At 43.4% G+C, this 121,896-nt stretch overlaps 6 protein-coding genes across 7 annotated transcripts; 2 read left to right on the top strand and 4 right to left on the bottom strand.

Moving 5' to 3' along the window:
- Positions 1-527: 527 nt before the first annotated feature.
- On the bottom strand, positions 528-30,858 carry IFT80 (intraflagellar transport 80). 2 transcript variants are annotated; one of them, XM_084212385.1, is made up of 20 exons: positions 30,694-30,858; positions 29,454-29,528; positions 28,660-28,883; positions 25,998-26,108; positions 24,143-24,211; positions 20,751-20,860; positions 20,338-20,427; positions 18,235-18,372; positions 13,249-13,428; positions 11,731-11,849; positions 10,315-10,389; positions 9,701-9,864; positions 9,114-9,178; positions 8,565-8,700; positions 8,082-8,229; positions 7,503-7,674; positions 5,267-5,356; positions 4,979-5,151; positions 3,843-3,966; positions 528-1,568 (listed from the first exon to the last, which is right to left on the bottom strand). In XM_084212385.1, exons 2-20 carry the CDS (start codon positions 29,486-29,488, stop codon positions 1,455-1,457), a joined length of 2,337 nt encoding a protein of 778 aa, XP_084068511.1. In that variant the 5' UTR covers positions 29,489-29,528; positions 30,694-30,858; the 3' UTR covers positions 528-1,454. The 2 variants fall into 2 exon arrangements, with proteins under 2 accessions (XP_084068511.1, XP_084068512.1); XM_084212386.1 differs by lacking the exon at positions 24,143-24,211.
- A 2,240-nt stretch (positions 30,859-33,098) lies between these two features.
- SMC4 (structural maintenance of chromosomes 4) lies at positions 33,099-62,444 on the top strand. Its single transcript, XM_084211927.1, has 24 exons — positions 33,099-33,161; positions 33,760-33,955; positions 35,046-35,221; positions 35,777-35,968; positions 37,560-37,736; positions 47,412-47,576; positions 48,812-48,939; positions 49,156-49,296; positions 50,002-50,152; positions 50,451-50,615; positions 51,340-51,573; positions 52,136-52,321; positions 52,924-53,085; positions 53,239-53,464; positions 53,562-53,641; positions 54,261-54,413; positions 54,518-54,644; positions 55,480-55,669; positions 56,178-56,322; positions 56,916-57,089; positions 57,552-57,734; positions 58,287-58,519; positions 58,929-59,112; positions 59,641-62,444. The coding sequence occupies exons 2-24, from the start codon at positions 33,799-33,801 to the stop codon at positions 59,827-59,829; spliced, it is 3,918 nt and encodes a 1,305-aa protein (XP_084068053.1). The 5' UTR covers positions 33,099-33,161; positions 33,760-33,798; the 3' UTR covers positions 59,830-62,444.
- A 3,157-nt stretch (positions 62,445-65,601) lies between these two features.
- Positions 65,602-85,287, bottom strand: KPNA4 (karyopherin subunit alpha 4). Its single transcript, XM_084212212.1, has 17 exons — positions 84,966-85,287; positions 77,946-77,990; positions 77,174-77,263; positions 77,058-77,087; positions 76,926-76,978; positions 76,074-76,169; positions 75,887-75,972; positions 74,164-74,250; positions 73,622-73,791; positions 73,488-73,532; positions 72,493-72,624; positions 72,187-72,315; positions 70,733-70,837; positions 70,046-70,117; positions 69,272-69,434; positions 68,476-68,570; positions 65,602-67,517 (listed from the first exon to the last, which is right to left on the bottom strand). The coding sequence occupies exons 1-17, from the start codon at positions 85,032-85,034 to the stop codon at positions 67,419-67,421; spliced, it is 1,566 nt and encodes a 521-aa protein (XP_084068338.1). The 5' UTR covers positions 85,035-85,287; the 3' UTR covers positions 65,602-67,418.
- Positions 85,288-96,868: 11,581 nt separating this feature from the next.
- On the bottom strand, positions 96,869-97,551 carry ARL14 (ARF like GTPase 14; the record flags this gene model as incomplete). The annotated part of the gene is made up of 1 exon (XM_084212542.1): positions 96,869-97,551. The coding sequence occupies one exon, from the start codon at positions 97,549-97,551 to the stop codon at positions 96,970-96,972; it is 582 nt and encodes a 193-aa protein (XP_084068668.1). The 3' UTR covers positions 96,869-96,969.
- A 2,729-nt stretch (positions 97,552-100,280) lies between these two features.
- On the top strand, positions 100,281-108,419 carry B3GALNT1 (beta-1,3-N-acetylgalactosaminyltransferase 1 (Globoside blood group)). The gene is made up of 3 exons (XM_084212166.1): positions 100,281-100,330; positions 101,268-101,465; positions 103,406-108,419. Exon 3 carries the CDS (start codon positions 103,466-103,468, stop codon positions 104,450-104,452), a length of 987 nt encoding a protein of 328 aa, XP_084068292.1. The 5' UTR covers positions 100,281-100,330; positions 101,268-101,465; positions 103,406-103,465; the 3' UTR covers positions 104,453-108,419.
- Positions 108,420-111,135: 2,716 nt separating this feature from the next.
- Positions 111,136-117,930, bottom strand: PPM1L (protein phosphatase, Mg2+/Mn2+ dependent 1L). The gene is made up of 3 exons (XM_084212538.1): positions 117,765-117,930; positions 113,115-113,276; positions 111,136-111,847 (listed from the first exon to the last, which is right to left on the bottom strand). The coding sequence occupies exons 1-3, from the start codon at positions 117,799-117,801 to the stop codon at positions 111,498-111,500; spliced, it is 549 nt and encodes a 182-aa protein (XP_084068664.1). The 5' UTR covers positions 117,802-117,930; the 3' UTR covers positions 111,136-111,497.
- Positions 117,931-121,896: the final 3,966 nt, after the last annotated feature.

Raw genomic sequence — 121,896 nt, 5'->3', positions numbered from 1 at the left:
ATCAAGTAGCCAGTAATTAAATAAGAGGTATTTCTTTTTAAAAAAGGGTTTTAAAATAATTTCTCATTCTGGGCAATAATGTAACCAAAATGTACCTGAAACATCTGCTATTTATTTTATTCTGCTATTTATTTTTACCTAATAACTGAAAACAGGTAAAAATACAATTCCAAACTTTGGAAACCCCAGAAAATTCAGCTCCAAATTCCCCTGGCATGGATGGATGACACTTCCCTTGGAACATTTTCTCCTGAGAATATCCTGAAATTCAGATTTCATACCCAGGGTCACAACTGTATTTAGAACCTGGGAATAAAAGTGCTTTTCCAAAATATTTTGGTTTGTTTTCTATTTAACACCAGGATGCTCAGGACTGGATGTGTGTGATAAAAAATGGAATTAAACACTTCTCCCATCCCCTCCAAGTGTAATTAAAACACCCCAAATATTCTTTTTTCAGCACTCAGTCAGCAGGTACTGTAAAAATCTCCACTTTGATTTGGTTTTATTAAGAAATTGATGAACTGTGCAAGAAAGGGTCACACAAGGATTTACAAATTTGCTGTATGTACAGATATTGAACATTTTGCTGGTAACATTTGAAAGATACATAATAAACCTTGTCAGTGATGAATAAACTGGTAATATATTTATAACATGAAGAGAATGAGGCCAGTTTTGGGTGTGAAACAAAGAAAAATGTATCTTGATGAAATAACATAAATTAAAAAAATATTTACAAATCAAGTGCTTTGGGCAGAAAAAAGACATGAAATATTCTCTTATTTTAAATATTCTTCTCAATGTCACACATCAGATGCTACAAATGCTGTTTGTTACTTCCAACAACCCTAAAAGCACATTCCAAAGCATTTTAAACAAACAAAAAAAAATCCTTTTACAGCTGAATGTTTTGCTCAGTGACAAACCTGAGTAGCTGAAATTATCTGAAATCATCTATTAAAGAACTCACTAACAAATATGTATTCCCACAACTATGAGGGAAATATTTGTACTTGAGAGGCTCAAGCTCCTTTTTTTTTTTTTTGTATTTTCAGCACTTCCAGTTTGCTAAATTTGTTTTAGGGCAATTGAAACAAGTCTGGAGAGGTCCCTGAGGTTGCAGAAATAACCAAACTGCTTAACTTGGGGCTTAAATTGTGATTTCAGTAGAGGCAACCCAGATTAAAGAATATTAATGGCAATGAAAATTTAAAATCAGTAAGAGAGGAACTGTTAGTTCCCTTTTTTCTCATTTATGTAGTCAGCACTGACTATAAATATAAACCCAGCTCAAAATGAAAGGAAATAATTAATCCTGTGTGCCACCCAAGGATTGAAATCCACAGCAATTCCCACCCCTGTGACCCACAAAATGTTTGCTGTGGCTTTTTTTTTACAACAAAGCAGTTCCAAATATTGAAGCAGCACTTTGAGGGTGCCCAAAATGTGAATTATTGCTGCACAGTCACACTGCTCCTCCCTGCAGCGCTGGCTGCTGCTCGTTCTCTCTCTTTAGCAATTTCCATCTCGATTTTGGCTTTGATTTTATTCCAATCCACTTCCAGCTGCAAGAAGAGAAAAATGAAACACACAGAGCTCAACACCAGAGAGAGCCAGGTCAGGTATTTCATTTTAAAATACAATTATCAAGTGTTGGGTACCCAAACTCATGGAAGATCTGAAGGCACAGCTGAGTTCTAACTGAGCTTCACCTTTAAAATAAACCAAGCCTGAGCTATTTTAATAAATCTCATTGTGTCTGGCAATAAAACACAAAAATAACCTGCTTCTAATTCAGTAGCATGACATCAGTGTCCTGTTACTGAAAATTCAGCCCTGCATCATTAATTTAGGAGTGATGTCTCCTCCAAGAGCTGATAGGATATTAAACCAGTTATCTGCAATCAGATTCCTGCTTGAAACTGCCCTTCTGCATCAGTAAATGGTTCAGTTTTAACCCTGGCATTTCTCCAGCTGCAGAGAATTGGCATTTTCTGGCTGTGTTTGTGGCAGTGAAACCCCAGGCAATACACACAGAGCAGTACCCCAGCACAAATGTGGGTAGAAAAGTTGTTTCTTCCCAAAAAAAAGCTTGAAAACGAAATAAAAAATGCATCATGGTGCACCTGATGACCAAAAACACGTCAAAAAAGGTCACTGTGCAGTTCAGTTTATTGCTGGAGAACTGACACTGGCAAAGGTGGGATGGGAGGAGAATTTCAAGGGCTGCACAGGGAATTTTCCTCTGGAATTAAGCAATGGAATAACAGGGGAGATCCTCTGAGAGGGAAAGTGAAATTAAACACCCACATTCTCAGGTGAAAATATAATAATAACACCAGCTCAGTTCTGGAGGCATTGCCTGGGCCCAGGACTCCCAGGATATGTGGAAGTATTGAGGACCTGCTCTGTAAAATAAGCACAATTTCAGATCCTGCCTGGCTGCAGAAAAGAGAGGGGAAAACTCCTTATTTAAGCCTGAAGAGGTTTTAGGTTGTGAGAGGGAAACTGAGACCCTTTTTTATCCTGGGGAAGGAACAGCAGCACAAAGTCTTGCTTTTCTTATCAATTTCTTTCTGATTGTGCTTTATGGGTCTGATAGGTTGCACAAAGAATTTAATTACAGCTTAAAATTCACATTATGTGGATCCCTCCTATTCAGAGATCCAGCAAAGACCTCCAGCACCTGCATGTGGAAAAGGACTTTTCCCTTCCAGAAATCTCCTGAGTGAGAAATTCAAATTTCAAGAAAATCTCCAAATTTCCAAATCAAATTTTAGAAAGCTTCAAAATCTCCAACTTTCAAGACTGGGTAAGCTGAAAAATCATCCTGCTCACACCCTGTCACTGCCAAGGGGGAATTCCTTGGGAATCCTGATGGAATCTACAGCTTCCTCCAGGATTTTTAGAAAATCAGCATTATCTCCAATGTCCATCAGAAGCATCAGGGAATTTCTGTGATTTTTGCTCTGTAATGGGTTTTACAGAACACACAGAGCTGGAAAAGCTGCAGGATAAAAATGCCTGAAGTCTGTGCTTTATTTTCCAGGTAAATGACTGTGGAATGGTTCATCAGGGGCTGATTTTGTTTAGGAAATGAGAATCCTTGAAGTGCTAAAAGCAAATGCCTTCCATTAGAAATCCAGCTGCATTCCAAGTGTCCTGGGCAGTGTCCATGGAAGGATGAGAATTCCCAGCCCAGGTGCTCCTGACCCTTCAGCTGCAGGGGATGGAAGGATTCCACACAAAGGAAAGGTGTTTTGGGATCATTTCTCCCTCAGAATGCTGAGGAATAAGGAGGGGAGAAGCAGGAAGGACAGGAGGGAATTGTGCCTCTCCTGTGTGGAAATATTCCAGTGGAATCCAAGATCCAGCTGCTGAATTCCAGGATGTGCCCTCAGCCCTCAGGATCTGTGAAATACTAATAAATTGATTTCCTGGGGATGCAGAGGGCTCCCTATAAATGTACATTGAACTGTTGATCATTGTATTTAAAGAATGGTTTGCAGTTCATAAATATCCAGATTCCTTCAAAGTTTGTTACTGTTTCTATCCATAAAATGTCACAAAAAATGTTGGAAATATTTGAGACTTGAGCCATGGTGAAGTTTAACTCCCTGTTTACAGAAAATAACTGTGCCTTCACTTGTGTGATCTTTACCAGATATTAAATATATATGGTAAATCTTCAAATAAAACCCATGCCCAGCTATTCCTGGCCAGTATTAGGCCAAAACCTGTAAAAATTCCATATTTATGTTCACAGCTGAGCCCCAGAAGGACACCAGAGGTGCAAACCCACCCCACCCTGCAGCAGAACCACCCTGAGGGACACTTACACCTTCTGCATATTGCAAAAACCTTTGGTTGGTTTCTTTTTTCCCAAAATCCTCCAAGAATTTCTGTCTGTAAGCCAGGACCGTGTCCACGTGTGTCCTGTGCTTCACTGCCAGCTCCAGGGCTCTGCAACAGAGAAGGAAAGGGCTGGGGAAATGCTCTGGCACCACCACAATCACCCAGAAACTCTGAGGCTGAGGGCAGAGACCCCAAATCCAACCCCACAATAGCATCAGGAGGTTCAAAGTAGCCAGTGATGAAAAAACCAACAGTTATTCCCACTGCCAACCTCATCACAGCATTAATTTGTGCCCAGGAGGATTTTTATTTCAAGGAAATGCAGAATATTTCAGAGTTTAGCATGAAAATAATAATGTTTAATAACTTTTTTCTAGTCAGAAGTAGGTTCTGAACACTCATAATACACATATTCTATATAACATTTTAAATATTGTATAGGTGGAAAAGGTCAGACACTGGATTAATTTAATTCATTACTCACACTTCCTTTCTTCTCAAACACTGATATTTGATCTACAGAGAGTTTTTAGATGATAAAATAAAAGAATATTCTTTTCCTAATATCCAGCTTAAACCTCCCCTGACACAGCTTCATAACAAAACAAAATTACAGATCTGTGGGGGAAAATCAACCTTTTGCCTGAATATATCAATATAACAGCAGAGAAATTAGGAGTAAACAACTCTGAGGATTCTGTCACAAAATGTGGGGGTTTTGTTTAAATGAGAAATTCCTCCTTTGTTTTCTCAGCCTTAATTCATATTTTCTCCACCTACACAATGCTGGGAGTCTGGGTAGCCACAATTTTATTTTTAGCAGCAAGACATTTCCAAGCAGCCCAAATTCCACAGCCAGTCTGGGGCATCACTGAGGGCTCCTCTGTGCTAGCAGTGATGAGAAAGCAAAATGTTATTTCAAAATGTTTCCAAGAATATTTTGGGCTTTTGTCACCAAATATTTGTATTTTCTAAATACAAAAATGCTGGGGTTTTTTGGCTATGATTTAATTAGCTTTTTTTGAAGTCATGGGTGATTAAAAGATAAGAAATGAGTCAGCAATAAAACAACTGATGGAAATAATTAGGAAAACCTATTTTGATGGCAAACAACTCCTACCTTTCCCAGTTGTAAAGGTTAATGTTGATTTGGATGGCTTGGTAAACCAGGCCAGCCTGGAGCAGGAGGGTTTCAGCCTCCTGGCAGTTCCCACTGAAGAGCAGCATGTGGGCCAGCCTGGACTCCTTGGAGGGCAGCTCCTTGATGGAATTGATGTACTGCACCTTGTCAATCTGCTCAGGAGGGACAGCAGGGATATTCATTCATTCATTCATTCATTTATCCACCAGCCTGCCTCTGCAAGGGTTTCCCTGGGGTTTAATTCCATTTTTAGCTGTGCTTGCTCACCTCGCCGATGGCTGCGTAGGCAATTTCAGCTGTGCTCATCTCCTTGTTGGCCACTGCCATGGCAGCCAAACAAGCCCACAGGGTCTGGTCCTGGAATTCAAAATAAAATCAACTTGGAAACCTTTAAATGTTCATTATCATGCTGCAAATGACTCCTCAAAGCAACTACACGAGGCTTAAAAATTATGTGTAATATTACATTTCTCTGTGTGTCATTTATGGCACTGTGCTCTAAAGTCTCTTATTAGGAAATGAATAAATATTTCTCAGAACTAGGAATTAGAAAAACTTCATGGTAATAATAATATTACACATTTTAATTATTATTTTATATATTGCTTTAAATTACATATTTATATTTTATTTATGTATTTATAAACACATATATTTATATAATTTATTTAGTCAATATTTATATTTGTATATATCACTTTTCTACTCTTTTATTTGTATTATTATTGTATATATTATTTTTATTGTTTCTGTGAGGTTTTTTTGGGGTATTTTACACAACCCTGAGGAAACCCCATGGACTCAGAATCTAGGAAGATCCTAAATGACATTTTGATGGATTTTTAAGTGACAACATTATGACAAAGACACACTAATAAACCATATTTTAATATCATTTAAGCTCCAACATCTAAAACTCTATTCAGACAGGAAAGATGTAATTTTAGACTTTTGGTCCAGGAATTAAGGAGAATTTTGTTGAGTGTTTTCAGTAACAAATCTGGAAACAAAGACTTTGCACTGTGAAGGTTTCAGAAGGATCACTCTTGACTGAAATCAGAATGAGCAGCTGCACTGAGGGTGTTCGAAACACATTCCCACATTTCCCAACTGACTTTTCCATCACTCAGGACAAACCCTCCTGGAGTAAGCCCAGAATTTGGGAAAATTAAGATTGTTCAGAGAATGAAATGCTCCTAAAATCTCTGTCACATTCTCTTCCCACTTCCCTTTCATTTTAGAAAATCAGGTGATAAAATGCTGAAAGCTCAGCCTGAAACTATCCAGGAGATGAATTTTTTTTTTGATGGTTCCAAGTTGTTTCTTGTTGCTTTTTTCCCCCTCAAAAAAAAAAAAACAACCCAAAACCAAAACCAAAAAAAAACCAAAACCAAAACCAAAAAAACCCCCAAACAAACAAAAAAAAAACCCCAAAAAACAAACCTCATTTTGATTTTCCTCATTGGAAATACTTTCTACTCTCTACCAGGACTGCCAAAATCAAAATATCCTGACTTGGAGGCTTAAATCATATAATGTGGACACTGCAAATACAGATTCTGTTACAATGAGTTCTAATTATGCAACCCAAATTATCTGGATGTGCATTAATTCAATAATTGGTTACACAAATATCAGAAATACACATTTAGGGTACTAAACTTTTCTAGGAATAAATGGGAAGGTTGGTTTGAAGGGATATTGTTGTTTTACAAAGTACCACACTCACCTCATCTGTTCCTGTTGTCTAAATAAATACAAAAGAAAGCAACGGAAAAGGAAAAACAATAAAAAGAAGTGAAATAAAATAGGAAATAAACAGGTAATTGTGGAAATGTCATTTTTCATTGGTTATATTAAGGGCCAGACTGTCACTCTAGTTCTTTAAGATTCTCTAAAGCTTTCTGATGCTGACATTCTTGTGGGGAACTTTCTCACACACTTTCTGTAAACAACTCATTGTTTTTGCATTCTTTTATGGAGAAAGAGAGAGTTGATGGACTGTTGGTTAAACCAGTGTCTGTGGAGAGGTGTCACTGTCACCCTCCAATCCACTGTCACCTTTGTAAAACTATAAATGTTGGAGTCAGAAAATAAACTATCTCTTTTCTTCTTCACCCTGAGAGAGGTGTGCTGTGTGTTCTTTCGTGTCCTACAGCGACACCAGACCTTAAAGTTAAAGGTTTAAGGTCTTATAGGTCTAAGGTTAAAGGTTGGTTATAATAAGGCCCAGCCTTAAAGTTTGAAAACTAAAAAAATTTAAGTTTAGAACTGAATTCTGTGAGCACCTTTCTTCAATCCAGCTGGATTCTGGTGTGGCTAAAAGTAAGAATTATTATTTATCATGGAACCTATGGAATGATGACGCTATGGAATTAAGAAAACCACCTCACTTCCCACGAGTGACAAAATCGAGTGGGCTGGAAACCATTTGACAGGGAGAGATGAGAAGAACAGCAAAGCCATGACAATGTTTGTGAGCAGTGCCAGAAGGGAGGCGCACCTTGACAAACCTGCAGAGGCGCAGCCCGTCGTGCCAGCGCGAGGAGCTGACGTGGCCGTGGAGGATGCCGGGGTACGGGGAGATGTGCAGGTGCACCAGGGACCCGTCCGCCCTCCTGATGGTCACCTGGTTGCCCACAAAACTCACCAGCTGCGGGCTCTTGCTGAACTCACTGCTCCCAGAAAGGAAAAGGAGGCAGTGTTTAGCTGTTTGTACAGGAAAAGGATTTGAGATCGAGTATTTGTGAGTTGGGTGTTTTGCTGCTTTTAATTGCCGATGTCATCGGAACAAATCTTTTCTGGGTTATTTTTACAAAACCTGAGGTAAAATTTTATGAGAAAAAAATTCAAATTTTGCTTTTACCTCAAGATGCTGCTCTGCTTTCCAATCCTGCATCATCATTTCCACCCTAAACTTTATAATTCTCCTTATAAACCCCTTTTTCCTCATTTCCCAAGCAAGAAGCAGGAGAATATTCCAAGTGGCAAGGCCAGTTTTTCCTTCTCCTGAGCACAATTTGTTAAGAAATGAGGGGAATAATTAAAATAAATCCTATTTGGATTAAAAAGGATTTCTTACCTGGCATCTTTTTCATAGAGGGTTTTTGGGAGAAGGTCTTTATCCACGTAGACTGTGTTGGGATAATACCAGACTGTGAACCTGGAATCCTGAATCCCACAGAGGATGTTGCAGCTGTCATTCCAGGCCAAGCTCTGCACCATCGTCCCTTCATTTACAGACAACAAATAATGATAATAAATGAAGAAACAGATAAAGAAAGAAATAAGACATTTCCAGGAGAAACTTCAAAATGAAGGCAATTATAACACAGTGGTTATTCAGCAGTTTTGGTTGCTTTTTTTAAGGTTTTAACTCCAAATTTGTAGCATTTTAAAAGCTGCTTTGGATTTAGATAAAATTTACTGAAATTGTTTCTACCTCTATCATAGAAAAGCCAAAGTTTTTTTTTCCAAATTCAATGCAAAATATTGTCCCTTGTATTACATACAAATTTATTTCCCTCCCAACATCTTCCCAAACATCAATTTGAATTTTTCTCACCTATTTTGACAATTTTCTGCTCTTTCCCAAACCTTTTCACTGAGGTGATGAAAAGGTCTCTGTTCTTATCAATAAAAGCTATTTTTCTCTCACTTGTCAGTCCTTTCTGGTCCAAAGCAATCTCCACAATCTCTGTCTGAAAAGATAAAAGAGAATCTCTGATTTTTATTTTGGAGATTTTATATCTGGACATTCAAATGGATTTTTTTCCTAAAAACAAGGCACCAAAATTCTTAGAGAAACTGGGTTGGAAAAACATTTTGTGTGTGATTTCTCTGTGGAAGAAATCATTCCATGGGGTTAAAATTAAGATTATTCTGAAGTCCTTTCCAACCCAACCCATTCCATGATGCTGTGATTTTAAAAACTAAATTTTCACAAAGATTAAAACAATTCTGAAGACAACAGAAAGCATTAGAAGTCAGCTGAAAAACTCCTTTCTATTACGATTTTAAATCTTTTAATGTGTTTTTAGTCCCATTATTGAGGAAAACCATTAGTGATTCTTAATTTCTGAGTGAAATAAAGCCATTAAAGCCTTCACTTTACCTTGTGGGTCAGAGGTTTTCCATCACCCAGTGGCTTCCCAGATAAAGCTTCAAAGATGTAGATAACTGAAGAAAAATAATGATGTACTTTATTAATAAAAGCAGAGGTTCTTAATGGATTTTTCCAGGGATTCCATTCTTTTCTGAGTGTAATTTAGTGCAAGTGGATAAAATATTCCATGTGAGTTTTACCAGAGATTTTCACAAGGTAGTGAAGACAAATTCTTACAAAAACCAGAATTTTCACTTTCTATCCCTATTTTTCACTTCCTGTCTCAAACGACATCAAACTGTGATAAAAGCCTGCATCCATAATTTAAATAAACCCACATTTCCAACATCACACTGACTCCATCTTAACCCACAATTTCATCAGTGGGAATGTTTAGAAAGAGAGAAAATTGAAAAATCCCATCAGGGAATAAAACCTCGTTCAATTATCTTCTGTAAATATTCCACGGATCAACTGGAAATTCAGAGCCAAACCATTCTGTAGAAGTTTTTAAATGAATTTGAAGCAGGAGCCATCAGTTGAATTCATTTTGATAGGAAATTCAGTATTTTGCTGCTCACTGAGGCAGGATTTACCCTTCTCATCAGCCTTGTCCCTCACTGCCAGGGTGTCGTTGCTCAGGGACACCGTCAGGGCACTCAGCACGTCTGTCCTCATGCCTGGGTATTTGGGACAGGAAATCAATCTGCCTTCATAGGAATATAAATAAAGTCCTCCACCATCCACGAGGAGAAAATGCCTAAAAAAAGGAAAAAAAAACCCAACAACAAAGAAGTAAAAAGGAAATAATATCAAAAATGGTATTTTTCACAATGGGGAAGTCACTGTTTAACATCCTGTAACTGTTCTTCCAGCTTCCATCATTCCTAAGCTTTACAGTTTCAAGATATTCTGGAAGTTCTGTATGGAAAAGTTTGGGTTTAATGTATTATTTTTTCCAGGAGAAATATTTATTAGTCAAATATTTATGATTTTACCTGGGTATTTTTTGTTTATTTATGATATTTCAATTTGAGCTTATTCTGTTCATTGTATTTATATGTATATAATAAATACATATATTTATTTATAATATAGATAATATGATAGTTATTTATTTATTTATTTATTATGCATAGAATAAATAATTAAATTTATTTATTTAATAGTTACATTCTGTTCATAATGAGCATTTTAAGAAGCCAGGTACCTTTCTGCTTGGAGAATCAAACTCACAGTTCCTTCCTTCAGGTCAAAAATCAATGGAGTGTTCCAGTTCCTTGTCCTGCAAATATAAAAAATTAGCATTAAAATATATAAAAATACATAGCACTGCAAGGAAAAATCAGCAAAATTATGTTTATACAGATTATTTTATTTCTAAAATATTTAAAATATTTCTGACTCTTTTACAGTGATCTGCACCAGCATCCACTGAGCAGATATTCCACTGAATATTTTGATTAATTTAAAATAAATTAAAAAAAAATTAAAAATAAATAAATTCTCCTGCTTCCAATGAAGTTTCTGCCACTTTTTCCAAACAATGTGAGAAAGAGGAATTTGTTTTACTCACAAAAATGCTTAACACTGCAGGGAAAAATTAGCAAAATTATATTTATATGGATTCTTTTACTCCTAAAAGATTATAAAATATTCCTGACTCTCATACAATGATCTGCACTAGCATTCACTGAGTAGATATTCCATTGAATATTTCAATTAATTAAATTTTTTTTTAATAAATAAATAAAAATGAAAAATATTTAAAAATAAATTAATTCTTGTGCTTCCAATGAAGTTTCTCCCACTTTTCCAGACAATCTGAGGAAGAGGAATTTGCTTTACTCACAAAAATATGTAACAGTGCAGGGAAAAATTTGCAGAATTATGTTTATGTATTTTATTTTATTTTATTTCTAAAATATTTTAAATATTTCTGACTCTCACACAATGATCTGCACTAGCATTCACCGAGCAGATGTTCCATTGAATATTTCAATTAATTAAAAATAATTTAAAAAAATAAATAAATAAAAAAGAAAAATATTTAAAAATAAATTAATTCTTGTGCTTCTAATGAAGTTCCTGCCACTTTCCCAAACTATGTGAGAAAGAAGAAATTGCTTTGCTTTACTCACAAAATATGTAACACTGCAGGGAAAATCTGCAAAATTATGTTTATATATTTCATTTTATTTTTATTTTATTTCTAAAATATTTTAAATATTTCTGACTCTTTTACAGCGATCTGCACTAGTGTTCACTGAGCAGATACACCATTGAACATATAAATTAATTAAAAAAAAAATTAAAAATAAATGAATTCTCATGCTTCCAATGAAGTTTCTGCCACTTTTTCCAAACAATGTGAGAAAGAGGAATTTGTTTCACTCACAAAAACACATAACATTGCAGGGAAAAATTAGGGAAATTAAATTTATATGGATTATTTTATTCCTAAAATATTTTAAATATTTCTGACTCTTTTACAATGATCTGCACTACCGTTCACTGAGCAGATGTTCCAATTAATTAAATTAAAAAATCAATAAAATTTAAAATAATTTAATTCTTCCTGCCACTTTTCCAACCCAAGTGAGGAAGAGGAATTTGCTGTACTCACGAGAACACATAGCACTGCAGGGAAGTGGAGACCACCAAGTATCCATAATTCAGGGAGGCTTTGATGACCCTGTCCCGAAATTCCAACAAATCCACAGCATCATTGATGACATTGTGCACCTGAGCACAGGGAAAGAGACAAAAGAGCTGAAATCCAAATGAATTCATCAAATATTCCTGCTGAGAAAATAATTTGAGATGGAGGAATGTTTGAACTATGAATTTGTTAAATTTGTTGGATATATTGAAGCAGATAAGGTATAAATATTATAATTAATATATATATATATATTTAATTTTTTAAAATAATGGCATAAGCTTTAGTTAATTACACAGATAACTTAATTTTTTTTATTATTTTAGTTTGGTTATATTTTTAACCAGAGGAGGTCTGAAAATTCCCATTTTAAGATAGTTCAGCTGTTGATAAATTGAGTATTTGAAATGAACACGTCAATGTTTATTTCATTGTTATTTAAATAAATTTAAATATGTGCTATTTAAATAAACACTTGATCTAAACAATCCAGCAATATCCAGGACTGGGATGAAGATGCTGCAGAGCTCTGGAATTTTTATGATTCCACAGCTGGAAGCACAGGAAATTCAGGAGACGGGCTGGGTGAGCAGGCTGTGGTTTTGTTATTCTGCTTAAAATTTGCTCAAGAAAATCAGAATTTGCCTCAAATTAACAGAGATTTTTCAGCTCAGAGATTTTAAGGAGCTAAAAATCCAAGAGGGGGACCTGAAACAGAAAAGTGTCCTGGTTTTTTGTGGGGTTTTGGGGTTTTTTTTTTGAAGAAGGCACCGTTCTGAGGGTGGTAACTTCCTTCTGATGTTCTCCATTATGCACCAACTGCAGAACATGGACTGACCTCAATTATTCCAAGAGCCTGGAAACCATTTCCCAGGATATGCTAACTGCTATGCCCACCCCAGCATCACTAATTAACTTTGCCATTGTGACACCCAGAAAAAAAATCCATCTGCAAGTTTTTTGTAGGATTTGGTAGGATTTTCCTACATAATATATAGGAATAAGATCACTGTAAAAGAATGAAAATTAAAAATGAGTCAGGGTTAGCTACACCTCCTCACTCTTTGCATATTCCAAAAGAGAATTCAAACCCCTGGAGATCATTCCCAAGTGCATCTGGAACGAGTCGATGTCTGGGAATGAGGGGAAAAATTGGGAATTTTGAGCTGATTTGTGCTGTGTGCTCCCAGACACTGACTCACAGCAGCCACCCACAGCCCCAGCCCCAAATCCAGCCCTGCTGCTGCTCCAACTCTGCCCAATTCCAACCCAGCAGGAAAATGAAAAAAAATCCATTGAAGGGTCTCATTAGGAACTGGATGCTGAAAAGGCCCAAATGTGTCATCAAGGACGGAAATCTCGATTATCCCAGAGAATAAACCTTGTGAGTCAATGTCTGGGAACACAAATTCAATCCCAAATTCCCATTTTGCATTAAAACAACCTCTGTGACGGGGCTGCCCAGCTCTGAGGGGATTTTACCTTCATGGTTCTTCTCTTAATTAAGGTAATTTGGAAGTTTTGCCACTCCCAGTGCTGCTCCACCACGTGGGCAAAGATGACGTGGCCGTTGCCACAGGCTCCTGCCAGCTGGGTGCCATCGATGGACCAGGAAATGGCAAAAATGCTCCCAGTGTTGGGCTTCTCCAGGGCATAAGACCACTGGGAACAAGAACAAAATAATAATTTCAGTTATTCTGTGCTTTTAGAAATCATTTCTTGGCAGAAATACGCTTGCAGAATACGATCTTTCAAGCAGCAACAAAAAATGAAATTTTTGTTGTGTTGGGATTGGATGTTTAGGGCAGAGTCTGGGAAATAAAGAAAAGGAAAAGCAGCAGGGAAAGCAGAAATTCAGGAGTCACAATGGTTGAAGTACATCAAGTATCAGTTTTCTACTCATGATTTATTCCAAGTGTGTTCTCATTCATAAATCCAGGCAATCGCTGGATATATATAAAATTAAGGTGCTAAAGAAATAATTACATTTTCTCCACTCTATTACTGTCCAATGAAGGATTAATTAAAAATTTCCTCCAGCAAATACCTTAATTCTTAATTCCCTCAGCCCTATCCATGAGACTCCTCTGATGTTTAGATCCTTATTAAAAAAAATTGTCAAAAATTAGAATTTCCAGACCAGGACATTTTAAAAAATTTCCTACATGTCAGAAACACAAATCATCCTGAATCTCCACAGAGATGTTTCCCTGAAAATGGATGACAAATAAGAATTAAATAATATTTTTAGGGAATTTTAGGAAGATATCCAAGCAGATTTTAAAACAAGAAGCAAATCTCAGTTATTTCTACTTTATGTAACAGAATATTTTTAAGGAGGAGTAATAATGTAGGAGTATAAGGAGTAGCAATTTTGTAGTAACTGAAGAACTACCTGAATATTCAAATATATTTGAAATATTATAGAGCAAATAAATAATAAAAATCATGTGACTGAAGTTAAATGGAAACATTAGATTGACTTTTGGGTACATGAAATTATCCCAAAAGGGGCACAGCTGGAAGAAAATCCTCACCTGATGCTTCCAAAACATTTCAGATTCTCATTTCTTTGGCAGGGCACAAAACCCTAAAAAGTAAGTCCTTCACACAAAGTCTTCATATGATTTAGGTGGAAGGAAATGCCCAAAATTCCAGTAAAATAAAGGTGTTGGACCCAAAAGGTTCAGTGGGAAGGGAATTCCATGGGGTGAAACCCAACCCCAGTCGTGCTCCTGCTTTGGGAATTCTGGGTGGGACTAAAGCTCTTTATTCCACACCAGGGGGACTAAAAGGTGATGCTGGCACTGCCTGAAGTTCCACACCCCCTCCCTGTGTGAGCTGCACTTGGGAAGGAAATTCCCATTTTGGATTTCAAGGACAGAAATCCCCATTTTGGAATTCCAAGGAAGGAAACTTCAAATTTTGAATTCCAAGGACAGAAATTTCCATTTTTGAATTCCAGGGAAGGAAATGCCCATTGTTGGAAGGAAATTTCTATTTTTGAATTCCAGGGAAGGAAATTCCCATTTTTGCCCAGTCCCTAACTGCTGCAGGGCCTGGCCAGGATGAGCTGAGCCCCAGATCCCCATTAATGAGCCCCAGTAATTAAAGGCTGGCTGCAGCCTGGGAGCTCCATCCAGATGTTCCTCCCAGCTGGAATCTGCCTGGGATCACTTGCAGGAGCTGGTCCAGGCTGAGCCAGGGTGGTTTCCCCTGGATCCAGGATCCACCCAGGAGAACCAAAGGCCACAAACCAGAATTAAAAACCACTTCAAGGAGCTCCAGGAATGTTTTTTGGAGCTCCTTTTCCATGGAAAGCAGAGACACTGCAGCTCTGATGGGATCCATTCCCAAAACTCCTTTTCTTAATAATTTTTTTTTTTCCTTCAGGCCATTGAAAAATCACTCAAATATTTCCAGATCATAACCTACATTTTTTAAAAATCCCAGCAAGAGCCATTTCCAAGCTTTATTTTCCAGCTGTTCTGAAGGCTGTGTGTAACTCAGAGCACTCCAGTGATTCATGCTCCCTGCAGATGGCTGGGGCATTTATCATGGCCATAAAATGTTATCAGAAAAATCATTTTAGTTCCTCATTTTTAAACAGAAACAAGTTAAAAACTGCAATAGTTGCTGTGGAATTCCTAAATAAGACAGATTTTTTTTTTTTTTTAATTTAGGAAAGGTCTGACTGTGACTTCAGGAATTAATACTGGTCCAACATTAATTCAGTATTTTGGGTTCTATTTTTCCTGTGCAATAATTAATTTTTCACTGAATTCTTTGAAGAAGAAATCCAGGAGTTCTAAAAGTTTTGTTCTTTTAAACAAACCCATAAAAGCAGCAACTTGAGCTTCCCTTTTCTGACTGCACAATGCAGTAAAAGTTTGCAGGGTGTTTTCCTCTATTTTCCAAAGATATCAGGCAATAGTCCATATTTTTAATAGATTTTCTAGCAAAATTTGATAGAATAGAAAAATATAAGAGGATCAGTCAAATATGCAAACTGCCAGTGTAGTAAAATGTAGTAAATGTAGTAAATGTAGTAAAATGGCCAAAATTCACTCTGTAATACAAGAACAGTTTGAAGAATGTACAGAATAATTTTCAAATCTATGGATTAATGGAAATTATTGCTTTTATCACATAGATTTTCTCAGCAGAGTGCTGAAGACAAATCCTGCCCTTTGTTTTACTCCTAACAGTCAAATAAATATCAATTTATAAATAAACATCACCAGAAAATAGATATTCAATAAGAAGAGCACAAACAATTTGGAAAAGAAACAAAAACATTAAATTAAACTGATCAGTCCCATATAGGGTAAGTAAGTCATTAAGAGAAGATGCAGAAATATATTCAACATTATTTCAATATAAATTGGATGCTCCTATTTACTAATTAAAATGACTAATTTGACCAGTGTTTCATTTTTACTCTTTTTTACCACTGATCCCTCTACACTCCCAAGGCCCTGGGAACACAACTTGCCTGTAGGACAACCAGAAAAATTTATTTTATATATTAATACATAATTTCTTTTCATGATTTTTAATTGAAAAAATACAATTTACAATATTAATATTAAATTTGTAACTTTGCTCTTTACCATGAAGCTGCTTGACATCACAGGGAGGCAGGAAAAAATGAGAATAAAGAGCATTGAGTGCAAGAATTGAATTGAATGATGCCCCAAAGTGAACACATATGCTGGAGAGGAGTTTATGATAAATATTTATGGTCCTGATGGCTCCCTGGGGAGCAATTTGCCAGGGCAGCTCCATTCCATCAGGCACAATAAAAGTGTCTGTGCTGAGCAGGAAAAGGCAGCTCTGCTTCCCTTCAGGCTCCGTGGGAATCCCTCCTGACCTCCCTCCGGCCCAGCCACTTCTCCAGGCAATATTTCCATCCAGGGCCACAATTTACATCCAAAACCCTGAATTTGAGGAGAATAAAACCTGCTCAACACACAGAGCAGCTGGCAGCAGCTACTGCTCAGCTGGGTTTAAAAGATGAGTCATAAACTCTTAATAAACTCAGGCATAAAATAATAATAATGAATATAAATAAATAAATAAATAAATAAACTCTTAATAAACTCAGGTATAGTAAATTAAAAAAAAATTCTAATAAAGTCAGGTAAAATACTCCAAATTTTCTACAAGAAATAAACCTGTCTGCATTAAATTTCCCAAGGACCTGTTTAGGATTAAAGGCTGATTAAAACATTGCTTTTTAGCTTGCAGACTTAACAGCAAATTAAATTGCAGATCTGTAGATAACAAAATAAAACATTTTTAAATCAGCAAATGGACACCTTGCAAAAGAAAACTGCATTTGAGTACTTTTCCTTCTAGATAATTGTAATTAAATCTTACTGACAAATTTGTAATTAAATTCTATTTATACACTGTCAGCAAAAATCAGTGAAATCAGAATCACTACAGAAGGTGAAATAGGAAAACTCAGAGTTTATCCTTATACCTTTTCTCAAATAATTTTTAATTTTAACCTGATAGCTTTTTTAATATTATTATAACCTTATAACCTATTATTATAACCTCATACCTTTAACCTTATACCTTTTCTCAAATAAGCTTTAAAGATTCCTCCTCATGAATTTAAAATATTTGAAATGCACACTCCAAATTCATGGTGAGGTGATCCATGACTGACTGAACACACCCAAAACACCACAGCAATTTTTTCCCAAAAACAGCAATAAACACAAGAAAACAGGACAATAAAAGTCCCAAATAATCAAAGTTTGCTGCAAAAATTCTGAGCAAAAATGTGCAGAACCACGGGAAAGTCACAGAGACCATGAGGACAATCTGTGCTCCCAATGAAGGGAGGTGAAACTGCATTAAATTGATTTTAATTGGAGACAAAGCTGCAAAAAACCCTATAAAAATAATGATTCAGGAGTAAACCTTCAAGGGAAAAAAAAGATTCAATAATAAAAGTGGTCATAATACAATAAAATATAACAATAAATGATTCTTCCACTTCCTTTTCTATCAGGTTATTGTTACACACTCCTTTTTATGGTTAAAAAAAGCAATTTATGATTAGGTCTGATCACAAGAGATGCTTGGCAACTCTGTAGTTTTCAGGTAAAAAATTTCATGTCCCAAAAGGTAAAATCCTATTAAAAATAAAATATTCTGGTCAGCAAAAATCTGGCAACCACAAGCAGTTTTTGCTAATAAAACACACACCTGTACACAGACATCCTGAGGAATATTTGGACAATTTCCAGAGTTTTTACTGTGGAATTTTCTATTTTTATTATATTTAATAATTTTTTTCATATATATCAAATAAATTCGCAGAGTTTTACTCCGGAAAATATTTTAAAATAATTTTTTAAAATTTAAAATTAAAAAAAATTAAAATAGTTAAAATATTTTTAATATTTTTTTTTATATCTATATAAAAGAAATGAGCAGAGCTTTACTCACCCCAGTTTTATCACAGAGACGTAAAGTGTTGAAGGAGCCCACAGCGAATAATTCTCCGTCCGGAGCCCAGGCGACGGCGGTCAGGGGGTACTCGTGGGGCTGCGAGCTGTACAGGGCACGGCCAAAACTGTCCCACACCTGCAGCAAAACCCCAATTTCCAGCCTTGGCACCCTGCCCTGGGCACTCCCTTATTCCAGGAGAAGAATTGCCACCCATCTTTTAGTGCAATTTGAAAAGTCACTATATTACAGTTCAGTTTTGGTTTATATATAGAATTTTTTTGGTATTTTTGTTACTGCAGAAATGCAATTTCCCCTCATGTTTTCTGGGTAACTTGAAAAATCATCTGTATTTTATATATAAATACATAAATATTATATATATATAATATACAGGTATTTAATATTTGTCTTGCTTTTGTTTTATATAGACATTGTTTGTATTTTCGTTACTCCAGGAATGTAATTTCCCCTCATGTTTTCAGAGTAATTTGAATAATCATCTCTATTACATATGTATATATATATATATATGAAGATATAATATAGAAATAATATTGGTATTTAATATTTGTCTTGCTTTTGTTTTATATAGATATTTTTTGTATTTTTGTTACTCCAGAAATGTAATTTCCCCTCATGTTTTCAGTGTAATTTGAATAATCACCTGTATTACATATATATATGAAGATATAATATATAAATAATATTGGTATTTAATATTTGTCTTGCTTTTGCTCTATATAGATATTTTTTGTATTTTTGTTACTCCAGGAATGTAATTTCCCCTCATGTTTTCAGTGTAATTTGACAAATCACCTGTATGATATATAGATATAAAAATAAAAAATAATATATACATATTTTAATATACACCTCACTTTTGTTTTATATATATATATCTATATTTTGTATTTTTCCTATTCCAAAGTATCATTTTCCCTCATGTTTTAGTGTAATTTGAAAAATCACTTATATTATGGTTCAGTTTAGGTTTGTTTATTTTTTTTTGTATTTTTCTTACTGCAGAAGTGTAATTTCCCCTCATGCTTCCAGTGTAACTTTAAAAATCACCTGTGATAGATATATTGATATTATATATATTAATAATATTATCATTTCAGAACTCTCATTTTCCTTCATGATGAAGTGTAGCTGGAACAATCACCTATATAATACCTCATTATATTTTATAAATACACTTGTTATATTTTTACTATTACAGAACTATAATTTTCCCCCATGACATAGAAATTTTAGAAATAATTGCCCAAGTTAATTAAGTGTAACTATATATAAAAATATATCTATAGAAATATAAATAAATATAGAAATGTATGTGTATACACACACATGTATATATAATTATTTAATTAGTATTGGTTTATTTAATGCAACAGACTTGCTTTTTGCCATGGTAAAAGTCAAAAAATTATGGATAAAATATTCTGGATAAAATATTTTGCACCCCTGAGTTTTGGTTCCTGTAAATTGCCCCAAGTCTATAAAAGAACCCTCTGCAAATATCCAAAAAAAGATTTTTTTAAATGGAAATCAATCTACAAAACAATGTAATAATTTATTGGATTTTTAAAATTTCTTAATTGCATATTTTCTATCACAGCTGTTACACAATTAAATGACAGAACCAACACATGATACATTTAAAAATCAGTTTTTATTTAAGGGAAGATACCCAAAAGGTGTTTTGTATTTTGGCTGCAGATTATATGATTATATTTCCTGCATCCAAATATTTATTAATATATTAAAATTTACTGAGGGACTCACTAATGCCCCTGTAGTAGAAAACAGCAGTTTTATCTCCTCTACTTTGATATCTCAGCTTCTATTAATTCAAATAATCCCTTCTATATTTGTACATATTCTTCTTTTTGTTTCACTCCCATTTTACCAATATTCATCCTGCAGTATTTAAATAAGATTTTTAATTTTATCCTACTACACAGAGTGAGGTGTATTTATAAATAATACAATTTCTTCTTGAAAAGTGAAAGATTTCTCATTTCATTTTGGGCTTCCAGGGTCAAATTCAAAAATGTCAGGATATCTAAGAAGTTTTGAAATGGAAGCAGAGCTCACCTTGTATCTGCAATCCTCCCCTGCAGAGAGGATCAGATCATTCACTGAATTCCAGTCAGTCTTTAAAATCAGGCCATCGTGGGCTTTCCACTGAAAGGGAAAAAATCAATTCCACAACTGTAACAACTCCTATTTTCAATATTCATCACTTGTTGGACTTGATAATCTTGGAGGTTTGTTCCAACATTAAGGATTTTATGATTCAGCAAAGAAATAAATTAAATAAAGCCTGAACGAGGCAGAATCAAAGCACAAAAATCTGCATTAAAATCCTTAATCTAAAAATCCATTAACATTTTTAAAGCAAAAAATTAAAATTCAACAACTTCACCCTAACAAGAGAAAAGGGAAAGGCTTCTGTGTCTTTATTTCTGTAAATAAATCTTATTAATTAATCAGATTATTAATGGTACCTGCAGCACTTTAGCATTTGGCTGGAGGGGTTTAATAATCAGCTGCTGCCCTGAGGTGTAGAGAACTTTGTCAGAGTCAGGGGCCCAGGACACTGAGTACACTGGAGATCCTGTGGGCATGGAAAAAATACTCTATTTTTAATATAAATATAAATATTAAAAAAATAGAAATAGAAATAATAAATATTGATGGTAAGATACAATAGAGCATAATAAAATATCTAAGTCTATATAATAGATAAATATATATATTTAAGTACATAAAATACAATATATAATTATGGTATAAAATAGATTTCTATTACATAAATACCTATGTAGATAATACTGTATCATATAAATGTACCTCACAGTTTTCTCAAGCCTCTTTATCTACTGCCATTTACCACATTATCAATTTCTAAAACTTTTACAAGTGAAAAGTTTTAAGTGCAGAAAACCACCAGGAAATAACTGCAGTTTCTATTTATATTCAGATAAATACAGATTTTATCCACTGATACAATTGAGTCCCAACTGTCAATCCAGAAGACAGAAAATCAAAACAACACTCACCAAGAGACATCAGAAAATCAATCTTTTCACCCCAAATGATGAGGCTGGACACAAAAATGAGTGGAAAAAGTTTTGTGTTGCACCTAAATTATTCTTTTTTAGATTTTTGGGTGCCATAATTAACACAGATTTTTGTTTTGCTGCACAAACATCCCATTCACAAGTGACTTCCAAAATAAATGACAATAAATCCAACTGGCCACAGGCTGGACAGATTTTTCCCAATTAACTGAAACTTTCTTAGACTGAAACTCTCAGAATTTTGTATCTGGAATAAAGCTGACTGTTCCCTTTTAAAATCATGTTCCAGTTTTCAAATTAGATTTTTTGAAAACAGAATAAAGCAAAAATTCCATGGAAAAACATCCAAGGAAAAAAAAAGAATTTAAAAAAGTCAGACTTGCCAACCATGCAAATATTTTCCATATTATTTGACAAGATTTGTCTCCTCTGAAGAAAAATCAAAGGATTTTGCTACTTGATTCCTTGAAATAAAACGAAGAAAGTTAAGTAAAAAGCTTTTCCAACTATTAAACTCAGCAACTGATTTAAAATTGTTCAAATAAACCATTTTTAATGAAACTTTATGGTAATAAAAAACCCCAAAAGCTTTAAAAATGCTCATTCAGGGTAAAATTCTCAGTGACAATTTTGGCATATTAAATTCTACCTCCAAAAATTACTCAGGAATATTTTTGTATGGGAATATTTTGATGAGATTTAGATAATTAAGTGCTTGAGCTGCTCTAAAATCATCCAGTATCTCCCCACTTCTCCCTGTGCAAAAAGCTGATTTATTATGGCTAAACTCCAATTTAGCTCCCAAATATTCACCCTCCAAACTGAGACCTGGTGTCGTTGCTTCTGAAGATTTTTCTGTATTTCAGAGATTTTCTTTCAGGGAATTTTATTCTGTAAAAATTCAGAATTATGGCAGACTTTTTTAACTTGTCAACCATCAGAGCAGACAAGTCCCAGAAACACAACATATATTAAATAAATGTGGCTCTGGCTGTTTTCCTCCTGGCAATTCCTGGTGAAAATGCCATAAATTCTGTCCCCAGCTGGAGCAGAAAGTCTAAATAAACTCTTTTTTTTTTGTCCTTTCCTAATGCTGATCTAACAATCAGAAGAGTTTTCTATTTAAACCAAATGTTTGCCTTTTTTATGATGGCTGAGGACTTAACCACAATTTCCAGGGCTTAACAGCAGGAGCTGAGTTAACTCATTTCCTCCTGCACTTAACAAGGACTGCCTTGGGAAAATGCTGCCAACACCCTGGAAACCCAGAGGAACAGCCCCACTGCAGGGAGAAACAGGAATATTCTGGCAGAAAAGGAGGCAAAAAGGCAGAAAATTGGGATTTAAGGAAGGAAGGGCTGGCTTATCCCACAACACACTTGGTAATTGCAAGAGTTTTGAGGAATTTTGGATTGTCACAGGAGAAGAAACATTAATTTAAATAATTTTAGATCTTGGGAAGGTGTTTCCAAAAGAATATAGGTATCAGGAATGAATTCCTCCCTGGGAGGGCTGGGATGGAATTCCCAGAGCAGCTGTGGCTGCCCCAGGATCCCTGGAAATGTCCAAGACAGGCTTGGGACAGAGGGAGGTGTCCCTGCCACGGAGGGATGGGCTTAAAGGTCCTTCCAACCCAAACCATTCCAGGGTTCCATGATAATCCTGTGGGTTCCCAACACATCATCTAAGAAATCCACAGAAAAAAGGTTTCCTCATCAAAGTGGATCAGTGGAAGGCCAAATACAACATTTCAGTGTAAGCAGAAGGAGGAACAAAAGGAAGAATTTTAAGGGAATCTAAGGAGGAATAAAGGCAAAGACACAACAGGCACGTGGATCATCCAAAACACCCCAAAACACAGCCTGAAAATTTATTTCTAACACAAAGAGTGGAATGAGGCAAAGGAATGTTGGCAGTGGGGATATTTTCAATTCTCATTATAATAAAGGAAGGGAAAAATTGGTTGAACATGATGCACCATTGCTGCAGAACCCTGCCCTGAGCCCAGGTATGGCCATGCTTACCCCTGGCACTGTGGGGTTCTGACTCTGAATTCAAAGGAGTTCAGGGCCTCACAGGATTTTAAGTTGAAAACACAAACACAAGGTGACAGTTACAGTTACTCCATGGGGACTCAAGTGTGCTTTTGTACTGCACCCAAAACTTCCAGAAACCAATGAAAATTCATGTTTGAAACTACAGCATGGAATTTACTTGATATGCTTTTTCAAACCTCAAATAAGCAAAATGATGCATAAGAAACTTGACAACATAAACTGAGAAATGTTAAAGAATATGTGCATCAGTTTGGGTATATTTTTTTTTATTCTAGTTCAGTTGGTTTATCTTTTCACCTGACAAACATTGCATGAGCATGTGAACTTCTTAGAAGAACTGAAATGCATTTTCTATTCAGTGCTGTGGTTAGAATGCCTTCCCCAGGTTGAAAGCATTCAGATCAGTTGTTTCAGACAGAGATAAGGGCCTGACATTTAACCCAAGCCCAGGTGCATGTGGTTTTTTCAAAAATGTCACAAGGTCACACGGGCTCCATCTATGAAGTCTGAAAAACAAAATTTAGCTGAGAATCTTCACTGAAATGGCACCAAATCCTCAGCGTGGGATGAGACTGCTGCCTGAAAATATTGCAGCACTTTGAATTTGAAAAATAAAATACCGTTTAAAAATCTCATTAAAACGTAACTCTGATTTACATTTAATTAACAAACCATCACTGCCATATTTAGGGGCTGTTATTTAAATACAGAATAACTCAAATGAACAAGTTCTGATGGAGCTTTGAGCAAAGAACTCACCTTGCTGAGCCAAGGTGGATCTCAGCATTCCAGTTTTAGACCAGATTTTCACTTGGCCATCTTCCCCAACTGCAAATGAGCACAGAAATCAGCAAATGCCATGCACTATTCAGCCTAACAAATGTATTTGCACATGCTCAGGAAACACTGGAGTTAAAATAAACCCAGCTTTTCTGTCAGGTGAATTCTTTTTGTTTAGTCTTCCAAACATGCAATAGGAAGTGTGGGAAGGAAAAATATTTAAGATGGTTCTTTTGTTATTATCAAGAAATCCTCCTTTCCTGAAAATCCCTGAACTCTTTTCTGAAGCTGGTCCTAGCAAGGGAAAATCCATCATTATTTAAGCATCCCAAATTCTGCATTTTTGATTCCTTCAATGGCTCAGAAGCTGCTTAGAGGAGTCTGAGAAGGCCCAGGGGAGCAGGAGCACATTTGATGGACTCAACTGGAGATTTCACAGCTGATAAATGGGGGAAGTGAAGATAACTCTGTCTGGATGGCTTCAATTTTCTACCATAACTGCGTGTTACCAACTAACTCAGTTTATTTATTGAAGAACTCATTGCTAAACACCACACAGCACAGTTAGGGCTGTTTTAACAGCACACAATTCCTGGTGTGGTGTCATTTTTAAAATGCTCTGCTCCTTCGGTTTAGGCCTCCCAGATGCAATTAATGAGGAAAAAGAAATTAATGGATTCTTCCATTCAAATATAATTTATTTACCACATTCCAGGTTTTTACATCTGGCCAATGTTGTTTTAAATGTTTTAAAAATGTTTAAAAAATCCACTCAAAATTAAAAATCTTATTTGTGCCCATTTGATGCTGTTGAAATATAACCATAAAAATATTTGAAGTGGTGCAGTAGCAATGATTTATTTAGTCTTTCTCCAAGTACAGCTGTGGTATAAGAGGAGTTGATCTCCTCAGAATAAACTGGAAGTGGTGATGAATTCCCACACTCCCCAAAAAGTGTCAGTGTCATGCAGTTTCATAAAAAAAAAAAAAAGGGATTCAAAAGACAATTTTGACTTTGTCTTTGGAGAAGTTCCTGAGGCAAAGCTGTCTTTAAAAAGAACAATATTTCCATCCCTCTGGGATTTCAGAGGAACAGGCCAGACAGAGTTCCTTGAAGCTGCATTTCAGAGTCTGGAAATGAGCAGATCCAAAATTATCTTCAGTTCTTGTGGCCTGAGCTGGACCTTGTCCAGAGGAATCAGCTGTGCTCCATCAGCAGGAGGCTGACAGCACCAGAAACCCCAGCGAGGAGCCCAGCACAGGCCATTGCAGCAGCTCCCCTAAAACCCAGAGAGAATCTGGGACAAAAACCACCAAAAGCAACTCATGGACAAAAACTGGTGTAGAAATGAAGAAATGGTGGCTCACTCCCCCAGCATTAACATAAGCAGGCTGTAGGTGATAATTACTGATAATTAAGGAATAAAGCACAGGAATATTCAAGATAACGAGCCTTTTTGGCTAAAAAACCCCAAATGTGCAGGGATATAAATGTACCAACTTAACAACTTTTTCTTGCAACAGACAGAAAAGAAAGAAATCAAATATTCTCCTTTCTGAAGTTCAGAACAGCCACAAAACCATCTAAGCACTCAGATATTAAAACATTTACTTTCAATTGGATTGGATGACCTAAGTGAAAAAAGAGAAATATTTTTACTACATCTATTAATTAAAATGGACAACACTAAGCTAAAATACATTAATTAAATACTGCAAAATAAACTCCTAGTAAACAAGGTGAAAACAACCTCTGTGATAAATAAGACCAAAAAAAAAAAAGCAGATTATTATTTAAGTTTTCAAAGCACTTCATTAATTTAGGAATGCTCACCTGTAACCAGGGCTGTTCCCTCATAATTCCACCTTCCTGCAAGGACAGCTCCAAAATGTGCTTCTACACTTTTCTCCACTCTTCCTAGCTTGGAAATCAAGTGGAATTTCCCTTAAAAAAAAAAAAAAAAAAAAAGGATACAGTGTATATAATTTACAGAATTATAAATAACTAATTATACAGTAAATTATTATTAAATTACATTAAATATTATTACAGCAGTGCTGGTACCTTCTGTGGAAAACACACAGACAAACCAAGAAAGCAACAATACAAAGAGAACATCCAGTTTTTCACAGCCCAAATCAGAGCTATTCCTGCTCCCATGCTGGAGCTGGGATGGAATTCCACAGCAGCCAACCCCAAAGTTTGTAATGACTTCAACAGAAGGATCAGGAAGTTTTTCTTCCCAAATAAGGGATGCTACTTAAATCCAGGAAGATCAAATTTAAACTGGAGCAAAGAGCAGACAATGGAGAGCTTGGAAAAATAAGCAGCCCAGTAATTGAAATTAAGTACTTTAAAATCAAATTATTTTTAGTATTATTTGATCTAAGCTGCCAGACTGAACCACTGCAAGGAAGTTCCTGAGTGACCAGAACTTTTGGCACAATCATCCAGCCAAATCTCTGCCAGTGCAAGATTTTCAAGGAAAAGACTTCTAACACTGATAAAAAACTATGGTTTGCATAAATCAGTTTATTTGAACTGATCTTCTCAAATTCTATGGAATCCCAGACTGGTTTGGGCTGGGAGGGACCTTAAATCCCAATGGGGAGGGACAACTTTCACAAACCAGGCTGCTCCAAGCCCCTTCCAACACCTCCATGGTGTTCATTTAGTGCTTTCCATTCTTTTGTAACTATAAAATAGACTTTATCTCATGGATGTATCACTTATTGTATAGAACATCTCTCAAGTCTGAGATTTTCATGTGTAAGCAAAAGCTGCATTTAGAGGAATTCAATGTTAATTTCTTCAAGTCAATTGCCAAAATGGCCTTTTCTGCTTTTACATTCAAAACAACTTTATTTTCTGAAATATATGTATTTTATTTTCTGCGCCTTTTCCCATGCAGTGTTTTTGTTCCACCTGTATCCAAGACCTTTTTCACTGGAGAATCCTTAAACCCAATCTCCCAGGAGCAGGAATATTCCCATGCCATCACCTCCAGGACCCAGCACGAAGGGGCTGAGCTCTTCAGTGCCATCACTTTTTTCAGGATATACAGAATTCCATGGGATTTTATATATTGAAACAGCTCCCAGGGATCTAAGCAGAACCCCTGAATATTTCTGTGAGCAATTCCTCAGCCCATAAGAGACAAATGAAATTCCAGTGGAAGCACAAGCACCTAGGAAGGAACTGAAGGAATTTGGTGAAGTCAAAATATCAGGAAAATGGGCAATGTCAAAGTATCAGATAAAATCCTGTTATCCAGGGAAAATCCCACTATTTTCCCAGTCTTTTGCATCCTCTCCCACTCCACAAGCTCCTTCTTCTCTCACAAGGCCCCTTCCAAAGAGGGAAACAGAGGAAATTGTAGCTGAGCGGGGAAGAACAAGCTTACATGTAAAAGCAGGATCAACTTTCCAGAATTCCTCTGGAAAAAATGTGATCATCACTTAAAACTGCATCCTAATCCCTCTGCAGAACAGGGGAGATCGAGTTTTCAGGGACAGCAGCTTTACTTCTGCAACTTCTTGGCTTTTCCAACAGGGGAATTCACAATTGCTGCCAGTCAAATACTTTTTCCATGGCATTCCCATGGGGAGCTTTCTCCATTTCCATGGATTTCTGTCCCACTGAGGCAACAGAGACTTTTAAATTACAACTTACTGCACAAAAAACCAGAAAATTTTAGGCAAATGCCTGGTGTAGGTAGAAGGGATTCAGCTTAATCTCTGGTCCTTTATTTTTATTAAGTACTGAAGCCAGAACTGTCCTCAACCTGAAAATGACTCCCCAGTTTTGAAGGAATTTCCAGTGGGAGACTCCCAGCCTATCCAAACACAGAATATAAAACATGCATGTTTTGTTCATTAACTTCCACGGACTCTTAAATGCTGACCTAATACAAAATTGTCAATAAAAAAATAAAAAAAACCCAAAAAGGTCAAAACACTTCTGATTTGTCCTTAATTTGAAGGTTAAAGCCAAAAATATTCTTCATTTTTGTTAAAAAATAGCATCAAGACCAATGTCAGTAGAAAATAAAAGAACATTATCCCCCAAGAGACAAATTTCAGAAGAAAACCCAAGGGGACTAAATTTACATTTGCTCTGATTTCAAACATCTGCAGTTCAACTAGGAATTAATGCAACCCTGTAAAGACATTATGCTGCTTTTCCATTGCATTCAGCAAGTTTGCAGCAATCTTTATCACAGAGAGGAGTTGGCTGGTGCAGGAAAATTGCAGGAGTAAGCTGGTGCAGGAAAACTCATGCAGGAAGAAAACTGGAGGGGCAAAATCTTTTTGGGGAGAAGGGAAAAAAAGCCCAAGCAATCCTCAAAGCTTCTTGCTCTTCAAATAATGCCTTGTATTTGACTGACACGAGCACTCAAGGGTGTGAAACAATAAATATTTTAAATATTTTTACAATCTATTTAAAATTTATTATTTTTTAATTTTATTATTATAACTATTTTAAGTTGCCTTACCATCAGAGCTCGTCAGAACAAAGCTCTCAGCCTGGGATTGCTTCTTGCCACCGATGGCTCTGGGAAACCAGTGCAGATCTAAGGGATAAACATCATCTGGCAGCTTCAGCACCCGCGTGGTCTCGCTGGTCACTGGGTTCCACTTCATGATCTGGTGGTCATCGCTGCAGGAGAACAGCTCATCAGCTGTTGTCCAGCCCACACAGCTCACCAAGTCCTTATGTGGCCTTCAGTTAAGGAATCTGAAAAGTTTAGCTATTAAAAATAATCAAATATCCCATCTCAACTCTTCAGAATATAAGGGACAATACAAGAAGATGATTCTGATAAGATTGCGTGGAATGTTGAATACTAAAAAAAAAAAAATCTTCATTTTTTTGCTCTTATGTGCCAAGAAGAGCCGGTAGAAATTCAGTCCACTGAAGTAAATTTTCATTTCATAAAATGAAAATATTGCATAAAATTCTTATCATTACGTAAAGGTATGGAAACATGGCTAAAATGTTGGGTTAGTGAAGGGTCTTAGTGCAAAATACAAGTGCAAAACATCCAACTATCATTCAACAGCGTTGGTTTATTCACACCACATCATTGGTAAGTGTTCAATATCTCTTAAAACATTGTCCTTAAAGGCTGCACTCAATGACAAGGGGAACAAAGGAAAAACAGGGAAAAAAGCCATCTACAATTTACTAGTACTTTACTGAAACTTCAAGAACAAAAAAATATTTTCTGGAAGAGTCTATTCAGAATGAACTCAATGTTCCATGTTTTTTCTGTGACAAAGGATATGTTTTGGCTCCTTTAAAAGGGAAGTCTTCAGTCTCATCTCAGTTGTTCTGATGGAGCATTAAAACCATGTGTAATAACTGCAATAAAAGAAAACAAATACATATATAAGTATGGATAATTAACATAATATATATGCATACACAAGCAGCCAAAATTAAAGAGGAAAACACTAACACTAAAATTAAAAGTTGTGAAGTAATATTACATCACTACTGGGGAAAAACAAGCACCAAGAAATACCTGAGTTTAGAGAGAATTCTGTTTCCACATTATCCAACTGACTATGGACAACTTGAAGAAAAAATGATGCTGTGAACAGTGAATTCTTAAGGTTGGAAAAGACATTTAAGATCAAGCCTGAAACAGAGGTTGGAGCACTGGAGATCCCTTGTGCTGACACAGAGCCAGGAAGGGAAAACGTGCTATTTTCCTTTCCAAGCCCAGAACTTTATTATATTTTTAAAGCATTTTAATCGCTCTGTATGTGCCGCTGAAAGGCTGAACGCCCACCCTGAGACATCCACAGGTTCATCCATAGGTACATCCATCACTGCCGGCCCACGTGTTGCCTGCTTCCCAAAGAATCCAGCAGGGCTCCGCTGGACTTTTAGGAGAGATGTGGCAATAACCAGGAATTATGAGCAGGAATTATGAGCAGGAATTTTGGGGACTCGGAGAAGCCAAAGTGCCTGACGCCTCCTCCCTTTCCCATCCGGAGCTGCTGGCCCGGAGATGAGGTTCAGGAACGGCGGAGGAGAGCGGGATGGGGGAGCAGAGAATGCCAGAGGCGGGATGGGGGAGCGGAGGGAGGGAATGCCAGAGGGAAGGAAAACTAGCGGGCGGGATAGGGAAGTCAACGGGAAGGGATGGGGGCATGGAGCAGGAAAGGGAAGGAGTGCTACAGCAGGATGGGGGGAATGCCGAGAAGGAAAAGCAGCCGGCGGAATGCGGGGCATGGAGAAGGAGACACCAAACCCTCGGGGCAGCCGCGGCCGCCACCGCCCGCGCCAACACCCGCTGTTCCCTCCGCTTCCAGCTTTCCAAGAAGCAATTATGCAACCCCTCCTGAGGGTCGGGGCTCCTCCGCCCTGCCCTCAGCTGTCCCCCGGAGCTCTCCCTCCCCTCCATCCGCCCGTCCCACGCCCAGCCGGGGGTCACGGCTCCCGACCCTCTCGCCCACCGCGGCGGTGACTCAGCCGAGGGGAGGGGGCCGCGGCCGCCGCCTCCCCAGCGCGCCTTTACCTGCGCGGGCAGCGGGAGGCTGCGCGCAGAGCGGTGCCCGGAGCCCGCTCCTAGGGGAACGCGGGGCGATCCCGCTCCCGGCCGATCCCGGGATGATCCCGCCTGCTGCGCCCGGCCGATCCCGGGATGATCCCGCCTCCCCGTCCCGCTCCCGTCGCCTCAGGAGCGGCGGCTCCCGCTCCCCCCGCCGCCAAGCGCCGCCGTCGCTATGGCGACTTCTCGCGAGACCGCATCCTCTTCATCCTCCTCCTCCGCCACCTCACGGCTCCCCCCCGGCCCCCCCAAGGTGCCACGGCGCCGCCCGTTAATTAATTAAACCCGCTTCAAAATCGCCGCGCTCTCACCATTTTATTTTTTTTTCACTTGTATTTTTTTTTTTATATTTTTAAAATAATTTTAAACCAGCGCGCGTCGCCCAGCAACCAAGCGCCGCCCACTGACCTACTTCTAAAATTAAAATTAACCCTTTTCTCCGGCGGCAGCCGCGAGGCTCTGTAACCGCGCCGCCCTGACCCCCTAATGTCTCCCACCCCTCCGTCTCTGCCCAGAAAAAGCCGCTCCCGGTGGATTTCGGGGCGCTTTTCCCTCCCTGCTGTAACAAACACAAGATGGCGGGCGGGGGCGGCGGTGCCGTTCAAACCCGCGGGCCCGGCCCCTCCCGTCCCAGCCTGCCCCGCGCTTTTCTAACGAATTTCGGTTCGAGTTCGCCGTTTCGGCGCCATTTTCGAGTGTGGAAGCGGCCGAGCTTCTACAGCGGCCAGAGCCGCCCGCCCTGCCGCCGCCTCGCCGGGGCACGGAGCCGCCGGGACGAGCAGGTACGAGCTCGGCGGGAGGAAGCGATGGCGGTTCGCCTCAGGACGGTGGGGTGGGGGGGCTTCGCGGCGGAGGAGGTGCCCTCAGGGGGCTGCCCCGGGCTGGGGGTGCTACGGGGACGGTGCTGATGGCGAAAAAAAGAGATGCTGGGAGAGTTGAGGGGATGCAAGGGATGCTGAGGTGGAGATTAGGACTTTTGAGGGGAAGGTGCTAAGGGGGAGACAAGTAGTGTTGAAGGGAAGATGCTGAGGGGAAAGGCTGGGGGTGCTGAGAGGAGAGACAGGAGGCGCTGAGGGGGAAGGCGGGGGGTGCTGAGGGGATGGCAGGAGGTGCTGGGGGATCGGCGGGTTCTGCCCCGCGCCGCATTTCCCCACTTCCCCCGACGCGGAGGGAGCAGAAGCGGCGGTAGCGCCTCTCCCCGGGCCGGGCTGCCCCGCTGAAGGTCCCCCTGAGGGCTCTGGGCCCGACGGCTCCGTCCCGGCTGCTGTCGGGGCTCTGAGGAGCGGCTCCCCGAGGGGCTGTGCAGCCCAAGGGCCCCCGCCGTGCCCTGAGGGAGCCCCGCGGGCCGCGGAGGACGGGGAAGTTCAGGGACGCGTTTGGATAGCGGAGAGACCCGACTTTAATCTGCTTAGAGCAGGGACCCTTCTAGCCCCGGCTCTGCCTGCTGCTTTGATGCTTGACGGGTGAGAGAAAAATCTCAAGAAAGCTCTTAAGGATTGGTCATTCTCTTGAAAGAGCTGGACTCGATGATCCCCGTGGGTCCTGTGCAACTCAGAGTATTCTGGGGTTCTGTGACTTGGAAAGAGCGTGACAAGGGTGCAGTCTGGCTCCTCAGGCTTTAAAAAAGCTCCAGACTTGTCACTGACAGGGCTTGTCTCTATCAGATTTAATCGGCTGTTAATAAGGAAGCTTTTCTGTCCGTCTCCGGCTCTTTTTTCGCCGTCCCCGTGAGGAAAACGGCGCTTGGCAGGAGGGGAGATGCTTTTACCGAACACCTTCGAGCTGGCTCGGGGGAGGGGCTGGGCACGAATTTGTTAAATTTGTTAGAGACTATGTGGCAGCTGATTTATCGCGATTTAAAAGCTGAGGTCAGGTAGTTCGACTTGTTCATTCTGGTGAAGTGTCCGGGGGAGGGGGGGAAGGGCTGGGAAGGTAAATAGGTCCATATTGCACAATTCTGTTGGAGTGGAGCGGTTCGGGGAAAAAAAAATAAATAAATGTGCTTTGAGAGGCTGTAATTGTCCGCGACAGCCATTGCGGAACAGTTCTGAACGGGGGCATAGACTGAAATTGCCTGAAAATGAGTTCTGTCTCTCATTTCCCCCCTCCCCCATTGTCCCAAATGAAGGACTCTCATGAGAGTGTGGGCTGGGGGTAGGTCTGAAAACGTCAAATGATTGGCACCAATTGTAAGATGACTTTCTAACCACGTCAGTTTTTTATCTTGTGAGAAGTAAACTTTCTCATGTCTGTTTTTCTGCGAACTCACTTCGCCACTTGCTGCGATTTCAACTCTTTGGGGAGAGTTTCGCTCCTTTTCTTCTCATCGGGTGCTTTCTCTTCACCCGTTTGGGGAGCTGTGCTCGAGTGCCAGCTGATGGCTTTTGTAATGCTCGTCATTGCTCAGATCACTTTAACATCCCGGCTAGATGAAGGTATTTCGTTTTTGCTTTCTCTCTGAAATGCTGAATGCTGGCAGGAGGGGTTGTGTTGTGTTTTGTGAGCAGAGGGTGTCGATTTCAATGATTTAAGAGTCAAATCTTTGCTATAATCACGCAGGGCTTTTGTTTCTCTATCTGTTTATCAATCTCTCTATAGCCATACAGATATTTAGCACGGATTATTGAAAGTAAAACGAGTGTCAGGTCTGAAATATAACGAGTTCTTCCAGAAGAGTATAGACATGTGGCTCCTGGGCTTGTTTTTCAATGTGTCTTTAACTCTTTTGCCCCCAGCACCAGGGTGGCTTTCAGGGAGCCAAGTCACTGCCCTAACATGTCCCCACGAGCTGGCAGCAGGTAGATCCATGCTGTTAAAACAGATGAGGCTCAGCCCCTCGTTTTGGGGGTGATGTATCTTAAAATATATCTTTATGAAGCTAACCTCGATATTTTGTTTCAAATTTGGGTTTTTGTCTTCTAAATGCCTCCAGTCTTAAGTTTCTAAATGAGTCAAGCATCTGGGCAGAGGTGTAGGTGAATTCCTGGGCTGTAGCTCGGTGCTGAGATCACGGGGTTCTCTTGTTTGTGTTAGCAAAGGAGATAGAGCCCTTCAGTTGTTTGATTGCTTGGAATGGAAGGGGAGCAGCCAACAGGGACCGTGCCAGGCAAGAGCACCAAAACCTCCACTGCAGCCCGTGGGAAGGGCAGGGAGCCCTTGGAGGAGTCCTCCATGGACATGGAAGTGGAAAACGAGGGCACCAGGGAGCCTGACAAAGAACCTCCCCAAGGTAGGTCTGGGCTGGCTGTCGTGGTGCTCATTGAGCCCCCTCAGCAGCAACTTGAATTTCCCAACCCTTCCAGAAGGGATTTGCTCTTTTCCCTTCTACAAAGCAACGCTGAAACCCCTGGCAATTTAAAACTGTTTTTAAAATGGTCAAAAGAGCTTGCAAAGAGTTAAAGGGTTTGGCCCAGTACAAGTGCAAAAGCAATTTGTAGACTTTCTCCCAATAAAGCCTATTTCGGAGCTCTGATCTGGAACATTGTACTTAAGGTTGTGGTACAACAGCAGGATTTTTCAAATTTATAGGCAGCCAATGGTATGGGATTTCTTGGAATGGAATAAATGTCAAGTTTATTTACTTAACTCTTAAAATGATTTGACTTTCTTTTTCATGAAGCAGTGTATTTTCTTGAGTTCCTTGAGTTGAGCTTTCGCAGAAAAAATCTGCAAAACCAGCAGCTGTGTAACGTTTTAGGGAGCCAGATGTGCAGTTGTTAAAGGCAGGTATTTGACAAATACATTGAAATTGGTGGCAAAAACTGCTGCTTGTTGGAAGGAGGAGTTGCTGGTGCCTGGGGAAAAGCTGCTCTGCTGATATCCAGGGGGCCAGTTTGTTTTCGTAACAAACTTCCTGTCTTTGCAGAGCAGCCGTGCTGTCATTGCAGCTTTCAGAGCCTCGTGAGAGATCCCCAAATCTTGCACAGTGACTCTGAAATGTGGCTTTGCACTTATTCATTAGAAAGGCTTTGCCTGCTTCAGATTTGCAGATTTATTGTGATGGTTGGAGCTGTTGGAATTGCAGGGGGCCTGTTAAAGTGTGTTGGAATAAGAATTACATAATGAAAGAACAAACCCAGCGATGGGACATCTTAAGTAGCTCTTAAAAAACATTTTGTTTGTGGAAAGAAGAATTTTAATTCCACTCAGCTCATATTAATAACTACAGGCCAAAATGTAGTTTGGTTCAGACAGAAATGATGTTTGCTTTTTCTGTTCAACATTTTAAAAGGTGTCAAATCACTGAGAGCTTACAATTTTTTTTTTGTTGGTTTTTTTGTTTTTTTTATCTTTCTGTTTGTTTGGATGGGTTTTAGCAGCCTCAGATGAGGTGGTGGATAATCGAAGTTTAGAAGAGATTTTGGGTAGCATCCCTCCTCCCCCACCTCCAGCAATGACCAGTGAACCTGGTGCTCCTCGCCTCATGATCACTCACATTGTAAACCAGAACTTCAAATCCTATGCAGGGGAGCAAACTCTGGGACCTTTTCACAAGGTATCTTTCTTTTTCCTTTAAGTAGTTTTGAACTGAAGGTAAGACTTCACTGGGTGGTATTATTCCTTCCTGCATTTTCTTCATCTAAGCTGACCTCAAAATAACTGAAAAAATATTTAAGGTTTAGAAATATTTTGATAGTAATATTCTAAATTAAGCAGAGAAAACAGTTAAGTGCAACTTTCCAATGCTGTGCAATTTTAATTTGTCAGCACAGTTTAGAAAAGCTCTCTTTTCTCTTGATTTCGTTTGCTGGAGAACTTTTAGGGCCGTGTTTGAAGAAAGAGAATATTTTTTTGTGCCCACAAGAGACTTACGTGGCTGAGCATGAAACTCTGCTTGTGAAGGCTGCGAAGTGCAGGGCTTTGGGTTAACCAGTGCAGCTGGGAAAGCTGAGCTGAGCTCTGGGGCTTTTATTCACTTTTACCTTGGCAGCAAAAGCTCAGCTCTCAGACACTTGCACGCACGAGGAATAATTGTGCTTGAAATGGGTGATGGACGCTGGGCAGGATTTCTTTCCCTTTGAAGATCACTTTTTTCCCCATCTCTGTGCAGCGTTTTTCATGTATTATCGGGCCAAATGGCAGTGGCAAATCCAATATCATCGATTCCCTGCTTTTTGTGTTTGGCTATCGAGCCCAAAAAATCCGATCCAAAAAGCTCTCGGTGCTGATCCATAATTCTGATGAGCACAAGGACATCCCGAGCTGCTCTGTGGAAGTTCACTTCCAAAAGATCACTGACAAGGTATGTATGATCCCAGCTTTTTTCCCTTAAGGAGCTGAAAAACTTTTAATATTTGCTTATTTTCGTTGGAGCTGGGGAAAACTTCATTGCATGATTAGTTTACCTTTGGGATATAAACCATCAGTGTTAATTAACTTGAAAAATCCTCTGTCGAGTAGTGCAGCTCTTAAAATCTTAGTAAGGATTCTTTAATTTGCTGCAGGACTAATATGTGGTAGATTTCTGTTTGAAAACAATTTAGAAATTTTTAACCATAGTTTTAAGAAGAACTCGTTTTAATTTCTAATCTTGTTTATCTCAAGTAAATAAATTTATTTCTGCAATTAAAAGAATTCATGGAAAATTAAAAGTCTATATTTGGACATATTAGATATTCTTACATGTATAACACAAACACATGTATTAAGAACTAAAATCTATTTTCTAAAGAAAATAATAAAATCTATTTTCTAAAGAAAAACCTTTCAAACCAATTAGAAATTATTTTAGGTTATCTAAATTTAGAAAAATATATAATGAATCTGAAACTTATTTACACTTTATGTACTGCAAACATGCCTGTAATTTTATAACAGATATTTCAGCAAAAATTCTGGACCCCACATTTTACCACTAAAATTTTTTGAAGCTGATATTTTGTTTGAACGAAATAGAAAGTGTTGGCAAATTAAAAAAACATTTCTTCTGCTTGCTGCTTTGTGTATTGATAAAAACTTTAGCATTTTTTTGTTGATTTATTGCAGTTGTGGTACAAAGAATTTATTTCTCTTAATTTAAATTTGTTTTTTGTGCACACATTCAAACTTTTAAATTTAGGATCAACCAAAAAAGGGGGAAGTGTACATTGAAATTCCAAAAATGGTGTTAATAAAGTGGCAGCATTTACAGCCTTTTTTAGAAACTGTTTGAAAATACACTTATTTTTTTTCTTTTTGTGCTTTTAATAACCAGATTAAAAAATTCATCTATTTAAATTTTAAATTTTTTTTTTTTGACTTTGTGTGAACATCCAGAAGCTGAGTTTGATTTAAAACCACAGAGCAGTTTGAGAGCTCTTGGGGGTTAATCTGGGTGAGTTTTAACTTCTTGAAGCCTGGCACCAGCTTTATTTTGGCTGCTGCTCTGGAGGTAAATGGAAGCTCTCTTTTGAAGCTGCTGATGTCACATTTGTCACATCTTTAATGTTTGGCTGTTTTATCCTGTGCAGTTTCTCTGGAGCTGAGAGCAGCTCTGGAGGAGCTGTGAGTGCAGAGAGCTCTGCAGTCCCCAGGGCTTCCAGAGGCACTCCAGGCTGGGACAGCACAGCCCCTGCAGCCTGGGCCATGCACAGGGAATTCCTGCCACTCAGAGGGGGGAAAGGCACCAGAGGAAGACAATTCAGGGGTTTTTTTGTCCACTTCTCAAACGATTTTTTGATGTTGTTTTTCTCTTTTTTTGAGAGAGAGATGCAATTTTAAGACAGCTCCCACTTCTACAACTCAGTCCATGATAAAAACATCTCATGATGAAACTTATCTGGCTAATTGTGAAATAGGAGGTAAATTCCCATCCACAGTAATTGTTTCTCTGGCTTTGTGTTTCCTCAAAGCAGGAAGGAGACGATTACGAAGTCATTCCTGACAGCAAATTCTGTGTCTCTAGAACTGCCTATAGAGACAATTCCTCCACCTACTACATCAATGGCAAGAAAAAGACATTCAGAGATGTTGGGATGCTCCTCCGAAGCCATGGGATTGACCTGGATCATAACAGGTTCTTAATTTTACAGGTTGGTGTATGAGTAACACCCATCTGAAATTTGTATTTCCAGTTCAAACTCAAAAAAATGCAGGTTGGAAAAGTTGCCTTGGAGGCCTTGAAGTGCTGTAGCAGCACATCATGGTTTGCATGCTCTGCTCAGGGTGCAAATCATTATCTGCTGCTGTAGGAATTGAAGGCTCAGAAGCACTGGGGGATCCTCTGTCCCTTTTTCCAGGAGGGAATTTTGTGTTCTGCCTGCAGGACTCGTGCTCGTTCCGCCCTAGCAGCACGTAAATATTGGAGTGTCAAAGAAACCTTCAACCCCAATATTATTGTGCTGCTTCAGCGTGGCAGAGACTCAGCAGCTGGGGGGGCTCTACCTCTGAACTCCATCAGTACTAATTGAAATCTGAATTGTTTAATTGTTTCATCTACTGTTGCCTGCTGCCCTCACAGAGCCACGGTTTTACTGAGAAATGAGAGTGGGAAAATGAACTGTGCATAAAATAAGTGCAACAAAAATCCCCTGAGTTGTGTTTGTTGTTTACACTTGTTTACCAGCTCCAGAAATCGTTTTAACCAACGTTTATAACCAATTACAGTTCACAGCCCATACTGTAAAATTAATCACAATTTGTCAATATGATATCATTTATATTCATGTTTGACCTTCAGATTCTGAGGCTTGCTTGCATCTGTTTGCTGTTTTGAAGTCAGGCTGAAGGGAACAACATTTTTTTTCCCCCTAGTTTTTAAATAATGACAATTTTGCAATATGCCAGACAATTAAAATGTAAATTAAGCTACAAGTATTTAAATATTATTTCCATTAAATAACTATTTCTGCCATTACCTGTAATTACTAATAAGTCCCAAATCTGCTCTGGCCTAGAAATCAGTGATCAGTGGGAGCTTCCCAAGGTCTGAAATGTTTAATAGAGTTTATTTTAGGCCTGCTTCTGTCAAAGGAGCTTCCAGTTCCCCTCTAAAAAACCAAAATATTTAAAGAACTTGTAGCTGGGTGGCTGTGCTTGCTTCACTTCCTCCAGGCTTTCTGTGCAGTCCTTTTTTACAGCTACACCCACAAAAAGAGGATATCTCTGTTTGCAAGTCTCCATGCCAATTAATTATTTCCTCCAACACTTTATTCCTGTATTTTCTGCTTCAGGATAGAGCAAGAAGCACCTCCAAGAAAACAACTTGGAGTAAATACATCCTTTTTTTTTTTTTTTAAATACAGTTGTTCTGCAATCTCTTTTTGCCAAAATTTCCAGAAGGGAGAAATGTAAAGTGAAAGATGAAGCAGGGAGGGAATGCTGGGCCAGACACCCCAAAGCTCAGTTAGAGAACATTGGGAGCAGGGCAGGGGAACATTTGGAAGAGAATATGGATAGCTTCATTTATTTTATTTTTTTTCTCCCCAAATGGGATTTGTTTTCTTCTCCATGAATTGTTTCAATGAGGGGAGCATCCCTATTTTCCTAAAAGCTGGAATTTCAGGCCTTCCACCCTACAAAGGGAAATAAAGGGAACTAGAGCAAGTATTAACCATAAACCAGAACTTTCCCACCATCATTTTCATATTTCATCACACCAGGCTTTGTCTCAGAAGCTGCACTAAGATTTTCTGCCTTTTTTAGCCTTTCTGACAGGGCAGGGCCTTTCTCTTTGCCTTTTTAAAGTGAAATCCACTGGTGTGACGGTCCAAAATTCAGTATTTCCACTTGGGAAATGTGGCAATATTTTCCACAGAGTGACAGCAGAACTTCAACCCCCAAATCCTAAAATTTCTAGTTAGAAGGAAATAAAACCATCTAAGGCTGTGGATTGTTATCATAAGGATTGCATTTTTCCCCCCTAATGTTTTCCAAATAATTTAAAATTGAAGGGATAAGTAACAGGTTTACTTGGCTTTTGCTCTTTTTTTTTTTTAGCAGCAAAACTAAGAGTTTAATTAAGTTTAACCAAGTATTTCTCATTTAAATTAAGTTATAAATCTCTGATTTTTTTACTGCATAGATAGAGTGTAATTAAAATATTTCATTTGTGCTCTGGATTTTGGAGAAAAATATTAATGAAGGATTACCAAGGGCTGGTTTGGGTGTGTGACAGAACATTTGCTGTCAGTACTAAAGAAAATGTTGTAGGAGAACATGTCCTACATGTAGTACCAACACCTTCAGAGCTTTGATTTTATCTTGCTCACATAATTGCCATTACTCAATGGAAAATATTTGCTTTTTAGAAGACTGCTTCAGGTTTTTTTGCTTCCTTTTCCCCCTTTCACCCCCTATTTTGCAGTGTTTTTCTGCTGATTTTGGTGCTTTTTAGGATAAAATTTAAAAGCTGAGTTGATATTGCTGATGCCAAACTGAAAATATTCAAATCAAACTGCTGCTGACTTCTGTGAGTAAAATCACAAAAAAAAAACAACCTGTGGGAAAACACAAAATGTGAGAGTAATTGAGTAGTTTGAGAAAAATTACAAATTCTGAGCCTGAACTTGCAAATTGAAATAAATTTGGTTTCAGAATTCTTCTGGTTCCAATGGGATGTTGCCAGCACAGAACAGGAGGAGTTTGTCACTTCTGGGATCCTTAACTCCAACACTCCATAGTGCATGTTTTTAATAAAATTCTCTGTGCTTTTAGTACTTCAGGAACAGATAATTATTTTGCATTATAATAATAATTATTATTTAAAATAATCACAAATATGTTGCATTTTTAATGAGCCTGCCACAGCCTGAAACTGCAACAGGAAAAAGTGCATCTTGTCACTTAAAAAAAAAAAGAGAGTTTGGGGGAAAATCTGGCATATTGCTGCTGCTTTTTTGTCTTCCACACCTTGCAGGAGCTGGGAGATGTGTAAAGAACAACAAATAAAATAATTTAGCTGTGACTGAAAGCCTTGGAGCGCTGCTCTGGCCAGGCTGACAAACTCAGGGTGTTTGTGCTGCTCTGCAGTGACTCCTCTGAAGGGCTCAGACACCTCAGCCTTTTGTGCTTCCCTCTGAGGAATGATGAGAGCACTGGGAGCCCTGGGCAGGCTTGGAAGTGCAGGGGGGAATGTTTGGGATCTGTGGCCACCTCTGGCATGGGCAGGGTGAGAAGCAGAGTCACCAAAAAGGGTGGAAAAGCAAAGTGGAGCTGCCCAGGTAACCCCCAGCAGCCCCCTTGCACATCAATATTGCAGAATTCATTCTGCATTCATGGCAACTTTAATTGATTTCAGAATCTTACAAACAAATTAGAATTGTTTTAAGTCAATTTTGTCCTAATTAGAGTGATTTCACTAGAATATATTTGATTTTCTTAATGAAAATATTCTTCTGTCATCTTAGGTCTAAACAACTGCAGGGATTTTATTTGGTTTATTTTCTAACTGGTTTTATTTGGTGTATTTTGTATTTTGGAGCTCAGTTTTATTCTGTGGCAAGATGAGGCTGCCAGGAAGGAAATTCTGTCAGGTTTTTCACCTGCTCCTGTGTGGAAACAATGTGGGAGTCACTTCCAGGGGAATGGGGAGGAAACGAGGGAGAGATTTTCTTCTCCTTTGAGATAAACCAGAAATTCCCAATTGTTGAGGTCTGTGCTCCTGATGGGACACTGCAGCTGAGGCTCTACATGGGGTTATAAATGGGACTATAAAATATCTCTGCTGCCAGCATGAAGAGAGGGCTGTTCTTGTAGGAAATTCTGCAGAAAAACATGCAAAAATGGGAGGAGAAAATAAGTGATAATTGAATATTTTCTTTAGAACACCCCAATAACAAATCAAACATTGCAGGTTGGGTTTGCCAATTCCTGATTTAAAGCCCAAAGTGACTCTGGATTTGCACTCACTTTGTGCTCTAATATTAAACACAGCAATATCCTTAAAACTTGTAAACTGATTTCCAGAATGCAGAGTTGTTGTTTTGTGCACACAACTGAATGTTGCATAAAGGCTCAACCTGAGATTTTCCTCCTCTCTGGCCAGTGGTGACATTGCAGATTTTTATAAGTACTTTTATTTTGTATTTGACTTTATTTCCCACTGACTTTTCCTGGAAGGGAGGTTTTGGTGCCTTTTTCCTCCCTGTATATTCACCATGTGGTAAAATTGAAGTGTAAAAGTGCAAGCATTAAATGATAGCAACAATAACATGGAATTACAGGAAAAAAAAAATCTCAAAACAATTTGTTGTAACTTCCCAGAGCTGTGTTAGAGCAGGAGGACAATGAGGTTATGGGAATATTGGCTCTCTCCATGCATATTCCAAAATCCATGGGTGCAGGATTGCAGTTCATGGGCAAAGCTTTGTGAGATGAGGTAAAAGAAATAACTTAGACACAAAAATTTAGGACTGATTTTTGCCATTCTTTACTGTAGTCCTGCTTAAAAATGAGAGCTATCATTGTGGTCAAGTGGGGGGAAAAACCCAAGGCCAAATGTGAGCACATAAAAGAAAAATTAAAAAATTGAAATCTGGGAGAGAGGGTAAAATCAGAGGAAGCTGCAGACAGAGAGACACTTGTCTTATTTTGCTGCCTGAAGAGAAAAATGCACTTTTGGTGCCTTGATATCAAGAAATTGATGGCACAAACCAGCCAGGAAATAAAAATGTAGTGAGAAAACAAAATTCCACAACATCCAGGCTGTTTTTCCTCTAAATGTTCCTCCCCTTGGCTGTTGCTGCAGTTGCAGGTTGTGTCAGACAGGTGGAACTGAAAGAGCCAAAAGCTGAACTCGGGAGCAGTAACTGTACTAGTGCTGGTTCTGTTCTGTGTGCAGGACTGGGTAAAGAACAAAGGAAATGCAGGAGTTACACTTGGGATTTCTCTTTTAAATCTCTAGAAACTGAGCTTTATCAGAAACATTCCGGATGTTTTAATGGGATTTTTCCTTTGAGCAAATCCTGTGTCACTCTGCCTTTGCTCCTTGTGATGCTGAGGAGTTTTCAGCTCCTGGAGAAGCTCTTGCAAAATCTCTTCATCTGCATTTGCCTCGGTGTTTGAGAGAAGTGAAACATTGCTGTGCTCTGGAAAACAGAGTCAAATAGAACTTGACTTTTATTGAGAGAGGTTTGCCCTGTGCTGGGTCACTTTTGTCTCAATTCCATGGTAAAAAGGTCAAAAAATGATTGAAATTGGGGTGAAATTGAATTAAGATGGGTTTTTTACATTTGGACAAACAAATAGCAGATTTTAGCTCTGGCTGCTCTAAACCTCCACAAAAGTGCAAGTCAAGGTGGTTTTTACACTGCTTACATTAAATTTTAATTACCCATCCATTTTTAGTACTATTTCATCCCAAATATCCCTTAATCTTGTGATGCTTGATAAATTAAATTGGGTGCTAATCACTGCATTCAGCTATTAATTCCACTTCATTTATGTAATACCATAAAAATTGCAAAGTAATTTATGTAATACTCAATTTAGAAAGCAAATTGCACATATTGAGAAGTTAAAATACTAAGGTATAATTATTGTTAAATATTAATTTACAGGACAATTGGAATTCTGCTGGAACAGGTGTTATGGTTGGATTACAGTAAAATTTGCTGAGACTCAAAAGATTTTGGTCTCAATAAGAAAACTTCCTTTTATGGGGGTTCAGAAAGCCTTAAAAGCTTTGCTATTATAAAAATATGCTGCTGCCACAGTTAAATTACTACAATATTGTTCTGAATTTCAAAAAATTGTTTTAAAAATACTAAATATTCCTAAAAATACAAAGTGTCATAGTCACAGTTGTCATACATTAAGTTTTCTGGTGGTTTCATGGGATTTTGAAACAAATGTATTTATTTTGACCTGTCCCCAACCAGGGAAGGTTTTCCTGATCCACAGTGTTGCATTTTCCAGGAAATATTTTCTGTAAAGCCATTTCTTCTGAGCACAACTGTGATTTTCACTTCAGTCAGATGTCACCATCTCTGAGTAGTGGTGGAGAGTTCCTTTAAAAAAAAAAAACAAACCCAAAACCTAAAGCAGCACAAGTGCACCACAAAACTGCCCTCAAAACCCAGCCAAAGTGCCCTGAGCTCCTGCCCAGGGCATGGTGCATTCCCAGCTTCTGAATTCCAACCTATCCCAAGGGTCTCAGCTGTTTGAAGCTGAGCTTAAGACAGCAGAAATTGAGACTCCAGAGTCCTGGAAAGCTGTTTTTACCTCCTTGGTGCCGTAATTATTCTGTGGGACATTGACAGAGAGCTCTGGGAAAGCTGCAGTGACAGTTCAGACACAACTCAGGGGGTTCAAGGTGCTGCCTTCCCAAAGCTTTATCCCAAATACTCAGGGCTGAGGAGAGCAAGCAATAATCCATAAAAACCAACATCTTCCTGTTCTCCAGAAACAGCTCATCCTGCCTGGGGCAGGGCTGGGCAGGATTTTGGGGAGGAATTCTTGCCTGGGAGGGGCTGGGATGGGATTCCCAGAGCAGCTGTGGCTGCCCCTGGATCCCTGGCAGTGCCCAAGGCACCCTGGGATAGTGAGAAATGTCCCTTAGGGCCCCTTCCAACCCAAAACCTGGTGTTTGCTCCTCATGAAGAGTTCTCAGCTTGCTGTCAGTAATTTTTCAATGCCAGAGGCTTTTTGCCATCCCTGTGTCTTCCAGAGCAGAATTTTAGGATGGGATGTGGTGGCTGGATCCCAAAACTGCCTCATTCCCCTTCAGCACTATCCCAGTGCCCCACAATGGCAGTCACACCTCTGGGGGCTGAGACCCCTGCTGGCATCAGCACTTTGTGCCATTCACACTTCATAGCTTTGGGGAACAGGACCCAGTCCCACAGGGAATGTTCTGGAACATAGCAAATAGCAGTTACCTCTGTAGGATCTTGTGTCTAGGCCACAATTGCAGGAAAAGCCTCATGAGTAAGTCAAACCTTTCCTTTATCAGGCACTTAGAAAACCTTGCTAAAAATTCCAATGCATATGTGCCAGAAAAGCTCAGGTTAGAGCTGTGCTGAGAGGATCAGCTGTGTTCCTGCTCTTAGAGAATGCAGTTGTTGTGGGAAATTCAGAATTTTAAACCGGTGCTGGAACGTGCTGCTGGTGTTACCAGTCCCGAAACTTCTTTTAAACTTTTCCTCTTTACTTAGGTACAATAGAAAATTAAATTCTTAAATTGAGGAAGTATCTTAAACATCAGAGCTGTGAATTATTTGGCTATGCAAAGAAACACAGATTCCAAATTGCAGGAATTTATTCCTCATGTTTTTTACCAGAGCAGCCACTTCCAGCTGAGGAGGGCTCTTCCCTTGTTTTCCAGCCTGATCTCCAGGCAGGTTTGTCCTGATGCGCCCCAGGGCTCAGCTGTTGGCTTGGACATGTTTCCCTAGATAAGGTGGTGGTGTGGGATTCCCAGTGGTTGTTCCCTGGGGAATTCTGTGGGAGCTCAGCTGCTGCTGGGGTGTGTGTGCATGGGGCAGAGCTGCAGTTGGCCATGTGGATCCACAGGATGTGGAAGCTGCACGCACTGCAGAAGCTGGAATTGGGTTTGTAATTCCATTGAGAGCTCTTGCACTGAGTAGAATCTTTCCAAAGGGCTTGGTGGCAATGGAAGTGTGGGAACGGCCCTTAAATCCCATCCAGCCCCACCCCAGCCTGGACAGGGACACCTTCCACTGTGCTCCCAGCCCCAGTGTCCAGCCTGGCCTTGGGCACTGCCAGGGAACAATTCCTGCCCAATCTGCATCCATCCCTGCCACTCCCTGTGTCCTGTCCCTGCAGCCCTTACAAACAGTCTCTCCATCTTCCCTGCAGCTCCTTCAGGCACTGGAAGGTCACAGTTCAGGCACCCTGGAGCTTCTCCAGCACAGATCCAAGGCTGGTTTTTTTCCCCAGGGATTTCTTCCCTCGTGTGGACGTTTGGTTCTTTGTTGGCATCGCCCATGGCTGGGTGTTGACATCCATTTTGATTGTCTGAGCAGAGCCTGCACTTCCTTTCTGTTTTACACATTGCTCCCTGTCCTGAATCCCTGAGCCACAGCAGGACAACTGAGGGGAGGAATTGCAGAATTCCAGGGGTTCTGCTGGAGCCTTGGCAAAGCTGGGGGTGCCAGCTCTGGGGAGCTCCCGGAGCTCCTTCCCTCCGTGCTGCACAAATGTCTGCCTGCCCCGCCTTGCTTTCACTTTCACAACCTCGGGGCAGCTCAACATTCATGGAGAGCAAGGCGGTTTGGGGCTTTTAAATTCACACTTCAAATAAGGGATCAAGTAATGAGCACTGGTAATTAGAAAACACATAAATGGAGTTTTAGCAGTTGTAAAATCTGTTTGCTCTGTTAATCATTGTCAAGAAGAGCAGGTACAACCTTTTTACTCTCTTTTATCAATTCAAGGAAACCTTTAATTTCTTTTCTGGAGACCTTTTTTTTTTCTTAAATCTGTGCTGAACTAAACAGATTTCTTTATATATTAATGGTATAAATATTATAATACTTAATACTCTTACTGTTTAATTAATAATGTATAAATATACTTATTTTTGCCCTCAATAAGAAAATAATTCAAGAACTCACATTAGTGAGCTACAGAGAAACCCCACAACTGCACCATCATCTTTCTTAGAGGTGGTTAATTCTATTTAGCCAAATAATAAAAATTTGATTCATTCCTTGCTTGTCCATAATTGCCATTTTTCCCTGTTAACTCCAAGGTGGGTTTGTGATTTCCAGCACTGACTGTGAGGGCTGTGAACCCAGTGTGGAACCCTCTCAGTCCTGATCAGCGCTGAGTTCAATCTTTCCTGTGATTGTTTGCTCGTGGATGGATGTAAACAGAGGAAATGCTGGAATGCCAGAAGGAGAAAGACTTCTGACAATCCCAGAGTCATTGGGGAGGTTGCACAGTTTCCTCCCCCAAGAGCTGACAGGCAGTTGTGGGGAGAGAATCCACACTTTTGTGTCGGGAGCAAATGGGTAACTGGGATTTTATGCAATCCAGCAGCAGTTATTCACAAACTGAGTTTTGCTTTTTGAGGTGCAAGAAATAAAAATAAGAGTTGGGTTGGGGTTTTTTGTCTCGTCAGTAACACAAACTGTCCTTGTCACTGGCTCTGTTTAATCCATTCTAAATCTCATTTTTGAAAATTAAAATTATTTAAATCATTTATTTAAATCATTATTTAAATCATTATTTAAATCATTATTTAAATCATTTAAAATTAATGTGGTACATAAAGGGAAATTACACAAAGGAGCCCTCATACCTAAAGAATCCTTTTCTTTCTCCACCAAGGAAGCCTCAATTAAATTAATTCCAATTCCAGTTCATCCATCAGCCAGGATTTTATGGCCTTTCTGTTTCTAAAGAGACCCTTCAGGGACTTCAATCCTGATTACACTCTCTTGCCAAGGGCCTGCTTTATTCTCTTCTTCTTTTTTTAGGTTGTGGAAACACATTTTGAATCTTTAGAGAATGAAGGAGCAGTCAAACCTGAAGGGTGACTCCACTTCACCTTGGAGAGGAAATTTCTCTTCATTCTGATCTTTGTTTTTCCAAATAAGTGTGAAGGTTGGACTTGGAGATCTTTTCCAACCTTAACGATTCTGTGATATTCCAGTTTGAGTAATTTTACTTGCTGCCTTATTTTATTCTTTTTTAATAACATCTCATACTCATTCCATAGATTTTTTTTTTTCAGAATACTTTTCCCATCCCAGAAAAAAAAACAAACTAAGAAAAGACCCACTCAACTTTTGTTTCCTAAGGGGGAGGTGGAGCAGATTGCCATGATGAAGCCCAAGGGGCAGACAGAGCACGATGAGGGGATGCTGGAGTACCTGGAGGATCTGATCGGCTCGGCGCGGCTCAAGGCGCCCATCCACACCCTGTGCCGCAGGGTGGAGCTGCTCAACGAGCGCCGCGGGGAGAAGGTGAGAGGGGCTGCTGGGGCTGCAGCCAGCCTGGGACCTGCTGGGAGACACTCAGGGCTGACCTCGTCACTCTGTGACTCCTGAAAGGTGCCTGTGCTCAGCTGGGGCTGGGCTCTTTCTCCAGGCAGCTCTGACACAACCAGAGCACACAGTCTTAAGCTGCACCAAGGGAAATTCAGGTTGGATATCTTACAGAAAGAGTGATAAAGTTCTGGAATGGGAGGTGGTGGAATCCCCATCCCTGGGTGTGTTTAACACAGCCTGGATGTGGCACTGGGTGCCAGGGTTGAGTTCAGGTGCTGGGGCTGGGCTGGACTCGATGATGTTGAAGGTCTCTTCCAGCCCGGTGATTCTGTGCATCCCAAACAAATCCCAGCATTTCTGCACACTGCCCTGTGGGGAATTCAAAATACACAGAATTACTGCTCGTGCCTCAGGTTTTGGCTTTTCTATGTTTCACATTCTGTGTTGCTTTAGTGTGTGGGTCTGAGCTTCACATCAGGGGATGCTGAGCTCTGTGCACAGAGCAGGGACACAAAACAATTCCTGCTCCAGCTGGGCACCAAGGACAAATGAGCCAAATCTCAGGCCAGGAGCACAAACCCCCTGGGCTGGAGAGAGAAAAACAAGCAGGGTGGGACTGCAGGGGCTGAAGCTGGGATGGGACAATGAACTGCAAGGTGCAAATGGAGCAGAGCTGATCCCAGGGAGAGACCCCGGCAGCGCTCGGGGATTTTGGGGCCATTTTGGTTCATCTTGGGTGCAGCCCTGGCTGGGCTCTGGTGCTGCCCCAGGTGGATCCATGGAGGAGATCCTTTGGATAAATCCCTGCTTTATTCTGGGGCTCTGCCCAGCCTCTGCTCTAGGGCAGCCTGCACAAGGCATCACTGCTGCCCCTAAAAATCCTGCTTTTGTAGAATTTTATTGATGTATTGACTGCTAAAAGGACTGAGCTCTAAATAAAATCCGTTTGTTTTCCTTGATGTGTCCATGGTAAATCCTGTAGCAGACTTGTTTTAAAAATAAACGTCACCTGTAGTTGTAGGAATTAAATTAAAAATGGCCAGTCAGAAAGCTGAGATAAAGGAAATCACCATAAAATTGCCTTGCAGAGGTAATTCCTGATACCATTTTTCCAGAGGATTAAAGTCCTACAAAGGGTTTGGAATTTTCTCCTCGTGGTTTCCTTCTGTAGTGCTGGCCCTGCCTCAGCTCTGCCCCTCTGTTTTCTCCAGTTAAATCGAGTTAAACTGGTGGAGAAAGAAAAAGATGCCTTGGAAGAGGACAAGAATAAAGCCATTGAGTTCCTTTGCTTGGAAAACCAAATATTTAAGGAAAAGAACCAGATGTGTCAATATTACATGTAAGTAATTCTCAGGGTTTGGGCTGGCTTCAATGTGGTGGGGCTGCTGTTAAACTTTGCTTCAGTATCTCTAATTAAAAATATTTTCCACTTCTAACTCCAAATTATTGTTAATTTTTGATATTTTACATAATTCTGTTGTTACACTGAGAATTGGAACTAGAGATTCATTTTGAAGATGGAGAAAAGTGAGGATTTATTGTTTTATTTTCCTAGCCATGACCTAAAGAAACGAATAACTGACCTGGAAATGCAGAAGGAGAAAATTAATGAAGAAACTAAAAGTATTAATGAGAAAAGCAGTAAACTTGCAGAGGAAACAAAAACCAAGAATAAAGCTTTGAAAGAACTTGAAAAGTGAGTACTTTAGGGATGTGTAGTACTGTGTTTTACATGTTTCCCACCAAAAAATTAAATTATCTGATGACCAGAGTCGCTTCTAAATACACAAAGAAGCATTTAAATTAATGCACAAAAATAAATTAAATGCACAAAAATAAATTAAAGCAAATTCACATAGGTTTGATTTGGTTCTGGGTTGGTTCACAAATACAACAAATGTCTGATCTTTTTAATAGATTTAAAATAATTCTTTATATTGACTATACAGAAAAAAAATTAGTAAGTGCTTTTTGGATTTACAACCCTAATGCTTAGGGACATGGATTTGGGAACTTTCCCCTGGTTTTCTCATGAATCATTTATGCATAAATTGTGTTTCTTAAAATTTCTTTGCCTGGGTTCTGATTCCCAATCCAGCTGCAATATTGACCTGCTCATCCTCAGGGAATACTGGGGAGAGATAGGAATTACTAATTCTGTCAATTAAAAAAATGAAAATTTCTTTAAATATATTTACTATTGCTTCAGTAGTTGATCTTTTTCTGATGGAACATCATTTTCCCAGGGAAAATACTGGGAATATCGTGAATATTGGATGTTGTTAATCACAAAACCTGAGTAATACCAGCTGAAATTCTCCAAGTTGACTTATTAAAAGCAACCTTCATAAGCCTTATTTTTATACTATATGAAATTTTTTTTTTTCTTTTTTTCCTTCAGGAAATCCAATAAAATTACAAAGTTCATAGAGCAAAATAAAGAAAAATTCAATCAGTTGGATTTGCAGGATGTGAAAGTGAGGGAGAAACTCAAACATGCCAAGAGCAAGGCTAAAAAACTGGAGAAGCAGCTTCAAAAGGACAAGGAAAAGGTAAGGGGTTGGATCAGCTGGGTTGGCTTGGACAAGTACAGTGGAGAAAATGGAAAGGGCACAAAGAAGGTGGGAAATGGGGTTGGAATTGTTTTAATTAGATATTTGAAGCAATTAAATCAGCCCGAGGTTTCATTTGCTAATCGCTCAGTGCAGGGATCACTCCATGAGTGGAGTTAATTCATGGAGCTGTGTCATCCCCTTGGTCACTGAGAGCTTTGGGCTGCCTTTGGATGCAGGAGGGATTCAGGAATTCCTGTCCAGTGGCAGAGGAGGCTCAAGGTCCTTTCCTGTGCAGGTGGAGGAGCTGAAGAACATCCCCTCCACGAGTGCCAAGGCCATCGAGGACGCCACGGCCAAGAGGGAGCTGCTGGCAAAGGACAAGGACAAGGAGGAGGCCAAGCTCAGGCAGATCCTGGCCAGCCTGCAGGAGGAGACCAAGGGAATCCAGAAGGAAAAAGAGGTTTGAACAGGCAGGAATCACCCACCTGCTGTAACTCCCCTCTTCTGAAGGAAACCAGCAGGAGGCACTTGTAAAATGCCATTTATTGACAGTTCCACTGCTCCTTGTGGTAGTTCAGAGGAGCCTCGGTGGGAAATTAATCTTAAAAATTACGGCTAAACCCTTGGCTTTTTGAGTGCTCAAACACCATCAAGTAGCTCATTCCTAGATTTTATATAAATAATACACTCTGATTTTCTGCCACCAAAACATTTAAGCCAATGGTGTTGCTTAAACAAATAAAGATTCTGGAATTATCTGTTCCCAGCCTTTCCAACACTGTCTGTGCATTAATGAACTTTAACATTTGGTTATTGGTGGTCTTGTTCAGTGCCTGGAGGCTGGAAATTTGTCCTGTAAATTTGCTGGGTTAATTTCTGTCCTTGAAAAGGTGGATTCTCCATGGATTTGAGCTGTAATTTAGCTCAATGTGTAGGGCTCCACCCACTTTTGAGAAAACCGTCCAAAGCTTGTATGGAAATGCTCTGTGATGACTCCCTGACATTCTTCATAATTAGGAAAAGCCTCATTAATGAAGCCCCAGCCATTGATGTTGATTAATGAAGAATGGCTGCTTCTCCCAGAGAGCAGAAGCGTTTCCTGCTGGCAGGGCTGGGACACCCCATCCCATGTCCTGTTCCCTGTGCCCAGCTGAGGGGCTGAGCTGTCCCTGGTGTTCCTGCAGGCCAAGGAGAAGGAGCTGATGGAGTTCAGCAAGGAGGTGATCGAGACCCGCTCCAACATGGAGATAGCACAGTCAGAGCTGGAGCTCTACCTGAGCAAGTACAACTCTGCCCTGGCCCGGCTCAGCGAGGCCCAGGAGGCCCTGGACAGCACCTCCAACACCCTGAAGGAAAGGAAAGCTGCCATCAAAGACATCGCTGGGAAATTGCCCCAGGCTGAGCAGCAGCTCAGGGAGGTGAGACTTGACTTTCCCATTTCATTTTGAGTCACGCACAAACCAAAGGTTCACTCTTCTCTTTGGCAATAATCATGGTGAAAATAAACCATGTCCTCTAAAACATCACTGAAAAGCTGTTTTCTAATACTCACTTTGCTGGTGGAGCAAATTCTGGATTTCAGACTTCCCTTGTTAAGCCAGTGTTGACTTAACTTAAATCCTACATATCCCTGCAAGGGAGCAGATTTAGTGTGACACTGAGACGTGGCTGCATTCCTGAGCCACCTTCAGGGTGCTGAGGCCCTGGCACATGTTCCCAGAGCAGCTGTGGCTGTCCCTGGATCCCTGGCAGTGCCCAAGGCCAGGCTGGACACTGGGGTTGGAGCACCTGGGACAGTGGGAGGTGTCCCTGCCATGGCAGGGTGACACTGGGGGAGCTTTAACGTCCCTCCCAACCCAAACCATTCTTTGAATTAATTTCTTGCTCCTCAATCATTCCCCAAAGAACAAAGCCATATATTGAAGGTTCCCTGAATCCAGTAGATTTTGGGAGGCTGAGCCGATGTCTTTGAACCCCCAGAAAGAGAATGCTCTGGAGAAGCTGGGAAGGGAAGAATCCACGACCAAGGATCTCGTGCGAAACCTGCGCCGAAAAGTCGAGGAAGCCAAAAGTTCTTTAGCGCAGAGTCGCAGCCGAGGAAAAGTGCTCGAGGCTCTGCTCCAGCAGAAGAAATGTGGGAATATTCCTGGCCTCTATGGAAGGCTGGTAAGTGTTGGAAGGCTGTTAGAATTCTAGTGTTGACCTTTGGAGGAGCTGAGTGGTGTTCCTGTGATGAAGTGTGGGATGCCTCACTGCCCTGGCATTAGGAGTTTGGAGAGGGATCCCTCACTTCCCTGGCATCAGGAGTTTGGAGAGGGATCCCTCACTTCCCTGGCATCAGGAGTTTGGAGAGGGATCCCTCACTTCCCTGGCATTAGGAGTTTGGAGAGGGATCCCTCACTTCCCTGGCATCAGGAGTTTGGAGAGGGATCCCTTACCTCCCTGGCATTAGGAGTTTGGACAGCAGAGCTGTAAATCCCATGGACTTGCTGTAAAATCAAACATTTTTCAGTTCTTTCCAAGCAGTGTTGGTTTAAAGTTCTGAAAATTCAGAGCTGAGTTTTTCATTCCTGGTGCACATCAGTGTAATGGTAAAAGTGCTGGTTTTGTATTCTGCAGTTTTTTGTCCAAGGAGAATTATCTCTGCCTCAGAAAAAATCAGTTTATTCAGATTTTAAGAAGTGCATTCATGGATTTACTGGGACAGAACTCAAAGAGCAGCTCAGGTGTCACTAATCAGTGTTTGCCCCTTGTCCCTCCATCCTCAGGGAGACCTGGGAGCCATCGATGACAAGTATGACGTGGCCATTTCCTCCTCATGTGGAGCCTTGGACCACATTGTTGTGGACACCATTGACACTGCCCAGGCCTGTGTGAACTTCCTGAAGGCTGGAGGGATTGGAGTTGCCACCTTTATAGCCCTGGACAAGGTGAGTCCCACCCTTGAGAAAGGAAACCATTTTACTGTTAATTGCAGTCTAATTAATTACATTTCTTTTAAAGCCTTAACATGCCATAGAATAACAGGATGACCTCAAGATTTATCCCAAAGATTGATTCCTTGATTTCCTCTGTGGATGTAGATGGCTGTGTGGGAAAATAAAATGCAGCAAATCCCAACTCCTGAGAACGTGCCACGGCTCTTTGACCTGGTGAAGGTGGAGGACCCCAAGTTTCGTCTGCCCTTCTACTTCGCTCTCAGGGACACTCTGGTGGCCAAAAACCTGGAAGAAGCCACCAGAATAGCATTCCAAAAGGAGAAAAGGTGGAGGGTGGTAACCCTGCGAGGAGAAATCATCGAGGTGTCAGGTACTGCAGCCCCAGCTGGAGCTCCACTGGAAGCACTTTGTGGGTGATACCACAGCCCAAGGAGTTCTCTGAGCTCTTTTCATCCCTTTTTCTGTAGGAACCATGACTGGTGGGGGAGGAAAAGTCATGAAGGGCAGAATGGGCTCCTCAGTCGTGATGGATATCTCAGAAGAAGAGGTGAGTACATAGTGGAAATGGAATTCCAGCAGAATTCCTTCATTTGGGCAGTTCTGACACATGTGCCTTTCAAAGCACCACGAGCAGGAGCATTTTGGGATGGAAGATAATCAGAAAGGGTTACAAAGACAAAATTCCCAATGTTAGCAGAGGTTAGAATGCTTTGAAGTGCATCAGGGATAAAAGAGTTGTTAGTGGCAGGGGCTGCCCAGGGAGGTTTGGAGTCCCCATCCCTGGAGGTGGCACTCAGGGTGGGGGACAAGGTGGTGACCAGGCACAGGGTGGACTCTGCGCTCCTGGAGGGCTTTTCCAGCCTCAGGGATTCTGTGTTTGTTCACAGCCCAGCCCATTATTGAATTCAGTCTCTCAGTGCTCCCGTGGATAGCTTGGACACCATTGTGGCAGAGCAAGATGCACTTTGCTTTTCCTTCTGAATTCCATTGAGGTTTTAATCTGGAGCTGCTCCTCTTGTTTCTCATTGGCACAGCTGATGTTCCCAGCACTCAGACTCCCCAAGCTGAAATTTTTACTCCACTTTGTCCTGTGTTTTATGAGCACAGGAATGAGCCCTTGGTTTTGTCATGGTGACATCAGTAAATAATCCTGTCATTGTGTGTAGATCAGCAAGATGGAATCCCAGCTGCAGAGGGATTCCAAAAGAGCCGTGCAGTGCGAGGAGGAGAAATCCCAGCTTGAGGAAGACATAAGGAAACTGCAGCAGGACGTCCGGGTGATGAGGAACACCTCGGAGAAATACACAGCGAGCATCCAGGTGAGAACCCCTGAGCACCTCCCAGCCTCAGCCCCACACAGGCCTGGCTGCTCTCAGGGAGTCTCCAAGGACAAGATTCCAGCCCAGTTTTGTGTTCTCTGCAGGGATTTTCTGAGCAAGAAATCGATCTCAAAAATCAAATCAAGGAACTCGAAGCCAACGTCGCCGCTGCTGCTCCAGACAAAACCAAACAGAAGGAGTTGGAAAAAGTCCTTAATGGTTATAAAAAAGGTACATTTTGCAGAGAGGGGATTTGAGATAAAAGATGTAGTGATCTCTTTTAGCAACAGAGGAAGGAATGGGCTTGGGTTTGTGCTTCACTTCCCTGTCTTGGTTTGGGACCTCGTTTTTCTAAGATGTTTCTAGAGATCAGAAAGTAAAACCCCTTTTCTTTGTAACTGCTCAAGTTCATATTTTAGTCAAGCTAAAGTAAACATGAATTTCAGTATTTTGTTTCTTTGCTTAGATTTTTGTGGTTTTATCATACATTCATAGGGAAACTTAGTTTAATTAGGGATAAGAATTGTTAATGAGGAGGGAATGATATAAAAAGCAAGTGAAGGTTTTTGCCAGCTCTAACCAGGCTCTCCATGAGTCTTTAAAATAAATCCCTGTATTGTTTGTGGGAACACATCCCTTTTGTGCAGTGATGCTGTTCAGGAGGGGCAGGAACCACACATTCATACCAGCTCCTGGGAAATGCTGGTGGCCAGTTCTTAAAATTTACCTTTTGAGCATCTTCCCATTAATTAAATGCAAAGAATGAGCTTTGTAAGTTCTAATGTGCCACCTCATGTATTTAAGTACCCTGTGTACATTAAGTAATCCACGTTGAGTGGGTTTTGTGGCAGGAGAGCTTTGGTAGAGCAGTGGCAGAAAGAAGTGGGTGGGTTTTGAAGTTTGTCACAGTTAAACTGATCATTTATCACAGCATGGAGAATATGTGCACTTCTCAGTAGAGGAGCAGAGATCCATCTGAAATCCCTTCCATCACTGTATCCCTTCAGCAGCTGCCCATGAGCAGGGCAGGCTGGCACAGGGCCCTGACTCCCCTCTCCACACACAGATTATGAGCGCGTGGCTCAGAAGGCTGCGAAGATGGAGGAGGAGGTGAAACGGCTGCACCAGCTCATCATGGACACCAACAACCAGAAACTGAAGGCTCAGCAGGACAAAATTGATAAGATTGACAAGGAAATGGATGAATGTTCCTCAGCCATCACCAAGGCCCAGGTGGCAGCCAAGACTGCAGACAGGTACAGCACGGGGAGCCTCAGGCTGGAGCTGCACTCACTCAGTGCCTGTGCTATGTGGGGCTCAGGGAGGGAAAGGGAAGTCAAATTTTGTAGTTTCTAATAGTTTAAAAGTCACATTTAATCAGCATTTCTCTAGTATTTGCCTGAATTATTTCTTTAATATTGCCTAAACTGCCATATTCAGGATAAAGTCCAAAATAGCGCTTGATTGGACGTGCTGGAGCAGTTGAAATCTGAAGGGCCTGATTTTATTAGGAGCTCTGTCAGGAAATAAAATGGGATCTATTTTTTATGGGAGCTCACCACTCCATAGAGATTCCAAACTCTGAAAGAAGAAACGAAGTCATTTAGTGAGGTCTGGCTGCTGAGGAAGACAACTTTGTTTTCCTTGGATCCCTCTGGAGCGTGGGAGTTGGTGCCTAAACCAGCACTTCCTCCTTGTTGCCAGTGAGATTGTGCTCCTGGATTATTTTCTGTGAGGTGCACAAAGCTCCCTGTCCCTGGGCAGGAACCTGAAGAAATCCGAGGAGGCTCTGCAGCGCACGGAGAAGGAGATGGAAGAAAATGAGAAGGAAATTAAGAAACTGACAGAAGAGATGACAACGCTGGAGGAAAAAGCCACCGAGGTGATGAACGAGTGCAAGCAGGCTGAGGTGAGTCCTGGGACCCCTCTGGGCTCCAGGGAAGTCAGGGAGAGGAGTAAAATCCTCCCTGTGTCCCACTGATATCCCATTCTCTCTGCAGAGCAGCCAGGCCGTGGCAATGGTGTATTTTCATTTTTTATACTCACCTGGAAATTTATCCTGACCCAGTTTGGGAAAAAACTTGCACCAGGTCTCCCCAAAGAAATTGCTGGGTTTAAAAGTTGCTTTAACATAAAACTTTTCCAGTTCTGTGGGGTTTTAGTTTCCCATCTAGATTTCTGTGAGAGAGGGAAAACCAGGATGGCTGAAATGCTTACAAAAAAATCTAAGATTTGATGTCTTACTCTAATTAGCTAATCACTCTAGAAAATGAGCACAGGACCCGTTTGATCCAGATCTGGAATGAAAATACAAACTGCAGCATTTTCTCAGTCATTCCAGACTTCAGGATCAGTTATAAATCCAAGAATATTTATTTGTTTCCATCCACAGCTGTGAATAAATTAAGTGAAAACAGACTTTTCACCAAAAAAAAGGGGCAGCATTTTTGTAGGTAATTGATTAATGTCCTTTTGGGGGGCATTTGCCATTTTTCCATTCAGGAAGCTTTGCCAGCAGTGCAGGAGGAGCAGAAGAATTTACTCCAGGAGATGAAAACTATTCAGGATGCTGAACATGCCCTTCAAAGCGAAGCTCTGAGCATCAAGCTGAAAATTGAACAAATTGACAGCCACATTTCCACCCACCAGGGAAAGGTTAAATACTGGCAGAAAGAGGTAGGAAATGGTTTCATTCCAAAAACTTAAATCAGAGAATTGTGGGTTGGTTTGGTTGGGAGGGACCTCAAAGCTCATCCAGATGAGGATGTCCCTCAGGGACACTTTCCACTGTCCCAGGTTGCTCCAAGCCCTGTCCTGGCCTTGGGCACTTCCAGGGATCCAGGGGCAGCCACAGCTTCTCTGTGGATGTCACAGGATGAACCAATCAACATCCCCTTAGGAAACAGAGGACTTGGGAGAAAACTCCTCTTCAGATGCTTATTGCTGTATATGCAGGAGCAGGATAATGGCATAAAGGGAGTTTATTCTCTTTTTCACTCCCTATTCTAAAGGGACATGTGGGAAGAATCTTGGAGCGTTTGGAGATGAGAAGCTTCCCTGTACTAACCCAGAAAAAACTCCTTTAGAAACAGCTCCAGGTGTCTGTTAAACCTCCCACTCGCTGTGTTTGCCCTGCAGATCTCCAAGCTGTCCCTGCACGCCATCGAGGGCCAGGCCCCCGAGCAGCTGCGGGTGCTGAGCGAGGAGGAGCTGGAGGCGCTGCAGGAGCCCGACGTGCTCAGCAAGAAAATCGCGCTGCTGGAGGCACAGCGCCACCAGCTCCGCCCCAACCTGCGCGCCATCGCCGAGTACAGGAGCAAGGTACAGCCCCGGGGGGACAGCCCTGCCCTCGGCATTCCAGGGGAACGGGGCCTGATCCCCCTCCTTCCTTGGGAGCTTCCTTGCCACTTCCTGTCGTTAGCAGCTCATCCTTAGCCAAGGTGAAAGTTGTTTCTGGGAGCTTCCCTGTGCCTTTTGTTCCCCACACCATCAGTGTCAAATGACAACAACTTCCCGGGTGATGTAGAAGTCTTTTCCAACCTAAGTAATGCCATGATTCTCCTGGGAATGTTTATTTAACAGTCAAGTCTTCACAGCCACAACGGACACACAGTACCCGGGTTTTTCCCTCCTCACATCAGTAATAGTGAACCATTCAACAGAGGAAGTATTTTTTATTTTGACACAGGTTTGGTTTTTTGTTTTCCCTCAGCAGCAGAGATGGGAAAAGAGAGACAATTTGGGGGTTTTGTTTCAGGGCTGTTAGTCAAGCTGGGGAAAAGGAATGTTCAAATGGTAGGAAAAGTGTTTAGGTTTAAACTCTAAACTGCAGCTGCTCTAAGTGCTCTTGGGTTTGGTTGTTTTCCCCTGCAGGAAGAGCTGTACCTGAAGCACGTGGAGGAACTGGACAACATCACCAGCGAGAGGGACAGATTCAGAGAGGCCTTTGAAGAGCTGAGGAAACAGAGGCTGAACGAATTCATGGCAGGATTTAATGTTATCACCAACAAGCTGAAGGAGAACTACCAGATGCTCACGCTGGGAGGGGATGCTGAGCTGGAGCTTGTGGACAGTCTGGATCCCTTCTCAGAGGGAATCATGTTCAGGTTTTTAAATTACTTTATATTCCATTAATTTTTAATCATCATAGTCCTTCTTTTAACCTGTTTTTAAAGTAAATGCTCACTGATCATCAGTGAACCAAGAAAGGCTCAATGTGGGCTAATAGTGGCAGAAACCACAAGTTTTTAGCTCTCACATTCATTTCTTTCTCCTGGAGAAATCAGGAACTAAAGCAGTTGGAAAGCTTTGAACTCATTTCCCAGCACTTCTTTATTCCCAGGCCACTTCATTCTGCCTAGGGAATGATGGCAGGAATGCTCCCAGGATAAATCCAAGAGCTGGGAGTTCAGCTGGGGAAGGCAGTGAGGCACAGCCCCGTGTTAGCCATCAGGTAACAGGCTGTCAGCATTCCTGACAGCATTCCTGACAGCCCCAGCTCTTGCTCTGTTCCAGTGTCCGGCCTCCCAAGAAGAGCTGGAAGAAAATCTTCAACCTGTCAGGAGGAGAGAAGACGCTGAGCTCGCTGGCGCTGGTGTTTGCCCTGCACCACTACAAACCCACCCCGCTGTACTTCATGGACGAGATCGACGCCGCCCTCGACTTCAAGAACGTCTCCATCGTGGCATTTTACATCTATGTAAGTTCTCATGGCTCAGCTTCCTGGGTGTGCCCTCCTCCTCCAGAAGGGACAGAGTGGCCACACACTCACAGGCAGATTTAAGGTCTGGGCTGCTCCCTCTGGAACACAGAGGCTTCCCCCAAAACCATCAGCTGCTGGCAGAATACACAACTTTAGCTGTTACTGATGTCTCTGTGGATCCAAGCTCGTGATTTCCCAAGGTTCCTTGGATTTACACTTCCATGTCCTTCTCATCAGTGTCTTTGATCTATATCTTAATTAGTAGTAATTATTTTTTTTCATGCCTTTAAAACTTCCGCCCTCAGCATATTTAATCAAAGCAAACCCCTTGCACGGCTCCACTTCAGGTAATTGAACATTCAGAGTTATTATTAACTGACAGATTAGGGACAGCTACTTCAGATTAGAGCAGCACTTGGAAGTTCCCTGCGTGCAGATGCAGTTTTAAACGTGGCTTTGGGTGCCACACCAGGATAGAAGGATTTTGGGAATGCTGGGCACTAACACAAATCCCTTCTGTTTCAGGAACAAACCAAAAACGCTCAGTTCATCATCATCAGCCTGCGGAACAACATGTTTGAGATTGCAGACAGATTAATTGGGATTTATAAAACCCAGAACACCACCAAAAGTGTGGCCACCAACCCCAAAATCCTGGCTGTGAAAGGACTGGAGGAACTTGGTCTTGCTGCGTGCGGTGTAACGCAGAGATAGGGAGGAAGCAATTCCAGATCATGGCTGTTGTTTATTTTGTCTGATCTCGTTTTGTATCATAGACTTTGTTTTGTTTTGTAAATTCTAAATAAATGTAAAAATTTGATATTGTTCATATAAACCCAGCATCAATAAATTGCAGTTTTTGAATGTCATGTAAAAATTGAGGAAAGGGAGATGTAAATTGATGAAAAGAGAGAATGCATCAGGTTGGGCAGGGGCAGCAGCCAGGGCACAGACAGCAATTTGAGGAATCAGTGTAATTTACTATAATGCAAAACTGCCAAGAGTTATGGGAGAAGCTCAGCAATGCCCCTGATATTTGCAGAGAATTCCAGGAGGATGTTAAGGACCGAATTCCTCAGTTCTGGATCAAGGCAGAGCTCACCTCTCCTCACCTGAAGTGGATCAGGACTTAGTTCAGAGGCAATCCAGGCAATACAGAAAAGGAAGGACACAGAAACAGAACAAGTGTAGAGCTTTAACAATCCAGCTTTAAAGTAGAAACTGAAAATGATGCTGGATTGCAGCACGAGCCTAATCCAAGTGGTCAGGAAGGGTTCTCCTGCACAGCTCCGGTGGCAGCCCAGAGGAGTGGACAGTTCCTCTGCTCTGGCCTGCAGGTGGGTGCAGGAATCCTGATAAATCCACAGCAGGAATTCCCAGAGATGGGCCAGAGAGCTGGGATGGTGCCAGATGAGAGCTCCTTGTGCCATAATGACACAAGTGAAATCAGGATCAGCAGAAGAGCCTGTGGTTCACTAACAGCAGCCCCGAGTGCAGATGCTGCTGTTGGCTTTTGTGAGCCAGGTGTAGCTTTGGGGTGTGCATCTTGTGCACCTGCCCGGTTCCAGTTGCAGACCACGTGTCCTGCAGCACCTTCTGCATCCCAGATGGATCTCCACAGGTTCAGGCTCTGGGAGTTGCCTCAGTCTGACCATGTAGAGCTGCAGCCCGTTCATCTTCTCCAGGAGAAGCTGCAGGGACTCCTCCTCCTGAAGAGCCGAGTGCAGCTCCTTTAGCTCACTCTCTTCCAGCTTCAGTTTTTCCACCTCCTCCATGAGGGGATCATATTTAGTGTGGCTGTCGAGTTTACCCAGTACCTCAGCAGAGCCGCTCTCCTGTGCTCCAGGCTATCACCAAGTTCCTTAGAATTCTGCAGCACAGCTCCCCTGTCACCCTGCAGGGCGCTCTGGCACCGGGTCCCTGCTGCCGCAGCCCCTCGGAGCGGGACGGATCCCTCGGCTGCCCCGGAGCGCCCGAAGCCTCCCAGGCTCTCTCGGGCTCTGCAGGTCACGGACGGCGTGTCCGCAGCGCAGCCGCTCCCGCGGGCAGGAAATGCTCAGTGGCTGCCGGGGCCGTGCCCCGCACATCGCGGCCCCTTCTCCTGCCGGCGCCTCTCGATAGCGGCCAGGGGAGCCTGCGGCTGGTCCGGCCCGCAGGGGCTGTGCGAGCACCCAGGAGCTGCCACAGCAGCCCGGACAGGGGAGCTCCTCCTCCAGCCGGAACACACACACAGAACACACATCCGAGCGGGAATTCCCTGCCTCGGCACTTGGGTGGAGGAACCAAGCTCAAAACCCCAATCCCAAACTGTACTCAGAGCATTCACCCAGCCATTTCCATATCATCCACAGCCGACCCTTAAAAACCAGGGAAAAGCAGCAGTCTGCCACTAGATACTGGTTACAGTGGGAAACAGTAGCAGTGTGGTAAAAGCCAGAACTAGAATTTCTAAACAACCTCAGAGCTACGGAAATTTTCTCCCACCAGGAGTAACATTTTCAGGCTGGCACAGGCCTCACTTCAACCCAGACGTTTACAATGGGAACCCGTGCTGGGAATGTTAACACCGAACTTCAAGAACCCAGGGCCAGGAGTTTGGATCCTTGTGGGTCCCTTCCAACACCCTCAGTGTATGTCATGATTCTATAGCCCCCTCTACCTTTCGATTCCATTGCCAGACCAACTCTCCATCCCTTTAACTCTGTCAGAGCTTCTGGCCACGAGCATTTACCTGTTCTGTACCGCACAGCCCCGGGCGGTGGGGCCAGAGCGAGGAGCACACCTCGACCCGGCCCCGGCAGCTGCGGACACGGGCATCGATGGGCTGGGACTGGGATCCGCACCGGAACCTGCGAGTCACAGCGAAAGGAACGAGCTGAAACACGAGAAAAGCGGCCCCGACCCCGCGGTGTCCCGGTCACCGGGCCGGGCTCCTCAGGCTGCGGGGACCCTCAGCACCCGCATGGACCCTCCGGGGAGCTCCGCCGGGCGATGGAGCCGCTCTGGGAGCTCCGCTCGGTGATGGAACCGCTCTGGGAGCTCCGCCGGGCGATGGAGCCGCTCTGGGAGCTCCGCTCGGTGATGGAGCCGCTCCGGGAGCTCCGCCGGGCGATGGAGCCGCTCCGGGAGCTCTGCTCGGTGATGGAGCCGCTCCGGGAGCTCCGCTCGGCGATGGAGCCGCTCTGGGAGCTCCTCCCGGCGATGGAGCCGCTCCGGGGAGCTCCGCCCGGCGATGGAGCCGCTCCGGGCCCCTCCTGAGCAGCTCGCCCGGCGATGGAGCTGCTCCGGTGAGCTCCGCTCGGCGATGGAGCCGCTCTGGGAGCTCCGCTCGGCGATGGAGCCGCTCCGGGCGATGGAGCTGCTCCGGGGAGCTCCGCTCGGCGATGGAGCCGCTCCGGGAGCTCCGCTCGGTGATGGAGCCGCTCTCGCCGCCTCGCTCGGTAACTCCGCGGCGCTCGAACGGCAATGGCGGGAGCGGGGGCGGGAACGGGCGGAGCCGAGGGAGGGGAGGGAGGGAGAGCAGCGGCGGAACTGAGGGAAGGGACGGAGGGAGAGCAGGGCCGGGGCCGCGGGGTCGCTCCCTCGGCGGGCAGGAGCGCGGTTTGTGGCGCTGCGGTGGCGGAGCTCAGCGGGGAGGGTCCCTCGGTGCCAGCGGCAGAATCGCTGCGGGGCTCAGGGAGTGGAAAAGGGGAACTGACCCCGCTCCGGGGCAGGAGGGACACGGAGGGGATGGAAGAGCGGAGCTGACCCCGCTCCGGGGCAGGAGGGACGCGGAGCTGACGCCGCGCGTTCATCCCCGCTCTGTGTCCGGCATCTCAACCTCATTCCTCTCCACAACCCGCGGAAAAATTCACCCTGAAGGTGGAAAACGGGAGACACGGAACCGCAGCTCGTGCCAGCTGCTGACCAGGGAAATTTAAATTATTTCGTTTTTCCTTTGAAGCTCCTTTATCTGCCTTGGCTGCCGAAGACAGCTGGGAGGTTTTCAGGTCGTGCCAGGACACGGGGCAGGGCTGGGTGGGATTTTGGGAAGGAATTCCGCCCTGGGAGGGTGGGCAGGCCCAGAGAAGCACCCAATGAAGGCTCTTCTCGTATTCCACATTATTCTCTATTAATTTACAGTTCACTGAAGTTACTCTCAGCTGTTACAAAGTGAATTTGAAAAAGAAATGAAACTTAGTGTTGTGACGTTAATAATAATGCACCATCATCCCAAACTTACTTAATCATGTCTTTAAACTAGTGTGTAGAGAATATTGTACAAATATCTGGGAAACAGCAAGAATTACATTTCAAATAATAAAAACCCTCAAGCTCTAATCACAAATTACCCAACACATGAGGAAAACCTTAAGGGGAAAACTACAGGAGCAGAAAATAAGGGAGCTTTTGACAATAATTCACAATACTGAGAGTAAGAACATCTGTTGGTTTTCATCTATTTGATGCACTTAAATTCAGAGTTCAAGAAGAAGCAGCACTTGAAGTGCAAACTGCCACTCCAGGAATGAAATCAAACCCATGGACTGTACTGCTGACAGGAGTCTGACCTTCACCTGCCTCCCCATCAAATTACAAAACTCCTGGAACACATTTACCAATAACTGCCATTTAAAGTTTCCCAAAAATTGGCCCTTTTCTAGTAAGAGCAGCTTTTAGTGCTTTATAGAAATTTAAAATTGAAAGTATTGACATTTTAATGACAACTTAAGGAAAAGTCTTCCTCAGCTTTGGGGCATACCAGACCACCAGGGTAAATACAGGATTTACAATGGATCCACTGGCAAAAATGGGAATTATTAGATGGAAATGAAGCTTCCAGCCCCTTTCTGTGGATAATGCAGCAGAGTTCATTTCCCAGGGATTTCTGTGCCCCCGTTTCACTGGAGCAGTAGCTACAACTTACCCCGAGCGAGTTTGTAAACTTGACACGTTTGCAGCTACTAAGTTTCCTCTGCCAATATTTGATCCAGATGCAGAATTCCTCTAATTGCTTCCAGCCCCAGGAGCAGCTCTCCTGCCACAGCTTGGTGACACGCAGAGCTGAGGAAACATTTATCGTTAAAAGTGGCAAAAAGTCTGAGTTTTCATCTGCAGCCATCCTAAAGTTACCGAGTGACTCTGCCAGGGTTTCATTTGCCCTGAAATCTTTTAATTTGTTCATTATCTGACTGTTCTGGGCAGAAATGGGGATTTTTACCAGCCTGTCCCACTCCCAAAGCAGAAATTCACAACTCACCGGGGAGGAAGATGGGATGAGCTCTGTCCAGGGAATGCTGAAAAGAACCAGGGATAATTCCACTTCCAGCAGAGAAAGGATCAGCTTCTCCCGAGAAATCCCTTTCCTCTCAACTGATTCTTCTTCTCAGATCCTAAAATTCCAGAATAGCCAACTGATTTTTTTCCTTTAAAATAAAAATTCCATATTTTCCTTTATTCCTATTATTCCTTTATTTCCTTAAAATAAAAATTCCCACCTGGCACAGCTGATTTGTGGATTCATTATTGTCCTTTTAATATTGTAAGTATTTTTCTATTTGCTATCCTAAAAATCAGATGAAGAGATAATTTTCTACTCCAAAATTCAGGATATTTCTAATATATACAACATATAAATATGGATAAACATCCAAACTCGCTGATCAGTATTCCCAGAGGCAATTCCCAGATAAGTTCTTGTTTGTATCCCGAGATTCCCGACCACATTCCCCTTTCCCCACAATGGAAACAACGGCATCACCTCAAAATGCAAATTTTGGGAAAAAAGGCATCGCCCAAAGCGCTCCCGGAGCTCCGCTGGTGCCACCCTGTGGAAATTCTGGAATATTTCGCGTTCCCGCATTTTGGTGAAATGCAGCGACAGGATCGGCTGCGAAGCAGGGGCAGAGAATTTCCCTGGTAAAAACTCACCCCACAGCCCCAAATCCACCAAAAAAAGGAGAAAAGCTGGAGCAGCACCAGCTCCAGGGAATTTTCTGGAGTTGTTATACCCAAAAAGGCATTTTTTGGCAGTAAAGGCAGAGCTTTGGGGGTTTTTTAGAAAAACAGAAGTTGCCACAAATACCTGTTCTCTTCCTACCCCAACAAGAAAAGTTTGCAAAACAGTAATTTTCTTATGGAACACCCCTCACAAAGGTGTTTGAGGGTGAAAATTGCAATTTACTGGTTAGAATTTTCCCTGGAACATTGCAACTTCCATCAACAGGATTTCATTTCCCTCCTCCATGGATTCCCTACGTTTTCCATGAAAACAGCCCTGATTTATTCAGTGAATATCCAGAGGTAATTAAGTAAAACTGAAATAAAACTGTTATTTTTTTAACATTTACAGCAAAATAACTCCATGCTTCCACCCTGCAACATGCAAACATTAAACAGGTAAAAACCTCAACTCAGAGCCTTTCTAAGTCACTTTCTTCAAATAATCTCGGTGTTTCATGCTGAAAAACGTGAATATTCTATAAAGAACCAGGCAGGGCAGCAGAGTTGCAAGTTTTAATGTTTATTTCCCCAAGACAGCCTAGCCTGCACTCTACTTGGATAAATTCACAAGCTAGTTTTCCGCTGCTTCTAGTTTTAAACTTTTAACCATGTTTCTGATGACAAGGAATGCTGCAAAAATACTCTAGTCCAACAAAGAGTTATGATCACAAAATAATCTTTATCCATTCTACAGTGTTTCAGAATTACCAGCTGATTTGAAAACACAAGGTAGATATAGATGCTAATGGTGGCTAACCTGGGATGTTTTATTATAGCAAACTGTTGTTCATGCAACACTTGTGCTCAAAGGGGAAGGCACAGCATTTCCTACAATGAGCCACCTTATCAAGAGTTCAGTTTGTACAAATTTGTAACATCACCTTGAATTTAGTGTGCACGACCTCAAAACTGAGGCATTCCTCCAATTATAAAAACACTTGCATCCTTTTTGTGCAAGTTTTAAAAATACAAAGTTTTTTTTTTTTTCTCTCTAAAGTGGCTCAAAATAGATTGTTCATGGCTGCCTACATCTAAGATAAAAAGAGTCTAAAACAATTGGATTAGGCATATTAAAGGTGTTCAAACCATGACTTGATTTGTACATCTATTCACACCTCTTTTTTTCGCTCTTTATTCAGCAGTACATATGCACCAAATTTCATTTTTAGACGTTTCCATATCATTTTCATAGAAAACAAAGTTTGAAAACAAGTAACATTGAAACACAGCACGGTATCCTACCACAACAGAAACATTTTGGTTACAGGACTCAACGAAATCTAAAAATGAACTATGCTGGAGATTACCACATGCAAAGGTCTTCGTGTTATCTTTGAAAATGAAAAGGATGAGGTTTTATTACCACATTTTACTGCTTTCTACTATTATGGCAACTTGTGTACTGCAACACAGTCTAGTTTGAAGGGAAATGGATGATTTTTTTTTTGTTTGTTTTTTTTCCATGCAAAAATCTACAAATTAGTTTTGATGATATGGAAAAGCTTTTCATAACATCAAACATTCATCTGGTGCAAATGCACAGGGAAGCCTTCCTGAAATTCTGACTTTACAAACAACTAAGAAGCTGTAACAGGAAAAAGAAATTAAAAAGAACTGAAAGAAAAAAAAAAAGAGGAAAAAAAAATTAAAATAAAACAAAAAAAAAAAAAAAAGAGGAAAACACAGGCTGCAGGAGTAAACCAGAGTCTGCTGCTAAACCGGTCTTGGTGTGTCCAGTGTAAGTCAACACTTGTGAACTCATTGGATGATTTTAGGTTTCTCAGCCCCTGGAGGCGACTCAAGCTCGCACGCTCACAGACACATCACAGGCACGCCTCTCTCGCACGCCCCGCCCCGGCCGGCCGCGCTGGCCCCGGGGCAGAGCTGCAGACACTCACTCCACGCTGGCCATTCACACGGGGCTGCAGAGCAAGGCCTGGGCTGCTCTCCCTGCGCTCTGGGCATCCTGCTCTCTGATGCTGACGAGGCTGATGATGAGAGTACTGCGGCCCCCCGCTGCTCCGGGAGGTCGGTGTTCCTTCTCAGGCACTGAAGATCTGTGACCTGTAGCCCTTTTTCTTTGAACAATCTAAAGAAGCATTCAGTGTGAAGTTTGTCATTACATTTTGCCACTCATTCTCACTCGCACCCACTCGCCATCTTGACTTCATTTGGGCTTTTCTGTGATTCCAAATGAAATCTTCACATTTACTTTCCCGATTTAATGCAGCAGCGGATCCCATGAGCCAAGATTGATGGATCAAACCTTTTTTTTTTTTTTATTCAGTGCTGCATTGTACCTAAACTTCCAAAATACCACTCTAAAACTGGAACCCTTCTGCTGGTACATTGGCAGATGAATTGAAACCAAATGTTCCGCCTTGGATCGCTTCTGGAACAAGGCTTGGATCTTCATCAATCTGGAATGCAAGGGGGACATGGTCAGCAGGGACACAACCAAACCCCCCACACAGGAGCTGGACAATCCCAAAGGCAGCTCTCTCTTTGCCTCCTTGCATCCAGCCCTGCCATCCCTCCCCTAATTTAGTGAGAGCACTAAAATGAAGTTAACCCAAAATGAAGTTAAACCCAAATGTTTTAGCTTGTAGCAGGGAGTGCTAGATGGCACCCCAAACCCTCTCGGTGACACAATTTTCTCTCCTGGAAAACCTTCTAGCAGTCTCAGAAACCGTCCCAGTTCTTAGAAGACCAGCACCACTAAGCCAAGGAAGGACTAAACCCAAACTGACACTGGATTAAAGTCCAGGTCCAGCTGTAAATGCCAAAGTCGAGTTGCTAAACAAGCCTTGGATCTTGCTGCTCACATCGAAGTGAAATCCAGCACAAAAAACCTTCCAAGTGCCAACAGGCCATGAATGCAGCTGGACCTGATCATTTCTGCAGCGTTCCAGCCAGCAGGGAACCCCCCCTGCATGGCACAGACTGCCAGGGCTGCCCTTCCCCTCTCTGCCATGAACTTCCTGACTGGAGTGCACACGAATCAGCCCTGCCTGAAACGGGAACAACGCTCCTGATCAGCACATTCCACCCCTGGAGTAATTCAAATATTCCAACTGCTCTGCTTCTTAAGCAGCAGCCTCAGCCCTGGAGTCAGCAGGGAGCTTATCAAATGGGAAATGTCAAGCTGAGAGTTAAGGGAACTATTCACAGCCTGGGATTTTAATCCCTGGAGATGAGGCTTAAATTAGGCATCAGATCTTCTTTAGATGCTTCATCATCAGCAATGGCAGGAGGTGCAGGAGGTTCACACCAGGGCTCAAATTCTCCCCTGAGCCCAGCCCTGGGGCTGCTGCCTTTCTCCTGCAGCAGATGTGTAACTGCAAACAATGAGCACACTGCAGGGAGCTGCACACTCACATCATCTGAGGAGAAGAACTGGTCAATGATCTCATAAGCCAGTTTGTAGATGTCTTCATTTTCATGGTTTTGTAGCTGTTCAATTTTCTCCAGGCCTGCAACCAACACAAAAGAGGTCTCAGAACGCCAAATTCAGGCCAAACAACTTCCAACAAAGAAATTAAAAAATACATTGGGAATAGAGTTATGAATGATCTGGTTGTGAATAAAAAGCTGTTACACCCACCTGGCATATTTATATAAACACAGAAGTTAGTACACAGATTTGGTATTTTAAGGATTATTCTACTCCACGTTAACAAATCCCAGTTTTTCACCTGTGCCCAAATTTCCTATCACACTGTTCTTTCACCCCGAAAAGTTTCAGTCAACTTAAACCACAAAGAATATGGAGAAAGTCTCAAAACCATGAGGAAATTAAAGTTATTACATTTTTACAACCACTGTTATGTAGAATTATTTTTTCCAAGTTCACCTGGACGTGACTTGTGCATGATTAAGATAAGCACGTCACCCCCACATTGACTAATTTAGTTTCTGTTAATTAGACTAATTTGTCTAATATGCAGACTGTTACAAAATTAGCACCTCATGAACTTTACTGCCATTATCCTGCTCCTCCACATTTTATTTGATCATGAACTTAGGAAAAGCTGTGGATATTCACCTGATAGGCATGAAAAGGGCGCTTTAAAACAGCTTTGCCTAAAATATCTGTGCCAACAATAAACCCAACACAGGCAGGATGCTAAAGCAGCAATCCCTGGAAAAGTTATTAAAACCCTGCTCCTCCTACCTCCACACTCTTCTATAAGATTGGCTATGGTTTCTGCTTCCTCTTCAGCCATTTTTAATATATTACTTAGTCCATCCAGAACCACTTGCACGACTTGTGCATCTTTTACTGTCAGCAAATTGCAAAAGGGAGGAATTACATTTTGTTGAATCAAGTAAGCCACCTGAGGAGTGAAAAGGCAAAAGTTAGAGCAGGAATGTGGCAGCAGCACAGGCAAACACATCCCAGCAAGCCCAAAGAGTCCAAGTCCCCCAGCCAGCCCAGAGCACTCTGCAGTGGCCACCCCAGGAATCCCTTTCTGGGAAGCATTTGGCTATTAAACTACCAACAGATTTGAGATTCACAACACCCCAGGAGCAAATACTGGGAATTTTTTCAGTGTAGATAAGGAGTTTCAACCTCACCTCTGAAGAGTGACAGCACCACCCCAACCCTGCCACAAATCTCTTACTCTGGGCTTAGAAGGGCTTGTGTATCCTACTCAGGGGTTACTGTCCTTTTAATCACCACATCCTTGTGGTGTGGGGAAAAAGGTAAAAAGAAATGTGGAATGCTCGAGAATCCCATCAGAGACTGATTGAAGTCACTGATCCCAGCAGAGTTTCCAACAAACCCCAGGGATGCTCCTGACTCAGGTCACCCCAAAACAGGGGGAGGTCACTCTTGAATCCCATGAGGAGAAGGGAAAGTTACTGAACAGAGAAGGAACAGAGACATCCATAAGCCCATCACTCCCAAGACAGGAAATGGAAGTTTTGCCAAAGCTGGACTCACCTGGTCTTTTCTCCCACTGATTGTTAAGTTGCTTATTGCCCAAGCAGCTTCTTTCTGAGTCCCAAAATCCCCCTGGAAGCACAACCAGAGACAGAACAGTCATCCCAGGGGTTGTGTCAGCAGGATTCCCACAAAATCTGCATTTGCTACAGTCCCCTCTGCAAGGTGTCACTGTAGCAGTTCAGGGTGAGGTAACAAATAAATCCTGCCCTGTTTGAGGCTCTCTGTGTCCATCCCTTGCCTACAGCCAGGGTTTGCAACTGATCTGCCCGGGAAGGGAGGGTTGTTTACATCAAGGCCAGCAAGAGCTGCAGCCCTGCACTCTGCCAGCCCTTATCAGCAGCTGGCACGTCCTGCAGGGCCAGCTGAGCCCAGGGGGAGCTGTGATAAAGCCCTGCACACTGCAGCTGGGGCTGCTGCAGCACCTCAGGGCTGGGATTACATGGAAAAGTCTCCAATCTTTTCTCACAGATCAATAAATTGGCAATTAACAAAGCTATTTGTGACCAGTTCTGGGTTATTTGTTTTTTCCCTTAAATAATTCTCACGTGCTTTTGCTGTGCCTTCCTTCTGCCACAGCAGATCATTGGGAGCACAGAGTGGTTTGGGAAATCACTTTTTAAAAGACACCAACAGCTGGAAAGGGAAGCAGGATTGGAAGCCCACCACCAATGCCTGGGATCTGACCTTATCTAGAAGATGGATTATCATTGGAACAAGGTTTGCATCTATTACTGCCTGAACTTGCTGCTGGTTTCCTGCAGTGATGTTAGATAGGAACCACACTGCTTCCTGCAAAATAAAACATCAGGAATGAATTCACAGAAGGATTCTACATCATTTATGTCCACTGCAACTGGCCAACCCTGACAAAACCAAGCAGTCCATCAGCTTGACTGTGCAGAGCTGAATCTTGCTGAGACAAACCAAAGGGGCAATCTCACCTCAGGAGGCTCCACAAGACTCCTCAGCCTTTCACTGTTACCAAATACTTCAAATTAAAAGGAGAAATTATTTGGAGACAGAAAATGCCAAATGAGCACTTCTGATTGCTGCCAGCACTGCCAATTAGCAGGTCTCAGCTGATGGCCTGACAGAATCCTGTATTCCAGACACGACAGTTCTTTACCTCCTTCCTGATGGCTCTTCTTAGCTTCAGGAAAATGCAGCACTATGAATTAAACACTTGATTTTTAACAATACTCTGGAGTTTATGACTCTTTATGCTCATTCTGGTCAGAAGCCCAGGACTCTCCTCCCAGGCAAAGCAAGAACAAATCTCGTCCTCAGCAGCCCCTCCTTGAGTTAAACTCACAGCCCTCACCTCCCTTTTAGAGTGGGAACCTAAACTTTAATCAACAAGCAACAGTTTTAAATACAATTTTAAGGATATTCAGAGTACCAGCCTTTTAAAGTCCTACAGCTGATAGATTTCTCCCTTCCTAGCAATCCTCCACCAGTCAATTTCCTTCTCAGCCTCCCTGAACAAGAACTTTTTAGCTGAGGATTTCAAAAGAAGCTTCCAGCAGTGTTCATCACTGACTCTCAGATCAGAGCACAGGATCACTGCTGACCCTGGAGACATTTGGGCTGCCTGGGGCTCTCCTGGTGGGCTTTTTTGGGGCTTTAATCACAGGCAGTGTTGCAGAGGGGCCCCGAGGTGCCCAACACGCCTCAGATGCACTCCTGGCTCAGCACTGCCATCAGTGCCCCCACGAGAGCCCCCCACACACCCACACACAGCCCCCAGCCCAGCTCTGCCCCCACTCCCCTTCTCACACACACTCCATCCAAACACACCCAATTATCTCCGTGTCATCACTTCTGAGAGAGTCAGGGTAATTAATTAAGGTGACATTTCACGTATTGAGAACTCCTACACAAGTCAACAGCCAGACTGATAACAGAAAGCTTTGCTTTCCTACAAACATTGACATTCCTGTCAAGCACAAGTCTGCAGCTCCTAGGAGACTTCCCTATGGATATTAATTTTCAGAAAAAAAATCAGTATTTGCTGAAATTTGCCACAAACTGGCGGAAGGAGTCGATTACTCACATCTTTATGACACTACAAAACGTGGAACCCAAGCTCAGCCAAATATAAAAGTTCTCCATCAGGTAAAATCTCTGGTGTTGCTCACCTTATTAATTTTTTCTTTGGGATGTGTCAGAAGTGCTGGGAAATGTGAGAGAGCTTCACAGTTGAGAACCACCTGTGTCTGCTCATCGGTGCCAGTGACGATGTTCCCCACAGCTCTCAGTGCAGCCGTCTGAAAACAAAACCAAACATTTCCTTTCAAAACAAGCTTTTCAGCAAATGTAAAGGTTTTATGCAAATGCTGCAGCACACAGGAAAAAATATTTCTCCCATTTCAATGTGAGTTATAAAAAGGATTTTCTGCAGCAGCACATTTTGTGGTCACTTGCTCCGTGTGATCCAAACTCACCTGGACTTTGACTTCCTGGTGGCTGAGGAGAGGAACCAGGTGAGGGACAATTCCAGAGTCTATCACCATCTGGATCTGCTCATTGCCAGCATCCGTGAGATAGGAGAGTGCCCAGACTGTATCTACCAATATCTGACAGGACAGAACAAGAGCTCTGGCAGCAGCACACACACAGCTCCAAATCATGGACATTTATGGAGACACTGACAATTCATTTGAATTAATATCTGGGTGCATTCACAGGCAGAAAAGCCAGTTTGAGCAGCAGGAAATGTCAGCATTTCAACTGACAGCTGGCACAAATATTGAGTGAATGCTGTTTCAGCTGACAGCTCTCGACTGGCTCACCAATACAGGAATTTCCAAAATTCTAATAAACTTAATTTCATCTCCTTAGAGACAAGAAATTAAATCACATAATTACTATAGCAATAGTGAAGTTAATACAGACATATTTTTTGCAGAGCACTGTTGCCATTAACTCAGCTACAACTTCTTTTGGAAGCAATGAATTAATCTTAAATTCTGATTTATGTTGAGACAAAGCTGACTCATTCCACAATTTCAATGAAGTTTTGCTCATTTACTTCACTTTTAAATAACAATTTCATATTTAACACCTCAGAAGTTACAGCTAAACCTGACATCTGACATGTGCAGCAGACACTGTTTTTTGGATTTTCATTACAAATATCAGTGCTAGGCAAAAAAATTCCTGTATTTCTCTGTGAATGAACGTTCACAGAAATAAAAATAGATATTTCAGTTTCAAGTGCAGGGAAAGTACATGCAAATAAACACTTGCAAAGACGGAAATACTAGGGAAAAAACATCACTATTTAAAAATAACATCAGTATTTTAAAAGAAGCAGTTGATAGATATCCACAGAAGCTTGTCCTAATCAAAAGGAGCATCACAGATTTTCATTTTATTTTATATTTCAGCTCAAAAACCACAGCAGAAGCTGCAAGTGGCTCTAAGAGGGGTCACTCACATTTACATCCGTGTGGTGAATTAAAACACAGAGCGCTGGCAGGATCTGAGGGGGGAAAGAAACACCTGAGGGTTATTTTGGAAGGAGGCAAACCCAGCTGGAGCCCAGCCCCTGCAGAGCCCTCCCTCCATCACCTCCTGGATGGTCTCCATCGGTGGAGGGGGGTCCTTGTGGCGGCACAGGTTCACCATGACCCAGGTGACGTTCCTGAGGAAGGTGATGGGGATGGAGGGGCTGATGAAGGACAGCAGGGGCTTCACTACTCCAAGACTAATGACATAATCTCTACACTGGGGTCCATCACCTGTGGGACACAATCAGGGGTGTTGGAACAGAAAACATCCCAGCCTTTACAGATTTTACCAGAAAACATCCATCCCAGCATTTACAGATTTTACCAGGAAACACCCATCCCAGCATTTAGAGATTTTACCAGAAAACATTCTATCATCTACAAATTTTTACAAAAAACATCCATCCCATCATGCAGAGATTTTACCAGAAAACAGCCCAGCATTTAAGAGATTTATGGTGGTGGGTCAGGGAAGGGGGTGGCAGACAACATCAGACCACCAAGAACAGTGAAAGCCCAACATATTCCTGGAAGTTCCTTGACAGAATTTCCAAACAATAATAAAACACCCCAGAGGGTGGTGCTGGCAGGAGGAAGACCCACCTATGATATTTCCTAAAGCCCACACTGCTTGCTCACAAACATTTTGATGAGGTGAATGCAGCAGTCTCAGGAAAAGCGGCACAGCATCTGAAAGGTACAAAAATAACCCAGGGAAATGGTTAAAAATGCATCTCTAAAGAGCAGATAATTCACAGAATTCACTCTCACATGAGACTTTATTCTCCTGGTCAAAGCCTCACTAATTTCCCAGGTGATACTAAAATAAAACACTGCAATGATTCTTCCTTTGCTGAATATCCTTACAGAGCCTGCACTTGAGAATATCAAACCCCTGACATTTCATTTGTTTGCAAGTCTCAAGTTTACTGAGGCTTGTCAGGATCCGAATTTAGTTCCATTTATTGAATTCAGAAATTCTCTGCTAAGTTATGCAGCAGCCCCAAGTGCAAAGGAACAACAGAGACCAAACTCCAATGAAGCAACTGGAGAATAAGCAGGGATGGAGTGGGAATTAGGGAGTGGGAATGTAGGAAGAGGGCAGGAAAGAAAATCACATTTGCATAATTGATTCTGTTTTATCCTGCCCCAGCACTGAGGTGCTTGCTTACATAACAGCCCAGTCTGTAAGGAACCCATTTATTTCACAAATTTCAAGAGAAATTTGAAATTTTTAGTTAATTTTTTAAAAATGTAAATCATGTGTTTACTAGAGAAACAACTAATCAGCAGGATTCTTACTTCCTGCTAAATGAAGGTATTTACAGTGTTTGTATGCAAGGAGAAAAAACATCTCCAGCAAGCAGATTAATAAATTCTTATGGAAAAATGACAAAAAAAGCATCTTTTCAGTTGAAATAAATCATAATTTCATATATCACAGCTATTAAATTGACTAACAGAGTGCAATACAGACCTACAGAAATCACTGAAAGAGTGCTCAATCCACTGATAAATTAGATTTAAAGTGTTCTAGATCAGGGGTGGGATAGATTATCTATTAATTAGATTTCCCAAAGAAAACTCAGGTTGCAGCTGGGAAAGGAAGAGGATGGAGAAAGGATAAAAGTATTACCAAAGGTACATCCTGTAAGAGTGAAAATCAAATTATATCAAAGTTCACAGGCTCTTAACACTTGAGTTTGCCAAAAAAGAAGCAACTGATCTTGCAGCCAACATAATTTTTTGTGTTTTTTCTCCTTAAATTTTAGGAAAAACTCATTTCTCTGTATCTTTGACTCCTCAAGAAGCTCTGGTTTGCTCACTCAATTAAAAACCCTGCCCTGATTTAGCAACAGAAGCTCTGCTTCAGGACATGCTTGGAGTCCAGAACAAAGTTTGCTTTGCCTGGTAGCTCAGATTCCATCAGGTGTCCCAAAATAGGAAGGACAGGTTTTTCAATTCAACTAAATTTTGGAAGAGTTCAGTGTCAGGCACCCTCTGGTCCGTGAATATTCTCCCCTCTTCACAACAGGGAGCTTTTCAGGGGGGTTGTTTGGTTTTATTCCAAGGTTTTTGGTGTTTTTTTTTTTTTCAAGTTTGAAAACTGGAAGCCAGCAGATACCAACTCTGCTAAGATATTTTGAGTTTCCAGCTGTTGCTCACCATTAGGAAACCCAAGTGGATTTAAACCCTGAGGAAATGAAGCCAAAACCAGGTGTGTGAAGTAAACACCTGGCAGCAGCTCCTTCAGGGCCTGGACTGACAACCTGATCCCAACCAAATGCCAGGAGTGGATGGCAGCAGATCCCCCTGCAGGACTCACTGGATTGAACTACAGCCTGGGTCTGCTCCGAGGTTCCAGAGGCAATGTTTGTCAGAGCCCACGCAGCTTCAAACTGTAAGGAAGGACTGCAGACAAAGAAAAACCACAGGTGTTATCACTCAGATCTGTGGCACATCAGCTGAACAGCAAGAATTGGTGCAGTGTTTTGAGTTTTGGCAGTACTCACTTGTCATCTCTTTCAAGACAGTGCACTAAGATAGGTAATATTCCTGATTTTATTAGGTCATCGATGGGTGGATTGCGGTCACTGGACAGCAGCTTCCTGCAGGAAAATGGACAAAAAACCAAATTACTGACAAATCCTGCCTGGAAAAGAGCAGGGAATTGTTTAATCCAACTCTCCCCTCAAAAAGGGATCAGTGCTGCCACTGGAGCAAGTCAGTGAGGGCTCCCTCTGGTTGAGTTTGGGAACGTCCAATGGAGCCAAAGTTTGGGAAATTCCAATGTTTGAAATCTCCAAGAACCAAACTGCTCCTGGGTTGGGAATTCCTTCCTGAGGGTTTCTCTCCTCCTTCCACAGACCCACGGGATTTGTTTCCTCCTCTTTAAGTGAAAATAATCCCCCAAAGTGAAATTCCTGAGCCACTGGAAAAGCAAAGCCATTATATCCATTGGCCATTCCATTCCATGCTTTCTCCCCTCTGGAAGTCTATCACCAGTCAGGAAAATAAAAGAGTTGTTCATTTCCAACCCCTACAGCTTCTTCCTTCTGCACCCAGCAAAGGAGACACTCAGCTCTTTCTGCACTTAAAGCCAAAGATTTTACAGTCCTTTAAAGTGTGTATTTTACTCTGTGAGAAGCATCAAGCTTGCAGCAAAATAAATCCAGGTATCTACACATAAAGGAAATCCACACTACTTAAAAGGTCTGTGTATTCTGATTTCTTTAAAGTTCTATTTTCCTTTTAAAAATCACTTCATTATTACAATTTCAGTTAAGCTAGAACACATTTTCTGACATTAGGAGCACGATAAAATAAAAATAAAATCAGGATATTTGAGGAAAGTGTGTTCTTACCTTGCTGCCTGCACAGCACTTAACTGAATACCCTGGTTGTCACTTGAAGCATTCTAAAATAAGAGAAAATAGATTTTTCACACATCTGTCATCATGCCATGAAGAATATTTAAACAATGTAATAATCTTTACCTGTACTATTGCCTCCAAAGAAGTGTTTTGCTGGAAAAGAGACAAGAAGCAGTTAGAAATTCCAAATGTCTTTTAAGGATGCAAAAAGAAAAAAATTATTGCAAGTTAACTCTTACCACTCTGAAGTCCCCATCTATATCAGAATCCTCACAGATATCTTCATGGGGAACATTCCTTCTCTTCAGGAGATGCTCATCTCTTTTGTTCTTAAAGAAAGAAATGATGGAATACCTTTGAAACTTGGATTTAGGGAGATGGGGGTGTTAAGAAGGAAGAGAAGCTTCTGTTTCAAACAGTCATAAATACACCATCACTGACACTTAAATTTTCCAAAAATAGTTGGAAAGGACTGCCCAGAGAAGCACATTTTGGGAATTCTTCCTAAAAAATCCTGCATCCAACTTGTGCTGGAAATTTGATGTGCACACATCCATCAACATTCCAGTTTATTTGTCATCATTTCTAACAGGACACAGCAATTCCCAGAGGTTTTCTGTTCAGCTCAGAAGAAAAATACTTCCAGTTGTAATTCCTTTTTTCCAACTATTCCAGTTTTACCTTCACACTCTTCCACGCTTACAAGTAAGGAAAAAAATTTCTGCCTGCAAATGAGCAGGAACAGCTGATTTTCAAAGGAAAAACCAAATATTTAAAAACCTCTAGAAGTGCAAGGAGGAGTCCCTTAATTAGGTTAAAAATAAACTCTTGGTTTTCAGGACAAAAGTTGTGGAACTCCCATAACTTCAGAACTTTTGAGTCTTTGATGAAAACTCTTATATTTTATCAGAGTAACAACAAAGTCAAATCCCACTTGATGAGAATAATTTTATAAAATAAAAGAATAATAATAATATAAAATAAAAGAGTAAAAACTCTGGGTCATCTCACCTTTCTCAATTCCACGACAACTTCATTTCTTTGTCTTCTCATAGTCTGGAAAAAATAAAGATAAAAAATAATTATAATCTGAATTTAGATCAATTTAAAGTTCTTGAACAATTACTTCAGTTCATGCGCTTTAAACAGAACTTTTACACACAGGGTTTAATTTTCATTAATTATAAAAGTAGAGATCCTACAGGAAATGGAAATAACTACAATATTTCTGTTATTTCATATTAAAACATTTTCCTAAGCCTTCAAGTTGAGGAAAAAAGGAATTAGGATAAAACCATATTTTTCAAAATACAAAGGAGCTGTGCCCAAAACAGCACCAAAATAATTTAAAGGACCATGGCAATCTAACAGTAAAATAACTTTATAAAGAAGCTTAAATTAAGAGACCTGCAAGCAAAGCTGAGTTCCAGAGCTATTATTTATAAATTAGAACCTCTGACATTCTAAGAGCAGTATTCTTTGTCATTTTCTCTACAGCTGCCATTGACAGTACTCAAACACCAATTGTAAATATACATAAATTGGTTTATTGCTGCTTGTGCTGCTGCAGTGAGAACAGAAATCAGTCTGGTGTGATTTTATTTGAACACTTTGAACTCTACAGCAAATGAGAGCAGCAAAATTCCAAACAATTCTATTTTTATTGTGACAATCCCAGGGAAAGCTGGAAGTCCCTGAGCACAGGACAGAAGGAAAAGGAACCTCCTGAACAGCAAGGAGATCTGAAGATAAGCATTAAACCCTCACTTTCAAAGCATTTTTCTTCATTATTCTTATCAAAAAGAAGGTGCAGTTCATCAAATCAAATTTCAGTTGAGCACAACACTGCAGCTCCCCAAAGAAAAAGGGTAAGGATAGGAAAAAGTGGCAAAGCAGGGATGGTTCCTGCTGCTCTGGGGGCAGAACTCTGCAGAGGCTGAGGGGAAAATCCAACCTCCCCCAGTGACAGCTTCCTGCTCTGGAAAAGGCAAAGTGCCAGGGCAGCTGCAGCAACCTGGGAGAGCCAGAACACAGGAGCTGAGGGTCTTTTGTTGTGTCTGTGTCACTGTGAGCAGCAGTGTCACCCCTGGGGTCTGGGAAGAGCCACCCCTCTCCCAGAATCAGCAATCCCACCCCTCTCAGGCAGCTTCTGGGTGGCAATGCTGATTTTGCTGCCCTGTGTTTTGGGAAGGTGTTAAACCCTGTGAGATCCTCAGGGGTGTGGTGATGTCCCACAGCCTGGGATCCCTCAGCAATGCCCAACCCCCAGGACAATGGATGCAGCTCTGAAGAGCAGAGGGAAGGCAGGAATCACTCCAGGGGTGATTCTCTGAGCTTCAGGAGAAGCTGATCCACTGCTGGATCCCACCCAGCACTTCCAGGCTTTGCAAAGAGGCTGCAGCTTTCCACCTGCCTCAGGTACTCCAGGCTGCTGCTCTCAAACGCTCCGTGGAGTTTCTCCAAACTCTACTGATCTGGCATATCCAAGACAAAATAACGTGAGGAACGCCTCTGATCATCAGATTGCAGAACTGCACCACGCCCCTGATGATCTCACAGGACTTTTAACACCTTCCCAAAGCACAAGACAGCAAAATCAGCATTCCCACCCAAAAGCTGCCTGGAACAGGGGTGGCTCTTCCCAGACCCCAGGGGTGACACTGCTGCTCACAGTGAAGCTGGTGCTGACACAGAGAGAACTGAGTGGGACCTAAACAAATATTACAACAAAAAAAAGCCTCAGATATGCCATTTAGAAAATTCTGTACTTAAAAAATCCTATCTGCAGGTGATCAGACTTTAAAGGATACTCTGCTGAGACAAGAAGAATGTTCTCCCTCCTGCCAGAAGCCGACAGGCCTTGCCTGAATTCCTGCCTGCACACCTTGGAATCACAAAAGCCTTCACGTGACAGACAAGCCACCAGTGCAGCCACTCTGAAGCACGATTTCCCAAAGCCTGGCTCCACTAAAATCACTCTCTGTGTAAACAGAGTCTGTTTACAGAACAGTTACAGGTCAACCTGGCACTGCTCATCCTCTGAGGAGGAGGAAGAGCACAACAAATGAGAACTGAAGTCAGCTCTGCCACGGGATTTCCCAGTGCCACCACCCCAGCTAGAGATGGGAGAGTTTGAAGAAAGTAAAATGCCAAGCAGAGCCCAGATCGACTTGTGCAGCCTTTTGGAGAGCAGCTCAAAGGGCAGAGATGAGGGATGGTGGTGTTCTGGCACGTGGGGAGTTATTCCTTCTGCTCTGGGGGAGATCTGAGCTATCTGAATCAGCTCCCAGCACCACAGGAAACCACTGTGACCAGAAAGGGCTTTACAGCAGAGCTCAGAGAGGCCTGGGAAGGGCTCCAGTTGAGAAACATGCCCCACTCTGTCAGGAATTCACGTGGCTCTCTCAGGCACTGGATCCTGTTTGTCATTTGCTACATCAAAAATCAAATGATCCGATCTATTTCTGTCGGCCTGCGATGGCCACCCCTCCATCCTCCTTTTTTCAATTATATTTAGCTTCAGATTTATCATAAGGGCTATTTCTGACCATTACTCATGACTGAGCCCTTCAGCTTATCATTAAAATCTTGTGGCAGTGATGCCTGCAGGATCCTGGGACATTCTGGGGGTTTTCAAACAGCTGGGATGCACTTCCAGCCCTTCCTAAACACACCTGGAATGGGATCCTGGAATGGGATCCCCTCCCTGAAGGGATCAGGAACTCAGCCTGTGCTCACTCCTGGCTGGGGTGGGGTTTTCTTTCTGTTATAAAATGTTCCACTTAATTTCTACACCTCCAAGAGGGAGGTCTGACAGCACAGGAGTAACTGTAGAACTTTGGCTGCTGCTCTCATCCCAGGGAATGGTTTCCAAGGGCACATTGTTTCTGTTGGGGAACTGCAAACTCAACAGTTATTGTAAATAAAAAATGAGCTGGTTGTGCCATCCTTCCTTCCTTCCTTCCCAGGAAGTTGCTACCAGCACCAGTGCGGTCTGGGACTCCACACAAAAACAAAACACACCCCACAGGGAATAGGCAGCTGAAAACAGACTATTTTTCCTCAGTTATAGCCAGTGATTCAGGCCCTCCTCCATCCATTATCCCCCTCCTATACAAATCCTATCTCAATTCCAAAGTGGAGCAATGAAATCTGCTCTAGAGACCACTGATAAAAATGCTTTGGGATCATAAAGCCAACCCAAGACACCCCCAGAAGTCACATCTCAGCAACTTCAGAATGAAAATGAGAGTCTGGGTTCCAGATAAAAAAATAAAAATCAATATGACATTACATGTGCCACCAGGCCCATTTTTCCTGGAGAAGCTGTGCATGGCAGAGAAAATGCCTTAAACAAATATCTCAGTATCATTTGAAAGTGACAAGATGGATGAGCTTCACCACAGAACTCCAAGTCAGCTTAAAGGAACCTATTTTTATCTCACTGAGTGAAATTCCTGCTCTCCTTCAGTTCTTCCATATTTAATCCCAGGCAGACTATTTTGTGTGGGATACAGAAAGGGTTGAAAAGCTTCAAAATAATACCTGCAATATTCAATATATCTCACACCACAACCTTCCCTTCACTGCCCTGGAGCTTCCTTGGGGTTCTCAAAAAATATTGGTATTTTTGAAGTCCAGTGAATGATGCTGGCAACTCTTAAAATCCTGACATTACTGATCTTCAAGCATCTTGATGCAATGGCTGCTCCAAAACTAGTTTTGAAGTGCTCTGCATCACAGAATTATCATCATTTCCCTTCATGCATCTCTCAATTGCAGAGCAGAAATTTCTACTTAACACCTCTCCTGTGCTGGCACTGTTGAAGCAATCCTTCATCTCCTGCACAGCAACACAGGTGAGGCAGGGGAGAAAAAATTCAGCAGATTTCTTCCAAGATTTCCAGAGAAATAAAATGCAGGAAATATTTTTTGTTTCATTTCTAAAAACCTCTAAATGTCAGTCAGATTGCAATGCTGCAGCAGGCAACAATCATCAAGAGAAAATGAAATGTTCAATCACCAGATGAACGAAAATGAAGCAAATAAAACACCCCAAAACTCTGCAAACCTTCCCAAATCGAGATCCCTAAATGCAGGACTAAAAAGGCATCATTTAAACTCAATTTGTCCATAAAACTCTAGCACAGCCACAATGAACAACCTGGACTTATCTAGCCTTTGTGTAGTGAAGATCTGGTATTTAATTCCAAGATCTGTGGTATCACCATTAAAAACAAAGGTTGGATGGGTGTCAGCACAGCCATCCCCACAATAACCAGTAAAAACCAGCTCAACCTTTCTCATCTGAGGGGAAAAAAAAAAAAGCCCAAGTAAAACCTGTTCCTCACTGAAGATGAAAAAAGTCACCTTAGCCTGCTCCCTAATGGATCAGTATTTGCATAATTTAATATCACAGTCCAGATAAGCCCTTCTTCAAGTCAGGCTTTGGGGTTGGAGGTTAAAAACTGTGGCCACTTCTGCAGTTTTTAAGGCTCCTCTTTGTGCTAAACCAGTTCTATTTTACCCCCACAGCTCTCAAATCTTGAAGACCCTAAAAAATGTTGAAAGCACTGACCAGAACTCTTCAATTTCCCCCAGAGATGCTGCCTCAGCTCCAAATTACTGCTCTCCCTCTATTACAAACTTTATTACACCGTGTATTCCTTTGGGCAGGAGCAGAAACCAGGGACAGGAGAAGGATTTCCTGGAGATTCCTGCCCCCAGTGAATCCCTCAATTCCCCGTGTCACCAGCAATCTGTCATCTCCAAACACATGGCAGCAATTATTTACAACGTGCCCGTGCAGGAAACGTTTACCCAAGACTTCAGCATATGAAGGAATTTTGTCAAACATCTTATGTAAAACAGGTCCTTGTGCTGGGGTTTGTTTTCTTTTTTTCCCTCTTTTTTCCAGGCCAGAATTTGTGTTTTCAGAAGCATATTGGGGGAAAGAAATCAAGCAACTAGAGTATCCAAAAAGGTGAATAATGTTTGTTACTTTAAGGGATAAAATGTAGGAAATTCCCTGATTTTGGTCAGAAATACAAGAACTTCCTGTGAATATGTAAAACCTGGAAGGCAAGGACAATGTGACAGGAACTGTAACTGTCAATGGACTGATCTGAGCACATGGAATTAAGAGATAACATTTTTAGGAAGTTTGCAATTCACAACATGGCAACCTTTCATAACCCTGAGAAATCTCTCCATTTGGCATTCACCAAAATTAGGGTGATTTCTCATTTCTCTAGGGGTAAACTGTCATGGAAAATTAAAAAAATATGATGGCTTTGTAAAAACAACCCAGGGCCAACGAGAATTTCAGAGCAGATAAAAAGGGGGAGGAGTGAAGGAGATAAAGATCAAATGTTGGCTTCCTCTGCCAAATAAATACACAACTTTCTGCCCAAGCAGCCCTGCAAGCTGGATTCTGGAGGCTGGGTGGGAGTGGGCACCAGCAATTCCCCCAGCCTGATGCCCAGTGTGATGTGTAAGCAGTTAATGAGCAGCAGGGACAGCCAGAAGCCTGAGCTATTGTATGAAAAATAGCCCTGCACCGTGGTTATTTTAGGGAGCAGGCATGTGCTCCAGGATTTGCTGGATAAATGTCACTCTCTAAAATTTAACACGGCCCAGCAGTGGGTTTGGGCTGTGGAAAAAGGCATTTCAGTGCTGCAGCAAATAAAAAAAAAAATGACTGAAGAGCTTACCTGCCTTCTGACACACTCCCACGTGGTGTTACCTGCGTGTCCATCTTGAACCCTCCCTACTTCAGCCCTTTCCCCCTACAATTCTGCACCAAAGCACCTGAATTCCAGCCTGTGTCTACTCATGAACCCATTTTTCACTGTAATGGCCCATTCTGTGTGCAGTCCTAAAGATGCCTTCCTATAACTGCCTGTTCAGTGGTAACAAAATTTATATAAAAATAAATTAGTATCTAAGGCAAGGGGTTACCTCACAACGCTGTTAGCAAACAGAGCAATTTATTATTCCCACTCCCAATATTTTTGCCAGAAGTTTGGACGTAACTGAGTAATTAACTGTTTTATCAATCTAACTGGACAGGTTAAGAAGCCAGGTGTTACAGACTTCTGGGAAACTTGGCTGATGTTTAAATTAATTCAGGGAACATAAAGGAGTTTTTTCTTTTGAAACATCGTAATGTCTTCATATATAAGACTAGAATATTGTGAAAAACAAAAGGGACAGTGAAAAGCAGCCATGAGAACACCAGAAATTTCAAAAATCTTGTCCAGAACCCTGAACAGACAATTTTAAGCTCCAACCAGTACTCCCGGCCGAGTGTTTAAAGGTGAGGATTGATACTTAGTTTTTTAAAATTTGACTACTTCCTACGGAAACCCCAAGTTAATTATGTATCCTGCTGTGTTTAGGAAGCACCTTCACAGCCCAAATAATTGAACCACCAAAAAGTTCAAGGGCTCTGTGCTACAAGCCAGAACGGCTTCTCAACTATCTGAGCAGAAAACAGAAACACAAAAAAAAAAAAAGAAAAAAAAAAAAAAAAAGAAAAAAAAAAAAAAGAGAAAAAGTGTGGGGATTTTTTTTTTTTTTTTAATAATCTTGCTATGAAAGATAGGACGTTATTTATTTCATTAGGTATCCTGGAGACACGCAGCAGAACACCCAACCGGGCCCTAATCCTGACTCAGGCTTTTAGGAGCCGCTCGGAGAAATTGTTCCCGCAGCAATTCCGGCCGGCCCACGCCGCACCGGGGCCGCTGGGCCAGGGCCGGGCCGAGCCCCGGCGGGCGCAGCCGCCCTGGAGGAGCCGCGGCCGCTGCCGGGCCCGAGGGGCCGCGGAGCCCCGGAGCGACCCGGGCGGGCGCGGCCGCTGCCCCTCGCCGGGCTCCCCCGGGCCCGGCCGCGCCCGGCCCGCAGCGCGGCCTCGGCGGCTCCTTCCTCCCTCCCCGCCCGGCCTGCCCTCCCTCCCCGCCCGGCAGCGCCGCTCCCGCCTCCCCGCAGCTCAGGGCGGGCGCCGCGGCCGGGCCCCGCCGCGCTCACCTCCAGGTCGCGGCCTTTGTTCTTGAAGTTCTTGAGGCGCTGGTTGTCCAGCTTCTCGTTGTCGGCCATGGCGGGGGCGGCCAGGGAGGAGCGCGGCCCCTCCGCCTCCGCCCGGGCCCGAGCGCGCCGGGGGCCCGGCGGGCCCGCTCTCGGCCTCGGCGAGCCGGGAAGGGCCGGGGCGAGGGGGCGCCGCTGCGAGGCCGGGTGGCGGGGCCCGGAGCGGGGCCGGGCGCGGTGCGGCGGGCGGGAGCGGGGCCCGGAGCGGGGCGGTTCGGAGCGGGCCCGGGCCGGTCCCGGCGGCCCGAACGCGCCGGTGCCGCCGAGCGGGGGAAGGGACGGGGCGAGCGAGGGAGGGAGGGGGGAGCAGGGCCAGCCTCGCTCTGGGCGCCGCCGCCCATTGGCTGCGCCGCGCGCGCCCCGCGGCCAATGGCGGCGGGGAGGGAGAGGGCGGGAGCGGTGACGCAGCGCGGGCGCGGGGAGGGAAGGAGGGGCCGCCTCAGCGCCGCCGCCATCTTGGGTGCTGGGCGCTGAGGGGAGGGGCGGCGGGACGGGCGCTCCCCGCGCCTGCGCTGCTGCCGGGAGGGGAGCAAAGTTAATATTTTAATCCTTTCTCCAGCTGCACTTTCCCTTCCCTCCCCTACTGGAGCCGACAGTTAACAGTTTAATCCTTCCGCTCGCATTCACTCCCCTCATGGAGCCGAAAGTTGACACTTGATCGCTCTCCCCACTACACCTTCCATTCAGTCCCCTCATAGAGCCCAAAGTTAATAGTTTAATCCTTCCCCGCACTAAAGTTTGCATTTGCCCCTATCATGGAGTCAAAAATTAGGTTTAATCCTTCCCCTCATTGCACTTTGCATTTATTTGCATCATGGAGTCGAAAATTGCACTTCAGTCTTTCCCCTCCCTACACTTTGCATTAACTCAGAGTAATACCCCTTCCCTCAGTCTGTCAGAATTCTAGCAAAAAAAAAAAGGCAAAAAAGCTGCTACAGAAATTTTAAATTTTTTAATGAAATAAGATAAACAGTATTGAAAGCAATAGAGGGATACACTTGCAGAGCAGAGGGGATGGTAATTTTGTTCCTATTTCTGAAATTTTACCTGGAAAATAATGCCTTTGTGCCATTACTAAAACAATTCCCTAGGGTATGTAAATAAATAAATAAATAAATAAATAAATAAATAAATAAATAAATAAATAAATACATACTCCCCTGATCCTGCATGTAGTCTCTACTCATTTTTAATGACTGGAAATGAACTCTGTGAAGGCTTCATTGATGATAGAGCTCATTGTCATTTTCCGTGATACTTGCTGGGAAAAGTCAAAGTTGTGACAGGAGATGCTTTTCCCAAGTGTGAAAATGAGGTCACCAAATCCCTCAGGAAAGAGAACTTGGTTTAGTTCCTGGGGAAAACACAATGATTTTTCAGACTATGTGTGTTGTGTCTCTGGACATTTCCCAGAGAATGAGGCTTGGCTCTAGATAGTTCTCAAAAAAAAACCCCAAAAGTGACAGAGGCTGAGTCACCGCAGCCCCATCTGCTGCATAAATGTAGCAGCGATGTCTCAGCAATATGAGGAAGGTAAATTAGTCAGGGCTAATTAGTGCTGGTGGTATTCCATACAGGCATGGCTTGTCTCACAGTATGTAAAGCATTTTCTCCAAATCTGATGGAGGACAGCAGCCCTTTCACATCTCTAGATGGACAAAAATGACATTTTCTAAATACAGCTGTTGACTTTTTAAAATGTAATGCAGATTTTCCATGTAGTAATGTTGAGGAAGACTACACAGAGACAAAATTTTTTTAAAATAGTATATTTAATTAGTGCTCTGTTTCATGTCCAGGCTGAGCGAGTTAGGATTGTTCAGCCTAGAGAAGAGACGGCTCTGGGGAGATCCTGGAGCCCCTTCCAGAGCCTAAAGGGGCTCCAGGAGAGCTGGAGAGGGACTTTGGACAAGGGATGGAGGGACAGGACACAGGGAATGGCTTTGAACTGAGAGGGCGTAGGTTTAGATTAGATATTAGGCAGAAATTCTCTGATGAATAATGAAATTGCACTCTGGTACTGCGTGTTCCATTCCTGCCCCGTGCTCAGAACTAGTCAGAGTGTGATAGTAAAAAATACCCCCTGTGTCAGACCCAGCCTGGGATTTTATGAAAGGAAAGAAAGCCCTTTTATTCCATCAGTGCCCTTTTCATCAGCACCTTTTCCACCTTTGTTACCCCAGACATGCTCATCCCACCCCTTGGCGTGGTCTGGGGAGGATGGAATGGCAAAGGCAGCGCATCCTGGCCTGACTCAGAGCCCAAAGCAGTGCCAGTGACCTGGCAGGGAAAGCATCCCTCTGCTGCCCTTCCCTCTGTGCTCCTGGAAAAGACTGACCAGGCCAAGGGGCTGAGCAGCAACCCCATTCCTGTGTGAGTAACCACGTGAAAATAACTGAGAATCACCCTGGAGAGTCGTCCTCCAAATCCAGCCCTGCCCAAAAATCACCTTGCTGCACCACCTTGCTGCTTTTACTATATATACATTGGTAAAAAATATGTAAAGTGTATAAAACTTATTTACTTATACTAGTATTTACTAACATTTATTAGCAAAAATATGTAAAATATATAAAATTTATTTACTAACACCCTGTTTCCTTTCTGTGTAACTCCATATACTAATATCCAAAATGTGCTTTGCTCTTGCTGAGTTATGAAGGAAGACAATCCTTCGGTGGTCTTTTGATCTGGTATCATCCAAAGAATAATTTAGATTGTGATTTCATTGTAGACATAATCAGAGATGTATTGAGTGCATTTTGTGGAACTGTAATCTAATTAAGCTGCTTGTCTCTCAGAGGAACAATTACCACGTTATTTCTGTTTGATTTTACCTCAGGTCCACAGTGCAAAAAACACTCTGAAGACCAATTTTGAAGGATGGACCAGCTCCCCTCTGAATCCTCAGTCCTGTGTCACTGGGCTGTCTTAAAAAAAACCCCAAACAATTGGATATTTTGATTCTGAATGAGTTTTTTTTACTAAATCAGTTTTTTTTTTACAGTTTTTTAACTGTAGGTGCCTACAACATAATAAATTATGCATAAAACACAAATTTTTGTGGTATGATGCTGTTCAGACTTCATGTGATGCTACAGAACAAAGCTCTGCTTCTTTGTTATTTTTTGCGTATTTTTTTAGCTTGGAAAATAATAATGCAAATATAAAGGTGGGAATTAGGCTCTCTTCACCTTCCTATCCTTCAAGCAACAGATGGATTTGTTTTACAAAGAGTTTACATTTTGTTTACAAGTCACAATTTGTGAATTTTGCACCTCATTATGCAATTAGAAAATGTTTAATTCTCAGCTTGTCTTAAACACTTCTTTTGAGTAATAATAAGAATTGATCTGAATGCTTTTACTAATCTTTTAGTAAAAAATATATAAAATAGATAAAATTATTTACTAAATGTACACTTAGGTAAAAGGAGCTCCTGCAAATGGATTTTCATGGCCCCATCTCCCTCCTATAAAGAACAAAATGTTATGTAAAACTGCAAAGATTTGTGTTGCACACAGAAAAACACCCATTAATCCTGGGGTTTATCCAAATGGAATAGCTGGTATTAACAAAGAAGCAGCCCACTGCTGGGAGGATATTTTATAATAATCTTTCAGCTGGTGTGCTGAGACAGGTTTGAAGGGGATTTTTGATGGGAGTTGGCTGAAGTGCGTTGGATGAGAGGAGGAATCAAAGATTTGGCCCACGGAGGCTTGGACAGCCCTGGTGTCTCCAGGCTGGGCTCACACTCACTCAGGGCTTGCTCCCTTGGGGAGGAACATTTTTATTCCAAAGCTGTAGAGCTCCTGTGCATGATTCCCCTTGGGTTTGTTCATTTAGAACCACTGGTTACACTGTATTCTGCCTTTTTTTTTCTATTTAGAAAAAAAGGAAGTATTTGCACTTCGGAAAAAATACTCTTCAGTCAGGGTGGTACTTAAAAACTCACTTTGAAAAATCAGCTTCTTAAAGTGATGGGTTGGGAAGCAAAATCATTTTCAGATGTTGCCAGTGTGACAGGATTCAATGCCCCTCTCTATTTCTAACCCTTCAGTTGTGTGGGACACTGAAATCCTGGAGCTGCTCTGGCCCCTCTCAGACATCAGGGCAGCCAAGGTCCTGCTATGGCACTGATTTATTTGGGATCTCTCCCTCATCCCCACCAGCCCTGGGCTCTGCTGTGTCCCTTGGGGGTCTCCTCCCACGAGGCCTCTCTGAGTGTCCAACACCCCCAAGGAGCTCTTTTTTCCTCGTTAAAGGCCTCTAGATATTTTGATTATCATTTTTTTGGAAGCTGCCATGGGATGAGTTCTGGGATAACTCCCAGCATTCTGTGTCCTCCAGGGGAGAGGGTACAGCCCGGCTCCCAGAGGGGCAGGCAGGAGGGAGCTCCTCCGGCTCCAGTGGCTCTTTGCTGATCCACATCAGCCCAACATCTGCTCCTGAGCCCAGAACCCAGCCCAGGGCTCCCACATGACACCGAGCAGGAGCCAAATGCATCAGCAGAGCTCCAGAGTGCCCCTGCAAGAGCACAGCCTGCTCTGATCTCAGCCACTCTACTTTAAATCAGTTTTTATTTCCTACAACATTCCATTGGGGGATTGCCTTTAATTTGCATGGTGCTGTTTGCTACAATTCAGCCCGTAAATGTTCAGTTTTTCATGTGCTAAATCAGAGCTTTTGCAGACAAATTTGTAGGTCGTGACGTGACCATTGGCAAAAATGTTCCTCGGTACAGAGCTGGAGTAGATCCCAAAAATCCATCAGCTGCAAACAGCCCAAGAAGAAGAGGAATCAATCCTCAATCAGCAGATTGTGGAGCTGCACTTCCCTGCTGGTGTCCAGCTGCTTTGCCTTTCCAGCACAATTTCCTATTAAAGGAAAGGGAAAAAATTCATTTGAGATAAAAAGTGAAGAAATGGTTACTGAGATGAGCCATGTCAGGGTGCCCTGGAAGATCCAGGGATGTGGTTTTTCCATGTTAAAACAAATCCTTGTAGCACTGTTGATGGTGGGACAGGGACAAAAAATGCTTCTGTCTCTGGTTTGGGGTGAGTTCAATAATATTTCTAGAAGGAAAGGAAAACTTCTGATCTGCAGGCAGGTCTGGGAGCTCTGGCATTCTGGATCCTCTTCCACTTGACTGCAGAAAGGGAAGTTGCTTTTCCATCCTTAATTCCTCAGGTTTCCAAAAGTAAGGCTGATCATTGGAGCTGTATTTGAAAAATCAATCTACACAAATGCTCAGATAATTAAATGGTGTGAGGTGTTAGGTGATGTGGTGCATGTTGAACACAGAAACACCGATAGGATCATGAAAGCAGAGACATTTTGGGGAGCATCTCAGTATTAAACTCCTATTTCTGGCTGTCAACACTTCCAGGGAGCAGAGTTTAGCTCATAAAACAGCACCAAACCCAAGATGCAACAAAAATGTAAATGTCCAGATGCAGATTGCTATTGTCAGTGCTGTGTCTCAGGCTCATTTTGAAAGGAAACTGGAATACATGGCTGAATAAAGAATTTTGAAAGGCTCAGGGCTTGGTATTGAGCAGACAAATGAAAATACTCCAAGTTTGCATCTCTCTTTGTTCTGCTGTAATGGAGAAAATGAGTGCTCTGAGCAGCAGCACTAACGAGGCCCATTCTCCCAAGGCTCAGGACTGAGATTTCCTTGATTTTCTGATGGCTGATAAATGGTAATATTTCTGTTCATCTTTTCTTTTGAGGGGGAAGAATGGGCCCATAATTTTCCTGAATTACACAGCATTTCAGCAGCTTCAGGAATCCGTGCCTCTGTCAGATCACTGAGATCAACCCTTCCTTTGAACGCTCATTATTCCTCTTTATATTCAAATCTCACTTCAGTTATGCACTGCTAACCAGGGCTCTTCCAAATCACAACCAACGTGGAAAAAATGGGAATTCCCGTTTAGGAATCTGCTTGTTTGGGCAGTTTGGGCATCACTCATTGTTAGGAATTTTCAGTGCCACAAAGTGAAACTCCATCCCAATGCATGATGAAAACAAATGCGGGCTTTACCTAGAGAGCCCTTTACCTAGAGAAATATTTCTATTTCTATTTCTATTTCTATTTCTATTTCTATTTCTATTTCTATTTCTATTTCTATTTCTATTTCTATTTCTATTTCTATTTCTATTTCTATTTCTATTTCTATATACTTATTTTATATTTATTTCTATATTTATGTTATATTTATATTTACATTTATCTTTACATTTATATTTAACAAATTGAAAAATGTCTCTGAGAATAAGCCCAACTGCAATGAGGCAGTTTTTGTTTAAAAAAAGCGATTTTTAGCTGTGTGGATTAAGCCTCTTAGAGAGTTCTCGGGCTCCCCTGGTCTCCGTTTGAATTTGCAACCCCACAGTTTCGTTTTGACGAGTTGCAGGAAGCCTCACACACCACAAGATGTCTCAGCGAGGAAACACATTTGATACAAGTATTTTTAAATAATATTTCTCAATTTTCCGGTGTTTTCCTCGGGTTTTCCTTAGTGCTTCATGGGGGCTTTTCAGCAGCACATGTGGAAGCCCAACCTGTACAAATTCACCCGTTAGCGTGGGCAATAAATGGGGATTTTAAATAATCAATGATCCAAATGACTCAGTGGAAAACCATACGTGTCAAAAAGAAAAGCTCAATGTAGGTGAGAGCTAAGAAATTTTAAATTTTCCTGTGTAGGTTAAATGGAAGAGTTAAGTCAAGCTATAATTAATTTCCACATAATATGTTAAATATTTTTAACTATTCACACTCAGCATTAAGACAGTTTGGAGTTGCCATGAGGAGACAGTTCTTTGCAGAGTATTTGCTCCAAAGTTACATCATCTTTATGGCCTGATATTATTTTATCTGTGAAACTGCTGCCTTTGGCTTTGACTGTTCAGGGAGAGCACAGGGAAGTTCCCCTGTGAGCGCCAGGAGGGATTGCACACGTGAAATGTTGATTTTAAAAGAGGAGCAGCCTCAGCTTTTGCACCAGAGTGCAAAGTTAATGGCTGGAAAGGAGTTTTTAAAAATTATTTCTTTGTGTATCTACAACACTCAGTACTTTGGCCTGAGAATTTTCTCACTTTTCATTTTGCTTCCCTTTTTCGTGGTGTTGATGTTGTTTATCTTCCCCCACCACCCCTCCAGATTAACTCCTTAATTTCTTCTTCTGTAATTCTTTCTTTTTTTTTTTTTTTCACCTTTTCAGAGAATTCAAGCTGTGTAAATATTGGTGGGCACATAATAATTGTGTGACCACCTATAGACATTTTAGGTTAATTAAACCTTTATTATTAATCCTCAACAAAGGAAAATCCATGTAAATTCAATCCAAAATTATTCCCTTTTGTTGTTAATCCTCAACAAAAGAAAATCCACATGAATTCAATCTAAAATGATTCCCTTGTGCTGGGAAAGGCATCCAGCCCTGAGCCACCCCATGAGGAGCCAGACATTAATTTATCATCTGTTCATGAAGCTGTTTGCAGAATGCCTTTATATTTTGTGTTACATCCAAAGGACACGAGGGATTTTCACAGCAGTCTGGGATGGCCCTGTAAGAAATAAAACTTCTCTGAGCTCTTAGGGGAAGGTTGAGACACTCACATTCTTCAGTGATAAACGTGTGTGCTTTAGATAAAGTAACTGAAAACTATTGATTAAGGCACAGTTAGCCTTTAACAGCCAAGCAGAATTTCAGAGGAGATTGGCCTTTGTCTGGATCGATAAAATCCTTGCTGCTGTTCCCAGCTATAATTGCTGAAACCAAACAATATGCATGGCTCAGGTTTCAGAGCCAGGTGGGTTATTAAACTCACAAAATTACTTATTTTTGCAGGTATTTTGCCAAAATCAGGGTAATACAAGGCCTAGAAACTTCTCATCGGCCAGGCAAATAGAAAGGGTAAAACAAAGTAAAACCAAGTCAACAAAAGGTTAAAACAAAAGTAAAAACCCAGAACAAAGAGATGATCTTTGCACCAATGAAAGCACCTTGTAAGACTGAAAGGGAGCAGATGAATAATTATGGGGAGAACAAGGAAATAATAAAAAAATATTCATCAAAAGCCACGGCTCATAAAGCATTGTAGGAAGTTTGCATACGTCGTGGGAAAGGAGAGCTTTGAGGAAGGAGCTGGCAGAAAACAATGAAATGGGGCTGTAAATGTCTGTAAATGTCTGTAGGTCACTCCAAGCTCAGGAGTGGCTGAGAGCAAACCCAAAAACCCCAGGGGAAATCTGATAAGGAGGCCATGGGAGCTGCACTGCCCTTGGGACTCCTGGGGAAGGACCAGAACAGGGAGAAAGCTCTGCTGGGTACAGACAGGGAGGGGACACACAGGTGACAGGGCTGAGGGGAAGTGGGTCAGTCCAAGTGCCACAAACACTTGGGCCATGAGCAGAACACTGAGCACAGCTGTGGAACGGAATATCGGAGAAACTGAAGCGCAAGGAATGCTCAGTTTGAGAAAATCCCCTGCCTTCAGAATGTGTCTGGACTCGTTACTGTCCATGAATTTCCATTTGCAAATGGTCCCTGCAGCGTGGTGTGTGCTGAGGGCCTCCACCCTGCAGAATTTCCATCCCAAATTACAGCCAGTTGGCTAATCCAGGCTGTGGGATCTGAGGAGATGGATGTCCGGAATCCAACCAGGATACCTGAGCTAATTAAAGTGCAGGAGGCCTGATTGCAGCAGCACAGAACTCAGCATGGCCCATTTACTTGGGCAAAAAACCTGTTTATGGTGCACACAGCACTTCAAAGGGGTGCTGTCTCCTTTGCAGCACTCAGAATTTGTTTGACACTGGAAAGTCTCTCCTTTGGTTCAGTTACTTGTGGGAAATGAGATGGCACAGAGACATTTCGAGTAACACCAGTTATCTAATACTGGAGAAGCCTTGTCCTGCAGTCCTTAGACACTACACTTCTCCTGGATTCTAAATTGTATGCCTTAAAATGGCATTTCATCCCCATTTCACCCCTGTTCAATGGGCTCCATGTGTTATTCCTGAACTCAGAACCCGCAATGTGACTTCAAACCACGGGGATCTTATCAAGGAATGGCCAACAGGACAGGCTCCATCCTTTGGGTCTGTCAGCTTTTAAATGGTGCCATCCAAACACATCTCCCTGAGAGGGCACAGGGTCCTGCAGGCCTTGGGGTTCAGATCCTTCTCTCTTTGTGTCCTGCTTGTTTTGTCATGTTGACTCTTCTGTCAGCACAAAGGAACAGGGATAGCAAACTCTTTGAGGAATAGGAGCAGACACTGAAGGATTTGAGCCCTTCAGCTACAAAACACCTGCACAAGACTGCCAGAAGGCAGCGATTAAAAATGCAAAACAGCAGGTGAGCTGATGAAAAAAAATCCCAAATCTGAAGCAAAATAAACATCTGACCCCAACAAACATCTGACCCCAACTCTTCAAGGCCTTTCATCCCATGAAGAGCTTTCAGCTCCCAGACTTCAGCTCCAGTGCTTCAGGGCTCTTCAGATTCTGATTTCTCACCATCTCAAAGCATCCCAAACCCTTCAAAAATCCTAAAAGGTTTTCAGTGGGTAATCTGTAAAAAATCGAAATAATAAAATAAGCCAAACTTATCCAGGAATAAATTATCCATGTGCTGCGGGTTGGATTTTAGCACTGGTAGAATTCCTGAAACACCAAGACAATTCTGTTCATGGTGTTCAGCCAGGCAGTTCCAACTCCCCAAGAGGGATGGAGCTGGAAGCTTTGGATCCTCTGAAGTCTCAGGGTATTGATTTCAGCACGGGAGACGTGATGGGATCAGATATCCAACAATTCCCAGGCTTCCCCCGGGAGCACACAGCACGCTGGGGTGAGCCTGTGCTCAGAGCTGAGCCCCAGTTCCCTTCCTCTGCACCTTCCCAACACCTTCCCAAGAGGTGCTGAGTGCCAGGGAGGTTTTTGCTCCAGGTCTGGAGCAGTGCACTCCATCTCTGTCCCATCCTGGGGGAGCCCTGAGTGCTCTGCTGACCCAAGCATGATGGAAAAGCCCCGGCAGCTCCAGGAGCAGAGGAGCCCATGAAGCCCTGGCTCTGGATGGATGTCCCCTTGTCAATGGAACATTTATCTCCATGGGGATCAGCTTTTTGTGCCTTAGCAGCCTTGCCATTAAAGGGTGGTCACTTCTCTCTGCCTCACTGAGGTTTTTAATTAAACTTTCAGGCATCTAATTCCTCTGAGAACCTGCACCTCCAAGACTGCCTGGCTGATATTTATTTTAAACCTTTAAAACGATTCCAAAAATGTTGGGGCCGCCTTGGGCAGATGGAACAGGCCTTCCTTCACTTCTCTGGGAAACCAAGCTCTTCAAAAAGGCAATTTTAAAATACTTGATATTCTATGAAGGGAATGAAATTGAGTTTATTCCTTTCCTTTGAAGCATAATGTAAAACATTTCTTCAAGTTGATGTGAGTGTCATTTAGTGTAATTTGATAACCTGCAGAAGGGCCTGTGTGCCTGAGAGCTTATTCTCATTTTTAGCTGTATGAGCTGGTCTATTTTACAACTTTATTTCTCCCTTCACAACTTGCTTCTTGGCTAATTTGAGACCCTGGTGCACCCTCATTACAGCTCTCAGGAGTGTTTGTCCCTGAGGAAGTCCTGAGGCCACAGAAGTAAATTCTGCTTTGTAACAGACACGTGATCAGATTAAGAGAATTCACCCTCTACACATGCAAACATTTATAAATGTATCAATATGAAATATCACATTTTTAAACACTGATTTTTTTTTTGCTTGGAAAACCAACATTAATGACTTTTAAAGATCTTTTTAGGGACAAAAGATGATATTTTCTATTGAGCCCAAATCACCAGAGCAGGCAATGAGAAATCCAGACGTTTGCTCTGCTTTTAGCAAGATTCTCAGCATGACTCAGGATTTGGCCCCTGGTAATTAATTAGTCTCAGTATTAATAACAGCTACTATTGGGAAACTTCCCTTTGTTTACTATTTCAGCAAACCCACCTGATGTTTTTTGTCTTTGAATAACCTGTGCATGAGACAACAGGTGATGCTATGTCTGGGTGATTTTATTGCTGCTTCACCCTTTTATAACTTGACATTCCTGTCTGTTTATTAGTAAGAATGAAATGTAAACTTCCTACTTCCCACCTACTTCCTTGGTGTAATCCTGAAACAAAAAAGGAGAGCACAAGAGGACCCCTGCCACGACTTTTCCAGAGGCCAGGACTGGAAGCCCCCACAAACCCAAGGTGATTGATTCAGCTCTTCCCTGGCTGATCTCCTGTGAGGAGGGCAGCGCAGCAGGGCAGGAACAACGGGAGCAGCAGGCGGGTCTCTGGGACGATGGGAGGGCACAGCTGCACCTTGGGGACAGCACTGGAGCCAGGCTCTGTCCGGGGCTGGGTCAGGAGCTCGTCCTGCTCGTCACCACCTCTCTGCAGGAATTGTTTCTAAAGTGCAGAAACAGCCAAATTCTCTTGTACATTACTAGAGCTGCAGCTCTCACCCCACTCTATTTTCAAATAAGAAACACATCTATTACATTTGTTACAAAACAGCATTCGATCACTGCTGACCAAACGGCTTGGCTGGTTTACATCATGAAAAAAATTGAAACTTCATTTGACTTAAGCCACTTAAACACTGCTCACCTATTTTATTTCCATGTGCTCGACTGCCCCTTTCTCATCATTCAACTTGAATAACCCAAATAAATTAAAAAAAAATAAAATGCTACAGAGTCCTATCTCAGGTATGAGCTATCCCATCAGGTATATCAAGTATCTGCAGGTATAACAGTAGAATTTAATATTGTCAAAGTCCCTTATAAATATTTATGTATAAAAGTTCTTCAGAATCCAGTATTTCCAGATTTAATCTGTCCAACAAAGTATGTTAAGAGTCACCAGAAGCGGATGGTAGAAATCCTTAAAAGGAGTTGAGTTCCTTCAGGGTGATGAAAGTCTCCTTTGACTTCTTGTACTGCCTGGCAAACGTGCTCACCCTCTGGAGAGCTTCTGCCAGCCCCTCTCCCGTGATGGCACAGCAGGGCTGCACGTACCAGTTCCTGTCACTGCAGTACTTCTTCAGCTTGAGCTTCCTGGTGATCTCCTCGGCGTTCAGAGCTCCAGGCAAATCCTGCTTGTTGGCCAGCACGACCACCGGGACGTTTTTTATGGATTCATTCTTTAAAATGAGCTCAAATTCCCTCCTGGACTCCTCCAGCCGCCGCTTGTCAGAGCTGTCCACCACGTACAGCAGCCCGCCGGCGTCTTCTAGGAAATTGCTCCAGAGCTCTCTCATTTTCTTCTGTCCTCCAACATCCCAAAAGGTCAGTGTGAAATTCTTCCCTGCTTCAATCATATCCACATTGAAGCCAACCGTTGGCATCGTTATAAAAGCATCTTTATACCTGAACTTGTAGAGCAGCGTGGATTTCCCCGCCGAGTCCAGCCCCAGCATCAGGATGTTGGCCCCCCTCCTTGAGGGCTTGGTGTTCTGCAGGCCCATTTATCCCAGGGAGTTCTCAATTCCAGGGATATTCCCCCTCTCCCCTGGGGCCACTTTGTGTTGCTGCCTGTCCCCCTGCTGAGGTGAGGCACAAGCAGAGAGGGAGAAGAGGCAGCTGCGAGCTCTGGAGCAGCCAGAGCTCTGCACAAACACACGCTGCTGCTTTTATCGAGGTGATAAGGAGCCACGAGGCTTCGGAAGGCACAGAGCTCCCTGCCAAGCCTGTGGGTGGGACTGGGATGAGTAACCACGGCCCCACTGGCACAGGCACAAAGGTTACAGGCTGCCAGCTTGTTTGAACAGCCACGTTCCCAGCACCTGCAGCCTGATCCATGGATTCCCTGATCATGGCCAGGTCCTGGCTCTGAGAGGATCCCCCTGAGCATCCACAGCCATCTGGGAGAAAAATGAGATGGATGCCTTAAGCTTTAGCTTTTATATCCTGATATTTCATATTCAGATTCTGTGCTGCTTTAGTGTGCAGTTCTGAGCTTCATGTTAAGTGTTGGTAAGCTCTCATCACAGAGTAGGGAGACAAAACAATTCCTGCTCCAGCTGGGCACCAAGGACAAATGAGCCAAATCTCAGGCCAGGAGCACAAACCCCGTGGGCTGGAGAGAGAAAAACAAGCAGGGTGGGACTGCAGGGGCTGAAGCTGGGATGGGACAATGAACTGCAAGGTGCAAATGGAGCAGAGCTGATCCCAGGGAGAGACCCCGGCAGCGCTCGGGGATTTTGGGGCCATTTTGGTTCATCTTGGGTGCAGCCCTGGCTGGGCTCTGGTGCTGCCCCAGGTGGATCCATGGAGGAGATCCTTTGGATAAATCCCTGCTTTATTCTGGGACTCTGCCCAGCCCCTGCTCCAGGACAGCCTGCACAAGGCATCTAGATATGAACACAAGCAGTGAGGAGGGGAGACTTAAGATTTAAGATTTAAGATTTAAGATTTAAGATTTGTCCATACTTAGCAAGCCACAAAATGAGCTGGTAGCTGATTTATCAGTGCATCTCATCTCCCACAAACTGATCTTAGGTGGTCTCAAATGCGAGTTCCAGCCCATGGACTCAATGAAACCCTAAGAGAACTCCACTAAAACTGGGCTCTGCTCTAAGCAGCTGCCTCAGTGACTCCTCCTGCCAGGGCTGTAAACTCAGGGAGTTTGTTTGTGTTATTGGTGAATGAGTTTAACTGCACCCTGCAAGGTGGAGCCTAAATCCTGATGGTCTGGTCCTCACTGAGATCCTGCTGCCTCGCATTAAAAGCTCCTGTTACCTTCATTTCATCTACTCCATGGTTGCCCAGTGAGGATTTCCTTCAGGAAAGGGTCAAGAACCGAGGAAATAACTGATTCTTGATCATTTTTTTGGCCACCATTCCAAGTAGCAGAATAAAACAAGAGGAGATAGAAAATGTAGTCAGCTATTAATGAGTTCCTATTGACTGTTCATTTTCCTGATAGTGGATGCACGTTGGGCTGCTCTGACACATCCTGAGTACTGCAGGAGTTGCCCTTACACCCAGGAAACCATTCGTCTTTGCTTCAGAAAATCCAGAATCAGCAAAAAGGTGTAAAGGTCTTGTAACAGGCTGCTGACTGATAGAGCAATCATTTCGATAATTACCACATTGGTTGCGTAAAATCCACCTCAGCCCTGACAGACAAGTTATAATCTGGTTTCTCTCGAGGCTAAAAGGGTTAGACTTGGACTAACTGGGGGCAATGAGAGATGACAGTGACACACTCCCTGCTGCACGTTTTTCATAGTTCATAACACGGCTGGATTATGTGGAGGGGTTTTCAGGAGCAGGTCAGGATGTATTAAACCAGGGAGGAAAGGGTTTGCTTTTCTTTACAAATGGATGGACACGAATGAATTGAAAGATGGAGAGGCAGCAAACTGCAGAACACAGGGTTAACATGTCAAATGGACCAGAATTCCCTGATGAGATTCCAATAAAGTATGGATATCTTGAGCAAGGCAGGGATGGATGGTCGGTCCCCAGCTGCTATTTGAAGATCACTCACAGCTCTCTGCTCTGTGTGCTCCACCTGCGCTGGGTGTTTATGATAACAGCTGTTATTTCCTCCTTCAGCCGTCACTCCAAAGCTGGGATCCAGCAGAGCCTGACTTTTTACGAGGTAATTCGTGTGGAACTCTGCAGGTTTCCGACCGTGCCGGAGCCCAGAGCCGCTCCCAGGACGGATTCCCCGCGCTGCTCCCGAGGTCAGAGCGCAGGACAGAGCCCTCCTGCCGCCGGTCTGACCCCGCACTGCCCCGAGCCGGAGCGGACGGAACCTCCTCACCCTGGCTTGGTCCAAGGCTGGGCTGGCTCTGCCAGGCTGCGGCCAGCTCCTCTGTGCCAAGCTTGCCTTCCAGTCCCCCTGCAGAACCAGAGCCATAAACGCGGGGCAGCTGACTGAGCACTGACTAATCTGAGCTCCAGATCTGCCCTGTAACCCTTTCATAAACCAAGAGCTGAATGCAAACCCAGCTTGTGCCGGCGGGACATCCCAGCGCTCGATGAAGTGACGAGGCGCGATGGATGCACTAATTAGGCAGCGAACCCTCACCGGGGGCACTTCCAGCGGCCGGGGCACGGAGGGGAGGCAGCTCCGCTGTCTCTGCCCGGCCTCGGCTGCCGGAGGGACGCCGGGGAGCCGGCGGCGGCTGCCGGGGAAGGCGGAGGAGCGGGCGCCGCTCGGGGAGGCGGAAGAGGAGGCGGCTCCTTCCCGCTGCGGCCGCCGCGCCCGGCCCGGAGCGCCCCGAGCGGGACACGGTAACGGGGATGGGATGGGGAATGGGGAATGGGGAATGGGGAATGGGGAATGGGGAATGGGGAATGGGATGGGGATGGGATGGGGATGGGATGGGGATGGGGATGGAGATGGGGATGGGATGGGGATGGAGAGCGGGGACGCGGCCCTCGGGCAGCCCAGCGTGGGGAGATGCGTGCGGGGGAAGCGCGCAGAGCGAGCGAGCGAGCCCCGAGCGGCGCTGCGCTGCCGGCTGGGATGGGAAAGCCCAGAAAAGGGCTGGAACGGGTGCTGGGCTCGGCAGAGGGCGGCACAGCCCCGCAGCCATCCCTCCCGCCCGGCACGGACCTCCCCGCGCTCCGCAAGGTGACTGGGACGGGCAGCAGCGATGGACTGGGCAGCAACGAGCGGCAGCGAGGCGCTGGTAAAGGTCTTGTGAAGGCTTTTTACTTTTTAAGGTAAAAACCTTGAAGTTTTGCTACATTAGAGCATCGCAGCACGGGGTCTTGCAAAATTGCCTCTAGTTTCGATTGGTTTTAAGTTTAAAAACGTAGAATCGGTGGCTGGTTTGGGCTGGAAGGACTTTCAGCATTATCTCGTTCACCTCCTGCCGTGTGCAGGGACACCTCCCATAGTCCAGGCTGCGTCCAAGCCGGCCTTAAAGCCAGCCTTAAATAATATATTTCCAAATGATTTCTGCTGGTAGCTTAAAAAAGGATTTATTTTCCTATATGCACCTATTATTATGGTATTTAAAAATCATCAGATTGGACTATTGGTTATTGTAATTAGTAATCTTTACTAAATATGAGAATTTCCCACCCTTTTCCTGCCCAAGCACGTCCACATTACACAACCCCCTACCTGGGTGGAGATGGATCTAAATCCCCGTGGAGCACTCTGAGCCTTGTGTTGCCTCACATTTATTTCAAAAGTCACCGGTTTTATCTTTTGGCACAGTCTCAGCTTGGAAGAAAATGGGAGTAATGCCCTGGAAGGAGCTGCCGTCCACAGCTGGAAGGGAAAAAGTGCCAGCACAAAGTCTGGAGGTGGAGGAGGAGCTGGAAGGGCAGAACCTGCACCATGACTGAGCAGAAGTGCTCAGACCTCACTGACTCAACTGCCTCACTTTGCTTCAAGCACTCCAAATAGGAGAAGGTGGGAATTTGTTTCCCTGTGTGGCTGAGGTTTCCTGAAGGACCTGAATTGATGTTTATTTTTCCAGATTTTTCCTTATGTAGCAGATCAGGATTTGTCTCCAATTTTGTTGTTCAGAGTGTCACAAAACCAGGGTTTTCTTCCTGTAAAAGTCAAACTATTTATAATATTTATTCCATGATGCAGCCAAGAACTGATCAAATGGATCAGTTTTCACTGATAAGCTTTAAAGTTTATCATCAAAAAAAATGTTACTGATCTAAAATCAAGTAATAAGCACTGATACATAACCTAGGTTATTTTTTTCCAGTATATATTCTCCTACTGTCCACTGAAAGGTAATTATTGATTTGGAGAGGAATCAGTCTGAAATTCTTCTATTTAAATGCTTTATATAAAATTGCTTTAATCTCTTTTAAGGCGGTTGTTAGTGGAATGTTCTCCAAATGCTTCCTTTAAAGGATGATTAATTTAAATCAGATCTTACTCAGAAACATGAGGCAGGTGGGCTCTAGAAAATCAAATTCCCCTGGACTCCACAGTGCTGTTCTGGGGGTTGGATTTATTTGTCAAATCTAAAACATTTATGAGCCCTGCGGTGATATTTTTGAAGATAAAGAGTAATTAATTGTGCTGTGAAATCAAACCTTCCATCATCCTGACTGTGTCTTTGTGTGTGCTTGTGCAGGATAAATATTATCACTGCAAACATCAGAAACCATTTGGAATTCCCACAGTTAGGCACTGGAGTTATTTTGGCTTAAAGATGTCTAAAATAGATGATAGACCACGTGTAGTTTTAAGGAAATGAAATTACAAGAGGGTACAGGCCTGGGGGTTTGGTTTTAAACTGAATTTTGTGAAGATTTATCCATTGGAATCTCTAATCCTGACATTGGAGCAGCAGCTTCAGCACAGATTCCACAGGGGTCCGGAAAGACCTGCTGTGGATTTGTGTGCCTCAAATCCAAAAATTACCTGGCTAATGGCAAAAACAGTCATGATTTTGGTCAAAACCAGCTTGAGTACATCTCTTGATTTAAGGAAGTTGATTTTTACCTTCCCCCCTCCCCCTCAGAACAAGCCGCTGCTCAGGCCTTGAAGGAAAGTGAAGCACTTGCTCATAGTTCTGCTTTCATGCCCACGTGCTCCAGCTCAGGCAGATCAGTCTCTAGATTTCCTGTCTCTAACAGAAAAACCCAAATTCTGAGGCTCTGAGCATCCGTTTCCTGAGCATGTGCTGGGTTTTGCACACGGTGTTGTGCCCTTGAGCTGGAGTCGAGTCAGAGGCTTGGTGCTGAGATCCCTGGATCACGGCCCTTGGAGCAGGATCCTGGCTGGAGATCAGGTCTGTGCAGGGGGGATCTGCAGGGTGGAAACCACCAGCTTTCAGTGCAAGCCCTGCTCAGCAAACCCTGCTGGGCTGGGGCTCTGTGCCCTGCTCAGCAAACCCTGCTGGGCTGGGGCTCTGTGCCCTGCTCAGCAAACCCTGCTGGGCTGGGGCTCTGTGCCCTGCTCATCAAACCCTGCAAACCCTGCTGGGCAGGAGCTCCATGCCCTGCTCATTAAACCCTGCTGGGCTGGGGCTCTGTCCCCTGATCATCAAACCCTGCTGGGCAGGAGCTCCATGCCCTGCTCATCAAACCCTGCTGGGCAGGGGCTCTGTGCCCTGCTCATCAAACCCTGCTGGGCAGGAGCTCTGTGCCCTGCTCATCACACCCTGCTGGGCAGGAGCTCTGTGCCCTGCTCATCACACCCTGCTGGGCAGGGGCTCCGTGCCCTGCTGCCATCCCTGGGATCAGGGCAGTGACAGCTGGATCAGGAATGCTTGCATTGGCTGCTACCACAGCCCAGTTCCAGCTGGCACTTCAGCCAACACAAGGAAAAGGGAATATTTGACTAACAGCACTCTGAATGCCACTTTCCCCTTTCTTCTTCAGCAAGGAAGATGCTCCAGGGCTCGTGGAACGGATTCTGAGCGGCTCCAGCAGATCCCGACCATGATCCCGGTCCCGATCAGCGCCTTGTGCATGAGACCTTTGAAATGGATTTTCCTGTTGCTGCTGGTGTTTTCCCTGATAACCATGTGGTACATAACCTTCTCCTCCAGGGCCGGCCTGGAGACCGTGAACCCCCTGTACTTCTACGAGTACGAGCCCGTGTACCGGCAGCCGCGCCCGTTCACGCTGCGCGAGCGCCCCAGCTGCGCCGACCTCCACCCCTTCCTGGTCATCCTGGTGGCTTCCAGCCCCGGGGACGTGAAAGCCAGGCAGGCCATCAGGATCACCTGGGGCTCCCAGGACTCCTGGTGGGGCCAGCACATCCTGACGCTGTTCCTGCTGGGGCAGGAAATGGAGAGGGAGGACAGGGCGGCAGCGCTGGCGGTGGAGGACGAGAGCATCCTCTACGGGGACATCATCCGCCAGGACTTCGTGGACACTTATGACAACCTCACCCTGAAGACCATCATGGCCTTCCAGTGGTTCTCCGAGTTCTGTTCCAGCGCCAGGTTCCTCATGAAGACCGACGCCGATGTCTTCATCAACGTGCCCAACCTGGTGAAGCTCCTGCTGCAGCTGAACTCCTCGGAGAACGTTTTCACCGGGTACCCCCTCATCGATAACTTCGCCTACCGAGGCTTCGACAGGAAAAGGTTCATCTCCTACCAGGAATATCCCTTCAAGTTCTACCCTCCCTACTGCAGCGGCCTGGGATACATCCTGGATGGAAAACTGGCCCTGAGGACTTACGAACTGATGGGCCACGTCAAACCTCTGAAATTTGAGGATGTTTATGTGGGAATTTGCTTAAATATACTCAAAGTCAACATCACTCTTCCACAAGATGCAGAACAATTCTTTCTCTATAAAATCAACTTCGATATCTGTAAGTACAGACGTTTGATTGCAGTTCATGGCCTTACATCAAGTGAGCTGATCCAGTTTTGGCAGGATTTGTCATCCAACGCTTCAAAAACTTGCCTTTGATTGTGGATTTCTTTAGAAACTTCAATTTGCTGTGAGAGTGACCTCTAGAGATGTCTCTGACTGCTGGGGCAGCGTTTCTCTAGGGCATTCCAGTGCTTTTGTCCAAAACCAGGGATTCACAAAGCCCTTTCCAGGTGTGTATCCCACACCCAGAGGGTGCCTTGGAATGCTCTGTCCCATCTGCCTCTGCTGCCTTTCCATGTGCTCCGAGCAGCCCTGGGATTTTGGTTTGAATCTTCTGGAATGCACAAAATGCCATCGAGAAAAGATGTTCCTGCCCAGAGAGCAGCTTAGAGGATGCTTCCTGAATTCCTGCCTGGATTGGTTTTATTGTTTTATTGCCACTCTCCTTTATTTATTCTGTGCCCAGCACGGATTTCAACCCAACCCACCCTGTTTTCTGTGTAAGCCTCCTGAGGACTGTCACACCTTGTTGTTTAAATGTGTCACCTCCACAACGCTCCCAGGAGTGTTCCCAGCCTGGGGGTCCCGTGGGATCTGCAGGAGCTGGTGAGAAGTGCTGGAGATGTGATGCACTTGGTGTGTGCATGTTGAATGGAATGACTTTGGTGTCTCTGCTGGTGCTCCCAGACCAGGGAGATGGAGTGAGCTCACGATCAATTTGGACATCCCAAAAACACCAGGATCATCAATCCCCCCACCCCTCTGTGTGTGTGTGATGCATCCCAGGAACCCTGTGGGGAAGATGAAAAACCATTTTTGTTGTGATTTATGCCTATTTTTAAATGAATTTTTTGGTTCCAGTTTGAAAATGCAAGAAAGGAAGAAATCCCCCCATTGCTACTTTAAAGAAGACCAACTCCTCCCTGTGTGTAAAGACCATTTTTTAATCACTTTATTCATATCAGCAAGGCCCAGTTTTTCAGTAGTTTACACTTCTAATGGACGACGATACAGAATTTGCAATTGCATGAACAGAATTAACCTGGACACATCCACTACACGGGGGAGGGACTGCGGAGACGTCCTGGCCACGCTCCAGGGCTTCCCCTCGGGCTGGCAGCACCCCACAGCCCTGGCAGGGCTCAGGGCTGGCTGCCCACAGCCCTGGCAGGGCTCAGGGCTGCCCAGAGCTGCAGCAGCAGGGCCCAGGGGTCACCAGTGCCCCCAGCAGCCAGGGGACACTGCTGCCTTTGGCTCCGCTCCACAGCCGCGCCTGGCGCTGGGGCGGAATTTCAGGATGGGCTCGTGTTTTTATAGGGATGAAAAAGTCTTGGGGACAACACTCTCCAGACAAGGATTTCAGTGTTCTGATGGTGAAAAGGTCAAAGCTTTTAAAAAATAAAGGCCATTTTGTTGTTGTTTTTTTTTTTGGGGGGGAAAATACAGTATTGCATAACTGAGGGAATGATGCTCTTGTATTCCTAGATCCAGGTGACATTCCAGCTGTGCTCTGGGTTTAGAGGCTGGGATGTGACTGTTCTCTGAGCAGGTACTGGGAGAACTGCCTTGTTCTGTGATTGTTTACACACCTCAAACCCCAAACCCCGCCGTTCTGCTCTGAGCCTGCCGTGTGAAAAGCTTAGAAATAAATTATTTACCACAAGAACACTGATACTACAGCACAGCTTGTATTGCTTTTTCCAAAATAAAAATGTAATTATGACTCTGCTGCCTTCAGAAAATGGATAAAGCAGAGAGTGCTCGTGGTGGGGGAGGAATGAGAGTCCTGGGGAGGTGAGGATGGCCAGAAATTCTCCTGTCACCTGCAGGAATTCGGGGTTTTTGTGCCCCAAATGCTGACACTGCTCACAGGTTCCAAGGCTTAGGTTTATACACAGTGATCTCTTTGTGCCACCTGAAGTTAATTGTCATTTACAGTGCCAGCAGCATTGGAAAAACATCCATCCTGCTCCTGGTTTTCCTAAAAAAAACCTCATTTCCAAGTCTGGCTTGTATTTGATTCTGACTTTATTATTGCTTAAAAGGCTGTAAAATTCCTAACTGAGCTCCTGTTTCTGCTCAAAGCCATTTTAGGGAAGTTTTTAGTGTAAGCAGCCTGGCAAAAGGTGAAAAACCTTAAAAGCGTGAAATAATCTGGGCACTGAAGTAGGGAAGGGCCAAATTTTATTGCATCTGCTTAGAACATTGTACTAAAACAAAGTGTAAAACACAGGCTAAAGGTTTCCCAAATCCCAAATAAGTTTTTTTTTTCTCATGCAGCTGTATTAAATCAGAATTCAAAATATTTGTGATTTTGATAGGAAAACTGTGGAGTTTCCTGACCTGAAAAGGCTAATAATACTAATAATACTACTACTAATAATAATGTTAATTCATTGGGCAAAGATGTTTGGAGGTTGCTGCTGGGTGGGGAGCAGAAGTGGGTTCCAAGGTGAAATTCCCAGTCTGGATGTCATTTCAGAGGAGTTAAAATGCTGCAATGCTTTGTGTGCACAAAGAAATTCCCCATAAATCCCAGAGGAGGTGTAGGGGCAGCACTCCCTGTGCCCAGTGTAACAGGATATTTTGGGGATATTTCCCTACATTTTGCCTCCCATTTGTGGATGATTGGGCTGCAAAAAAAGCGGGATTGGCCATGAAATATGCTTGGGGAAAAGTGCTTTAGTTCCCTATTGCTGGTAATTCCCAGAATCCCAGACTGGTTTGGGTTGGAAGGGACCTTAAAAACCCCCTCATTCCACCTCCCTCAGGGCTGAGCAGAGCAGGCACAGGAGCTGCCCAAATCCATGAAATCCAAACGTTTTCCCCTCCAGAATTGCCCTCAAACCTCTGGTTGTGGTTCTGGCAAGGCTCCAGCTGCACCCACCAGGTTTTGCTTCCCAGAGCACCCAGATTATCCTCCAGAGCTGATCCCTGGAATTTTAAGTTGCCTCAGGAAAATCCATATTTATCCACTGGCTCCCCTAAGCCTTGTCCAGTCAGCACTGGAAAAATAAAAGCAAGAACACTTCAGCTCATGATGAATTGTCTGTACAGATCTTTTTCTCTGGGGGTTTCAGAAGGGCCATTTAGGAACATGTTGGGCACAAGGGGCTGCAGCTCTGGGCTCTGCAGGGGCCAAATTCCAGCAGAACATTCTCACCTGGAATTTTGTTCAGAGGCTTAAAATCCTGCTTTGGGGCATGAAAGGCTGCTGAGGTGTTTTTTCTGTAGTATAATCGCTGACTAAATGCTTCTCTGTGTAAAACAAGTATCAGGTACATTAGCAATAAATCCATATTATTTAAAGCAGGGCTGTCCTCTATCCTGAGACACAAAATTCCCTTTTTTTTCTTTTTTTGAGGCTGTGGCATTGGTGTTTCTGCAGCCAAGCTGATGCAGTGCTTTAATTCCGACTCCTGGATTCTAAAATCTTCACAATATTTTTAATTTCACCTCTGGAAATGGTTTAACCCTGCAACAGCAGCAGCAGTGGGAGCTGAAATCCTTTATCCCAGGGGCTGCTGTGGGGTTTGTGGGAATGTCTCAGGCCAGCAGAAGGAGCCACGGTGCCACCAAGCTGGGGACAGGCTGGGACATTCCAGCCCTGCCAGGAATTCCAGGAAGGATCCAAGGGATGATGAACTCCACAGCAATCTGTGCTGCAGGCTGAGGGAATCAGCAGAGCATCCCAGGGGAGGGAGCTGGGACAACCTGGGGACAGCCCAGTTTGGGAACAGCCCAGTTTGGGAACAGCCCAGTTCCCCAGAGCTGGGAACTGGGACATCCCTGGGACCAGATGAATTTGGGAACAGCCCAGTTTGGGAACAGCCCAATTCCTGAGCTCTGGGAGCTGGAATGTCCCTGGGAACAGCCCAATTCCCAGCACTGGAATGTCCCTGGAACAGCCCAATTCCCAAGCACTGGGAGCTGGGACATCCCTGGGAACAGCCCAGTTTGGGAACAGCCCAATTCCAGAGTGCTGGAATGTCCCTGGGAACAGCCCAGTTCCTGAGCACTGGGAGCTGGGACATCCCTGGGAATAGCCCAGTTTGGGAACAGCCCAGTTTGGGAACAGCCCAATTCCTGAGCTCTGGGACATCCCTGGGATCAGCCCAGTTTGGGAACACCCCAATTCCAGAGTGCTGGGAACTGGGACACCCCTGGGATCAGCCCAGTTTGGGAACACCCCAATTCCAGAGTGCTGGGAACTGGGACACCCCTGGGAACAGCCCAGTTTGGGAACAGCCCAATTCCAGAGTGCTGGAATGTCCCTGGGAACAGCCCAGTTCCTGAGCTCTGGGACATCCCTGGGATCAGCCCCGTTTGGGAACAGCCCAATTCCCCAGCACTGGCTCAGCCTCGTGGTCCAAGGTCCCTTTGTCACCTGGGGCCATCTGAAGATGCTCTTGGGCAGCCACTCCCTGTGCCCAGAGGCTGCAGCTGTCCCCGAGGGGATGAAGCCACCGAAGCTGGAGGAGCCCCCAGCTGTGCCCCAGGGAGCTCCCTGGCTTTGGGAGGAGAGCAGCAGGAAGGCTGGAGCCCTGCTGCCACAGCCAGGGGGACATTCCTGGCCACAGCACCTTCCCAGGTGGAGGATGGAGTGTTAAGGCAGTGGGAGAGCCCTGCACTGGTCAGGTTGCATAAGCAGTATGTACAAGGAGTTCATCCTGCCAGCCTCCAGCTGTGTCACAACAGAGTTTGGCACAAATCTGCACCGCTGGAAAGCTGGAAATGCCTTCATTTGGAGGGAAAGCTTCCAAACCTTCCAGCTGGGAGCACAGGTAGGCACTGCACGTGGATGTGGGAGACCACACGAAGCCTCTCACCTCCATCAGTCCTTCCTCTTCAAACCTGAAGCAGCTGAAGCTCCTTTTCCAAAGCAATCAAAGCAAAAACCCCCCGGGCTGAGCAGAGATCGTTGGCATGGATGGCTCTGGCCAGGACAGCCCTGCCAGGGACGGGGGAGGAAGCTGAAGGTGCTGAGCCAGCTCCTGCTGCAGCTGCAGCCACTTGGAGGTTGGCACGGGGCTGGCTGGGAGCTGCCTGAGGGACAGGGAATGATCCTGGAACGATCCTGGAACAATCCAGGCAAACCTGCACACCACTCCTGCCCTGCTGTGTTTGCCTGAATCCCTCCTGGCTGCCATCCCTGCCAGCTCCTGCTCCTGGCTGTGCCAGGGCTGTGCTCATGGATCCCTCAGGATGCTCCCTGCAGCCAGGAGCTCCCAGCCCAGCTGGATCTGGGCTGTTTTCCCGGGCATGGCCACGGCTGCAGCTCCTGCAGTGCCTGGGATGGCTCAGTGGGGATGTCTCTGCTCACAAACATCCCTCTCCTTCAGAGCTGCTGCCTGGAATTCCTCTTTCCCCAGCAAAAAATTCTCCACAGGGAAGGCACAAAGGGAACAGCGAAGGGGCCAGGGAAGGCAAATTCCACACACAATTCTTACCAATTCCTGTTCCCTGCTCAGCTGAGCAGCCAGGGGCAGCCCAAGGATGGAAAAGGGAGGGGAGCAGGGCAGGCTGCTGCCTGCTGGACACTTCTCAGAGGCTCTCCCTGGAGTTCAGCAGACACATTTTGGAAATACCACCAGAGCCAGTTAAGGGCTGAGATGATTCCCAAACAAATTAAAGGAGGGAAGTTTGTTGGGGGAGAGGTGACCTAGGGACAAAACAAGACAAAGATGGGGATTCCTTCTCGAGCAGAAGTTTGTGCTCTTTGATTTTTTTGCCTTGAGAGACCCCGACCCCCTCAGCACCTCCCCAGCACAGCTCAGCCCCACCCCAGACCCCTGCAGGTGAGCAGGGGGGCCAGGAAGCTGGGAAATGAGGAATATTGGACTTTCCCAAGGAGCAGGCAAGGCCAGGGAATCCATCACATCCCTGAGCCAGCTCCACACCCAAACACAGGCAGCCTCCAGCACCCTGAAGACTTGAGCAGATTGTCCAGGACCACATTCTGGGGAGATCCCAAGGACTTCTGTAAGGCAGGATAAGGATAAAGGAGCCATCCAAAATCCTGCCTGCCCTGTCCCTCTGCCATGACACAGCTGGCACCAGAGGTGCAGCAAACCCAAACTGTCCTCATTCCAACTTACAGCAGTCACAGATCCCAAAATACAATTAAATACTGAAAGTTAGATCTAAACATACTTTTAAAATCTAGATTGAACACAACCTTTCATCTCTACAGTGCATTGATGCTGCCTGGCATTTGCATGTCATCCCAAAAGCCCGTTCAGAGGGGTCTGCCCTGGGATTAACACCACAAATCCATCTGCAGTGGTACAAGGAAGTCTTTCACAGGCTTGACTTCCAGCTAGGTAGCTCTGAGGAACGCCCTGCTTGGGTGAGGTTCCCAACAGTCACCAGTGAAATCCATTTTCTCTCCCATCCCTTTCCAAGTCCACGCCACAGAGGTAAGGTCAGGGTGATTCTCGGTGAAGGACAGACATTCTGCTCCCACAGCTGAGCCCTGCTCCCATCCAGGAGGCTCAGAGCTCCCAGGGTTCTGCTGAAGTTCACCATGGGTTGGTTTGGATACAATATGGCCTAGAAGAACTGTCCTAGAGTAATGCACAGCCTGAATAAACGTGGTAATTCAGGAGCTCTACCTACTCACATGCTTGGCAGGGGTTTATTGTGGGGGGAGCTTAAACAAAGCGAGGGCCAGCAGCGGCAGCAGGCTGAGAGTTGGCTCCTCTTCCTCCTTCACATCACAGACCCTTCTCCCACCCAGCCCTACCCCTGCAGGCTGCAGAGGCGAGGAACATGAGAGCAGTGGCACCCAGGAGGGAGAAGCAGCAGCACTGCCCTGGCCCTGCCGTGCCCCTGAGCCAGCCCGGGGCTGGCACACCAGGGGAGGAATCAAACCAAAACCCTGCACGGGATTCCTGAAGAAAAGTGAGAAATGGGAGGTTCCAGTCGGTTCCTAGGGAGCAGCGAGGGCACAGGGCAGGGACAGGGGACAGACTGGATTCTTGTGGTCGCTCAGCATGGATTTACTTGTTGTATTGCTCCTTTTGTCAAGCCACGAGCAGAGCCCAGAGAGATTCGCGTCCGCGGGAGAGCCCGCACGGCGTTCCTGGAGCTTCCTACCACGGACAAACTGTTCTGAGTCCTGAGCGGGCCCGGGGGCTCCTCACTGCTGCTCCTCTGCTTTGCTGCTATTCCTGAACTTCACCACCATGACCGTGATGTTGTCGGGGCAGCCTCTGTAGAAGGATTGCAGCACGATGCTCTTGGCCCCGAAGTGCGGCTCGTCCAGGCGCTCCTTGATGAACCGCACGGCCTCCTCGTTGCTGAAGGCGTCCCACAGCCCGTCCGAGGCCAGGATCATGAACTCTGGCTGCAGTTTGTCCAGGTCAAAGCTCAGGATGTCGGGGTCGGGGATCACCACGTTCAGGTTCTTCAGGGGGTAATCGCCCAGCGAGCGCGACATGGCCAGGATGCCCTGCACGCGCCACGAGCCGTTGAAGCTGATGAACCCACCTGGGGGGAAAACAATGCTTAGAGCAGCTCCTTGGAACGTCCAGGCAGCTCCTTGGAACGTCCAGGCAGCTCCTTGGAACATCCAGGCAGCTCCTTGGAACGTCCAGGTAGCTCCTTGGAACGTCCAGGCAGCTCCTTGGAACGTCCAGGCAGCTCTTTGGAACGTCCAGGCAGCTCTTTGGAACGTCCAGGCAGCTCTTTGGAACATCCAGGCAGCTCCTTGGAACGTCCAGGCAGCTCCAAGAAGCTCTTCAGAACATCCAAGCTGCTCTTTCTTTGGAACACCCAAGCTGCTCTTTGGAACATCCAAAGAACTCTCTGGAACACCCAAGGAGCTCTCTGAAACGTCCAAGCTGCTCTTTGGAACATCCAAGCTGCTCTTTGGAATATCCCAGGAACTCTTTGGAATATCCAAGCTCCTCTTTGGAACACCCAAGGAGCTCTCTGGAACACCCAAGGAGCTCTCTGGAACACCCAAGGAGCTCTTTGGAATGTCCAGGCAGCTCCTTGGAACATCCAAGGAGCTTTTTGGAACATCTAAGGAGCTCTTTAGAACATCCAAGCTGCTCTTTGGAATATCCCAGGAGCTCTTTGGAACATCCCAGGAGCTCTCTGGAATATCTAAGCTGCTCTTTGGAATATACCAGGAGCTCTCTGAAACAGCAAAGGAGCTCTTTGGAATATCCAGCTCTTTGGAACACCCAAGGAGCTCTCTGGTTCCTGCCAAAGGTTCATGCTGAGGGCTTACAGAGCTCAGAATGTGGGAGATGATGCCTCAGGTTTGGCTTTTCTATGTTTCAGGTTCTGTGCTGCTTTAGTGTGTGGGTCTGAGCTTCACATCAGGGCATGGTGAGCTCTGTGCACAGAGCAGGGAGACAAAACAATTCCTGCTCCAGCTGGGCACCAAGGACAAATGACCCAAATCTCAGCCAGGAGCACAAACCCCGTGGGCTGGAGAGAGAAAAACAAGCAGGGTGGGACTGCAGGGGCTGAAGCTGGGATGGGACATGAACTCCAATTTGATCTGCTGCTGCCTCTGCCCTGTGGAATTTTGGGTGGAAAAGGGGAGATTTCATCTGCTGCCACCTCTGCCCTGTGGAATTTTGGGTGGAAAAGGGGAGATTTCATCTGCTGCCATCCCACTGGAATTTTAGGTGGAGCACAGGAGATTTGATTTGCCGACGCCTCAGTTGGGCAATTCCCACCCTCTCCCGGGGGAAATGTCAATTTTAGCAACAAATAAAAGCTGAACCTTCCAACTACTCACCAGCTCTCTTAATCCTCTTCCTCTCCTTCAGCTGGTAGGGCTTGTGGTCGTGGGACAGGGGGATGGCATTGCCATCCTTGTCACAGAGGACGCCCCGGGAGTCGCCCACGTTGGCCACGGTCAGCTCCTTGTCGGACAGGAGGGCGATCAGACACGTGGTGCCTGCAGGACACCAGGGGGGAGGCAGAGAGCCACAGGGGCTGCTTTTAGATGTGAGAAAAACCACATTTCTGTCATGGAATGGATATTCCTGAGCAGCAGGAAAATGTTGTTCCTGCCACAGAATGCCAGGGTGGTTGAAGTGGGAAGGTCTTCCAAGACTGGGGGTCCCAGCTGTGACCCCCCGAGCACTGAGCCCACCTTAACATGGGAGGAATATTTCCCATTTCCCATTTCCCCTTTCTCATTTCCCATTTCCCATTTCCCATTTCCCATCTCCTTTCCAGTTCTGAGCACTGAGCCCACCTTAAAGTGGGAGGATTATTTCCCATTTCCCATTTCCCCATCTCCTTTCCAGTTCCCATCTTCCCCTTCCTGCCCCCTCACCCCAAACCAGCAAATATCAGCTAAAAAACCCTCATTCTGGGGCTGGCTCCTGGCTCTGGATGCAATCCCTAAATGTCAATATCTCCAGGACTGCTCGACAGCATGGAAAAATGAATTCCATCTCTTTTTTTGTTGTGCAGTAATGAAACTCAATTTTTTTCAGGACTTCTGGGAAAGAAGGGCCATCCATTAAAGGAAAAAAAAACATTTCCCACAGGACAAAACCACCTCCAGGACCTCCCAGCAGGCTGGAATTCCCTGGAACATTGGGATTAAATGCTAAAATGCCTTTAAATAACCAAAACTTGCCACAGATCAGGCACTGACCACCTCGGATGTTTAGGGATGCTGTAAATCAAAGGAATGGGATCAAGAGGCAGCAAAGCTTTGTTGGGAGAAAATATTCTTGCACAAAATTACCCCAGCCTTAGCTAGTCAAGAATGCCACTTTTTAAACGAAAGGATTTACAGATCAGGAGAGGATTTGTCCCCATCTGTCACTTTTGGCCTCCTTTCATTTTTTAAAGCTTCCTTACTGAAACCTCACAAAAAAATCTTGCCAGCGCTCGACTATTTCCAGACAAACTCATTTTATGTGTAGCTCTGATGGATGGATTTCCTAAAGGGAAAGATTCACAAAAAAGAGGAAGGATCCACACTGGGATGTGGAGTCCATCAAGGCTGCACTTAATTAACACTGGATGTTGCCAGAAAGGCCAAATTAACACCCAAAATTGTGCCAAACCCAGAGCATTTCAGTTTTCTCCTGGCAAAAGGATGCAGCTGAACTCGACCCACTTTGGGAAACACCCCTGGGGAGAAAGGATTTCCCTGGGGGTGCAAAGTGCTCCTTCCAAGAGGGATGGGAAAGGCTGGGAAAGGTGTGGAAGTGCCTCCCTGTCCACACAAGCAGTGTGGGAGCCCCGGGAGCCCCCCCAAACACCTCCTCTGGCAGCTCCCCTGGCTCCCAGCCGCTGGAATTCCACCTGCTCATCATTTTTGCAGAGGTGAAACCCTGGCAGGGCTCCAGGAGGGCTCTGGGTGATCCCTCCCATCACCCCCTGCCAGACAAAATTGCATTTCCTCCCCTTTCACCACCACCACTTCTGTTTGGCCAATTTTGAAGGATTGTTCCCTTCACTTTTTATGCCCCAGTAGCTCGAGCTCCTCATCCAGTTGATTTTGCTGGGAAAAAAAAGCCAGAAAAAGGGAAAATGTCACAACCAAGGGCTGGAGCACCCAGGCTCACCAGCAGCTGCTGTAATTACATTTAACTGCCCATTTTCTGTGCTTTGCTCACCATCAGCTCTCGTTCCCAGGGCAGGTAGAGCCATTTCTGCCTTTCTCATAAATAAGGGGCACAATTAGGAGGGTGAGGGGCTCCACTGCTGTGTTTTCATCTCTGATGGAGCTGGAATTTTGGGCTTTCATTTACAGCTGTGCTGCTGGGAATTTTCTAAACCAGTTATTACGGAGCTTCTCATTTCCACATGATTTTTGCCAGATGAGATAAATCCCCAAATATGTGTTTCAAGCAGTTTTAATCTTTGTTTTTGCCACACAAACACTGAGATTTCCATAAAGGAAAAAGCTTTCTTTTCCTTCTGACAGGAATCAGTAATTTCCCTGCACTTTCTCCTCCCTAACCAACTCCTTTAAATGAAAATAAGTGGAGAGGAGCTGGAGAGACCAAACTAAGGGGGAAAAAAAAATTTACAGAGAAAAGAGCAAAATCCAGGAGATCCATCAGAGCAGAGAGAGCTGCCAGAAGGGTCCCCTCAGCTCCTGGGCATGGCAGCACCCAGGGGGGACATCCCCAGCCAGCCTGGGACAGGAAAAACCAACATTTCCCAAAAAAGGAGGATGGAAGCTGACAAAAAGCTGGATAAAAGCTGAACCTGCACAAGGGGTTTGGGGAAAGACTGAAAATGAACAATTCCTGGGGGCAGTAAAAGGAGAATTATAAGGAATCATTGCAGGAGGAACAAAAATGTCACAAAAATGAGGAGAAAAGTTCAGGGGGTTTGGGGAAGGACTGAAAATGAGCAATTTTTGCAGAGAAAAATGAGAATATTGAGGAATCACTTAAGGAGGAACAATCATTTCACAAAAAGGAGGACAAAAGCTCAACCTGCACATGGTGTTTGGGGAAGGACTGAAAGTGAGCCAGTTTTGGGGCAGAAATTGTGAATTCTAAGGAACCACTTGAGGAGGAACAAATATTTCACAAAAACAAGGGAAGGACTGAAAGACTGAAAATGAGCCATTTTTTTGGGGCAGTAAAATGAGAATTATGAGGAACCACTTGAGGAGGAACAAATATTTCACAAAAACGAGGACAAAAGTCCAACCTGCACAAGGTGTTTGGGGAAATGAGCCATTTCTGGGGCAGAAAAATGAGAATTCTACGGAGCCACTAGAGGAGGAACAAACATTTCACAAAACAAGGACAAAAGTTCAAGGCGTTCAGGGAAGGGACTGAAATTGAGCCATTTTTGGGGCAGTAAAATGAGAATTCTAAGGAACCACTTAAGGAGGAAGAAAAACTTCACAAAAATGAGGACAAAAAGCTTGAGTTGCACAGAGGGTTTGAGGAAACAAGTGGTTTTTGGGGCAGAAAAATGAGAATTGTGAGGAACCACTTCAACCAGTTCAGGAGGGACTCAGATTTCATAAAAACAAGACAAAAGTTCAAAAGTTGAAGGTGTTTGGGAGAATGGGCCATTTTTGGGGCAGTATAAAATGAGAATTATGAAGAACCACTCGAGGAGGAACAAACATTTCACAAAAACAAGGATAAAAGTTGAATGAGTTTCGGGAAAAGAGTGATTTTGGGGGCAGAAAAATGAGAATTGTGAGGAGCAACTTGAGGAGGAACACACATTTCAGAAAAACGAGGACAGAAGTGGAAGGGGTTTGTGGAAAAGAGCGATTTTGGAGCAGAAAGATGGGAATTGTGAGGAACCATTTGAGGAGGAACACACATTTCCCAAAAAAGAGGACAGAAGTGGCAGGGATTTGGGGAACAGAGCGATTTTTGGGGCAGAAAAATGAGAATGGTGAGGAACCACTCAAGGAGGAACACACATTTCAGAAAAACGAGGACAGAAATGGAAGGGGTTTGGGGAACAGAGCCATTTTTGGGGCAGAAAAATGAGAATGGTGAGGAACTACTTGAGGAGGAACACACACTTCACAAGAACAAGGACAGAAGTGGAAGGGATTTGGGGAACAGAGCGATTTTTGGGGCAGAAAAATGAGAATGGTGAGGAACAACTTGAGGAGGAACACACATTTCAGAAAAACGAGGACAGAAGTGGAAGGGGTTTGTGGAAAAGAGCGATTTTGGAGCAGAAAGATGGGAATTGTGAGGAACCACTTGAGGAGGAACACACATTTCAGAAAAACGAGGACAGAAGTGGAAGGGGTTTGGGGAAGAACTGAAAACGAGTCATTTTTGGGGCAGAAAAATGAGAATTATGAAGAACCACTCGAGGAGGAACACACATTTCAGAAAAACGAGGACAGAAATGGAAGGGGTTTGGGGAACAGAGCGATTTTTGGGGCAGAAAAATGAGAATTGTGGGGAATCACTCAAGGAGGGACACACATTTCAGAAAAACAAGGATAAAAGTGGAATGAGTTTGGGAAAAAGAGCGATTTTTGGGGCAGAAAGATGAAAATTGTGGGGAATCACTCAAGGAGGAACACACATTTCAGAAAAATGAGGACAGAAGTGGCAGGGGTTCGGGGAAAAGAGCGATTTTGGGGCAGAAAGATGGGAATTGTGAGGAACCATTTGAGGAGGAACACACATTTCCCAAAAACGAGGACAGAAGTGGAAGGGGTTTGGGAAAAGAGCGATTTTGGGGCAGAAAGATGAGAATTGTGAGGAACCACTTGAGGAGGAACACACATTTCAGAAAAACGAGGACAGAAGTGGCAGGGATTCGGGGAAAAGAGCGATTTTGGGGCAGAAAGATGAGAATGGTGAGGAACCACTCGAGGAGGAACACACATTTCACAAAAACGAGAAGTGGAAGGGATTTGTGGAAAAGAGCAATTTTGGGGCAGAAAGGTGAGAATGGTGAGGAGCAGCCCTACCTGCCTCGTCGTAGGACACGGTGAGCTTCTCCAGCATCTCCCTGTCGATGGAGAGGATCTGCTGCTCCAGGATGCTCTGGTAGGACAGCACGCTGTTCTCCTTGTCCCGCTCGAACTCCTGCAGGTGCTGCTTCAGCACCTCGGGCAGCCGCGCCTTCACGTACTCCGCCGCCGACTGCCGCAGCAATTAACACAATTAACGGCCGCGTTAATTGGGCGGAATTGGCACCCCCGGAGCCCTCCCAGCTGCGCCCCACCGCACAGGGATAACATCGGGATTTCACAGCGCCGCGCGAGAAAGGGGAATCGAATTTGGTGTGTTTGTTCTGAATTTTTCATTCTGAATTTGAGAGCACCAAGTGGCAGGGAGGAATCAAAATTAATGTGTTTATTCTGAATTTTTATTCTAAATTTTAACGTGCAAATTGGTAAAGTGGAATCAAATTAAATGAGTTTATTCTACATTTTAACACACAAATTGGTAAAGTGGAATCAAATTTCATGTGTTTATTCTGAATTTTTATCCTAATTTTAAAGTGCAAATTGGTAAAGTGGAATCACATTAAATGAGTTTATTCTAAATTTTTATTCTACATTTTAAAGCACCACGTGGCAAAGTGGAATCGAATTAAATGTGTTTATTCTAAATTTTAACACACAAATTGGTAAAGTGGAATAAAATTAAATGAGTTTATTCTGAATTTTTATTCTACATTTTAACGCACAAATTGGTAAAGTGGAATCAAATTAAATGAGTTTATTCAAAATTTTTACTCTATATTTTAAAGCACCACCTGGCAAAATGGAATTAAATGTGTTTATTCTGAATTTTAACACACAAATTGGTAAAGTGGAATCAAATTAAATGAGTTTATTCGAAATTTTAACACACAAATTGGTAAAGTGGAATCAAATTAAATGAGTTTATTCTGAATTTTAATGCACAAATTGGTAAAGTGGAATCAAATTAAATGAGTTTATTCAAAATTTTTACTCTATATTTTAAAGCACCACCTGGCAAAATGGAATTAAATGTGTTTATTCTGAATTTTAACACACAAATTGGTAAAGTGGAATCAAATTTCATGTGTTTATTCTGAATTTTTATTCTAAATTTTAATGCGCAAATTGGTAAAGTGGAATCAAATTAAATGAGTTTATTCTAAATTTTTATTCTACATTTTAAAGCACCACGTGGCAAAGTGGAATCAAATTTAATGTGTTTATTCTAAATTTTTTATTCTAAATTTTAAAGCACAAATTAGTAAAGTGGAATAAAATTTAATCTGTTTATTCTAAATTTTAACGCACGAAGCAGCAGAGTGGAATCAAATTTAATGTGCTTATTCTAAATTTTTTATTCTGAATTTTTATTCCAAATTTTAAAGCACAAAGTGGCAAAATGGAATCAAATTCAATGTGTTTATTCCAAATTTTTATTCTAAATTTTAAAGCCCCAGATGGCAGAGAGGAATCAAATTTAATGTGATTTTTTTTTATGTTTTCAAGCAGAGAGTGGAACCCCTCCCCTGCCCTTGGCACACCCCCAGCCCAGAAATACGGACGCACAACCCCAGGGAAAATCCCTTTATTCCCTGCTGGGCCCGGCAGAGGGAACTGACACCAGGGGGAGCGGTTGGGCTGGAGCTGGAGTAAAGCTGGAGTAAAGCTGGAGTAACCTGGGAGTAACCTGGGAGTAACCTGGGAGTAACCCCTGGGAGCCAGCCTGGGCTGCTCCTCATTCCCAGCCCCGCTGGATCATCCCCTGGCACAGGGAATGGAAATTCCCTTTTCCTGGCACAGCTTTTGTTTTTTTTGAGAAAAAAAAAAAAAGAAAAAAAAGAAAAATAAATTATACTAAAGTTGTTTTATTCCTGTATTAAAGTTGTTTAGTTTTTAATGCCGTTTCTGGCATTGAGGCACCCAAAGAAATTGCAATTAATTAATTGTGCTGTAGGTGCAGCTCAGTGGAGCCACCTCTGCAGGAGGAAAAGCCTTGGGGATGCTGCTCAGCCCAGGCTGGGAGGGAGCAGAGACCAGGTCCCCTCTGCTCTGGGGTTTTATTTCATTTTCCAAAGTCAACCAGAGATTAAATCAGAGATTAAACTGCAATCCCAAAACACCTCTGGGGTCGTGTTCCAGGTTCCTGCACTCTGATCCCATGGGGCACCAGGCATTTCTCCTGGAAAACTAAAGGAACTGCCCACACAAGCACAGGGTAATTAATTAATTATTAATTAATGTTACATTTGAAGAGCTGTCTTTTCCCCAGGAAGGCCAGAAGGCACATTGTACATGGATTATTTTATCTCAAATTCAGGAATTTGTGTTTAATTTTCCTAAATTCTAATTTTCCTTAATTTCCCCTAAATTTTCCTTTAGACCACCCTGTGCAATATTTAGAATTGTGCTTGGATTTATTGAATATTTACAATTGTGCTTGGATTTATTAAATATTTGCAATTGTGCCTGGATTTATCAAATATTTACAATTGTGCCTGGATTTATTAATTGCAAGTTATTTGAAGGTGCCCCCCCCCCCCAGCAAATGAGTGCAATTCCTCTGGATTTATCAATTATTTATCAATAATTCCATCAAAGATTGGAGAAGTCACAGGACAATTTTCCAAGTCAACAATTTCTGTTTATCCTCAACGGGCACAGACTGAAATTCCATCGAAACTTAAATAAAAACTCTTTTTTTTTCTGGTCAAACAGGCTGCCCTGAGAGGCTGTGGAGTCACCAAATTTCCCACATTTGATATGGAAATATCAAATCCCACCCTGAATATTTGCTCTGACAACCACACACACCCCCCCAAAATTAAAAATATCAGGAATAATGAGAGTAAAGGAATTATTCCTGCAGCAAAAAGAAAAGCATCAGCATCTAAATTGCACATACACAAACCCTGAATGCTAATTAGAAAGTCAATCATTGCCTCTTTTAGGAGAAAAATGAGGATTAGTGGGGAGATGGAAGTGGAAATGAGGCCCAGGGCAGGTGTTTGACACAATTTCTGCCAAACTGGGAGCTGGAGCTGCTCTGGGGGATGGATCCCCAAGAATGGGAGATGCTCAGGCACAGAAATTCTGACCACGAGGAAAGGACATCACTGCCTGAGTAATATTTGAATTTACCAAAGGGCACCATTTAGTTAATGGCACAAAGCAAAGCAGGTGTGATTGAAGTGCTGAAAAAAAAATAAAAAATAGGGATGTCAAGATTTCACCTGATTTTGATGCTAATTGGGTGGAACTATTAGCAGAGATGAGCTGAATATGAAATGAAGGTCTGTAAAAAAAATAAGGTTTTAAAATGCCTGAAAAGACTTGGCCATTACCAGGTAACAATGCAGAAAAACCCAAATTACAATTTATTTCCTAAATTTTGTGAGCAGGGATTGCATTTGAAGGCCAGCCAGGAGCATTTCACCCAAGCAGGATTAACTGAAATATTTTTTTATATCCCTGTAATCAAATCTCAGCAAAAGAGATCATTTTTTTTATATTGGCATAAACAGGCAGAAGAGAGAGGAAGAGCAATAACCCTAAAAAAAATAATGGTCAGAGTGCCATAAACCCTCTGCATTTACACAGGTGTTGAACTGCTCATTTTGATCCAGCAAAATGCAGCATTTTGGATTTTACTGAGCTCATCAAGCTCAACACTGAAGGGAGGGGAAAAAAAAAAAAAGAAAAAAAAAGGAGGTTTGCAAAATGACTCAACTTGAAATGACATTTCCAACTCTGCAACCCTGCATCAGCGCAGCCCCTGAACTGAAAGCTTTTATTAGGAATTAAAATGCCTTAAAACTACTCCAGGGGATTTCCACAGGTGTCTCTGTGCAGAAGCTTTTCCAAAGAGCAGGAGGTTTTTAGAGTGAAAAACCAGTTTTACCAGAAGCCTTTCTTTCTGCTCCTGTAGTTGAGGGAAAAAATGTATTTATAGCCTATTAGACTCAATTAAAGAGCAAGAAGCATTCATCTTTCTGTGCCATTGTTCTCTCCCTCCCAGCACCCAGGGAGAGCAGTGGAATATTTTATTTTAGCCTAAATGGTCTCTCCTGATTTAGAGACTTCACTTTGTGCCAAGCAGAAACCAAGAGATTCAGTCTGGGTGGGTTACACA

This window comes from Fringilla coelebs (genome assembly GCF_963513975.1).
Source record: "Fringilla coelebs genome assembly, chromosome: 10".
Classification (NCBI taxonomy): Eukaryota; Metazoa; Chordata; class Aves; order Passeriformes; family Fringillidae; genus Fringilla; species Fringilla coelebs.
The sequence above is the reverse complement of the archived record's forward strand: the minus strand, read 5'-3'. Positions and strand labels throughout refer to the sequence as shown.

Bases quoted from the DNA above. Each gene is read 5' to 3' on its own strand.
- IFT80 (XM_084212385.1), bottom strand. From the start codon at position 29,488: ATGAGACTGAAGACTTCCCTTTTAAAGGAGCCAAA. The intron at 26,109-28,659 runs GTAAGGCAACTT...TTTTTTTTTAAG, and splicing joins TGTTCTGACGAGCTCTGATG to GGAAATTCCACTTGATTTCC. The intron at 24,212-25,997 runs GTGAGCATTCCT...GCTCATTTGCAG, and splicing joins GGGAACAGCCCTGGTTACAG to TTGGGGAAGATGGCCAAGTG.
- SMC4 (XM_084211927.1), top strand. From the start codon at position 33,799: ATGGAAGGGGAGCAGCCAACAGGGACCGTGCCAGGCAAGAGCACCAAA. The intron at 35,969-37,559 runs GTATGTATGATC...TCCTCAAAGCAG, and splicing joins TCCAAAAGATCACTGACAAG to GAAGGAGACGATTACGAAGT. The intron at 49,297-50,001 runs GTGAGTACTTTA...TTTTTCCTTCAG, and splicing joins GCTTTGAAAGAACTTGAAAA to GAAATCCAATAAAATTACAA.
- KPNA4 (XM_084212212.1), bottom strand. From the start codon at position 85,034: ATGGCCGACAACGAGAAGCTGGACAACCAGCGCCTCAAGAACTTCAAG. The intron at 69,435-70,045 runs GTGAGTCCAGCT...TTCACTCCTCAG, and splicing joins TCAGTGGGAGAAAAGACCAG to GTGGCTTACTTGATTCAACA. The intron at 68,571-69,271 runs GTAGGAGGAGCA...TGTTGGTTGCAG, and splicing joins TCTTATAGAAGAGTGTGGAG to GCCTGGAGAAAATTGAACAG.
- B3GALNT1 (XM_084212166.1), top strand. From the start codon at position 103,466: ATGATCCCGGTCCCGATCAGCGCCTTGTGCATGAGACCTTTGAAATGG.
- PPM1L (XM_084212538.1), bottom strand. From the start codon at position 117,801: ATGCTGGAGAAGCTCACCGTGTCCTACGACGAGGCAG. The intron at 113,277-117,764 runs GTAGGGCTGCTC...GGTGTCCTGCAG, and splicing joins CGTGTCCTACGACGAGGCAG to GCACCACGTGTCTGATCGCC. The intron at 111,848-113,114 runs GTGAGTAGTTGG...TTTTCCCCCCAG, and splicing joins GAAGAGGATTAAGAGAGCTG to GTGGGTTCATCAGCTTCAAC.